Here is a 143,741-nt window from a genome sequence, read left to right as displayed (position 1 = left end):
AGTGATCTAAATGGCTTAACAGAAACGGATGCCTTGAGTTCCTCTTCAAAACTGTAGCAAGCAGCAGATTTTCATTATTGATTTAATTTATCCAACACGTATGACTGAGAGTCTGAACTAATGAGGATGTTTCTCATGGTTAAAAACATTTGACAAAATATGTCCCCTTCAAAGACGTATAAATTGATTGTATTTTCCCTAATACAGGGTTTGTCTTTTGTGTTTTACAAACATTGTATGTCGGTGTAATCCCTCATTCGTCCAGGCGTGTTCCATAGTAGAAAAAGCTTCAGTTGTAGTCATCTGGACTCAGTTAGAAAAAATAGACGTTTCGACTCTCATCCAAGAGTCATTGTCAATTGTATCATAAAAAGAACATTCTTGAGGATGACTGAGGGATTAATTGTACTTTTGCTCTAATCTGTACAGTACAAGTTTAGCTCTAATAGAGAAACCAGGTGTGCTCTATGATGACTTGTGAACAGCCAGTAAAAGCAGATAACATCCAGATTTGCATGGTTTAGATTTGACTAGAATGTGTCCTCACTCATCTGTCACAGTTTTACAAACATAACCAACTGTCCATAACAGCTGCATAGACGCATTATATCAATCATTACCTCATGGCTGTACGCACCGTCATGGTTTATAGAACAACAAACTACATGCCCTCAGTAGAGGAGTTGAGGATTACCACCTTGGAATTACACACACACACAATCCAATCAGAGTTAGTGTTGCTTGTCACACAGATCGACCAGATCCTGTTTGTGTAATGCACAAGAAAGCAACAAGATTAGCGGTGGGGTTAGGCGAGGCAGGGGAGAGGCTGCAGCAGCTTCATCAGCAGATCAAGTGATTTTGTGATGAATGCCGACGTTGTCACGCTCTGTTTTGTCTTATCTCTTAGTCCAATGTTGTTTTGAGTTCAAATCTGTTCTAAGACCCTGTTTAGTTTTTGCCTAGACTATTTTGCTCTGTATTAGTAAAAGATCTTGTAGCTGTTTTGGTTTAATCTAGAGTAGATCGTACATGTCCCATTGCCGGCCTAGGTCCTGTGGGGACAAATGGAAAGGCTTGCACTCTCTGATTGCTGTGCTGCTATTTGAGACGCACACAAGCATATGCCCACACATTATGTCACACATAAATATATAATGCTTTGATGGCTCCTGGAGGTAATGGCTGTTATTTCTTCCAGTGCTTCTCAGTGCTCTCAAACTTTATTCCAGGGAGCGTGTGCAAGTACAAACAGTTGAGGTTAGGGCCAAATTGCACACAGCCCCACAGTCTGTCATGTTAATGAAATGGTTCAGGGTTAATAGAAGAGACCAAAGACCAACATTGTAATCAGCCCATGCAGAGCGCTGTAATTATGCACACGGAACATGGTTATGGTTAAAAGCCAGACAAGCCTGCTTTCTTTATTTCACATTTGCTCTTGTTCTTTTTGTGTTTACAATACGCTGACTAGCATTTACAGACGTAGTATCTGTGATAACATGACCTTGCCAGAACCAACTACTATGCTTTTATCCTCATAGAGCAAACTATGTAAGAAACTACATCCTCACAATTATATTATTGTCCATGATTTGACTTTGAATCATTGAGACTTGCATTAAAAATTCACTATATGTTTTCTGGTGGACGGTCCGTCACTGGTTGTTTTATAAAAAGGCTCTATTACACTGTCTGAAATGTTCCACAGTGCGATATATACACTTGAATTGTTCAATTATTAAATAACACCCGTTATTGAATAATTTTAGTGCCAAGAAATAACTTAGTTGGGTGGAGTTTGCTGAGTTTTATGCCAGAGAACAACATCTCAGAGAATAGAATGCTTCAAACTCTTTACTCAAAAACATTATTATTCCTGGCTTAGTTTTATTTTGGCAGTTTCTACTATTACTTCAAATAATGGATTTTTAAAAAAGTGTGTTATAATATTGTTTTTTTTGCATCACAATGTTGTTCTACCTTTTAACCAACTGCCAGCAATGTTCTTTCTCCCTCACAATGTTGGTGTTTATGAGGTAGGAAGGTATACAGAACAGGCCAAGTATTATCTAACAGCTAACGTTTTTTTTTTTTATTTCCTGCCTTAAACCTCCGGCAAATTATTGATTTCTTGGAGGATGGCTTGTATAAGTAAAAGCACAGTGATAACCCAGTGCTGAGTTAAATGTCAGGGTTCACTTTTGTCACTTGCTTGAAGGCAATTGAGGAGCTAAAAGTAGCTACCGAGCATGTGCGATTCACCTCCGCAGAGTACATATAAACACTTATGGACGGACCACTTATGACATTTCACAATGCTACGCTTATGGAAGTGGTGGAGCGATATCGCCTCTACGTTGGCAGCTCGAAATATATTGGAATCCGCCATTGCTACGTTGAATGTCGTATGGGTTAGATACGGACAACGCTGTCAAGTGCTTATTAGTCTACCTTAGCTTTGGTGTTGTGGGACCAGACAAACCCAGGGGCATCTTCGGTTGTAGTCGGAGAAAGACTGGTAGAAAACCTATTTCTGAAGTGGATTTGTGCCCTTGTAATCCTGATTAATTTTGACCCGTTGTGCTCATTTTAAACAGAGCATTACAGTAAGCGTGAACACAGTGAGCTCCGGGGCGAAACCGGGAGCTTAGCGGCTTTGTGAGGCTTAGCTGCAGATGGCATTTTAAGCCGGACTTAATAAATTGTTTCCATTAAACTTACCGGCCCACACATACTGGATTAGACCGGTGGAACAAAGGAAGGAGAGACGTGAAAAACACACAATCACAGAGACAATGTGCCAATGCAGCTCTCTGACGCTCGGCTAATGTCTGTTCAAGGCTTGTGGAAGTGTGAAAGGTAGAAAACGGCTGGTGTTCAGCCATTGGACTCGAATGCAAAAAAATCAGCCTGGCTCAGTGATTATCGTGGATGCACCGACGTATTTGCTTAATTAACACGAGGTAAACAAACACAAACGGAGGCATAAACCATTTGGCTCGGCTGTGGATTTAGCGCTTATCCTCCAAATGTTTATATATAAACACAACATTAGCAATGTTCAAGCTTAAGGATTTAGGATCTTCCCATGGCCACAATGAAGCCTTTTATTTAGCTCACATCTCTCTTTGGCAATGGGAAATCAATTCTTTATAGTCGGACCCGCCTCGCTTTGCGTATTATCATTCTTTCCTCTTCCATATACTGTACTCGGCCCTATAGTCGTCTCATGCTTATTCCCCAAGCTCTTATTAAGTGCTACCCAGGTCTCTGTGTCCAATAGCTAATAGCTTTGCAAGCCTGTTCCCTCAATAGATGCTGAGTGGTCTTTGTTGTCGTTTGCACATCGATAAAATGGCTAAAGTATCCAAGTTTGATATGCCATAGTAGAGACGGCAGTTATACATGAGTTTGTTTACTGTCAGAGTAGTTTGTCTCATTCATGAAAGTTCGGTTGCATTACAATATCAAGTGAATTATTGATCAAATTATGCAGTTGTTGCTACACACAAACCGTTGTTTCTCGGGATTTCTTGTACCTAATGCATTTTATTGATATGTTTGATAAGAAAAATATGCTGTTTCGCTTATATAATATTGTTTTTTAAGTAATTTGATGTTACTCGAGTAATAAAATTCTGTAGTAAGTTACTGCTGCATCATTTTGGCGTTCTTGTCCCTCACGTGGAAGGAGGTGCACGGCACACTGAGAAATCACACAGTGTACCTTCCCCGCTGGTTTTGACTGCCTGGGAAAGTGGGAAAGAGTGAGATCGGAGAGAGAGGCAAGGTCAGAAGTAGTGGGGAGATTGAGGGCGGCCCTGGAATATTCAAGTAGATGGGAGTGCATGTTTGTATTCGTCCCGCTGCTCTTCCTCTGGCCAGGTCAATGTACGTATCACTAACCTCAGCAGCAGCTATAGCCTCGCTGTTTGCAGCCTCTCACCTATTAAATAATGAATGGAGGTTGACCCGCTGGCCGGCTAATCAGCTTTTCACTGCTGTTGAATTGGGAAAGAGGCTGTTGAGGCAGGCGGAGAGAGAGAGAGAGAGAGCTCTGCGTGTGTGGCTAGCTCATGGCCTGCTCGATGACTGGACGGCTGCAGGGATTGGGAAAAATAAAACAGCGCTGGGTCTGCTAAGGCTTCAGATTAGCAAAGCGCTGGAATTGAAAGCTGCCATCACTGCTGTGGAATTCCAGCCTGGACTAGCTCACCTTCAGTACTTAACGTGATTTATTTGGCATAGGCCTAAGAGCTTGCTCCAAATGCTTTCTTTATCCGAAAGGCCAACATTCAGACATTGACAGAGCACTTAAAGCTCTTAGGTTTGGGGTGTTTTGTGTCTGGCGATGGGATTTGACAGTTGTGTATGGGTAAATTTAAACATGGCTCTTGTCAGGAATCAAAAATGTGACCAACCTCATTTGTACATCTACTACCTTTTTAAGTTAAGCTTTTGTGGACTATACTCCTTTGTCCTGGCAGATCTGTGCATTTGTGCGTTTGCCTTCTAGTGAGAGGGTCTTGGAGTTGATTCTCTTGCCTGTTCTTTCTCTGTCTTGTTTTCCTCCAGGCTCCATTAACAACCCGGTAAAGGCGACAATAGTTGAGTTTAGTTTATAATTAAAATCCTCATTAGCTGAGCTTAACGGTCAGCTAATCTTTCTGGAGTCATTTAATTAAAATAAACAATCATAGTTTTGGCCGGGGTGCGACTTATATTTATACTTATACTTATACTTATACTCCGGAGTGACTTATATGTGATATTATTTGTTATTTTCACACTCGCAACTGCATTTCATACTCCAGTGCAACTTATATATGTTTTTTTTCTTCTCTATTGTGCATTTTTTGGCTGGTGCGACTTATACTCCGGTGCGACTTATAGTTCGGAAAATACGGTAATAGAAAAGGACAGATATAAAACATTTCAATCAATATTTACAACATATATGAAATACAAGATGCCAGTATTCAATTTTATGGTATTTTTTGCACACATACATTTCATTTATAGATAAATTATCCCTAAAATGTCTTCAATTTCATATAAAAACAAGTGTCTTTTGTGCCGTTTTTATCAGCGCTGACAGGAACACATTCCACTCTTTCATAGCCGTGTAAATAAAAACGCATTCGAGATGTTTGCGTTAGCGCTGAGAAATAAAATGCGCTCTTCAGAGGCACGTCAATAATCAATTAAGTCTTGCTTGGCCCTAACTACACTAAACAAATAAAATGCTAAAGGAGTTCAAAAGTGTGGTTCCTTTTTAAATTCTGTTCCATTAAAAGGCACGGGGGCAGTGAATGCAGCGGCGGCTTGTTTTTAGAAAGATGCTGATATTAACGCTCCCTTTTATAGATAGTGCTAATGCTGTTTGTGCAGTCGTCCCCGTCATTGAGATGAAAATAAATTGAGGGAGCGCAGCGAAGATAAGACACATGTTTAATTATTAATTGAGCCATTACTGATCGAGATTGCCTTTTCTGATTTTAAAGCAGGAAAGCCGGCTTCAGGGGCAGAAAAAGCAATTACAGAATTCCCTGCCTGCACGAACGCTGCCCACACCATGAGCTGAGCGAAGGCAGACAAAACACTCGCGCACACACTTACTCCGCCACGCTTCATAAATTATTTTTAAAAATCTTCAATATTTATAGCCTTTTAAATTACAATTACGTCATCATGTAGTATTTATGCGGAGTCAAAGGGCCGGACCACACTACCCACAATTCCTCAGAGCCTGACACCCCGAAGAGCTGACGGTGGGGAATTGTCTGCGCCTGTGCAACAATTTAGAAAGTGAGCCCTTTACCGTAATGGTTCTCACCGCCACGGCTTGTTTGCAAAGACGGTCTTTATTCACGGTGCACAGGCAATTATCTGGCTTTTAAAGTCATCACTAATATGTCATGCCATCCTGCCACTCCTGCGTGCACTCAGGATCCCCTTTGGAGCACCCAGTCCGTCCATTAGAACTGTGTCTGCCGCGTGCTAAGAGCCTAGCCTAGCGTAGTGCATCAAATATTAATAATAAGCCTCTGTTTGGTGTAACGTAATGCCAGAAAGAGAAGTCAATCAGTTTATACATTAATTTGTTTGTGATTCTTTGCACGTGGTCGTGGTGGACACCTGTCAGTCAGCCCCGTCGCGTGCGTCATACGAAGTCACGCCAAAACGCTTGTCACATTGACGGCCGTGTGATTACGCCCCGTTGTGCCAAACCGTGTCCATCGACTGGCTATAGATCCAGCTCGGGCCGCGATAAGGGAGCAATTACGGAATCACTAGAGGCCACGGGGGAGTTTTACAGGGAAATGGACGAGTATTTTATCTGTTGGAAAGTGCAGCATCCCGGCGTGTCTCAGGGTTGTGTCATCTCTCAGCCCGGTGTCTCGTAACCATTTACAGCTGGGGAATAGATTGTACAGATTCTGCCCAAAGACATCAACTTCGCACAACACAGATAATTTGTCCCCCAAGTGCTGCCACTTTATTTCAGGTAATACGGTAAAATGGCCCCAAGCTCTGGCCTTTTTCAAACACCTTCTTTTCCCTCTACCGCAGCTCAGTCAAGTACAGTTTTAGCAGCAGGTTTCACATTAGCAATAACCCAGGCGAGGTTTTTGAATTTGAGCAGACGTTTCAGTGGAAAGACGTTTGACATTATAATATTACATCTAGTATGTAATATTATTTTTGCCAAAGCGGCACATCAGTCAGTGCTTAGTTGTTCATTAATCCTTCATCATGGTACTAATGTTGTCACAAATCTAATATTTCAAATCTCGATACTAAGGTTTGATATTTCATACCATACTGATACAAAAAGAAAATGTTTTTAAACCATATAATATGTTTTCCACACACAATAATATGTAGTTGTTCCTTGATTATTGCCACGTTGTCTCATATTACTTCTGATGTATGTTTTGTTGTTTTATATAGTTTGAATTGACACTTATTCTGATGAGTATATAGTAGGGCTGGGCGATATATATGAATATTTAAGATATATTTTAATGTTTACAAGGTTTGAGAAGAATTTTATTTTGAATGAAAAGAACTACCTACCTGGTTGAAAGAGCAAGATATTCAATTAGCTCTGTTTACAGTTTATTTAATGCAAATCTTACACGACACACCAAAAGATATGATTTGTGATCCAAATCGTCCAGCCCTTGTGTGTATCAAATGATGTCTGTAGATCCATTTTTTTAAAACCCAAATAGGTACTCCCGCCCATAATCCAATGTCTTTTACATAGTAATAATGGGAGAATAAAAAATAATCTTGTACTTAATTGTATTTAGCTCAGGGTGTTTCCTAAAACCCTCCTAAGAGTTTAATTTTGTTTATTTTTTATTTTATTTTCTACAAGCGATATCAAACATTTCGAAAGGATATAACTCCAGGGAGCAAATCTCATGCCATCTTCTTCGGTCTAATCTTAATCCTCCTCCAGCGCACAGCATTGCAAGGAGGCATTTTCTTTGTTTACTTGGAAGAATACATGACCGGCGTCTTATCACTGCTGTCAGGCCTGAAATGCAAAGCGTGTCGCCTGTGATCACTCGCAGGTTTTCTTGTTTTTTAATCCTTTATTCCCACATCTAGCCTGTCTGCCAGCTAGAGTGGCTTCTTTCCCCCCTCCCCATGCTTGTTTGAAGATCCCGCTTCCCCACTACGTGCATTTTAAACTGATCCGCGTGGAGCCCGACGTTGTTTGCAGATGAAGCCGTTGAACGCTCATTGACAAAGCCAGATGGTGAGCGATTGTGGCCAAACACGACGCGCTTTTGGATAATGTAAAATCGCTGGCAGGAAGACCGTCGTCAGCCGAGATGGATATTACGAACATGCTTGTAATGGATTGAACATTTTGGGAAGCGGTTCACACGGGTTTATAAAGATGGGGGGGGAGCTTTGCCAAGAACGCAGCGGATGTAAAACGCCTTGGATTCCGCAACGGACAAGGACATCGGCACATTAGAACAAGGAGTGTGCCAAAGAGGATTGTGGGTAGAAATGAGGTGAACCGCGAAGAGAAATCTCAAATCATACCGAATTTAAAGTATTGCCAGATGGGTGGTCCAACTCGGCTGATTATTCAGCGTTACAAGCTCATACTTTTTTAGTTGCAGCATATTCATATCCATGTTTCTGTCAGGGCCTTGTCATAACCGCTCTCTCTCTCTAGGCAATGGCGCAGGCTTGGACTAGTATAGTGTTTCTGACAGAGAGCAGTGTCTGAAAAGTCGTGTGGTTGCGTACAACACTATTAGCCGAGCCATTACGGAGCTTAGCACATGGCGGAAGCGTGGTAACCTGATCCGCTCTGCTGAGAAAGGGCAAGTGTTCGGGCCGTGGTGCCATTAATCGTCCACTGTTTGTGAACAAGCAACCGGTAATTCGCTCGGACACATAGCCGTGCATTCTGCCTGTTTTTCGAGGGAGGGGTGTTGAAAGACGAACATGAACAGTGCGGTCTGATCCAATATTCAAGCGGTCATCTGTTTGGCTGTTTTTGGCTGAACTCCCCGCGCTGGGCTCTGGTGGTGGTGGTGGTGGTGGGGCCCCCGATGGCCACTGGCTGACTGTAATAACTCATTCAGCAGAGGATGGACCCAGGCCCCTCTCCCTGGCTGCTGGGAGAGGGCTGGGACTGCACTGCTATTTGCTTTGGGAGGCTCCAATGCCACAGGACCCACACTGGAAGTCCCATTCATAGATACAGGCGCTGTGTGTTAACTGTGTACCATATGTCCTTACTAGTAAGTTCAAAATGCGCTCTACTTGTTGGGAAATATGCTATTGAGTTACCGTATTTTCCGGACTATAAGTCTTTTTTTTTATAAGACTTTTTTCATAGTTTTGGCCGGGGTGCGACTTATACTTATATTTATACTAATACTCCGGAGCGACTAAATTGAGTGATATTATTTGTTATTTTCACACTTGAAACCGCATTTCATACTCCAGTGCGACTTATATATGTTTTTTCTTCTCTATTATGCATTTTTTTGGCTGGTGCAACTTATAGTCTGGAAAATATGGTATATATGTATATATTAATTGTAAGTAGGGGTGTGTAATACTAATCCTAATCCTGATAACGATATTCAGAAAATATTCTGTCAATCCAACCTTAAGGGGTTTTAACTATCAGACAAATGTAAAATGTCTGTAAAATGAATCAATCTCAAAAGTGCAGAGATATTACCTCGTAATCTTTTTTATTTTTGCATTTTGCAGCATGATATGCTCAATATTACAATTTTGCATATGTTAAATACAATATTCACAATAATGCCCTTACATTAATCGATTTATGGCCCACCTCTAATTGGAAGCATAAAAATAAACTATAAACTACGCTCATTATATTCTATTAATCCAATATTATACGTCTCTCCAGAAATGGGAACGAAATTGCCCATGTGTGGACAATAAAGGAATATATCTTATAAATACAATGTTCTTCTTCTATTTTTTACTGCTTTGTTTACGAGCACGACTTCAATCACAAAACAATTCCAACGTTGCATCTGCCGTCTTAAAATACAGGGCTACAAAAATCCTCTTTTGTTTTGTGTTTCGATTCGGAACAGCTGCCTTTCTTTTATTTGGAAGAGATCAATATATTGCGATTGCCTGTGTGTAATAACGCTGGTATTGACTCGTCCGCTGCTGAGTGCTGGGCCCATACTGGAGAGGCTATGGTCCTTATCAGCAGAGGCACAGTGTATTAAACTATAGCGCTTGGCGTAGCACTCACCTAATCCAGGGAGCAGGTGCCGCAGGAGTCCAGGCGGAGTGGTCATGTTTTTCAGGCAGGACGAGCCATCTGGGGTCCCTGTACTTTATGGTGCTTAAGTGTGACACTCCCAACACTTACCTTTTAGCTGCACACAATAATCTCAGCACTGGCAGATCAGAAATTGGAGAGCGAGAGAGAGAAGGGGCTTTCAGAAGAATTTATAGGGTTTGATGCGGTGTGGCGAATTCATGGAGCAGTCGGACACACTTGCCGGCTTGATTTTGATTCCTCTAACTCTCTCAGTGTTGTTTTGTCATGTGCTGTCCAAAATATGTCGGGCAAAAAGAAAAGTGTTTTAGTATTTTGTTTTGTCGCGTCAGTCCAACAGTTTTCCGGAGCCTTGTGTTATTGTTGTGTTATTGTTTTTTCCTTGTGGAGTCTGTTTCATCTCACAAGAGATTTTGGCTCGTAGCATTTTTTGTTCCCCGTTCACCACAGACTGACAGAGCAACATACTCACATTCGCACATTTCCCCCAAACTGACGCGCCGCCTTCGCACTGCAAACAAATCAATTCTTCACTTGCTTTACTTGGAAAGCCAGCCATTGGGACATTGAGGTGCATACGTGTTGAAAACAAGGCAGGTGTCGTGAGGTGAGATTACTATATTATATGCTTATTAGTGTTGTCAAACTCAATTTCGATACTAATGAATGTACTTGATTCTGTATACTGCTTTTGAAATTACAAATTATAGCAAAATGATTGTACTTTCTTTATTAAACATTGTGGTCTTATTCTAGTTCTGATAAAGCTCAAGGTCCTTTTAAAATTGTACAGGAAAAGTCACATTTTGAGTATCGATTAGTATCTGATTTTTGATCATTTTGACAACCCTAATGCCTATTTTTATTGGCTTATCACAGCATGCTAAAAAAAACAATTGATAATAATAAGAGTGAGAGTAATGAGTTAATGAGAGTAAGAAAATATATTACAGGTCGATAAGAAAAGCATAAAAACACATTTGAATATTCATGTGTGTTTTGATATTTGTAGCTCCTCGTTATACAATGCGATTGTCTTCTTTGTGCCAGTCCCAAGCCAGTGTAAGTGATGGCTGCATTAGATGCATTAATGCATCTGAAACCTAATTTGCCAAATCAATATAATTCATTATTGAGTGATTTGCTGTTGCAACTCCCAGAAGGGAAAAGCTAGATGGAATAATAATGATTTGTCTGCATGTAGCTTATGGGAGCAGCTTGTGGTGAGACCTGTAGCAGGACTATAGGTCAAAATTGGGGTCTTGTCACCATTAGTTTACTCAACACTGCCCATACCTTATTAACTCAGCTCTCGACCTCTCCATTTCTCGACACATTCTCTAATCAAGAATGATAAATTGGGTGCGAGGAAGGACGCAGCGAGTGTTTGCAAACTGAATACAGCCTCTAGTGGTGACACTTTTCAGCAGCGATGAAGGGCATTAGCGGGCGGGACTGATTTTGACGAGGGCTTTTGTGTGTGTTTGTCTGGCTAAGCCCTGCATGAGAATTATTTCAAACATCTCCACCTTGTCTATCACCAGGCAGCCACAACATATTCCACTCTTTCAACAGCACAAAAAGCTCCAGGATTAGAGAGGAAAGTGATTGCTGTAAGAAAAAAAAACATGCTTGTATCTACTGGGACCTTGTTTGGCATGGGAGTATTTGTGGAGGGGGAAATGGCAGTCTGCTATTTGACAGATGCAGGGTCTGTGTGTAGGCCTAATTACACAGTATTTTCTGAGGAGTATTACAGTAGTAGAACACTCCTATAGAATGTGCATTGATTGCATCTGGGTTATACTGGACAGTGCATAACCCCCCAAAGGCCCTTTAGAAATCTAAAACCTAAATCCACACCAGAGTCCTATATTTAGGCAAATCTCCCACTGCTGCCAAGAAGGTTGTCTCCAGAAAGGCATCTGACGTAAAACATACAGTGCTCAAATGGTAGCACTGCAAGAAAATGTGCTCTGCCAAAAACAATGGCAAACTGGGCTATCGATTACATGCGTATTTTTGCCGTTTTGAATTGTTTGTGTCTTGTGATGAGTTTCTACGACACTTTGAAATGGCTGCAGCTGCACGTCAGAACCTGGATCAGTCTAGTGGAGAACAGAAGCCCAGGCCAGTAGCAACAGCCTGTTGTGAGTACGTAAACATGACAAGTAGAAACAACAGTGGCAGATGATTGATGGTGCATAATGTCTACCATAGAAACACCACCTGCATCAGTATTCTTGGTTGCAACAGCTTTGAATATAGTATTGTGAAAATGGCTGTTTCTATTTGCATGAAGCAGGTGAGTGGTCTTATCTAAACAGCAGATAGTAAAATAAATTCTGGCAGAGCAAACACAAGTCCCACACACTTAAGGTGGGGAATAATGTTTGTCCTTCCTCTTTTCACTAAACTGCAACAGCTGCTTTTGTCAAAACACTGGATGAGGTATGGAGGGCGATTGGAAGCTGTCAACATCCAATTGTTGCTTTGTTTTCAGAGTGAAGAGTTAAAATGGTGATGGAGGTGGAGGAAAGAAAAGACATGCAGGCTCTTTCAGCCCACTGTCATGCCACTTAGGATTTGTTGAAGGATTTTCACCCAGCCATTTCCCTTCCATGGAGAAGTAATCAGCACTGCACTGAAAGATAATATTATATCCACTTAGAGCATGCAGGCTTCATGCATGTTGGTACAAGATGCCAAGCAGCAGAGCAGGGCTTCTGTTTACATTGCTAAGAGCTCATTCCCTGCATTTCTGCATGGACTTGAAACCTTCGGCTAAATCTGTGTCTTTCAGTCTCTAACATCTCATTCTCTCTCAGTCTCGCTTGCTTTTCCGCCACTGTAGCCATTCTCTGTGGATTTTGAGCCAGCTGGTGGGCTAATAGAGGATGCTTTTCCTGTGGGGAGCCACAGTGATACTGTTCAGGCGTTAGTCGAGCTTAAGTAAAGCTGACACGCTGTTGAAGAACTGCAGCCCACACTGAGCTCTATAGCAGCATGTGGAGCAGCTTTGAAAAGGTCTTAAAGGTATAGCAAACACAGAGGCTGCCACTGTCCTCCCACCGCTGTGCTGTGATGTAAGAAGCGGGAGTTAAGTCCTTTATTAGAAGTGGCAGGCGTTGTCTCCAGTCACTACAATAATTGCAGCGCCACGCCACTGCAGTAATCAATTGAGACAGCTGCTACTGCGGCGTTCAAGTCCATCAGGCAGGCGTGCTATGCTAATTAATGAAATGATAAGGCAAGGGCTTGCCGCAGAGCACAAATAACTCTTCATGGCTCCCCTTCATTCTCAAACAGCTTTTCCGCCTATTGCTGCTCTGTCGGCCGTCTCACTCCAGCAGTCCGGGGGGTCAGGGGTCGGTCAGGGGTCAGCGGCAGTGAAAAGGGTCACATACCGGCGGAGCAGGGTGGGCCGTGTCTGAGGAGCCATTAGACCTCTCTGTTGAAAGTTCCAAGATGACCAGCTTTTGTTTCGGTGCTTCCAGTGGTGTTGACCTCGACGACTGGGCCGCCTCGTATAAAAGCTGCGAGTGATGGCTGTCGCAAAGCACAGGCCTTGGTCAGAGCTGTCACAGGGGGGGCTGGGTCTTGACATTGAGTCGACCGGACAGCGTTTCCATCAGAGCCATTGGAGGGTCAGTGCATTCTATAAAGGTTAATATGGAGACAAAACTGGTCAAACTGTTGTATTTATTTTTACTTTGCCACCATCGCCAACCCTCATTACATTCCTACATGTCCCCATATGTCCCAAAAGAGGTGAGTGGTGGTGCCATATGGTTGGACTGGTAATATGTGCATGGAGCCTGATTTATCTCCCGTTTCTGTTGCCAGCTTTCTAAAATGAACATTAGGTTCTCAATACCTTCCTGGGCTTCAACTCTAAATGTGTTACAGCATCAGAGCAATGCCCATTTAGTCGCCATCCCCTCCTTTTGTGCGAGACAGAGGGACGTAATTGAAACGTGCCAGCTGTCTCCACTCTGCGACTATCTTGGAAAGCTCTTGTCTCGTCCACTCTCCCATTAACATCTCAGAGTGATTTGCTAAAATGTTGCCTGTTTGGCTCCTGTCTCTTTACCAGCTTGGAGATGCTCAAGGCAGATTAAATAGTGTGTGGCAAACCAAGCGACTGCAAATTCCTCCCATCATTTTTATTATGAGCACAACACTGCTCGTCCCTTCTGTTGCACTCTTGTAGAATTATTTTGTTGAAATCACCCTGCCTGTTTTATGACTGAATACCTCACAGCAATGAAGTGCAGATTGGCAAACCTGCTGCTTCCGGCCTTCTGCCATGTATCTGCTGCAGCCATCTTCCACAGTCAGTCAGTCGTGAGCGCTGCCTTGGCTGCTCGTCTGGTGAGCTTTAAAACACAGATCATTGCAAACTGAGGGAAAACGCAAATCGTCGCTTAATCTCCTTTTATGAATTGACACTAGGGCTGCCACAATGAAACGACTGATCGTGACATTGACTATAAAACACAAGAGTATTGATTATGCTCTATTTAGACGCATTAAAGGAGCTTTACCTGTTTTTTTCTGTCTTTAAATGTTAAAAAGTCGTTACTTTTAAACTCTTTAAACTACCAGAGTCCACATGTATTGCTCACTTACCTAATGCTTTCCTATTATCCTAAATATTCACCACAATGAGTCTAAAAGTGCTTTTCTCAACTCTCTGTGGCCGGAGCGAGTTTTGCGGTATCTCTGATTAGCACAACTAAAATAATCATAAGTTCCAGCCCTAGTTTTGATTATAAGTCGTCAGTCTTAAATGTACCTTCACTACTATGTGAACCTAGTGTCTTGATGCTAATAGCTGTGCTCCGCTTGTCTTTAAAAACAGTCTCCCCAAGAACACATTTTGCCAGTTTCTAGCGCCCCCTTCGTTTAAATTCTTTCAAGTTTTCAAAAACACCTGACAAACTATCTCCATCCACCAACGTCTTTACGCACAGGCCCACTATATTTACATATCTGTCTCTTTGTCTCCCTTTTTTTTTTATCATTCCCTGTCCGTTTATACCATAGCAATTCTATGTCGGGAAGGTACCGCACTGTTTGCCTAGTAAATGAGCCTAAAGCTTCTCTCAGCCTTCAACCCCCTCTTTTGCATAGGCTCGTGTGTAATCTGAATAGACTATTTTGCATACAGCTTCGATTTTGCTGGCTGCTCTATACACTGGCGTTGATGTCAGGATTGGCCAGGTAATTTTATGTAACATGGTTATTTGCATCCGAGGCATTCGTTTACTGAGCGGTTTGCTCTGGAGCTGAAGGTTCTCTTGGGCCTCCGTCTTATTTGGATCAGGTTGTCGGGCCATTTACAGGTTGGCAGGTGTGTGTTTACACTAAAAAGGTTTCTTACAGTTGCTTCAAAGGGAAAATCGTACTGAAATGTTGGTGTTTCTACAGTGGGATGTGCATATTTAGTCATTGGAATTGTAGACTTTCAAGACATTGACAGACATTTTCAAAACCTTGCCATACCATGTTCTGTTCCACTTTATAATAACTAGACCTTAACTTTAATAAAGCATGACTTAAATTATAATCTACAAATAGTTTTTCAAGAATGATTCCGGCTTAGTAACTACTTAATTTAAGTGTAGGTTTTGTTAAACTAATCCTGAATCATTCTTAATAAACGATTAGTTCATTATGAATTAAGTCTTGATTCTTGCTTTTTTAAGGCTTTTACACGTATTTATAAAGTTATTATTAAAAGTTATTATAAAGTGTTCAAGTTAAAATGGGTTCATTGTATTTCAACACATTTAGCGTTGTACGGACTGCAATTTTATTTTGGTGTTGACTTCTAGGAGGTCTACATAGGGTCATAAGTGTAGTTCAGTGTGGCTTAGGGTTAGACATTGATTTTCCATGTTTGTTTACTATATTTGTGCAGCTTTCTGGATGGCAACTTACTTTTTTAAGATTAGAAGTTGTTAGATACACATCACTGCGTTTCAAATTGAATAACATTTTGCTGTAACATTTATGGATGTATTGTAAGTTGATCCTGGCCTGTCCCCGCGGCGGCACAAAGGCCACAATGAAGCGTATCGGCGCTGGCTCTCCAGATGTTGCACTGGGACAAACCGTGTCAGAAGTGAAGGATATCGGAGTATAGGGACAGCTGCGCAGCGACACCAAGCTCACCCCTTAATTCCCCTCTGGGCGCATCAGTCATCGCCTACAAATCCCCCCGGTCTGGTGTCCGTCTGCCTCCCTCGTGCCGCCTCCCTTGCCCCGTTCCCTCCCGCCGCATCACCACAAACTCTGGCACGTGTGTCGGGTGCACGGTTCAATTCCCCAGAGCGCCCCGGTGCATTGGGGCAACTATAAAAAGATCAATACTGGGCTGGGATGTCATCTGGTGGGCCGACTTGCAACACCTCCCCCGGGACTAGGCTCGTTCCCCTCGGTGCACTAACCCCGGCTAGCAGGAGGGGTACAGGGCTGCCCTCCAACCTGCCCAATTCACCCGCACCATCTGCTCAGGTCTGCGGTCTTCTGGACAGAGCCGTTTTGTTCAGACACTCGTGTAGCATTTGTTTCACATGGCTGCCTGTGGCTTGCTCGCTCGTCGACTATTTCTTCCTCCTTTTTGCTCCGTGTGATTGTAGGCAAAATGCGTTCCGTGTCCCGAGGAAAAAAACAAAACACAAGAGCAAAAACAATGCCAAATCTTGACAGTTTGTTGAATCGCTTGATACTCCGTCTGACAGTTGTGTGGTTGTGCGGTGAGGGGGTCGTGTTGTGTGGAAAAACAAAAGGATTTCGCTGTATATAGCCTGTAGGTGATGTGTCGGAGAGGCATTTCTGTCATGGTGCTATCACTGTGTTTTAGGTTTCAAGATGGCTGCAGCTGAATGCACAAATAGAATAGGGATAAGAATACAAATTGACCATTGTTACTACTTACTTATTATTTAAGTTGTCGATGGAGAGCTTGATTATACGTTGAAGATCGTTATGTAACAGGATGATGATTCTGTAATAGACTGCAATGCCCTTCATATGACCCTGTTTTACATCTAGTCAGAATAAGGATATTAGCTTTTCATGCTAGATACATTATGTCATTTGCATAGTAGACAGATTAGGTGCTCTTGTGTAGGGCAGAGCGATGTTGACAAAAATGATAAACTCGATATTTTTTTGAGGAGCCCAATAACGATAGTCAGATGATATGTCAGTCCAACAGAAATGTGTTAATTATCAGACAAATGTTAGTCAAATGATCACAAAAGTGCAGAATTATCACCTTAACCCCTGAGTTTAAAAAAAGAACATATATTTTGTAAGCAGTTCATTTTGTAGCATTTTTCACCATAAACAATATACCGGTACTCGATATTAAAATTCACATATCTTCAAAATAACCTTCACGATATTATCAGCAGTTTGATATATTGTCCACCTCTACGTTTACGTCGTATGATATAATGAATATATTCAAAGGCCAAATTCTTTTTACAAAAAACAATACATATTTATAACAAAGTACTTCAGTACGTTGTGCATTAAACTTTAGTTGCGACTAGACTATGCTACGTTTTTAGACAATAGACAGACATTTTCCACACTAAACAATAGTACTTTCTTTATGTTTCCATGTGATCTTTATAGTAGTTCTGACTTCAGTGTAGGATGGCATTGCATAAATGATTAGATATAAATATTATTTCAATATGTTCACTCAAATTCTGCGGCGCTCTATCAGCAGCACATATTCAGAACATATTACTAAATCGGATAACGGTGTTCTCTGTATTTGAATCCATTAAATCCGGTCAAAATGAAGACATTATCATTTTGTGCCTACGTTCCACCGTTGCCTTCTTGGTTTCCTGTGCTCTGTCTGAATGCGTGCGCGTGGCTCGGAGTGTCTAGGGCTCGCTTCTTCGTTTTTTAATGAGAGACTTTTTGGTTTGAGCTGAAACCTCCCTCCCTGCCTCCATTAGGGGCCATTAGAATCATCATTAAGATAAGCCAGGCCGCTCACTGTTGGCCCTGGCAGCGTCACTATTTGCAGATCCCCCCTCTCTATTTCCTTATAGTTTTCGTGAGGAGAGACTCAGTTTTTTCTCTCTCTCTCTCCATTGTGTCTGGAAAAACGAGTTGCCATGGTAACATCACCCACCGGCGACATTTCGACTGTGGATATTTGCTTCTTGCTCTGTGTTTGGGCTGTCTGCGATGCCTGTCCGTCTTCTGTGTCTATCCATCTATTGCCCTTAGTCCTTTCCCATTTTTTTTTCACTTGTGCTTTTGCCCGAAACAAGAGCCTGACAGTTTAATCCAATCCCCAGACCACTACGAATGTGCCGGTCTAGTATATACAGCGTGGACCCTGGAATTCATTTGAAAATCGTGACACCTTAGCCAGCCCGTTTCGCCCATAAAGAGCAAGAAGTAAGGGAGAGAGGGAGGGTTTCTGCAAATAAAAAATCTAAAGACTCTGCCTTAGCTTTTTATTGCACTATTTATGGGTGTTAGGATCCTTGAAAGATTATGCAGGCTGTTAATAGTGACTGGATATTCCATTAGTGGATCTCATGTCGACGTCTAGGAGGTTTGACAGCAGCCTCAGGCACTTGACGTTTTTGTGGTCTTTAAGAGTAGAGTTTTTTTTAATTGAGGTACAAGTAAGGGAGAACTTGTGATTGAAGTACTGCACAAGTCTTGGCTGTAGATTAGTGTTAGCCCGGAGAGATGCTTCATTTCCTTTTGGGGCTCTTTGTCAACCTCTTTTTAGTGCGAGTTAAATGCTGTGGGAAAAAAAGCCCACTGCATTTCGCATGGTCCCCTCCCAGTCTCTGACAACAATATCAGGCTTATAGCTGCACTTCACTCTGCTTTATGAGCGCGCAGACCATTGAGCACAATGTGTACGTTTGGTAAGGTGTCAAGTTATCCAAAAAAATATGGAATGGAAGTCTCACAGAAATTGTGTTGCAATAGCGCTTTCCACAGTTACTAAAAATACATCAGTCAAGTCACACCCCTCTTCTGAAAAACAAACATGGTTTTCATGTGCCAAGGATGTGTTATTTAACCGTCATAAAATCATTTTCAAATATGTTCTTGACACAGTGAGAAAGCCAAAGGTAAAGACTGAAAAAGCACAGCACTGACAGTGGGCGGATTTCCAACGTGTAGACAAGTGCTGCACCGGTGTCCTCCGTTTTGTCCTTCAATTTCTAATCATCCGTAACATTTTTGAGATTTATTTTTGAGATTTTCACAGATCAATTCTGGCTTTAAAATGGGTTCAAATTTAGAATATGTGCCTTTTAAACATTCACATGCCGGTGCAGGAACCAAATCTGTCCAAACAGACAAAGATGTCCGGGGTTCTGTGACTTGTGGACTGTGATTGGCTGAATGAAAGAAAAACTAGCAGAAATATGGGGAAATAAGTTTTAAACTTGTTGAAACGCCGGGTATCTTTGGCCACCTGGACACTCTAAAGTGCGCTATTACATTTGATTTTCTTCTGTGTAATTCCTCAAGGGGGCACTGGTGAGTCTATTCTAACATACTGGGCCTATCCCACTTAAGACTTGGTTGGCTGCTTGGCTGACAATGAGAATAGTTTGTTCATTAGACAAAAAGTTTTTACCAAGGATCAGCCACCATTTTTGCCTTTTACATTTTACCATTCAAAACTGCATTTTTCTATGCCCCATTTTGCTTTCATTTTGATTGTCGTTCATAGCTCACCAAATAGTTTTGCAACATCATTAAAATTCATCAGTCGTTTCTTTGTTCGAGAAAGGTGTCAAGATGGCGCGTTTTATGCAACTTCCATTTTCCCCGCTACAACAGCATATAATTACTGTCATTAAATAGCAACAGACTAAGTGTGAAGTCGTTCTGCGCAATAGTGATCATAAAAGCTTTTTTTCTTGCTGAAAGAGCTCCTGATGAATAGTAAAGACAAAGTAGCCCGAGTATAGCATTTTTGTATACTGTTTTTTTTTTTCCAAATCTCACAAAAGATCAGGGAAACGAGGCATAGAAAGGAGAGGGCACGATAAGGTGTCACGATGTACTTCACAGCACAATTGAAACATAATTATTTCATGCCAGATTGTGTGCTCAGCAAAGCCCCGAATAAGGCCCGACATTTAACTTTAATTAGCTGTGATTTATTCATACTGACTGGATCGCAGGAAGAAATTGGATCATCTGATTATAGTCAAGCGTGAAAATGACCTGATTAAACACTCAATGCGACCTATAGGGAGGAAACAAGCGCACACATGGGCAGGACTCTCCGGCTACGTCACTGACTAGGAACGAGGAAGCTGGAACTTTCCTCATTCATTATCTTTCTATTGTCCGTGGAAGGAGAGTAAATCATTTCATTAGACTTTACTGTGCAACTTATTGGTTTGTTCGAGGTTGACTATGGAATGTGCTTATGCTTGTGAGACACTTCAAATTTGTAAATGCATTGCTGTTCTTTCTGCTCCTTTTCATTCACATTCTTTTGTTCTTTAACTACGGGACATTGATGACGTCTTTTAGATGTTATGAATGAAATAAGTCAATTAAAAAGAAATTCAGGGACAAATGACAAATTTGCCATTAGATTTGCTCATCAGCGAGTAAACACTTAAGATGAATTGTACTAAACAGACTTTTGTTTTTAGCCACAATTGCAGGATATTGTGTATTGCACTGCTACATAAGAATGCATTAATTTGCTTTGTGAGAAGAGTTCATATGTGTGACAATAAACAAATTTACAACTGACACAATAACCTGAAAGGTGGATTATTTCAAGGAACAAAATTAAACGTACAATAATATTAAAAACATGAGCTGCAACAAATACATTGCAGAACACTGTACAACTAGTTTTATAATGACTCATAGAAGTTACTTGGCTCGAATCTTTAGTAGACAAAGACCAAAGAAAAAGTGCACGCCAGAAACATTGACCCCAAAAATAACAGTTCCATTAATAATTCTATTGAGCGACAACTCGATATAGTGATTAAATATTGTGACAAGCCTTATTTTCGGACATGAACTGTTTAACCATCGACTCTCTCTGCTTTGTTTCCCCAGGTGTGCCAACGAATGATAATTCCGAGTCCAAGAGTTGTACTTCAGCGAGAGTTTCCGGGCTCCACCGCGGTCAGGAGCACAACAGCAGCATTGAGGTGCCCTTCGCGCCTCCCGTGCCCAGCCCCACCCCGGCATCGGCCCCCACCGGCTCGCCCGCCCCGGCTGCAGCGGCGGCACCCCTCGGGCCGCCCAGGTCCCGACTGTCCTCACCCCCTCCACTCAGCACCGTCAAGAAGGAGCAGTCACAGCCCCCTCTGCCTCTGCTCCCTTCCACCCCTCCCCTGCTGAGGGCGCCACCTCACCTCCTGTCCCACCATCAAGCCCACCACCCACACGTGCACCAGGACCCTCGAGTTCTGCCACCGCCTCCGCACCACTCCCGCCCCATCATCAGCCACCACCACCACCCACTGTCGTACAGCAGCCTCCACGATTATAGGTAAGCATTACACTTAACTTCTGAATAGATTAGGGTGTTCAAAAGTATTGAAAATCAGATACTCATCTACATGAAAAGTAGTATTGAAACTAGATACTCATTTGAGAATGTATCAATACTGAGAAAACTCACATAAACAGGACAAAATGTGACATTTCCTGAACAGTTTAACAATGATCTAAAAGAAGAAACGTAAATAAAGTATGATTTATATTTTGTTTTATGTCAGTCTATTGTCTTAAAAAGAGCATTTTTTGTTATGATTGTGGGATTAAAATCAATAGTTAGTATCAAGCCAATTCTTTAGTATCGCGAATCGAGTTTGAGTATTGTGACAACACTAATATAGATATAGTATGAACTATGAACCAGGCAAAAATGTGAATATCTAGGAGTCAGAACACAATTCATGTAAACGTGTAATATCTTTATTAGTGTGTCAGGGTACTGACATTTCTATATTAAGGAATTGCCTCAATACTCAAGACCAATTTCGATGCAATTCAATTTTCAGAGCAAAATAATAGCACTTTTTTTTTACAATGTAGCTTACTAGTAATTGTTCAAGAAAGGTCACATTTCATCCTGTCTGTGATTTGTTTTAGTATCGATACTCGGTCAAATGAGTATCTAGTCTCAATACTTGCTTTATCAGTATCAGTTGGTGTCTGATTCTCTATACTTTTTACCACCTTGATCTAAATGTATAGTGCCTTTAAGAGGTGATCTGTTTCTTCTGAAAGTTTACGCTTTATTGAAATAGGTTAAATCCACCTGTCACTCACTTAATCATCAGTTGAGTGAGTAATCAGTTCTGTAATAAAATAAAATAACAGCAACATAAGTTATAAAAGGACTAAAAACAAGGATTAGAACAAACCAGTGTTGCAGGATGTTCCACCAGCAGCACTTTAACTGAGACAACATTAATGCTAAATTGAATTGAACTTTCTCTAAACTAATTACATCCTAGTCTTGGCAATGTGACACACATATTTATCTATGTATTGAAATGTGTCCTCATTAAAACTGTGTAATCTATATTAATACAGTAATGACTCTTCTTTCACTGGATGTTGATTTGAGCTGCACAAACATTCAATAAGCAGCTGTCAGATTTACTGTTTTTCATCTAGACTCGCTGGTACATATCACGCCAGCTCTGCTCATTTCACCTCATATTGTGCCCTGTAAGGTTTATTGGAAAATCTTTCTTACGCTGTCAAAGTAAATTGTTGGCCTCAGTGCACCAAGTGAACATGCAGCAAAGTCATAAAGATGTCTGTGGAGTATATGAAGCGGATAGGACATTTTTACAATTTACTATAAATGTAAAAAAATCTTTTAATGTTCTTTGGCTCTAAATAATATCTTCTGTTCTCTCTCCTCTCATCAGTCACAGCAGCAGTCCTGTGGGTCTACCTAAACACCACCTCCCCCCCTCGCCCCATCACCACCTGAGCGGGCTCCCCTCCTCAGTGCCCTCTCTGCCTCTGTCCATAGCAAACCTCTCTACCTCGCACTATTCCTCCTTACGGAGCCCCGTCCATCGCCATCCGGCCATGTTTGCAAGCCCAGCAGCACTGCCACCCCCACCGACCTTACCAACCAACAGTTTAGTAGTGCCCGGGCACCCCGCTGGCACGCCTTACCCAGGTAACACCAACTCCTTAGGTTTCATTCAAAAATACATTGTTTTTCTGTAGGTCTATTATGACATAGAAAGTTATAATTTAATCTTAAATTCAACCTTGGATTACATTTCATTAGTTGAATAGTAAATATAGTATAGATTGTTTTCAATAAATGTGTTATATGATGCTGAACATAAATCAGGTAAGTGCATTTCCATTAGTTCTCTTATCTTGCTTTTCTATTGTATATATTGTATATGTCCTCCACACATGATCCATTTGGGACGTAAACATAATCAATATTTACTACACATATTTAGGACAGGGACCACAGCCTCACTCTAGTCCTGTCGCTGCATGCTGATGTCTAGTGGGTCTTTTTATGACATGAACACTGCATGTTATTGTCACAAGCTGATATCATAGTAGGAGGACGATTGGACAGTCATCACAACTGGAGACATCTTCAGCAGCACTTCAGTGATGTGGCCTCTACTTCCAGAATGATTTGTATCCAGTCATTTGACTTCCAAAAACATAGTCTTCTAAATGCTGCTACAAAGCGAATACTGTCTCCAGCACTGATGGGCGTCCCCGTCTAAGAGGGTGTGTGTGTGTTTTCTGCTGGGATGACTCTTGGTTCTCTCTTGTCTTTAGATACCAGCCTGTTGATATCATTCAACCAACCAATCATGTATTGCCAGCCTCATTCGGGGATTCTGATTGGCACATTGTCACAGGCAACTCTCTTACCTCCACCAATGAGTCCCCACGTAGAAAACCCTCACAGCATGAGCTGGAGAAACAGAGATTGCCAGGTGACTATTTTCTCTTTCTACTTCTTGTGAACTGACTGGGCGCCGTCCCTTTTTTCTTGTTCCCCCTCCGTCCCTTCCCCCCTTTTTTGGTTTCCTCGCTCTCCTTTCTTACAGAGCATGACCTCCTGAGGCAGGAGCTGAACAACCGCTTCCTGGTTCAGAGTTCGGAGCGAGGCCGGGGGCCTGTGTCGCTCCTGAGGGCAGAGTTTCACCAACATCAGCACATGCACCAGCACCAACACACCCACCAGCACACCTTCACGCCCTTCCCCAGTCTGCCCCCGGCCACCGCACCCCCCATGGTGCGTACCCAGGCCAGAAATGTGAGGATAAGTAACAGTTCACATCCCAGTTTTCTCTTGAACCAGTCCCACCTTTCTTTTATCCACCAGTTCAGTCCCTAATTGTAGCAACCCCCTCTTCAAAATAATAATAATAATCAATCAATTGACTTTGATTTGTTGTGCCAGTGCCACTGTCCTCGCTTTGAAGCTGGAACATTCTGAAACAAAGCAAAAGTACAATACAGCGGAGGCCACTACTTTGGAAAAAAAAACACTCACTTCTTTCATGCAATAATTGTGATACTTCTAACAAAAACATAAGTATGCATCACTGACACAGAGGCCAACATCTGACTCATTCCCCCCAAATAAGAGAGCATTTCCTAATCTAATTTAAAGTTTTCATTTAGCCTTTAACTTCAGCTTCAGATCAAAATAAAGGCTGGCCTCCAGGCAGCACTTTTAAATTGGACACATATGCACATGTTTATAATAGCTTTAAATGTTCAGCTTGTTTCCAGACAGGAACAAAGGGACTCAGATTTGAGTTTGTGTTTTCAAATGAGTCCAACTCTTCCTGTGAGTCACATTGGTTCATTGTGGATAGAGACGCGGATGACATCACGGCTAAACTGTTGTGATCATTTGTCTAATTGCTTCCGTGCTTTGACGGGGGCTGTAGGTCAGACTTTTAGATTAGGGGAAAGTTATAACTATTCATCAGTTCAAACGCCCGGTGATCGCTGACAGTGGATTCAGACGGGGCCCTCATTTGTAGCTTTTGGCATCAGTCTAATAGATCTAATCCATCTTGTGATGACCTGTGATTAAGGGCCCTCTTCATGATTATTCTCTTCCTGTACAGTGTGAATCAAAGTCAAAGTATGTTCACTGTTCAGCCAGGTCCAACACACGCGCAGCTCTCTGCCTCACTGTTCCTCACATGTGAGAGATTACATACCATACACAGCCCTCTTTGAAGATGAAAGGAGCTATTTCCCTCATCTCACTAATGCAGTATTTACGTTGTATGTAGCCTTCTCACACTGGGATTTGCTGCTAATGTCTTCTGCCATGTTTTTAATCGAAACTGTATTGTGGTTGTTGTTTTTGCTGTTAACTTGTGCCTTTTCCCTTTTGTGAAAAAAAAAAACTGTCTTTCTTCTGTGTTATTTGCTTGGAAAGGCTTGGAATTATAATGTTGTGGTTGTTTTTACTGTTTATCATAAAAGGAAAACCAAGTACAGCCCTGTTATGAGTGTATTTATCACTATCTCTACGGTGTTTTCCCTTCTGCCTGCTCTGTAAACGCACCATGTCATTTAAACTATGTAACAGCCCTTGGCTAATGGCTGTAATTAATGAAATTATGAAGCCTCTATTTGTTTATTGTTCAATGCCCTCAAGCAGCTGGCTTGCCAAATGGCAACACTGAGCAACTCTCTTCATCCGCCCCCTCGCCCCAGCTTTGTCGTCGGACAGGGAATAGTCTTAATTGTTATAAGATGAAATATTAAGCTTTAATTAGTCAAAGCTGTTTACTATAAAACTCTGACAGGCGTTATAAATTACATGTGCCGGCTTTATTCCTTACTTTTTACAAGGCTATAAAGCGGCCAGAATCCCTCTCCGAGTGTCAAACATTAAACAGGCCGTGCCTTCAGATATTCAGAGGAGCCGTTTAATGAGTTCGGAAGCAGGCTCGACGGGGTCCTCTCAATTGGCCGTCTGTCTTTGATTTGGGCCTATTATCGCCCACAAACAGGGCCGCCAACGCCATCGTGGCCACTGCTGCCATTTTGAGAGCACATGTGAAAGGCTGTGCTTTACCCGAGGGCTCCTGACCCACAGCCTGTATCGCAGCCAACCCTCAGCTCGCCCCCTCCACCGCCCATGTGGCGACACCACACAGAAAAACACTGATTCATACCCGCTCATTTCCCTGTTTTATGTAAACCCAAAATGTACGAGCCTGCCAAGAGCGCTTTGTGAAAACACTCGCAAAAAGTACCTGCAAATGGGTTGTGTATTTGCAGAAAAGGAATAACTTACTGTCACTTGTAATTAGCCTGTTTTTAAAATAGAGAGGCGGCACTGGCTTTTGAACAGAACTCTCTATTCATCCATCTTCAGGTCAACATACGCAGTTCTCTCCTCTGTCTCCGCTCCTTCTCAGCTTTCCCACTCAATTCCCATGTGCACCGGACAAACTCAAAAGCACTTTTTCATGGATCATAAGTTAAATTATATGGCAAATAACAATTTCATAATTTGTCTGGCCGGCACAAGCTTTGAATCACAAATGTTTCCTGGCGTGATTTCATCGTTCCCGACTTGCTTTAGTTTTATACAAAGTTGTCCTGAATTAGTTGCTAACCATCGCTTGATCCAGTTTCATTCATTAGACTCACACAAGGGGCTCTATATAATCTTTCCATGAATTTGAGCACAAGGAATTGGTCTGTTAAGCGTGAAAAGCTGAAACCCAAAACAAGCAATGCGTCTCCTCGGCCTCTCCATCTCATCCATAACATTTGGTCTTGTTATTGCAGTCCAAAGCAATTAGACTCAGATTTCGGCACATTTTCCAGTGAATAGACACAACTGCTCTGATTTAAAGGGATTGATTTTGAAACTGCTTCCACACCCAATCTCAGTATGCTCAATTGCAAAGTCATGGAGGTTGTCTTCATGTGGGCAGCTCGCTCAAGTGCCCGTATTGTTAGTGATTTTGAAGTCTATCAGAGCGTGCAGTGGAAATAAACCCATGACCGGTGCAAGCCAGCTGCTTCACTCCGGGGCTCGGCGCTCTTCGTGAATTTGAGCTCATGTACATCATGTGTCCCGTTGAATCTGAAAATAGTGTATTTGTGGGGGGAACATTTTTGGAGTTTTTTGTTCATTTGTCTCCTCTTATCTCTTTCAGTTCGACAAGTACACTCCCAAGCTGGACAATCCCTTCATCAGACATTCAAATGTAAGTTTCTCTTGCTTTGTTTATTCCATATGTCAAATTAAATATGTGTATTTGGATGTTGCCTGGAAACATTGCTGTGGTGTCTGTACCTGCATTTGTTTGATTGATGTCTCCCTGGGTGTTTCTCTCCTCAGTTCTTCCCCTCCTACCCCCCCACTATGCCAGGCATGCCCCCGCTGCTCCCGCACTCAGGACCCTTCAGCTCGCTGCAGGGAGCCTTCCAGCCCAAGGTCAGCCCAGCAGCCTTCACCTCTGCGCAGCCTCAACATGTAGCCGCATGACACTGTCTCACAGATGCTTGTTAAACAAATGCAAATCTTTGAACAATTGTGTGTCTAAACAAAGACATCTGGAGCCAATGTTGAAAAATTGCCCTGATGTATGCATTTCATCGGTTTACTCATCCACTGTATGAGATAAATGGCAGCAATAAGGGCTAATCTGCATGTAAGTTGTCAAATCAGATGATTAATACGCCATATGGTCGGAGCTGCAGGCGTCTGTATTCAAGCTAGTTATCCATAAACACTGTGGCACAGGGTTTGAGAAAGGAGCATGTGCTTCGCTGGTGGTGCACTGGGTAAGGCGTTGCACATGTGTGGTTGTTACTTTGTCTCTTTCCTCCCTCTCCCCTCTCCCCATTTCACGCTGCAACCGTCCTGTCAAGTTCAAGCCAGAAAAAAATTAAATTAAACAAAAGATAGAAGCATACCGCGTTTGTTGTGGAATATAATTAATATATAATGTAACTTCTAATGGAGCCACCTGCTTGTCTCTGTAGATGTTATTGCTTTACCTGGAATATAGGACAAATTTCCTTAGGGGGGCAATAAAGGCTAATCTAACCTTATTAGCAGGACTTTGTGCTCATCAATAATGTGCATTAAAACTATAATACACTTTATTTAATTTTCTTAAGAGTATACAGATAATGGACAGACACAGAGCAAACCTGCATAGATTTGATCCAGTGAAATGAGTAGTTCGGAAGGTGCAAGTCCTGTCTGGCAGGAGCCCAGGGGCTGTGACCCGGTGTAAGCCACCAATCAAAGCTGCCCTAAATCCCCTGGCCTTTCTCCCGCCGGGGTTAGTCATGGTGCGGCCCTTTTTTGTTGTTTAAGGTACCTCCAGATGGCGGAAAGAAAACATGGATATATTTAAAGCTCCTGTTAAGTATTCAGGGAGAGGGCAGGGCGTGGGACGTGCCTGTTTGTTTGTGGTACTGCTGACCTGTGTTGGCCCTGTAGCACAATCTTCCTCCTCTTGATGCAGGGCAGATTATTGCGGCTGATCCAGGCACTTGTGCTCCAAAGACTTAAAGAGGAGATCAGAGAGATCACAGATGTGCCAGTGTGCTAAAGCCGAGCGCTACCAACATCGTTGTATTTTCATCTCCTGACGTCAGCGATACGAAAGGATTTATTGAACGATAGTGCTTAGCAAGGGTATAAGGTTACTGGGATGGGGTTTCAGATTTACACATTCAAAGAAAAAACTACTCTGAGTGTTTCTGTACAGTTAGATTTCATATAAATCTTCTTTTTGCAGGCATCTAACTCCATTGACGTAGGCAACCGTCCAGGAGCAGTACCTCACACATTACTACAGAAAGACCCAAGGGTAAGACGGGGGCCAGTCACACAGCGCTGTATTTGATGGTTGATTGAGTCAACCATCTCTGTAACACAAAGCCTTGTAGCCTAAAGAATTTAAGCTAATAGGTAAAACTATAGCTATTAATAAGTTGTGTCTGCATCTTGTACTGAAGAGGAATTGAACAAATGTAACTCAAAATACTTTTGACCAGTTTCAAACATTTCACACCAAGTACCAGCTAAGAAAAGATTTGTCACCATCGGATCTAAACTGGGTCTAAACAGAATTACAGGCCTATATTAGAGCAACATTGCAAGTTCTAAATAAGAACTAAGTTAATTCTAGATGAAGCGAACACTAACTGAAGAGCATGAGTACCGCTACAAGGATCTCCTGTTCCACCAGCGATATACAAAACACAGTGGTATACAGATTCTTCAGACTGTAGGCAATATATAGTTTTGTTTGTTGGGTCAGGAAAAAATACACCACAAATAGTTTTGCTAGATTCTTTTGCGATAACAACTGTTTATGTGTTCACAGATAACAGATCCGTTCAGGACATCAGTGCGGGTAAGTCACCTGATGATCTCTCACATCTTTCCACATATTTCATTACCTGGTAATAAAATATCAAAAGATCAGTACAAAAAAGGTCAAAAAATTTCTCAGAAAGTCAGGTTTACATCTATTTTTATTCATCTTATTGCCCACTTTGAAAAACCATTCCTATTTTTAGTCCTGCCAAGCAATTTAAATGCCATCATTTAACCCGTATTTTTAAAAGCAGCTGACCTCAGTCTCTTGCTAATTTTTTTGTAGAAACCTGGCAAGTGGTGTGCAGTGCATGTCCAGATCGCATGGCAGATCTATCACCACCAACAGAAAATGAAGGTGAGTGAAATGGTTGAGGGAAAAAATATTTATGTTATTGTTAGACTAAAATAGAATATAACAAAATGTAAGCTTTGACATAAGATGTGAATTGAGGGTACAATTAGAAGCCAACAAAATAATTTTTCGTTTATTTATTTATTTTCTTTAAATCGTGCTTAACTTCCTAGACTATGACTAAAAGCATGCATGTGTAACATTCATTATAAAAAAGTCAAGATGAGAACGTATGTCTTGTCCTAAAAAGCAGCAAATGCTGTCAAGTCCTTATTGGACCATGAACCCTTGTTACAGAGGATTAGTTTTCCCTAATCAGCTTACTCATAGTTGTTATTAAACACTGGCAAGAATTGGAGACATAGGGCTTTTGTTTATGTATCTGTCTTCCTCTGATCTCTCACCCAGTGAAGCCCAGCATAAATCCCTCTCACTCTATTGTCGGAAATGTTTGTTGCTGTTGCCTGCCAACCTAACATCCCGCCGTGCCCTTCTCTGCCTCTTCTCTGCAGCAAATGCAGCTGGACCCTCACAAACTCGACATGAACGGGAAGCTGGACTTGTTCAGTCGACCACCAGCCCCTGGAGTTTTCCCGGGGTTTCCCTACCCTCATGATCTTGCACGGCCGATGTTCTCCTCCACTGGTCAGTCAAATAAAATACAGCACATTATTTCTACCCCTCATACTACAGCCTGAAAGCCTGGCAAAGCAATTTTGTCTTTATGCAAATGAATATTTAAAACTGCCACTCCTGTAATGAAATGCTGTATCTTTTTTCTCTCCTCTCATGTAACGTTCTCTTAATTATAGTGCTTTTGTAGCAAATGTTTTGCCAGTAAAGGGTGTCAGATCTGTGTATGAATATGGATGACTAGCGTTTAGGTAATTGACTGATTTGCCCTGCGTTGGAGGGCAACAGAGAGGCGAACAGCCTTTGACTAGTAATTATGCAGTGGTGTGTCAGAGACACTCCTATAATTGCTTCATTCATTAACAATTCATAGAATATTGCCTATGCTTTTCTGCTCTGGTGGGAAGGACCGGCACTTTTAGGAAGTGACCTCAATATGACGCTTTCATTTTGTAGATGTAGACTAAGTTGAGTTTTCACAGTTTTAAAATATGTTATACAATATTATAATATTCATTCATATTTTTTTATAATAATACATAATTAAAATTAATAATAGACATTTTTCTTGCTTTTAGGACCAGGTCATCCAGCTGCACAGCCCTATGGCCACGCACCCCATCCCAGTGGCTTCCTGCCTCCTAGCCATTTGGCAGGTAAGTGTAAGTAACTCCACTTTCACTACTATTTTATACAGCTATTTCCATCTCTTTTTATCTTTCTCCCTCTCACCCTCTCCCTCCTACCTCACAACCCCTTTTTAAACAAAACGGCTCAATTTGGAGTCTAGTTATTTCTGACCGTGACCTCAAGTTCATTTCAGGTTTAATAGATGCCTCTTCAGGCCTTCTGTTCAGTCCAAGTTCACTTTTTTGGAGCGACAGACTTCTTATAAGAGTACAGTCTGACACACACAGTCCATTGATAATGGACAATATTTGTCTATATGTCCGATTTAAAAGTGGGGGTAATAACATGAAGCCAATGATACATACGTGAATCATTGTTATTTTTTGATTTTATTGAATTAAGAGGTTTTGAAGCCTTGATCATTTCTAACACTCAAATGCCCAAACATTTTCCTGTCCAAAGTACTTCTTAGAATATCACATGGTGTCTGCCTCAGATCAGGTTTCACTTTCAGCCTTGTTAAATTGACTAATCAGCACGCCTCGCAAATTTTCTGCAATAATGTCACGTCACTAACCTGACAAAACGAGCAGAAAAGTACAAGTTGTCATCCCTGTTGTTAAACCAGCCATATTCCCATAATGTTAAATCAAGCTGCACAGTGTCCCAGGCAGGGTTCACAGACTCAACTCCCGCTAGTGGCAGTAAATCCTGAAACCTCGAGGCCTGGCTACGGCGGGATTACCAGGCTGAGCGTTAGGGCAGCAGTGGAGGAAAGCCACACACAGCTCGCTTGTAAGAGAAAAGCCGAGTGGAACGGGCTGGGACTTGGTGAGCACCAGGAGCCGGCCCCCCGCTTTTGCTAATCCCTGTTTGGCATTTTGCAGATCCTTTCAGTCGCTCCAGTTCCTTTGGCGGCCTCGGCAACCTTTCAAGCAGTGCCTTCGGAGGATTAGGCAACCCCTCGCTTGGTAAGCGCTGGCCCCCTCTCATCCTTCGATCCAGCCCTTGTGGCCAGTAACAAAACAGAGTGGGACAGAGACAGACCACAGGGACAGGCAGGAGAGTTGAAAAAAATAAAATCAAGACACTTAACTGCAGTTTTTCTGTCAAAGCTGTCATAGCTGAGGGAGGCCCAACAAGTAAACCACACCACAGTAAACCTCCTGCCTCTACTCCATCTCCCAGCCATGTCCCCAGCAGCCTGGCTTTAATCTGGCACTGCTACTGCCAACACGCACTCCCGGGTCCACCATTTGGTGGCAATTCATCTATTAATTACTTGACAAGCCCCTTCTGCAGCACCATGGAGGGCTTTCCCCTTCCCCCCTGCATCCTTCCTCCCTACCTTCCACTCTTTTTCTCTTCACCCCTATTCTTGTGTGCCAATTCAGTCAGTCTGTTGTGAGAATGAAAAGTGATTGGAATAGACATGCCGTGGAATTTTAAGGTCCCTCTTGGCTTTTCACAGCCCCACTCCAGAGGGCAAGAGAGTCTCCCCCTGTTCATCCGGTGTATAAAAAAGGGACGGAACAGCTCCCAAGTCTAAAAGCAAATGAGTAGGGTTTTTTTTCCAGTCGGTGGGGGAGCCATTAACCTCTTACTCTTTCAAACAGCTTCAGTGAGAAATCCTCCACAGACAAAGACTAAAGCAGCTTTTGTTGTTGAATCTTTCGGATCTTATATGTCTTCAAGAGGGTTTTGTGCCCAATTAACTTACAGTGGCTCCCACGCCTGTCCCTTACCTCTCCAGGGTCCAACAGTGTTTTTGGCAGTAAAGAGGGGCCCATGGGTCTGTCCCCATTCGGCAGCCCTCACCATGACACCTGGAACAGACTCCGACGCACACCGCCATCCTTCCCCACACCGCCACAGTGGCCCAAATCTGCAGAGGTCGAGAGGAGCAGCTCAGCCAACAGCCACGAGCGAGAACGGGAGAGAGAGCGGGAACGGGAGCGAGAGAAACGAGACTCTTCCATCGGGAAAGATGAGAAGGACAAAGACAGGTGAGTCTTAATGCAGATGGATGGTTCCCTTAAATAGTGCACTGGTTGTATTTGTAATATAAGTTATATTTTGATAACTGAGAAAAGTAAGATTACATTTTACTATCTCCAGCTGGAAAAAATAATCAAGGGCACAGTAAAAATGATAAGAGCCATGCATACATTCATTAATTTATGATTGCTACACGGCATAAAGGAAAAGCTTTGCACGTATTTGCATGTTCATGGCGAGTATTGCACAGAAATGGCTATTATCTGGAATTGTAATATCTTTAAATTTTACGGAAAATTTGTATACTTCCTATAGCTACTAGAAAAAACTGTTGATTTGTTTATTGTAGGGATTCCGTGGATCGGAACCGTCACTCAAGCCGCTCCTCTCCTGCCTCTGGACCGGTCAGCTACCAGATCAGCAATCTGATTCGCTCCAACAGCCAGAACTCCACTGACTCAGGACGACACCACAGTGGCAGTGTGGACCGCATCAGAGATGGAGACAAGGATCATCTGGAGCGCCACAGAGAGGTCAACATGCCAGATGTGAAGGTGAAGGAGAGCCGCTCGCCGAGTAAAGAAGTCCTGGAGAAGAGGTCCTCAGAAGACTGCATCAAACCTGTTCAGCGCTCCCCATCTCCTTACTCCAAAGCAGTGATCAATGAGCAAAGCCTGAAAATGACAGGACCTCCGCCCACTCTGAAGGACGACAGGAAGGAGCCTGCAGAGCTGCTTCATAAGGTGAAAAATGACATGAAGATAAAAGAGGAGAGAAAGGAGGAGCAGGAGGTCATGGTGGTGAGCTCTGAACCCGCCTCACAGACACTGTCTCAAACTCTCTCTTCTGCTGTGTCCCAGCCCGGAAACCCTCATCACCATCACCCACCTCTCTCCCAGCAGCACCCACTGCCATCACCGCGGGGCAGTGACCTCCATGCACCTGGACTTCATGGTGTTCCTATGGGTCACTCACTGCCCCTCTCTATGAGCGCTGTACCTCAGATGGGCAGTCTGAATGTCTTGGACAGGGCTCGTATGGCCCCCTTCATGGGGGTGAGCCCTCTGGCAGGAAGAGAGCGCCTGCCCCATCCATCCTTCCCCTGGGACCCTCTGAGAGAGGCTTATCGCAGCCTGGACCTGCAGCGCCGCATGGACTTCCAGCTCCGGGCTGAGGGACACCGCTTTCCCAGTGTGTACGAACAGGAGCGGGCATACCGCGAGCGAGAGGCCCATGACTACTCCCACCACGAGCATCTGCTGGAGGTACGACGGGAGCATGAGCGCCTGAGACAACATGCTGAGGAGCGAGAACGCCTCCACCTGAGGGAGGAGCTGGATAGGGCCCGTTTGCATCAGCTGCACCAGTCCCCCATGGAGGGACACCTGGCCCACATGCCCCCCTTTATGCCTCCTCTGGGGGGCATGCCTTACCCCAGACTCAGCCCTTCCACTGGACACAATGGGCCACTGAACAGGACACCCCCAACTGCTGCGCTCAGTGCGCCCCCACCCCTGGTGCCAGCTGCTAATGCTCGACCGGCATCACCCAGAAGGACTACCCCCCTCACCACCCAAGACCCCAGGGACTACTCCCCATCTCGCAACCCCAAAGAAGTAGAAGCCCGGTAGCTTCTGTCTTACTGTAGGACTTTGACCCCAGTCTCAAAAAGTGCACTGCTCCTCACCTGAGAAGAGCATAGGTCCCTAAGGGAAAGGGTATGATTGTACAAAGGAAATGTGCAACAGGCTGCACATGCCATGACCTTATTTTGAGCGGACTTAAGGGTGAATCATGTCGGTGAAGAACACACAAGTGTATGACTATAGCCGACTTAAATAATTGATAATTATTAATATATTAATCCTGGACCTTTTTCTGCATTGTGCAAGAAGAGGGGTCTCAATTCAGTTTGTACATTTCTTATCCTTGCTACATGTATAGATATCATTTCTATGAATTTGATGTATTTTGTGCATTCGTTACATCTTTTACAATATATTTATCTCAGTTGATTGTGAGACATATCCATTATGACCCACACTAAAGACTGGATTTCAGTTTGACCCTAATTTAACCTCATGGTACCAGGATATCCTCAATGACAATGTACATTGTTACATTACCAACCTGTTTTGTTCATTCGTTTGCCTTTGAGATATGCAGATAAATATATTATGAGGTCTTTGTTCAGTCTCTGTAAAGAAAACTGATGTAAATATCTTGTTGATATTTCTTTGCTGCAAAATGACCATGTAAATGATAGGCTTTTTAACCATTTCTAGAAAAAACAAAATGAAGTGAAACTTGGGGAAACTCATCACTTTGAAACTAAGGCTAAGTTTTTGCCTGATGAATGGGTTGAACTGAGGGTGTTGTAAGAGGGCCAAGAAGGATCAACTGCAATCTATGCAAAGGAGCACACAGCACCCTAAAGGAAACTCGGACTGGAAGGAGGGGATTCTCACAAAGTTTAGGGAAACCTGGATTAACAAGTGTTTGTATTGTCCAATGAAATGGAAATCTTAAAAGACTTCCATGTCACAAACTGGACCAGCCCTGGACAGATGCGAGAGACACTTTTTAGGGGCAACAAAGGACTTTTTCTGTCAACCGTGTGGTGTTGTGCAGTTGTTTTTCTTAGACTCTTGTATACAAAACAAGTAGAGTTTTAGGCGTGCAAAAATAAACATTCATGGTTTAAAATGTACGGAATAAAGTTTGGACCTAATGTCATGTAATTTTCTACTTGTCTTTTTTAATTTGACTGCAGCGATGAGTGTGTTTGTAAGACTGATCCACTGAGCTGAATAGTGATAGTTGTGCCGATAGTGCTGTGCTCAGCTTCCAACATTTAGAGCATTTGCTCACCTTGAATAAACCGTTTAATTTGAAATCATAAAGGCAACTGACTTCGCTTGGAGAGTAGCCTAAGCATCAGATCATTTTGCCATAATCTGTCATACATGGGCTGCAGAGCTCTTCAGAGAGAATCAATGAGATTGGACCAAGGCAATACAGGGAGGGACTAATAGAACATTGATTTTGTATGAAAGCAGGTTTTGAGTGTTTGTGTTGCAGGTAACCGGTATTGACTGGCAGCCCAGCGGCATATTGACCTGCGGTCTGGACTCATTAAGAGGAGCAATGCCTGGGAGGCAGGCTATCGGATAGACGAGAAGAGGCCCACCCCTCTCTCCTCACACCACTCATCTCTGTTCTAATGAGGCCGGAAGGCGCTCAGGAGTGGGCTGCATCGAGAGCCCTGGGGCGCACCGTCCCACTATCGACAGGACCTGAGCTGAGCTGTGCCTGTCCACAGACAGCTAATTCATCCTGATAATGCCCTGACTACTCATCTCTCTGCTGTGCGCTGCGAGACCCACCAATCCAATCACATGATATCAGGCCAAAGTGACAGCGTGGATCAAACTGTGGCCAGGTCATTAGGGGATGTTACTGAAAATCAATAACGCTCCCGTGTCGAACACACTTAAGCTGTTTTTTCCACAGGAGCCTGAAAAGACTGGCAGAATAGAGCTGGTGTATTGGGAAGACTTAAATCACTATCACTTTTGATTTAGGTTCCAAGTAATTGAGACATCTTCCTCAAATGGCTTGCATCGTCCTGTGGTCAGTGCCACTTTAATGCTGTGTGCTTTTAGTCCAAATCATCTAGTCAACAACAGGTACTTAACCCATGTACTTGTTACTGCATAGTGATTTTTCTTGCGGTATTATTTACCAAGGAAGCGTTTGTGGGTGAAAGACATACACCTTACCTTCTCCGCCTCAATCTCTGTGGCCTGTGCTCTATCCATTTTACGGCTGAGTGTGAACGGCCCTCCGGAGATGAAAAGCTCCATCAATTTCACTCATCGTCTGGCAAGGTCAATTTATTTCAGCACACAGTCCATCATCAGATGGGAATCAATTGACACATTGCCTAGCATATCCAACCCAAGGTGGGTTATTACAGCCGCTGCAATTGTCAGCTCTTTCCCACAGCCATTCTTCACTTGTCTTGGTGGTTTTATTCCTTTCTTATTTTTAACCAGGATTGTGCAAGCTTTTCTATATCTATACATGTTTGTCATTTTAACATTTATTTTGACAGGGCTTTACAAAGGAGTGCCTCACTAGTCAAATGACTGTAATCCTAGATTGTATGTTTACACACATTTCTCTGCTCTGTATTGGGATATGGTGTTATCTGAGGTAAGATATTGTTTTATTGTTCCAATAATCCCCTTCATTTATCTGTGTGAAACCTCAGCACTGAGCATTTGGGATTTAGAATTTTCATGGTTTCAAATACATCCAAAAACACTTGGCACCACACTCACCTCAGATTCAACAAACAGTGGAGCCGGCCTGAGGGCTTTCATGGAGCTCAATGGCAGCCCATAACACTGTGCCAAGCTAATAAGATCGGCACCAAATGAACGATGCCGTCCAAGCTCCCTTTCTCTCAGCCCTCCCCTCCGATAAAACATGTATGAAAGAGATTTGGAGCTGCTGCTATGTAGTCGCTCCATAGACTTTCCCCTGTGAGTGCTAATGCATTAGTTCCCATTCGAAGGCCGTTCTGAAATGGAGATCGGTAATGAGACGAGAGGCCCCTGCCATGATCACATTTGGATAGCCCGGGCCTCTGCTGGGTCTGCTGATTTAGGAGTTCAAGCTCATCTCCCTGCAGGGGTGATGAGAACCATAGGAAACCACTAAACTCTTATCTGAACTGCGAGCTGAGCAAGGGCATTGAGTCAAGGGCTTTGGCTGTTAGATGCATGTTGCAGTGCTCTGTGGCCTCCATGTTGTTTTTGATCTCCTAAAAAGGCTAGCAACATCTTTTTTTAGCCCTCAGTGTGGCTGGAGTGGCAGTTGAAACAAACCAGGCCAGTTGCGGTTAAGGAGCTGACTTGGAAACGAGCACATGGTGTGAATTCCAAACGCTGGTGACAAAGTGCTGTCTAATGTCTTTGCACCTCTGGACCTATGACAAATATTCAGGCTGTCTCACACTAGTACTGCAAGAACTGGACTATCATATCATTACAAGACACTGCACAACAGGGTAGAAGTGCTATAGTAACATAACACGGATTTACTTTTAGAGACAATGGTCAAAGAGTATTTCCTATCTTTACAAATGTTTTTCTCAATCTTTATTTGGAGAAAATTAATACAGATTTTGACATCTCTGGTGCGCCTCAATTTTTTTTTCAGAAAATACATGAGTGTAAATATATAAAAATTCCACTAATACAACTAATTTTGCTTTAGGATTACAACTTTGACTTGAACAAACCTGATTCTGAAATACACCTTTTTGTGACGACATTTTGGCAACTTTTGGGGATGGAAGAGACTCAGAGATGACAGACGAGGAGGAGCAGAATAAATACAAAGTTGGTGCAGAACAGTTTTCCACTTTGATTCAATTTGAAGGTTTTTTCCAGCTCCCACTCTGACCATATTATGTACACAAACCATACAAAATGAATAACATTTATGCAGCTGGGTGCATCTGGCAGTCAAAGCCCTTTCATTCAAGGGCCCACAGGATGGCGCTGAGCCCTGTCTTTCCATCACACACATCACAATTTGAAAATCATTGTGAAAAAGGAGCTTCCTGAAAAGTGTTATTAAAATGAACAGTACACAAGAGGACGGTAGATATCTGCATTCATGTTCAAATAAAAATATATTTGTTAATAAAGAGCATTAATTAGAACTAATCTAGACCTAACACCAATAATAAAACAACACATAAAGTATAAAGTTACCATAATAAACGAGGACTAAACCACAACATACAGAGCATCCATTTCAGGCAAGGCCCATAGCAAAATAAAGTTTAATTCTGTGAACTGGACTAACATTTATTTGAGTGAACGCTAGAGTTATTTTCAGAGCTAGCGCTAAAGAGAAGTGGGCTATTTAATCCTTACAGACCTGCATCAAAACTGAAAAAGCTTCTTTGATGAAAAATGTTCACACACAAAATGTGTCCATTTGACGGAATGAAACCTTTTTTTGTTAATGCCCTACTGTGGAACACTCCGGGCAAAGCAATAACATCTCTATGGAAAAAGAATAAATAAAGTACCTAAGTTACATTTTTAGGTACAGTATCTGCATTATATATATGTTGAGTTCAAGTCGAGAGAAAATACATTGATTTGAATTGCTATCTATTTCCGATCAGCACAAGTCTTTGTCAACATCACCACGTTTCACACTTATTTCACTTTAGTTTAATTTTTATGTGATACTTATAAGTATTTTTTTTAATCTTGCGGCAGATGACGGACTGCCCTTCAGAAAATACAGGCCTGGGGCACCTTGAAACAAATCACCAGATGATTCCTCAGAATACCGCCGCAGCACGGTGTGAGAAGAACCACAGCAATAGTTTTAAAGAGCAAATGATGTCCGTCTACAGCATGTCCAATTTGGCACAGCCCAGCCCATGATTAGCCACAGAGCCGTTAATCAAAAGCGCCTCAGTATTTGATGAGCTGCTGAGAGCCAGTGCCAGCTGGTGACAACATGGCCAGTGTCCACGGGCCAAGAGTGAAGTTTATTTGAATATGGATCTAGCCGTGACCGTATTTCTCCAGAGCACAGTTAACACAGCGTTCCCTGGCTCATCGCTGGGATCGCCTCCCAGCCGCTGGCACAGAACTGGAAGAGGGCGGAAGTTTTCCAAGCCACAGAATGGGAATTACAGCCGAGTCCGTCCCCTCTGGTGGTGTGGGCATATTCAAAGGCGTTTATTCAGTTTGACGCTGACACGCAGCACCTAGCACTCTTGGCATCAGCATGTGAGGATTTCCTTTCCAACATAAAAATCCTTAAATTGTCAGAGGTTGTTTTTTTACGGCTTGGAATGAATTAATTTGAGAAGTGTCTACGTGTCCGTTTGATAGTTCTTAACACTCACTGCTAGTCGTGTGTGTGTTGGAAGACTTGGATAAAACTTCACAAATGATAATTGAGTTGAATGATTATCGGTTCATGCGTCACATACCGATAATAGAATTAAATCGTGGCTAATCAGAGACATAATATATGGGAGGCGATGATTGTTTACCCTTTGTACTTTGTTAAAATAGTTCACAGATGACTGAAAAGGTTTTTGCAGTTATCTGGGCTTTTGAACAGCTTTCCCATGACTTTTCACAGACTTTAACCGGCAAAGACGTTCATCAATGTAAGCACTAAAAGCTCAAAATCCCCTCAAAACTTAAATAACTTAAGTCATTTATACCCTAATCTAGAACGTTTCTAAAAATGTTATAGTTTTTATTCTTGTGCTCACTCAGGTCTCAAAGCCAGCTCCAGGCCAAAGCCTAGGGGGCCTTACCTTGGTCTGATCTGGTCGTGGTGAGGCATCAGAGGCATGTGTCCTGTGTTTGGTTAGCATGTGGCTAAGTTACATGGCTACCAAGGTTACATTAGTGTAGTATTTGCTGCCTTGAACTTGTGTATTTATAATAATGCCATAATGCACCATGATTATTTTAGAATGTAAATAATAAGAGGATGGATCTGTATTGCATTTGAATCAACTTAACTTTAAAACTGACTAAACATAGAGACACTTTTTCTACACACAAACACACACACACACACACACACAAAGTTGAAATTAAATAATAAGTCCTCTTCTCCTTGGTTTATTTGTGTGACTGTGGCGCTGCTGCTCGTTCCCTCTGAAGCCTGTTCCAGAAGCAGTACTTTTCAGCTGAAGCAGGGCACTTGCCTTGGACTGGCAGGAACAGAGTCTGGAGGAACTGGCTTCGAAGGCAAAGCAAAAGACAAGACTCAAAAGCCTGGGGGACCACTGCCAGGTCTTCTCTGTGGTTGGCTCCAAACTTTGAAACACTCTTCCGTTGATGCTTTTAAGTCTTGTTAAAAATGCACTTTTAATCACTGACATTCAACCTGGCATAAGAATTGTGTGGTCTTTTATAGGTTTTATTTTATGGTTTTATATTGATTTTTTTTATTTTGTTATTTATTTTTTGGATAATTTTTATTGTTGCATATTTTTTTTATATCCCAAGCAATTCATGTAGTTTATGTGATTTGATTGTTGATATTGTGTTTACTCCGTGCAGCACATTGGAGACCCTGTGTTGGCAAAAAATGTGTTATACAAATAAAGTTGGATTGGATTTACAAGCCACACCGCTGCCAGAGGATCTCTTCATTCATCAGCCCATTATGTTTGACCTGACCGCTGAATGCCAATCATTGACAAGCATTTTATGCATAATTCGATACAACAAAACCCAAATTTGTGCTTTACAGACACACAGCTGACAGTCAAATTCAGGACTGTTCTGATATTTGAGCAGTTTAGGCAGATTTTCTTTGGAGTTTACACATGTTTACTGTAGGACTAGAACCAAGATGGCTTCGGGTGATGAATTAGAATAATGTTAATCTAAAACAACGGTCACTTCAGCCTGGACGTGGTTTAGTGATGTTTATGGTGATTTATTTTGATGATATGTCAAACTGGTTAAGGTTAGGGTCAGTACAGGGCTATGGTAATGGTTTGAGGGAAGTTGTGGTTAAGATTAGGGTTAGGAAATGGTTTAGGTTAGTTGACGTGTTGAACCGTCTGATTTTGCACTTTTTAACATGTAAACAAAGAACATGCGTGAGCGGTGTGTGTGTGTCTGCGCTGTGTAGACTTTATGATGTTTGTGGTGCATTGAGTAGCCACGGGACACAGTCGAACTCTCCGTTTAATCTTGTTAACGTAAAAACAGCAAGATCAACAGAGACAATAGAGTTAGCACCCATCGCAAATGTTCACATCAAATACAATACATTGGAGCAACACCAGAGCTCAATATGAACTTAAATATAGCTATAATATTATAACAGTGACAAATAAAGACAAAAAAACAACAAAAAGACACTTAAAACAAAGGATTACAAAAGATGACTGACCTCTTCCCAACACAGGATTTGCAAAAGGGAAGAGGAAGTTACGACCCTTGAATTTATACAAGACGGACACACGAAGAAGAACTTAAAATACAGAAAAGGTGACTCTGGAGGACCAAGCAGCACAGTACTCAAACACCACGTATGCTCAACACAGTAATATACATAAGAACAATTTTGTGTGATCATGAAACAGTAATATATGAACACATGACACAGAGAGGGAATATGCAATTTACACAAAAACATCCAAATTGTTCTGTGCGTTTCATCATTAGTCCAAAGTCTTTTCAATTTCTCCATTTTGACAATTGAGTTCAAATGTAATGTTTTTCCATTTTGGATAATTCACGTATTTCACACAAAACAACCAGCAGCAAAGAGAGTTGGTACCATAAATATTCCCTAATACAAAAACAAGAAAGAGAAATAAAACCTTTTCTCTATCAAAAATGATCTGGTCAAATGTTCAGATAATCTACTTTTATGCTTTTATTAATTTGACCTGAAGTCTTAAGTCTAATTAGACCAGTCTAATTTGAGTCTAATGTTGTACCCCAGCTCATAATAATAAATGCTGGGTCTTTTGAAGAGTCCTTGTTAAAATGAAAGCTGGACAAATCAATGGATGAGAATCGATTTTTGAGGCCAACATTTAAGAGAGTGTTGATAGAAATACATGTTACAGCTTATAGACCAGCTCTAATCGGATTTATAGGAGTCAAAGATAATTTATTGGTTCAAAAATTCTACGAACACGTATAATAAAAACGATGAAAGATATGAGGTTGACCAGTGCGCCATGTTAAATCATTCATAGATTCCCAATGTTGCTGTCAATATATTGATTTCAGTGGGGCAGGTTACAAAATGTGTGGTAAATAAAACCTCTTAATAGTCATGAAAAAACGATTTAAAAAGCCTTAACCTTTATTAACTTATTCTCTATTTGTATGTTTCACTGTTTAGTTTAAAACAATTTGAGTTAATATATCAAGATACAGTTTTTCTTAATAACTTAGAATTAGTTCCAGGGTAATTTTTTGCGTATTAATATTCCAGTCTTTCACAGCTTTCTTCTTTGGAAATGTGTTTGGCAGCTAACATGCGCTGAAAGGCCCTTATCTCCTGTCTGAGCGGAAGTTCCATATGGCAAGATAAGAAACTCTATCTTATCGCAGCATGTACGTTAAGGTTAGGCTTAAGGGCCCTGTCCTCCCACTTACGACTGAGGATAGTTATAGTCAGCGCTGGAGGTCCGGCAGCTCACTCAAAATGCTCCTCGTGTCCCCGCGACAAAGGATTCATGTGCTCTTATTACCACACAGGATACAAAAGAACACTCCAACACTTTACATTACATACACGAACATGAAAAGACCTCTTTTACCTGCCAGGACAAGCAGCACGGGCTCCATCAGTCAAGATGCCACTGGAAGTGTAGCCTATTGTTGATGGCTGTAAAAATAGAGTAGATAATTTGTTTGCCAAACTTCAGTTTTGATCAAAAACACTCATTTTGAGAAAAAAACATGATTTTGATATTTTAACAGTCATATGAAAAAGACAAATCACAGAGGTGTAAATTATCACACGAAATGCCACATGTTTAACAAAATATGAACGTAGGTTGAATTTGTTTTGACCTTTTATTTATTGGACATGTCAAAGATTAAAAATAACAATGATTTATTTTTTTGCAGAAACAGTTTTCTCCCACTGACTTCAATTATAACAACATTTTTGATCGCTCTGCAAAGACACTATATAATTATGATTTCCCAGTCATTTCTAGTTTCCTCTTTTCAGAAATTAAATGTGTGATTTTTATAGTTCAAACTGAGATTATTCTATTTACCATTTAAACAGGCCTCTGGAGGGCTGTTTTTTGGTGTGTATTTTTTATTAGCGAGGGTCCTGGGAGCATATACTCACCTGGGGCGGGGTGGGGTGACACAGGGAGATGTTGATGTTTCTGTGTGTACAATTCTCTTTTATCACCATATTGGGTGTATGATGGCGGTGTGTCCTTATTTGCACAAAGCTGAGTAATTAGAGTATTGTATATATGTATATAATTCGAACACCCCTCCATTACACACCGTTACATGCACATACACAGACATCCACACACACTTGTATCCCAAGATGTCTGAATTTAACTAATTTAGCTTTAACTTTTTGTACACTCTTTGTACAAAATATGGCGTGCAAAGGGTTGGGTAAGATTAGAGCTGCACAACATTTACTGGGCTATAACATGGCAATTTAGATCAATGAATATTATATATAACTTAATGCATTTCTAATTAAACTTATACATTTATATACTCTTTTTTGGGAGGAGTGATGCACAGAAAGCAAATTATAAGCTTTACTTTGGAATGTTAACATCAGAAATGGCAGGTGAGCATTTAAAACAAGGTCGATCCCATCCAAACTTTGAGTATTTTCTCAGCAGAAATAAGGTGTGTGTTTAGTTGGACTGACAATGGTCCCTCTGCAACACAACAACGCGAGAGAGCAGGCAGGGCTCCAGTGACTTGAGCCATCTGTGCTATCTCACACAACCCTTGGCTACACAGTGGCTCTCTCAGACATTGATTTGAGTGTTGAAGGCCAGATATTTAACACATCAGAACAACAAGTACTGTTATCAGGCCGCCTCTTCTCGTGCCTGGTCTCTGAAGAATGTCTCTTATCTCCCCCTTTGCTCTGAATGTCCAGTGTCCGTTTGCAAACTCCCCCTGCAACACACCCTTTGTGTGCTTTGGGTTTTTAATGGATCATCTGTTTTTTAACGGGTTGGTAAAATCATTTCTACAGGAGGATTTTATGTAAATGACCAGACTTGTTAAACTTGTGTCGGTCTGTATCGTCTCAGAATCATAAAAGGTTCATTTCCATTGTCAATTAACATAATTCACAAACATAGGAGCTTGTCTTGGTGATTCGGTGCAACATAAAACAATGAACATGATAAAACAACCTGTATAAGTCAAAAAGAGAAACAATTAAAATCTGCTATAGGATAAAACATTTAAAAAAAAAAGAATAAAAAAAGGCTTACTATGTACACAAATGTACAGTTGAATTTACATATGTAGTTCAGAAAGTGAAGAAGTGCAGTGAGTGATTAGATCTGCAGTATTGGTTGAAGACCCCCTACAATGACCCCAACACAATTAACATGATTTAATAAATGCCGAATGTCTTTGTTTTACAACTTGAAAATTGTAGCAATTTTACTTAAAATTCCAAAATGCTATTACTATACTTCAACGTAAAGTGCTGATTAACTTTCTTGATGGCACTCTAGTGGTAAAGGTTCATCAGTTTAAATATCTTGATCTTGTTCTAGATTCCCGACTCAATTTGAAGGCGCACAAAGAAAAGGAAATTTCACTGTACTCATGTAGTAATGTTTTACCTTGAAAATTAGGAAAATAATATCTACACAGTTACTTCTACCAATACTTGATGTATCAGAACTCCACAGCAACTAATCTTCAACCCTTAGATGTTAGATTATGCCTGCAGGTTTGTATTAAGATGTCCTTATAGAATGCACTGATGTGAACACTTTCTCTCACAACCAGAAGACGTTTCCACTTCACTTGAAACAGTTCTTAATTTCATTTAGATCTACATAATCTACGTAACACGTCATGTTCCAGCAATAAAAACCAAATCAGCCACAGAGCTTTTAAATGTAATGCCCCTGATGATTGGAACAACTTGCTCCATTAAGTCCGATCAATTACATCTCACTCTATTCAAGGCATCCATTCTTAAACAACTACAAACAGCCTGCTCCTGTCCTTGAAAACATGTCCCTTTTATTATGTACTCATTGAGTGTACATGACATTTAAGTTTGAGGATACTAAACATTGAGAGCCATGTGATAGTTTGAATGTCACATTTTTGTTATTTTGCGTCTTTTGTTATTTGAACTTTATTGTGTTGCAAATGAACTGGTACATCTCAAGGGGCCATCCTTCTAAATAACTAAATAATGTCATTTAAAAAAGATGACAACGCATTTATTTAGAGTCTGTCAGTTGATTAGAGTAACGTAAGCCAGTCTTTACCCCTCGCATACAACCAAAACGTTCACCAACCACTTTAGGCCATCACAAACACGTTCTGCTCCGAGCACCTGTTACCTGGATGTTACCCCTTTACCTGTTACCTGGATGTTACCCCTTTACCTGTTACATGGATGTTACCCCTTTACCTGTTACATGGATGTTACCCCTTTACCTGTTACCTGGATGTTACCCCTTTACCTGTTACATGGATGTTACCCCTTTAACCTGTTACATGGATGTTACCCCTTTACCTGTTACATGGATGTTACCCCTTTACCTGTTACATGGATGTTACCCCTTTACCTGTTACATGGATGTTACCCCTTTACCAGTTACATGGATGTTACCCCTTTACCAGTTACATGGATGTTACCCCTTTACCTGTAACATGGATGTTACCTCTTTACCTGTTACCTGGATGTTACCCCTTTACCTGTTACCTGAATGTTACCCCTTTAACCTGTTACCTGGATGTTACCCCTTTACCTGTTACATGGATGTTACCCCTTTACCTGTTACATGGATGTTACCCCTTTACCAGTTACATGGATGTTACCCCTTTACCAGTTACATGGATGTTACCCCTTTACCTGTAACATGGATGTTACCTCTTTACCTGTTACCTGGATGTTACCCCTTTACCTGTTACCTGAATGTTACCCCTTTAACCTGTTACCTGGATGTTACCCCTTTACCTGTTACATGGATGGTACCCCTTTAACCTGTTACCTGGATGTTACCCCTTTACCTGTTACATGGATGTTACCCCTTTACCTGTAACATGGATGTTACCTCTTTACCTGTTACCTGGATGTTACCCCTTTACCTGTTACCTGAATGTTACCCCTTTAACCTGTTACCTGGATGTTACCCCTTTACCTGTTACATGGATGGTACCCCTTTAACCTGTTACCTGGATGTTACCCCTTTACCTGTTACCTGGATGTTACCCCTTTACCTGTTACATGGATGTTACCCCTTTACCAGTTACCTGGATGTTACCCCTTTACCTGTTACCTGGATGTTACCCCTTTACCTGTTACATGGATGTTACCCCTTTACCAGTTACATGGATGTTACCCCTTTACCTGTTACCTGGATGTTACCCCTTTACCAGTTACATGGATGTTACCCCTTTACCAGTTACATGGATGTTACCCCTTTACCTGTTACATGGATGTTACCCCTTTACCTGTAACATGGATGTTACCCCTTTACCAGTTACATGGATGTTACCCCTTTACCTGTTACATGGATGTTACCCCTTTACCAGTTACATGGATGTTACCCCTTTACCTGTTACATGGATGTTACCCCTTTACCAGTTACATGGATGTTACCCCTTTACCTGTTACATGGATGTTACCCCTTTACCTGTTACATGGATGTTACCCCTTTACCTGTAACATGGATGTTACCCCTTTACCAGTTACATGGATGTTACCCCTTTACCTGTTACATGGATGTTACCCCTTTACCAGTTACATGGATGTTACCCCTTTACCTGTTACATGGATGTTACCCCTTTACCTGTTACATGGATGTTACCCCTTTACCTGTTACATGGATGTTACCCCTTTACCTGTAACATGGATGTTACCCCTTTACCTGTTACATGGATGTTACCCCTTTACCTGTTACATGGATGTTACCCCTTTACCTGTTACATGGATGTTACCCCTTTACCTGTTACATGGATGTTACCCCTTTACCTGTTACATGGATGTTACCCCTTTACCTGTTACATGGATGTTACCCCTTTACCAGTTACATGGATGTTACCCCTTTACCTGTTACATGGATGTTACCCCTTTACCTGTTACATGGATGTTACCCCTTTACCTGTTACATGGATGTTACCCCTTTACCAGTTACATGGATGTTACCCCTTTACCTGTAACATGGATGTTACCCCTTTACCTGTTACATGGATGTTACCCCTTTACCTGTTACATGGATGTTACCCCTTTACCTGTAACATGGATGTTACCCCTTTACCTGTTACATGGATGTTACCCCTTTACCTGTTACATGGATGTTACCCCTTTACCAGTTACATGGATGTTACCCCTTTACCTGTTACATGGATGTTACCCCTTTACCTGTTACATGGATGTTACCCCTTTACCTGTTACATGGATGTTACCCCTTTACCTGTTACATGGATGTTACCCCTTTACCTGTTACATGGATGTTACCCCTTTACCTGTAACATGGCTGAAAGCCGTGCCTGTCAGTCGTTCTAATGTTATACCTGCTTTTCTGTCTCTTTCTGTTGACTGAGGCAAACATAAAGCACTGTTATGCACATATAATTGAATCTCTCTCACCTGATGCTAATTCTATTAGTCATCTATTCTTCTCCATAAATGTTACTGCAGCCGCTCGTTGCACAACCTGCTTATTCCAATCTACAACTCTTTGTTGTCACAAAATGGGTTTCAAATCAAAAGTGCCAGCATGGCGTAATTATAATTCTGGTGGCATTATGAAATCAAATATTACAATGAATGCAATTTTATTTGCTTGTAATCTCTCTCACCCAGGCTAATAGGCGTTTTTCAAAGAGGGTGTTCACACAGCCAAGCATTTCTGAACGCCATGGATGCCCTCCTCTGCTCCGGCTTTGTTCTTTTGTCTTTGATACGCAGGCAAAGAGCTTGACAGTCTGGGAGACGTGGGAGATTTGTCGGCCTGTGATCTCCGTACCTCTCTGACAAATGAGTGCCTTTGGCGAGGTTTCTACTGCTGGAGGTGCTGCTGCCTTTAGTGCTGAATCCTGATGAGAGATTATAATGAAGTCAGGCTACTGCCAGATCAGTGTATCACACGGGCTTTAATAAGCACAACATAAAGGTTATTTGGGAAAAGACACAAACTAGTTGGGCCCCGAATAATCTCTGTGGCTTTGCTTGTATTTTATCATTTATCAAGTTATAATTATATTCTAAAGGCATTGTCGGGGTGACCACTTGCACATCTATTAATGGACATAATAAATATAAAAGGGACAAAGAAATGCAATAACATAAATTATATCTTACTTAAAATCTCTAGAAATACATGACAATGTCATTTTGAGTTCACTTCACACCGAGGCACATTTATAGCTCTTTATTAAACTATATTGGGTCGTACCAAGCTATTGTTGTTGATACTACACCTTACTATTTTTACTTATGTTTTTACAATCAATATGGAGGAATAATGTAAAAACAGACTTACAAGTTTGCCAGTCTGTTTCTAGGGTTTGTCACAAGGGGTTGTTGTGTTTTCATGATTCTGGCTGCAGAACTGAGCATATGTAAGCTTGGGGCCAGATCCAATAATGATACTGCTCATATTTGACACATAAGAGGTAGTGTTTTGTATGTACACACATTTCAGCTGTGAGTACTTTGCAACCACGATCCAGTCAATCTTCATTACACCATGAACAATCAGCCGCTTCCTTAAGCACACAATTGTTTAGCATTGATTTCACAGATTCGGTCCATGCAGTTCCCAATGAGAAGATGCCCTTTAGTTCTGTGCACGCATTGAGTAAGATGCTACTGTATTATGTCTGCGAGTGTGTTATTGTCCTGAAGACAAATGCACTGAGTTGTAATGCACGACATGCAGGAAATAGGTTCATATTGGATTCGGACATAGTCAATCTGCACAGCCTAATGCACACAAAGCAAATCCAACATGGTCGCCTTTTCATTGTGGCTCTTGCATCTTTGGGGGGAGCTCTGCAGTGAGTGTTTGACAGGAAGAACAAGCACGACCCCCTGTGGCCTCTTTGGTGGAGTGCAGCGCTGGTAAGTGGCACCTTCAGCTGCTTCTGGGCCCCTCCTGATAAGTTAACCTTGTGATAACATGCTAATGCCTGATTAATGTTGCAGTAATTAGACACAGCTTTTCACACTCAGTTAAGAGGACATCCTCCAGCAATTAGCCCGAGCCGGAGAGAGATAATTTCACAGAGCGCAGCGGAATCACGTTCCTCCGCTTGCCTCCATTCCCACTTGGCAACATTAAGGTTTATTTTCTCATTATTTCATTTAATTACTCGTTTGATGTTTTATACAGCTGCCACAAGTAATCTTTGATCCAATTAGGAAATTCTGATTGACAGAGCCGGTGTGGGATTCAATAAGCCACATTCAATTTGCCGTCGTGACCTTATCAAAGCATCTGCAAAGGATTGTGCACTCACCACTGAATGCCAACTAAAAATATAATAATTTCCCTTAAGATTAGACTCTGCATGGATGGCACATCTCTGTGTGTAGCTGTGCGCCTGTGCACTTGAATGTGTGTGTACCTTTTTTCTGTGCAGACATCCAAGAATGAAGAATGGACACATTAGTGAGGAGAGGCCCCTGAACTCAGCAGCCCGCGCACTGTCCATTAATAATGCACTGCTGGGGAATAGACGGGGCAACGCTCACATTAGTCCTACGATAAGGACTCGTTTGCTATTTCTATTAGAGAAACACATTGTCCTCCTTTAAACACAAAACCAGCTATAACTGTCCTCAGAGCTCATGGAACTGGAGAAGCATTCATTTCATTTTATTCCCTTACAGGAGACATACTATGCTAAATCTGCTTTAATGAGCTTAATCTGTTTCAATGGTGTTTCCTCGTCATTTTGTCATTTTGATCCTATGTTGTCCTGTTTTTACCTATCCCCTATCTCCGCCCACATCTCTGCACTTAGTTGCCATTAATAGCTAAATTGAGATTTCAAATGATGAATATCAGGTTTTAAAATGTCACATATCGACTTTTGAAAAAGAAAATATCGAAGTGAAAATCCACTGTGCGTGTCACTATGAGGTTTATCAGTTCTGCTCCTTTGAACGAGTTCAAAGGACCTGTTTCTTTTACTAAGCAGTTATTGTAGTTGTTGTTATCATTATATATTCAGGTTAATAATGAGCAAAATAAAAAAAAATATGATCTACGTATGTTAAAGTTTAATGCATGAAATGAAATGCATAATATGTCTCTTTTAAGGTGTTGACTGATTGATATTAAACATGTATCAGGCCAATAGAGTAACGGAATATACGGAAGGTTTTGTACTAGTTTATTTAAAAACTACTGTATTTATTGTATTTTAATTACTTTATAAGTCTATAAGAATATATAATTATAAGATTATTCATTACAAAAATGTGAATATTCAGTACAAATGAACATGAAGTTGAAGCCGTCAGGTTAAAGAGTAATTCTGAAAGTTGTGCCAGTGGAGTTAAAGATTGGGTGATGAAATAATGTTAATGAAAGGGGAATGGAGAAATGTGTCCTGTTCGTGGCTGAGCTCTGCTGCTGTTACTTATGGTCTGTCAGCCAACCCCCTCCTCCTCTCACTGCCACAGCAGGAGCGTCTGGGGCCAAGCTTACTGAAAATGATTTCCGTTACAATCACAGCCGCGTGACTGTGCATGGGGCTCAGCAGAAGACTCTCCAACTCTTGCATAATCCAGATTAAATCAAATCTCTATAACTTCACTCACCTCAGTGTAGTTCTGTGCTTCGGCTGTTGATCTGTTGAGTCTGTGCTGTTCGGTCCTGATGCTGTTCTAATAATGCAGTTCATTCTCTTTCACATTCGAGGGATACATTACTTTTAGGGGCAAATTTGTGTAGTCTGGCCTTCTCAAAGTCTCTCATTTTAAAGAGGAATTTTCCAATAGGTTTGTAAATCTGTGTAGCCCCTTTTCCCGTCCCCTGGAGTTTTACTCATCTCCTGATTAGGGTGGATACTGGATAGACGGGGGGCCAGAGGCTGCTGTGATTGAAAGCGGCCCCTTGTGTGTCTGCGATCGACAGCAGCTGGTTGGGTTTCGTCTTCAGATGAGTTGGTTCTGGGTGAGATGTTGAGTGGCTTTCTAATCCAGAGTAACACACACAGACCAAAATCTGTTTTATGGTTTATACTGAGACTATAGGGGAACAAGCGATGCATATGAAACTTTATTTAGTACAATTTATAGACAGTTTATGTCACTTGGCGCATTTGTTTTGAGTTATAAGTGAACAGACGTAATATGAGTATGTTTTAAAATAGGGTTTAGCCTGTGTGAAGGAGGACAGGCTTGTACTTTTGTGGCCACAGTGGGCTGTGACTGGATGTGGATTTTTACCAAGCACAACATGGAGATGAAAGAAGTGTTTCTGGGTAGATGGGTGGATATAATTCACAATTCTGGACCCACTATTTCTGGTCAGATGATACACTTCTGCGCCTTGTTTGGGCATTGGATGTTGTCAATCGACGTGCCCAGGTTTACTTTGGACTATCGATTTAAACAGGACTAGGCAACTTAAACGCAGTGATTGTCTCTGTACTGAACACACTGATTACAGATCCAACTGCATGACAATACTACAAGAAAGTATCGTTTGTATCACCTTTTTTTTTTACTATGTGAGTCTATGTGTGGCAGTATGGCCTGCGGGCAGACCATGCCACTTCCTATTGGCTAATCATTAGGGCCGTTGGCCAATAAAATGTTGTTCCGTTTTGTCATTCATCCTCTGACCTACGCACTTCCTGGGTCTGGGTGTTGCTCCACGTACCTCCGCTCTCCAGGTAGTAGTTGTCCCTTATGCTAATGCAATTCGATCGTGTAGTTTTACTCATAAAATGGTTTCTGTGGTTTAGTGCCGTGGCCTGTCACCTGGCGCCGCTTTGTTAACGCTCCGATGTGATCTCTGCTGACTCGGGATTGTTGTGGTCTCGCTGTCATAGCCCCACAACGCGTGGTCCCGGGCAGCTAACGTGGTACGTCCTGAGCGTGATATGCCGGTAGCCTAGTGTTCAGGTTAGCGTTAACCAGGTCTCTTTTCAGATGTAACCTAAACTCTCTGGAGCGGCGGTGTGCGCTGGAGCCGTTGCCTAGCCCTGCCCTCTGTTGATATGGATGTCTGTGCCCTGTGTTGTCCAGATCCACTGGACTCTTAAAAGACTATACATCCACGCATAAAGAACTGATACGAACTGTGTTGTTACCTAAGCCTGTGTTAAAGTATTTATTAAATTAATAGCCTGTTAAATAAATTACATGTGAAACTGGAATCTGCCTCTGTATAATCAAGAACGAATCTGTGTGTCCTTTTAGTTAGTTTTCCGGGTGTAAGCCCGGTGGCGTTGTTGGTTTTATTTTCTTTATTTTTATTTAATTTAAATTAGTTTAAAACATTTATAGTACCACCAGAATGCCACATATGGGAGGCCACCATTGTCTCCTCTAGGAAACATCGATTCTAACTTAAATAAAGACAATGATCAAGCCCTGTATCTATAATTGAACTCCAATGTCTGTCACTAACCTCTTGTGGAAAGGAAAAGCATCTTCTTCTAAACTTATAGGTTAGATTTTCATGGCATACCAACTCCAGATAGTTTGAAGCCGTTCAATAAGAGGGTTGAATTGCTTGGCTAATGTTTTTGTCAAAAGGACAGAACCATATGTAAGTTGTACCATATGTAGTAGAATCATAGGAACCAATATGGGCCTATAGCAAACCCATGGACCTGCCCCTTCGTCTGCCCTGGAGGTTTCACTGGGAATATATTTGTAGGAGATCCCTGAGTTTTCCCCGAAACGGCATTTCCACCGTGTTCAAAGGAAATAGGAGAGCATTGGGTCTCCAGACAAAGCAGGTTTCTGCTCGGAGCAGGTCCTTGTCTACAAAAAAGAAACGTGTATTTTATTAATTTTTTTCCCCCAGGAATTTATATTATCTATAATATAAAATGTTTTTTTTTTATATATTAATTTTTATGCTGATACAAATGTAATATGACAAACAAACAAAATCATGACTGAGAAGAAAGTTCTCCACCTAAATTTCAAAATAATACACCATTCATAATATTTGGTCCTTGAAAAGATATCTAAGCCAATTTACATTTAGAGTGCCATTCAGGCTGTTAAATGTGATTAATCGCCACCTCATATTCATTTAATTATTAAATTACTGTGTCTTATATAGTGTGCATGAAATGAAAATGTATTTGTTTGATATGATGGTTTAGCGACTCATATAGAATAGGCAGGAAAATAAATACACAAGAATTTGGCCAAAGATGGACAAATATCCAATTACTCAATTATGTTCATGCATTTCCACCGTTTGTCCTTAACTTCAAGTTGTTGTTGTTGTTGTTGTTTTAAACATATTTGGTTATTTGCATGTCTAGTTATTTAATAACTCTAAGCATCTTTTTAATGTTTTGTTTGATTCATAATCTGTACATGGTCCCTGTGAAATAAATTAAAAACTAAACTAATGGTAGATTTAACATGAATATATTTCTGCACTGGATAGAATACAGTTGAAATCTAACTAAATTGAATTCAGTTTGAATTAAATTTCAGGCTTGAGGTTAGGTCAGCCATCTGACTGATAGAACTGTCGTTATCTTCAAATATGAGGTTTCCTAAATCAGCATTTTTCAATAGTAACCTTCGAGATAACATTTCTGCTGCAGCAATGAACCGAAGGAGTGAAATTGTGCAGAGGATGAATGTGGGACAGGAAGTCACTCAAGTAATAATAATTTCTTCTCCTTTTTTAACAACTTGGTTAAATATAGTTTGAAAAGACATATTCAATCCAAAGCAGTGAGCAAAGTGTAGGGTGACCCATGATTATGAAACTGCCCCAATTTGATTTAAAAAGCATTACATATTGGATTGGATGTTGCATTTATTCACTCTTCCACCACCAATCACTTTATTACTGAGATGGGGCCTATTCATGGGTTTTCGCCATTAAGAGACCTTCCAGATTTGAAAGATTTGATGGAGGGTTCTTGTCATGGTAATAGCTTATTTCAAATAAAGATATTATATATTATATTTTAAAGATTTTCTGCATTTTTTTCACAGTTTTTCATGAAATGAACAAAACTTGACAAACAAAATGTGTGTATGACATTTCATATTTATTTACATAGACTAACCAACACCACACACATGTTTTAGAAGAGTCAGTGTTTTTAGACGCTTTATAGTTTTAGGTAGGCTGGATATTCAAACAGTAGGTCTACTCCAGGTAGACGTTTACAAAAATATTCATTACATATGATTTTCTGAATCAAATCTGTCATGGAACTTGTTGAAATGTACATACAACTTTGGCCTGAAGATCAGGCTAGTGCTTTCATTCACTCCAAACCTGGCTCAGCTTACAACACATGTAATATCTAACTCAAGTCTAAGTTGCAATTTCATTTGGACTGAATCAGTGAAGCTCTGAGCAGCTCAAACCATGAAGGAATGCAATAATATTCCTCTCCTCCATATGCATCAGGACAGGACAGTCTCAGGATGTCTCAAACACTTTGGGACTGAACAGAAGAAACGGCGCTGTGACGTCACGTGGACAGGCCCCTCCTCCATCAGCTGATGACGGTAAATAATGTCAAAGCCGCGCTGAGCAGGAAGTGCGGCTGAAGCGATCTGAAACATGAGGAACACAAGTCCTCACACTCTCTGTTATTGGAGCAAAAACGGCAGAGTTTGACGGCAAGGCAAGTGCTTTTGATGTTATGAGTTTATATGTGTGAGCAGTAAAAAACACACGTTATTTTAACGGGTTTCCGGAGGCAGCAGCGTTTAGCAGCGGCTAACTGACTGTTAGCATTCCTCCCGTGTCTGCGGGACTTTGTGTTGAACAAAGTTGGGCTCGAGCACCAATGTCGACATACAGTTATTTAATCTAAGTACTTATTATTGTTGATGTCTGTCACATATCTTGTTTTTGATTGTATTGTTTCAGACCTAAATGTTAAAGAGACGCTAAGTGGTCACGTGTCTATAATAAGTTTCTAAGTTTCACTTTTGTGTGTCCTCAGAAAAGCCACTGTCTTGGAGACAATCGGAGATGGACGGAAGTGGAGAAATATTTGATGCTAAAAAAGGAGTGCGACTCTGTCGAGCTGAAGTGGAAACGGGTCGACCCTGGGGGAAGCTGATTAAAGTGGACACCAATGATGAAGTGCTGCTGTTGAACAGGGAGAACACAGTTGGCCGTAAAAGAGGTAACTTAGACCATTTAAACACGAGTCCTTTAGATATGTATCTACGTGTTCTCTTCTGATTTGGCAAAAAGTGTGTGCGGTGCAGACATGACAGTGTCTGAACCATCCTCCCCCCTTTAAACACAAAGCTTTCTTTAGTGCACCAATCTTAGACAGCCCCTTGTGACCATAACAAAAGACGCCCATTGAGAACATGTGTGCAGAATATTAAGCAGTTTTTTGTGTGGCCATGTCTAAGAAAAGTCTAGGCATATATTTCCCCACCAGTCTGCTTTGTTCAGTGCCTTGCAGTCTATCTTATATGCAAAGTGACAAGACTTAGATGGTGAGGTAGACAAACATTTACCCCTGTGTATCTCAGCAGAAAAGTGTATGAATATAAACATGTATACATATACACACACCTTTTTATACTGATAACTGCTCCAGTTATTTTGGGCAAAAATAAAATTAATTGAAAATTTTATGAATAAAGAAAGTAGTAATTTGTAGAAATAAAACGTAAATAAGTAAATAATAAGAATAATTCATTTAAAACAAACATTGAACCCTAAAGACGAATGGATCAACCTTTTACTTGCATACAAAACACATGGGGCAGGCCCATAACATAATTGAAACACGGGTTGTTCATGAGCTAGTCACATACACATAGCTTACTTAAATAATATAGATTATGAAGTGAAGTGTGAAGTCCACAAAGGTTTGCCAACAATAAAGGCTATTTCTGATGTGGTAGACAATTCCTTCATCCATTGTTCTGTCTGAGGTCTTTCTTTCGGTTTCCATTTCATGGCATTTTGCTTGAATAATTCTGATTAATAAGTGGGCCATTCTTGAATTTTAAAGAAAGACTTGTGTAGTCAAGTAAACACAGTAATATTGAGATGTCCTAGTACTTCCTGCCAGAAGAGTTTAAGCTCAGGGTATTCCCATAAACAATGAATTAAGCTTTCAATTTCAATATTCAATTAAAAAAAAAAATCAAACACTTTACTGGAGTGATTTAAGTCCTGAATAACCATTTATATTTAATTAATCTGCATTTAGTATGAATTGTTTGAGTTCGTGCCTGAAGGCACATTTTCTCCCATTCCTCCAGTGAAATGTCTGAAATGCAGAGGAGTTCTTGTTGGAGAATGCTCTGTGTAATAATCAGATTCTCCAAGATAAAAATAACTCCATATATTTCACAGGGTGTGATCTGTCATTTCCATTAAACAAGCTGGTGTCGGGCGAGCACTGCAAGATCGCTCTTGACGAAAGCTCGGGTTTAGTCTGGCTAGAAGACACAAGGTACAGTTTGTTAAAATGTCTTCTACTTCTGAGTCTTAATTATCTTTACTTGAGTTAAAATTAAAATGGATGTGTGATATTATTTCTTGCAGCACTAATGGCACTGTGATCAACATGTCCAAACTGGTTAGAAAACAGTCCCATGTTCTGCAACATGGAGATATCATTCACTTTGTGTACAGAAAAAGTGAGCCTCAAGAAAGTGAGTCATTAAGTACATATTACATACAGTACATTTGATCAGACATTTTTACATGAAACTTCTCAAAACCCAACTGTTTTACTTTACATTTACCTCTTTTAGATGTTGCCTATGTTTTTCACTTAATTAACTCGGAACAAGACGCTTCCCACAATGCATCTGGTAAGGCAATAACTATCAAACATCAGCCTTTTATGTTTTATAAAGCACAAACAACTGTAACGATTTCTTTATTGTTTACAGACCTGTCGGCTCCTGTCCCATCCTGCGACATGACCCTGTCTGTGTCGCCTGTGTTACTGACAAAACCACCACAAGGTTTGGCCCAGGAAGAACCACTGCCTTCTACCTCCACTTCTCACTTCTGCGTCACGAGCCCTGCCACATGTGTGCAGGATTCAGTGTTTCAGACTGGCTCTGGTAAGAGCATGGAGCCCACACTGATTTTTTTAGTTTATAAAATGGTACTAGGCATAAGCCATGACTTGGAATAGTTTAGATTTTCAGGAAGAGCTGTTACTGTATGAATTCTGCCAGTTTGTTTGTTGCAGCTTTGGGCAAGACTGTTTCATATTCCATATTATTGGGTTGATTATGTGTTGTTTACTGGTATGAGGAACAGGTATCTGCAACTTTACTATGTAATATTGTATGAAATGTCCTAATTATGGTATTTTTCAATTCCATTCACAAGGTCAACAAAAGGACCCCGACTCAACACGAGATGATGACAATGATCACTTGGAGCCTGAAAGAAAAAAGAGGAAAACTGATGATGGTAAGTTATTTGTGTTGAAGTATGATTATTAACATATTAACATTTCAACTTTATACAGGCTCAGTGGACACAGCCAGCAATAAAGTATCAGGACCAAGTATTGGAAGCCATGTTGTGTCTAAACCACAAGCGGAAGCAAAGAAGACGGACAAAATGGAGGAATCGCTGACTTGTATTATTTGCCAAGACCTTTTGTTCGACTGTGTTAGGTGAGTTCTTCTCAAAGAGTGTACACGGCAAGAAAAACCTCATATCTACATGAGTTCAACTACTTTTAATATGGGGGTTATTAATCTTGTTTTGAGCAGGTTTAGGTAAAAATGAGCTTGGATTTTCTAAATGATTACATTACACTTCTCATTGACTTCAATCATTTAGTTCAGGATAAGAAGCAGTGCAATTAAATAGTCCCAAATGAGTGAAAAGCAAATTGACAAATGTATTAAATTTACTCAAGGCAAGACACTGCAGGTGAATAGGAAAAACTCATACATTTAAAGATATACATTTGAATATTCTTCTGAAGTTTACTCGCATAAATGTAAGAAAAATATGGGTATTTCTACTAGACTGATCTAGGTCTGACTGGCCTAAAAAATCCTAATTTTACATCCTTTTTTTAGACTTGATTAATCAGGCTTGGAATGAAATATCAACCAATCTTTTTGTAGTTATGTCAGAATCTTTTTAAGTACAACATTGTAAAGTTTGATGTAGGTGCTTCTTTGTAGGTCTTTATGTCCCTACAGGAGGAAAATGTGGAATGAAATTCAATGAAATAATTGAAAATCTTTAGGTGCAGATTGGATAATGTTGAGAGAGAAAACTGACCAAAAATGACTAAATAGTTTTGCAGGCAGTGTCTCTCACCTTAAACATTACAAGCACAAGTAATATACACTCTTGAAGGTATACAGTACACTTTTGCTGTGAAGACTGTTGATAATTGTATATACAGTTGTATATTTGTCAAGCATACATCTCCTTTGCCAGCTTGCAGCCTTGCATGCACACATTTTGCGCTGCCTGCTACTCTGGTTGGATGGAGCGTTCTTCCCTCTGCCCGACCTGTCGCTGTCCCGTGGAAAGGATCCGCAAAAACCACATCCTCAACAACCTGGTGGAAGCCTACCTCACTCAGCACCCAGGTTTGTTCACATTCCCTACATTTATTCGAATCTCAAAGCCCAGTCCGATAAAGACTGGTATTAATAAATATTCGATGTGTGTTTTGGACTCACTTTAGCTCAGTGGAGATGACAAACTGTTAAATGAAAGTAAAAATGACTTGAGCTTCAACGTGTAAATAACGTAGTTCCAGCGCGTCTGAAAAACAAATGCTGGACATAAATGAGATGCCGCTTATCTGTGTTTGACCTGCATGTAGACTTCTGTAGAGTTATCTGTGCATCTAAATGTATTGAATCAAGAGTTTCCTAATAAGTTGATTGTTGAATAACCGCAGAGAAGTGTCGCAGCCAAGAGGACATGAAGAGCATGGACAGTCGTAATAAGATCACTCAAGACATGCTGCAACCCAAAGTGGAGCGCTTCTTTTCTGATGAGGAGGCCAGCTCGGATTATCTTTATGACTTTTCCGACAATGACAGCGATTCCTCAGATAACAGGTAAGGCCTTAGTTTCTAATTTATTCATCAATGAGTTACGTGAATGACTAGAGATTCATGTTAGAATAGAAAAGAAATATGTTATCTCCCGTTTCAATCACAGAAAATTGTCTTTGGTTTGCTCATACAACGTTCAACGGCGTGGTACACAGCTTTTAATAAATTAAATATGCCATAAATTAAAGGGTTCATTTCATTGCTGGACACATAGCAGTTAGCAATCAACAGAACAGGATGCCAGAAGTCACTGATTAGAGTTTGAATTATGCACAACAAATACAGCTCTAGCCATTGCATTTTACATAATGTTAATACGACATGCCTGTCACGCTCTTGCCTTGTAAAATAGTGCTCCAAAGTAATGTTCCCAGATCCATGCTGATATATTTGTATGTGTGTGCTCTGTGTCCACAGCCAGCCCATAGTAATGTGCAGACAGTGTTCTGGATACAGGAGTGAGGTCAGTCAGGTGCTGCTGACTTCAGGTTCCAGCTTCTGGCTCCGAGGTTTGTCTGTTCCACTCACTCCACTGGCCCTACCCACTGTCCACAAGCCCCCCGCCCCTAAGCCCCCCGCTGAGGAGGGGCCCACGAGGAGTGGCAGTGAGCAGCCTTCAACATCTGCTGATGCATCATCAGGTCAACTTGACAAACTACCCAATATTTTGGTATTTTTAATTAACTTTTAACTAACATGTACTCTGCTTTGTCTACAGATCCTGTGGCCTCTCCGCAGTATTGCTGCCCCCCTTATGCCTCACACCTGATCTGTACCTGCTGCCTCCAGCCCATGCCAGACAGACTTTCTGAGATAAATACACAAAACGGACAGAAGATGTTTGCTCAGCAATGTGAGTTACTTAGATTTGTCCAAACTTTCAGGCCGGGATCTCCAAAATCACCATGTAGCCGACCCTCACTGCAAAATGTATTAATACCAGTATTAACTAGTTGTGTATATAATATTGTTAATTACATAATTGGCTAGTTTATTGAGTCATTGGACCTGGTTTTCCTAAAATATACTTTTTTATATTCTGTCAATTTAAACTAATGGATTACAAATCATCAGTGACCCCCAGCTCATGCCTCACAACCCCTCAAGGGGGCCCCAACCCCCACTTTGGGAACCACTGTTGTAACGGACATTTATTACAATTTTCACAAACAAAATATCTCGTTTGGCTTGTGCTGTTACCATATGTTTTACTCTGTAGGTTCCATATGTCTGCGCTACTTCTGTCACATGTACTGGGGGTGTCAGAGGGTGGGCTGTCAGGGCTGCCTGGCCCGCTTCTGTGGTACGTACCTGCCAAGATAAATGCTTTGGACACAATCTCACGTTAGATTTGTTTTTAATAATTGTAATTTTTGCAGAGCTGAATCTGACTGATAAATCTTTAGATGGTGTGCTCAACAACAATAATTATGAATCAGATGTACTTCAGGTATTTAATGAACTTTTAATTATCATTTATGTAGTCAAGTAATTTCTGTTCGGTGCTATTGTATAATTGTAAACTTGTTCACCAGAATTACCTGTCTGTCAGAGGAAAGACATGGAGAGATGTGCTGCTGGAGTCTCTCCAGGGTCTGCAGCAGGGCAGCTACGCTCTGTCAGGTGACGCCTTCTTCAGTGAACAGCCAATGAGGGCAGAACTTACAACCTGTTTGTCATCATGTTTTCAGATCGGCGTATTTCGGCAAACACTGTAATATGCAACTGTTGTGGCCTGCGGAACTTCAAGGAACTGGCCTACAAGTACAGACAAAACATCCCTCAGTCTGATCTGCCAGGTTAGAATTGTTTGTGCATCAACACTGAGTATAATATGTGTTTTTTTTTTTATATGGGTCAATAATGCTGTAGCTGTTCTTTCTTCAGCCCCTGTTACATCGCGCCCTGATTGTTACTGGGGTCGTAACTGTCGTACCCAGGTGAAGGCTCATCATGCCTTGTAAGTACTTTAGATTCCTTAATGCTTATTTTCTTCTCAAAAATAAAAGCTCTGTAATTGCTTTTACCATATATTGCTGTTAATTTCCATGGCCACTAGAAGGCGCCAATGTATAAACGTATACATTATCTGGGTCTCATTATTTTCTTTTTTTTCTTTTTAGGAAATTTAATCACATTTGTGAGCAGACAAGATTTAAAAGTTGAATGGGGAGTTCAACAGTCTTCCATCATTACTTTAACCACTGCTGATGAGTACATCGGTGCAATGCTTTTGTTTTGTTCTTACTTTAGAGTTGCCAGTATTTTGTTATACAAAACCTCATGCAACTACAATCAATCTCATTTGTAACTCGCTTGTAATGTCATTTAGGGTTGTAAAGAATATTTCTATGCACAGACATGTCAACTTTATTTGTTAAATATCTATACATCAGCCTTTTTCAGGTAACATCAGTTGTGACTGAAACTACCTCTTTTGCAAGCTAAAAAACACTGACTCTTAGTGAAATTCAAAACCTGCTGTAGTATTTACTTCAGCCTTAAAGTTTGACAACAGAATATTTCCGCATGGCCATCTGCAGGCTGTGGGCAGGTTCATTCATCAGATTTTATTAGCAAGTTGTAGGTATAGATTTTTCTTGCTTGGCTGTAAAATTTGGTATTATACTCTAAATTATTAAATGGTTAATTAATAGTTGAACAAGGCTTCCACAACAACACACAGTGCTTTTAGTTAGGTTTAAACGTAACATATATTCAGTTTATGATAATACTGCAGCAAAATCTAGTTAGTTTTTTGCGGCATTACTTTTGTTCATGTCAAAGGCCATTCTAAATCATAATCCCATGTTGGGTTTGTAAAGGATTTCATGTCTGTGGGAAGGGGATCGATGTGTTGTAATGCTGAAGAGGGAACGGGGCCTCAGTCACTAATGCCAGTTATGACGCAGATCAGTCGACCGTATTGACTTGTTTGAATAATGCTGCAATGGATCACACTTTAGAGGCTTCACAGGAACTACTCGGCATTATAGTCATTGGGTCCTCGTGTAGATGAATGTGTGTTTTGAAAAGGTAAACATCAAAGAGCATGTAAACTTCAATATTGATCAAAAACTGCTTGATAATAGAAACGGGACATTGACTTCCTGTTCAAACCTGCAGAATTGATTGGCCCTGCCTCTTCAGAGACATTTAACGTAGCAAGCTGCAGATTCTAACATTGTATTTGTCAAAAATGGCCATGTAGCATTTTTGAACCCTAGCCTGATTTAAAAACAAAAACTAAGTATAGGGAAGTGGGCTGAGCTGGGGTGTTGGTGTAAACACAAAAGTCCATGAATCAATCAAAATACAATTTGGAGTAAACTAAGGATGAGGGGGAAATTATTATAACTTGGTTAAAGGCACTGTACCTGATTTATATTTTTTACATGTAAACATGAAAAACTGAACTGGTTGTTTTGCACCTGTCTACATGTATCTTCGGCAATATTGCTGTCGCACTAACTTACAAAAAACAAACATTAGCATGCTAACAGTGCACTTCCTGCTTTGCAGAAATTAAAACACTATAATTAGATGTAGAGAAACCACTGTGGTTTATTTTTACCTGAATATATGAGTTTACAATATCTTTACTGGGGCAAAACAGATTTTTATCAAAAATATTTGGTACAGGCCCTTTAAATGCTTGCAACATATAATATGTCCCCTTTTTAATTCAGACTATCATCACTATCAGAAGGAAAACATGCACAATCAAACCTGAGCTTCGAAGCACTGGCCTTATACATTCTTCTTGTTCATTTAGTATTGCATTTTTATTTGATTAGATGTAGGTTTAATGTTAGGGTTTGAGTTATGGGAATAAATGGCACATAATCTGCAAACTGGCAGGTAAGACCACTACTATCTTATTATTCTGCTTAGGAAATCAAATCTTTATAGAAAATTACTCAAGTGTGTACAGTATTTTAATATTAAACATTATTTAGAGAGCTAATTTTAAGATGTCTTTTCCAGATGACCCTTCGCTGCCCTCTGTCTCAAGTCATAGTCCATTTGCAGCTCAATTTAGGTTTTTCCCCATTTTCTGTGGTTCACAGTGGCATTCCTTAGCAGCTCAGGTCCAGAGAGCACAAGCCCGAGCCGATCCTCTCAATGTAGTGGCTCAGTTTTAATTATTCCCTACAGGAGGTCTGGGCACCCTAAGCCAACAACAGTCCCACGCCGCTCCAATCAGGCAGCGGGTCTAAAGAGGCTTTGGACGAGCGCTTTATGCATTCTCCCCGAAGTGAGGGAATAGGGCTCATTGTATATGAAGGCAAACATGTACTCCTAACCTATGAAAATATGGTTTACCCATTAGAGACCATCAGAGAACACAGTCTAAAACCGCTTAAGTTTACCGTGAGAATGCTCTATTCAGATATTTAGGTTATTTTTATGTTGTAGTTTAGGCACATGCCAACTAATTTACTTCACTAAAATGTATTGACCCAGTTGAATTAATGTTTTCAAGAAAATAAAAGTTCATACTGTCAACACACTTGTGAATGGTTGGATATTCTACACTACGTAAAGTACAACAGACTAGCAAACCTCAATGAATATGGCAAAAGCAACTCACTGAGCCTCTGCCAAGCCATTTTTCTTACTCAGTGTTTCTCTTTGTATCTTTATTCAAAATTTACAATAATTCAGTACATTTAAATACTATAATGCTGCATCTATAATCTATAGGTTTAACAGTGTATATTAGTAAATACTCTTTAAAATTCCCTTTACAATCCAGTCTGTATGTGTACGTACATAAAAATATATACGGTATATAAATACACATACATATACATAGTTATGACATTTATTTAATCTATTCTGTAACAGTGTTCAACAATGTAAAGTAGAAACCTACAGAAGGGTCCACAATAGGTCTAATTCCAGCACAGAACTGTGTGCTTCAAAGTGCAATACAAACCCTACATTGAAATGTGCTGCAATCTATTGCATGATCTGTACAAAGGCAGTCAACGCCTTGACATATTCTTTTCATCATTCAGATACATCTCATAAAAATCCTAAACAATGAATATTGTGCTGTGCAAGTTTCAGCTACAAGAGCAAAATTATCTAGGGATTTTTTTTTTAATAGAAAAGGGTTGGTAAGACCTACTTCATTCAATAAAGGACCCAGATTTGTTTCTTTATAATTAGATCTTGTGGCTCAATGGAAATGGCATTTATCCCTGTACTACAACATATTACATTTTTGTCAACTAATGTGAGTTTTGCGTCTCTTATTTTCTCTATTTTTACGTTGATACACCTTTTATTATTCAAAGACAACACTTGCACAGGACAGTATTTTCAGCTACAATCTACAAAGTCAGGTGAAAATATACTGGACGAATTACACCTTTCATGAAGTGGAATTAACAAAGTCCAAAGTTCGATACATCGGAGTCTCAGTTCTCTATAAAATCCTTCACTTTGTCACATTTGGTTGACCACACTGCACAACACTGTTGCCGGGCTGATGGGCCCCTGGGGGTCACAGACTGTATGGGACGTCTTGGAGGTTGCTATGACCCCTCCCGATGCTTGGCTGCCCCACGGCCTCCACTCTCCTCTGGCCCTTAGGCTCTTGGGACTATCTCCAGCTGACCTTTTCCCCTCATAGACACCTCTCACAAGTCCATTAAGTGTTTGGGGGGCAGCCGGGGGGTCCAGGTGCTCTGTGGGGACCAACGGCTGCCGGTCTTCCTCTTCAGAAATGGCAAAAACCTGTACACTGACATGGTCCCCGTCTGCCTGGACCTCCCCTCGCCTCTTCCCAGGCTGGCTGCTCTCTATGGTGGATGAAACGGAACCAGGAGCAGGCTCAGCGGTAGAACCCTGAACAGTAGGAGCCTTCATCGGGTCAGCTGTCCCAGTCGTCCCGGAGAGCAAGCCAAAACAGGGGCCGGTGAATCGGGAGCGCCGCAGGTTGCTGGTTGAGTTGAGCCGACGCTGTCTTTGGGCCGCCTGTGTCAGAGGGTACGAGGCATTGCTGATCGCGGAGTCGGAGATGACGCTGGTGTCAGTCTTCGCCAGGTTAACTTCAGAAAATGCCTCTCGGCCATTGTTCCCTTCGTCATCTGCAACCAGCCTGGAAGTAGCCTAGGTTCAGAGAGACAAGACATGCTCTTATAAAGCAAATCATCGCTCAAAACATATCTGTAGAAGACATTTTTGTGTGCCATAAAAACATACTTGAACTTTTGTAAAAACCACGTCCCTGGTCTGAATTATGACATTAGGAGTGTCATGAATTACAAATTTCACAGTAAATTGTGACCATAGATGCTCATTTTGAAGCTTTTTTAAAGAAAGTTCAATCATTGACATTAATTTTATCTACAAAATCTTCCAAAAAATATAAACATATCCAGTATGAAAATCATTGAATTAATCTTCAAAACCAAAAAGATGTAAAATTGTAAAGTCTGGTTGCATGAAATTGTTCTGATGAGATTTTTTGGTAATCTATTACTGCCAATGTTAAACAAATCATCAAATCTGTTTTTAATACAGACTTGATTAAGGATTCACTCATGTAAATCATTATATTAAAGTATATATTTTTCATTATCATCTTTTTTCCTTAAATGTTTAATTTAAATGTGTCTTTCTCCTAACAATAGTGACAAACATTCAATAACAGTTCTAGTGGATATGATATTAATAGTTGAAATTGTTTGCATAGTTTGGCCCCATTTCTTTGTAGTTTTTCCTTCAGATGCTCTTCCTGATGCAGCAACAACAACAACAACAACAACAACAACCATTTATCCAAGTTCAGTACTAGCACATAGAATAGTATTGACTAATGACTCAACTAAAAATATTGTATAGCCCAAGAAAACATGAAAAGTTATAATGATTATGATAATACTGACTGTGTCCACCAGCTTTGTGAAGGGGCTGTTTGAGTTCCAGCTGCACCACCTCTTGTGCAGTTGTGGCAGAGGAGGCAGGAAGTCCTGGAAGGTGCGCACACTCCAAGCTCTGGGTCTGGAGCCGCTCCCAGACTTAGACCTGGTCCCAGACGAGTCCGGAGAGGGCCAGTCCCCGGAAGGGCCCGGGCCAGTGTCACTGTGATGTAAAAACCGCTCACGCTGCTGAAGTCATGATAAAAGATGAAATATAGTGAGGCGTGCCAATTCTAAATAAAGACAAGGACCTATGGTGAGTCCGACTGCAGTGACAAGATTGTTTTACGGTACTACAAAATGCCAAAAAAGACAAAGTAAGCTTTTAGCAAATGACAAAAATGTATATCTCCATCTTGATTTTTCTAAATATTACTGCAGTTTATCAGGAATATATTTTTATTTATCCGTTTGAAAATGTATATGCTAGTTTCTTTTAAAATACTCAGGCACTCAACTGGAGCTCCAATGGTTACTGACCTGCATGGACTAATAGGCTTGGTATAAAATAAAATATAGGTAAAGTATATAGAGCGTAGTTCTCTTGGCCACTTAGATGTTGACTTTTTTTGAGATTACATTAAAAGTCAATGTAATAAAAAGCATGGCATCTTTACATTTTATATATTGCAGAGCTCAAGTGAATGTATATTCATATAAGTAGTAATATTCATATTCCAAACAAATACCAGAGAGACAATTTTCTCTAAAATTGCATCGGGTTTTTGCAAAAGGTGCAAATTTTCTCCAAGTAAGGAAATGTTTAACAGGCATCTGGCTTTAATGGTAAATGCAGGTGGGAAGTGCAAACACCGGGTCAGCAGCCGTTGATAAAGAGAGGGCAAAGGTTTTAGGGCTTGCATCCAGAGAGAGTAAGAACGAGATAATCCTCCTCGCAGAGTCATTAGCAGCTAACTTTGTCTAGACAAGAATTAAAAAGGGGTTTACATAAAAGTGTTACTTTCATTACTTAAGCTCACAAGCACAATGGCAACTTTGAGAGCGGACACACGCGGTTTGATATGAGCCACCCAACACGGCTCTTAAGAACAGTGGTCCTGTTGTATCACAAAGAATAGTCACTTTTCGCTTTTGTTCACAATTTTCTAATCTTAACCTCCAACTCAGAAATCTCACTGGTGTAGATTAAACCTCTTAAACTGTTCTTTTGCTTTGTCTCATCGTTTATTAAGAGACGATAAGCTAAAATGCCTGATTTCGTTGATTGACACTGCCCACCACCATTGGGCCATTTGTCAATAATTATGTACATGAAAGTCTGTATGGAGGACACACACAGGCAGACCACACAGCGAGTGCCAAAGTGTGCACAACACACACACACAAACAGACACACAATTGGAGCTGGGAATCTGGCGCTGTAGATAATTCTCCATTAGCCCAGGCAGCACAAATGCTTGCCAGTCCTTCAAAAAGCTGCCAGAGCGGTTTGATGCCAACTATCCAAGGGAATACAAACGAGAGCAGAGAAAGTACTTAGTCGAGACGCTTCTTCCCCAACTTTTCTCCCATCTTTTAATTATCGGCGTTTCCAAGTTATGTCCCCATACTTTTTATAGCTCTGCTGTGCACCACCTGTGCGCTGGCATAATGGTGTCAGGCCTATTAGCAACACTGGGTCAATTCAAGCCATTCAATGTGCTGTCATCTCAGATATTCAGGAGGGATCATCTCTCTGGGTGGTAACATCACCCAATTGTTTCACTGGGTATTGTCTGTAACATCAAAACCTTTAGATGGAGATGTAAAATAATGGGCAAAAGTATAATAATGCAATACCCCACACAGAGATTGAGACCTTTTACAATGCCCATGTCTCATCCATGTTTATAGTGTTGTTTTGGTGCAGTTCCCCGTAAAGATGGGCAATATCAACATTTTTATAATATTGTGAATGTTTTTGAAAATTAGAAAATTAAGTGTATGGTTTGGGGTCAAAAATGCTAGAAAAATAGCTTTTTTATTGTTGTAAACTTGAACTGAAATGGTGTGGACGGTGATATTTGTGCACTTTTGTGACATTTCACATTTATCTGATAATTGAACCGCACCCATTACGTTTAAAGACATGTTTAACACGATTATATAACACAATAATGTCAATAATGTCATGACAATATAACAGAAAATGATTGCACTAAAGGCTTGTTTGAAGTAACATTCTTAAAAACTCTCCACACAATATGGCAGTACATACCTTGATAACATTTCATTACACCCCTTCATTTCACATGGGTTGGCTATATTAAAAAGCCATGTGTGCATTCCCACAGATGTTTTTATGTGTATGACAAAAGCAGATATCTCACCGTATGTGGGTAGAGCGGGAGGCGGCCGCTGGTGGCGCTGGGAGCTGGAGACGCGATGAACACTTCGTCTGGGCCAAGGTCGAGCGTCGTCAGACCACCGGAAAGATCCACCTCTGCACTTTGGGATAGTTCTCCGCCGACGCTGACTGCACAAAGACCGCATGCATCAGAGAAAACCGACTATACCGGATGTCGAATAGGAAGGTGAGCCTCATTTCTACCTGAGAAGACCCTGCATAGCTCAAGAACTGGACTGTGGTCACCGACTGTTCCTTGACCAAATGCACAGTACATCATATCATGTATTTGCTTTAAAGAATAGTTTATTTATACAATTGTAGGTGTGCATTTGTCACATTCACATGGCTAGAAAAAACCCCCGACAAGAATAATCAGATTAACCAATAATTAGATCAGATTTTTGTTCTGGGACATCTGATTACAGTTAATTAGTGGATTGGTGGAGTTGTATTTCGTAGGAGTACAATTAACTTTCAATCTTTTAGCATTTTCTCTTTCAGCTTTGTCTTTTTTTCTGGCAAATTCTTCCTTGTCAACACTCGTACAGGTGTGAACAATCGGAAAGAACTCGGGCATAACCGTTTACATGTCATTTCAACAATCCGAGAACTCCAGAAATCAGATAACGATTAGATTTTTGTGTGCATGTCAACGCAGCCACTGTCGCCTCGAGGTGTTTCGGTATTTCCTTTCACATCATGACTTCACATTCTTCAAACCCCAGCTCATTGCTTTACTACGTCAGGTATTGGTATAGTCAGTAACTAATTTTACTGGTCTGAATATGTTGCTCAGGAATATACAAATATGACGGAGAACAACTGCTGCTGCTGCAATGTACTTACTAATGCGTGTTAATATACTCGGGTTCTAGAAAGCGATCTGCTGAAAATCAATAGAATGTTGCGTGTTGGAGAAGATAGATCCTCAGGTACGAATCAGTAATTGCTGATTTTATTTTGAATAATTTGTACGTGGCATGCCGGGTTAAGCACCTGTGCGTCGCGTCGTCTTATCCATGTTTTCTTGTGCTCCGGTGGTCTCAGGATCGGTTTGATTCTCTGCCATCAGCTGCAGCTCGCTCACCTCAGACACGACGTTAGGGACCGACTCTGGTACCTACAGCATAAAGCACGATAAAGATATTCACGGACACTTTTGACTTCTAAGAGGGGTTTAATTACCCAATACAGTTTCAATTGTACATTAAAACTAGTGTCAATTAAGTGTACTTACTTTTCACATTTAAGGCATTGTCTTTTTTGTCTAGTTCTTTAATATTATTTTAAATCAAAACAGCTACTAGGTAATTATGTAGTATATTTATTCAATTCATATTAATATTTACTTGAGAAATTACCTAAATTTTTTAGGTATTATCGGTATATAAAAAGAACACACAATGCAAAACATGACAGACAGAGAGCGAGAGAGCAGAGGAAATAAAGGAATCCCACACCCCTCTGGTCACAAATAACATAATGTCTGACCAATGATATCAAATTCCCCGTCTCTAGTGCTCAGTGGTTGTGTGGGGATATGTGAGTCATAGTTTTTGTATTATAATACAAGGTACATGTAAAAAAAACAACAGCATTTGCATAGAAATACATTACAAATCTCAAGTACAAAGTGTGTCATGAGCTTTCACCCAGTTAACCTCACGACTTGATCAACCTGTTCTACATCTGCGTGGCCTTAAATGTAGAAGGCTCGTGAATTGATGAGGAAGGCGGCACAACAGTAGCACGAACAAAGAGTGGCAAAGTACTGTATATTGAAGGAACTGTTCACTGATCCACACGTAAAACTGGGGAATGTTTGACAACCAAAGAAGAGGAGGATATGTGCGTTTACCTCGGGGCTGCTGGACACGCTGGAATTTGCTCTTTTTGGACATAGTTTGGGTCTGCAAAACAACAACATACAGTTAGAGAGTGATTAAAAGACCGCAATGGACAGGCCACCACGTCTTTATCCATATGGTGCGTCATCCTATTTTTATTCATTTAGTAAATTAATTAATTTCCCACTTTATCATACAAGTGTACTGTAAAAGATGGGCCGTCAACCCCATTTTGAAATATTCTCTTTCCCTATTTTCTGTCTCATCATCGTCAATTCTCCCCGCAAAGAATCTGTGGGCCTAAGTGAATGACTACATTTAAATTTGATTCACTGAAGAAACCGCAAGCCATTAAGAAGAGCAGAGTAGTCCAAAATACCAGGGGTCCTTTTCCTTTTAAACTCCCACTGGATTATTTGGCGACAATCTCACATTCACACAAATGCCACAACTACATGGGCTAACACTGTGGTTTTCTTTACAGCCCCTGTTTATTTCCCTGTAATTGGACCCTGTAAATCTAATTCTGTTAAATGCGTGTCCAGTGTCGAGGTTATTAGGCTTCAAATGGACAGTAGCACAGAAACCTCTTTCTCACGTTTCACCAAAAGGCAGATTCAGTGTTACTAAATCCTTTAATTTTACATCCTACAATATCTGCTCATCCATGCATTTTCATCCTGTCAGATTAGGTTATATGACTAAATGAAGCATGTTAAAATACTTGAAATACTCACCTATTAAAAAAATAATCTTACATGACTGAGTTCATAACAAGCCATCGGTCAAATGAGGGCATCCCCCGCTGCTACTCTTTGACAGTTCTTTGGATCGCACTGGATGTGGAGGTCAATTTCTCTGTTGGGTCTTACTGAAAAACGTTTGCTCGAGTTCACCCTATCAGTTGTTTCGAAATGTTTTCAGTGAACAAAATGAATATGTAAAGCGAAAGGTACAAGTACAAAGACTTGTTCCAGGGCCTGACGTTTCGTGGTAATGCTTTTCGTTGTTGTTCTTGCCAATTGCACTTTCGTTTTATTGAACACATGCTTCCAATTTCCCCGTCATTAAGAGAGAGAACCCGTGGCGTTATTGTGCCTGTCGGATTGGCTGGAGACACTGAGCTGCTCTGGAAATTAACACAAATCATAATAAACTGTGGTGGTTCCCACAGCATGAGCAACACATTGTCACAAACTCAAAGCGCTTTTTAATGATTCGTCTATTTGGACAGATTACTTTTCTAGTTCAGAAGGAAGGTGTATTAAACTTGTAACATGATGATAAAATGAATTTACAGTATATTGGATGTATAAATTCCTACTATGGGAGGATAGACAATAATCTTGCTAATTGTGACTGTCACTATGATACAACCAGATGGTGCAGAACAAAAACATATTCATAATAGTCTCTTCCAGATCAAAACTCACTTACATGTATGTTTAGTTTTAACAAATCACACATATAGTGTTCATATTTCCATATCAATTTTAAATGGTCAACAATTATCATATTATTATTGTTAATTGCATTTTTGGCGTGACACATCATTTCAGTATCATCCCAGGTCTAATTGTTGCCATTATGATTTTACCTGCATTCGTAGGATTTAGGACTATAGTATTAGTAGTAATATATTTGTTCATCTTTTGCTTTTGCAACATTTGGGTGAGAAATGTGACTTTTCATCAAATAGTTCAGTAGTTGCCCTAGTCCAAGTCCTAGTCTCCAAATCCACACAGAGAGGCAAGAACTCCACTCATTTACCTGAATATTAAGAGTGTAAGGTCTTAAGTTTATACACATGTTCCCCTGGTACACACTGAAATCAACTGGTACCAGCAGATGCACAAAACCCATCTATTTTGAGACAGAAAACACTGACTTGTTACATCCAGAGCCAAAATGATAAAACATGTATTATGCTGCATGCTTGTGGTTTACATTGCTTCTATGTCAATCATGTTACGATTATAGCGAGATATGATCGTGTTTGCCGTAAACTAGAACCAGCTCCTTCAGCCCGAGAGGAACCAATATTTAAAGATCCCGTGTTGCCAACTCTGATCTCTGCTCTGTCCAAGTTTGTGTTCTGTGTCAAATCACTGCCAGCTGCTGCACCTGGAACGCCCTGCCGTCTTTGGTGAGAGCAGGCCACATGAAGGAAGCCTGGTGGCCACAGCTAAACCCAACTCATCACGGAGCGCGCCCACTTCAAGCGCACCGGCCTCCAGCTGTGTCAACATCACAGAGGGTCGACTGTGTACGCGCATGTGGACACTAATGTTGGCATTTAGTGTCATCCATGGGTCCAATCAAAGACCCGTCAATATTTACTCAAGTCTGAACTGATATTACTGCATACAACTACCATTTCTAGAGAAGGTATGTGTAGGTGATGTGTATTATAAAAATCCTGTTACTATTGGTGAAACATCTGTCAGGCTTGTTAGGTGCCAACTGTGGCTAAACTATGAGCCTTAGATGCTATACAGCCTTGTGGTCCATTATTTGGTTTCAAGCTACATGACAAAAACCCCCAACAAAAAACAGTTTAATCACTTTAATGTAATTGTTTAACCCACAAGCTTTTTTGGGTGAAGTACAGCTCAAACAACTTAGTGGGTAATGTAGCGGAAATGAGATTAACTAAATTATCTAGTGACTGTTGTTGTAAATTAGCGTTGACACGAAACTGATATTTCCAAACTTGATTTCGATAAGGAATAAGCTGTAAACCAATTTTGATACCACAATGTTAAAAAAAAATTAAAAATTGGCAATTCTCAGGAATTAATAGTACTTTCTTATATACTACTCCTCTTAAATACTTTCTCTCATACTAGTTCTGATAAAGCTCAAGAATATTCTCAAACTGTTAAGGAAAGCTCACATTCTATAGCATTTTTGAGATTATTTTTTGAGTATCTAATTTCGATACTAGTTGTGGTATCAATTAGAATCAGATTTTCCATCTTTTTCATGCAATGCGAGCCCAGCGTGAGACCAAAGTCCGCTTTTGTGTCATTGATGTACTGGAAACTGATCTTTTCTGTTACACTTCTCACGAGAAAGCCACTGTGCACAACTTTGGAAACTCACCGGAATATGACGCAGAGGGCGCTGGTCAGGATCATGGCCAGGAACGCCGCTCCGCTCACGGCCGCCAGCAGTGAGTCCACCTTCCTGGATGCGAACGCCACATTCCTCCTCGCGCCGCCCGCTTCCGTCAGGTTGTGATAATGAAAGAGAAGAGCAAACCCGCGACCCCAGTGTGTCGTTGTGATCAGCTCCATAATAACTTCGACCATTTCCTGGTTTGAGCCGAACACTAACTGGCTACTCGGAGGCCTGTTCGAGCCACAGAATCGAGAGGAGAAAGTGATCAGGTCTGAAATGTACAACACGTCGTGAGGGCAAGCATCTAGGACTGACTGCTGCGTTTGTGGCGTGACAGACGAGGTTTCGGTAAAAAGAGTTGACAGAAATGTTGTAGTTTCTGTTGTTGCACTTGGAAGGTTTAAGGGTTGGTCGTCAGGTGGAAGACGGTCAGGTAGCACAACAAGAGATGGTGGGGGTGCAGAGTTTGAACTTTTATCTGCAGATCTTTTGGCAGAATTTGACACTTTTGCAAGCCCCATTTTGGTAGATTGCTCTTGGACAACTACCTGCTTGACTTGTCCATCTCGGAAGGATTGCTCATTCTTCGCACCGTCGACATCGCCCACGCTTTGTTGCATTGGCTCTTTTGACGTTTCAGACGCCACCGATTTCCCTTGGCTGAACGCCACTTCCTCGCCTGCGTCTTCGTCATCAAAATTACCCATATTCGTGTACTGACTGGCGGCGTTGTGACTTTCAAACACATCGAAATCAAATATCTCCAGAATAAGCTGGTTGTCAATGGGCACAAAGAACTGCCAAACACAGTGCGTCCCAGAGGAGTAGTTGTATGGGAATCCCGGTGAAAGAATAAGGCCTTGGACATCAACCACATCCACCTTGGCACCGCAATCAAAATACACCTGCAACAACAATGCATCAAGTTAGACATGTCATAACTTTGAAATCCGAGCTTCCCATGTCACCAATGAGCCTTATGTTAGCGAGCAAACACCCACTCGTGCTGAGACTTACAATGGGACAGGCAGGGCATCGCATAAGCGGTCACATCCTGGGCATTGTTCATGGTATTAAGTTATCTGGTTATGTATCACATGACTTCAGAGTGTGTATTGCTGTATTGTGCAATGTTGCCCAGGTGTTTTAAGGATATTGTTTTTAAGGAGGCTGCACTCGAATTATATAATTGCAAGAACATTTTTGAAAATTTACATCTGAAATGCAGATTTGCATAATGTGTATGCAATAAAAATCATTTTATAATAACTCTCTAAATGTTTGGCATTTTGTTGTGTGGGGCTGGACTAGCGTCCCAAAGCCCTAAATTTAACTAAATTAACAGTTCCTGTACCTAATCCTAAACTTGCCCTGACTTTGAAAAAAATGCCAAAAAATAACACTTACTGAACCCCTGGAACAAAATTCTAACATTTTAGGGAGCAAAGTGAAGATTAATTCCCCGAAATCCCCATAGCAATAGTTCTTATTGAAAAGTCATAATGTGTTGTCAGTTTATCCACAACCACCCAATTCTAAGTTAGTGATTATAATTGAAAGGGAGTTATGATAGTTATTCTAAAAATATTCACAGCAGTTTAAAAGATGTGTGTGCTAATACAATTCACCTTGTAGCATTGTGCTCAATAAGTCATACAAAATAATAATTCAATTAGACAAAGCCACGAGAAGCACTAACCAAGAAACAAAAGAAGGACGAGACATCAGAGTGCGGGACATCTCAGTGTGGTCTTTTAAAGCCTCTGGGTCTTCAGATTGATACTCTTACATTTTTCTAAACCATTTCCAGCTATGGACATATACAAAGCTTCTAGATACAGGGCATTGCCATTAGTATTAAGAAATAGGATCGCTCTCAAAATGTCTATAACATCCTCTCTTTATCATGGGAAGCGATCTCTTGTTCAGTGCCATATTGTGTTACTGCCTTTTTGGATAACCTTTGGTGAGGGCATTTCTTCAAACATGCTGCGTATAATGCGTCCCAGGTGCGTGGAGAGGCAGGCAGACCTGGGGCATAAGTAGAGGCAGATGTGTTGCTGGCCGGGCGGCTCAGACCAGACCATTGTAGGGGGGCTGCGTGTTTATGAGCTTTCCTGTTGGCTGCAGCACTTGGACTGAACTCAATATTCCCGTGAAGGACAGGTAACAAGGTAACACTCCAGGGCACTGACTGGACCCTCACCCTGCCTCAAATCATAACAAAATGCAATATTGTTGGAGAGACACAAAGCCATGAGGAACAACTGGGCCTTTAAACCCAGACGTGTCCTTTGACAGATCCATGACTCATAAAGTTACAAAATGCATCAGTTTAAAAAATCTCTTGAATGTATGTATAGTAATTTCCACATATTCATTCATGAGTTGAGAAAAGTAGCATTGACTTAAGCCCAGAGGTATGAGCTTCCCTCCGGTGTTGATAAAGCTGAGAAGATCACAGCCAGGTCCACTGCTTATTACACACGAGGGCCCAGACAAGACAGGGCATTAAGACCAGGGAATCATGGACAAGCTCCTTGTGTCCTGCTGGGTGGTATGGGGCTGGTAAATAAGTAGTCCTAAGAAAAATATTATGACTGCAGAAATAAAGTAGTAAAGCCAAACCCAAAAGAAAAGCAACAACTAATAGGTCTATCTGATTCACCTTTAATTCATATATCAAGTTTGAAGCAAGTTGTGATTTTGGGCAACAAAACAAGGACATCAAAACTATTGAAATGGGACTTCAATATTGGCTCCATCCGATCATGTCCACTCTAACACACTTTACATTCATGCTCACCAGTAAAAAAGGGTTCAAAAGGTTGTCAATGTTTTGACAAGTTATTTTCAATCTGAAGGTACTAATCTGAGGAGCTAGAATGTACACTGCCCTTAGAGGAGGGGGCAATAGATTAGTCCCTAAGGGAGGAGTCATACACTGAAACGTCCTGATCTTGTTTACTTGCTAAAAAGTCTTATCCACAGTGGGATTTGAACCAGGTCCTCAATACGTCAGTGTACCACCTTCACCTCTACACAAGATAATTAAAGTCCATCTGAACCTTTTCTCTTTTTCTTTTATAATGGGGTGAAGGGTCAAGATGACAATCTTTGAATTAATAAATTGTGATTTTTTTTTTTTCACCCCGGGAAAGCCGACAGTTCTTTGGATGACGAGGATACATTTCATCATGTTTTCTGTGGGATTTAACACCGGAAAAACTTTTGTTTTTGTTTTAGCAGATAGTGATGATTTAATTTAAAAATAATACATTACTATCACATTCACTTGAAATGTACTGTTGTAAATAAAAGAGCAAATCATATAGAAATTAGACCTTAGAGATCTTCACATTTTTAAACAGGCCAGATGTCACTGCTGCAAAGGATGTGGAGAGTGGCCGTTTTGGGGTTCATAGTGTTTACGACAAATGTTGCGCAATGAAGGAACCCCCTTCACAATGTGGGCCATGACAGGGGCTCGAAAAGGACATTGTGTCCCAACTCAAGGATTGAGAGTGCACGTGAACATAGAAGAACAGATTCTACACTTTTTCTCTATTAATTTACATTTTATCATGAAGATATATTGTGTAAATATACAAAAATGTAATTCGGAGACTACTAGACTTACTATATCCTGTAGATACAGGACACGTAAGACAATGACCTCATGAGCAAATGGAAATCTCAATACTAATGCTAATAATGATAATAATAATAATAATAAGAAGAAGAAACACCAGCTCTCTGGATGTGCATGCTACACTACACATGAAAAGGCTCCACTGTGACACAGTGTCCAATAGAAATGGGACATTCTTATAATGCCAAACCTCTCCATTCAGTTACATCAGAGTCCGCTCACTGGCCGCACACTAATTATTCAAGGATGCCTTTTCTCATGACAAAACATTACAATGGGCTAGAGTGTGCTTTTGGTTGGCCTCTTTCCTCAGCACAAGTGCAGAAGATATTTGTAATTACGTGTTGTATTAGGAAAGGCTGAAGCAAGGTGGGTAATATATTGAAATGTATACAATACTGTGAATGTTGTTTTTGAAGATATGCAAAATTGTAATGTTTAGTATATTGTTGATACTAGAACATTCTACATAAAGAGCTGATCAAATTAAAATAATAATAATGTGTATTAATGAGTGTATGGTGATATTTCTGAACTTTGGTGATTCATTTTACAAACTGTTCACATTTGTCTGATAATTAAACCTCAACTAAAACATTTTAAAAGACCCATTTTAACAGATTTCTGTTGGATGGACATATCTTATGAATATTGTTATTGGAACACTGATACTGATATTGATACCTCTCCTGGAGCCCCTGTTGTGCTATTGACAGAAGTCCTTCTGAACAGAAGTAAATAAACAAAGAGTGTTTCATAGTCTAAAAATTACTTTCTGATCCAAACAGTGAACCAGCTGCAGTCTTTGAGAGGCTCATATTCGTTTTCACATTTATATTTTGCATCAGACAATAACAATATGTTGTATAACTGAGAACAATAAATTATCAATAAATTATCAACTATAAATCTATGAAAACCACAAATTGACAATGAAACCAATGCAGGTTCATGAGTTTGGGATTCTTCATTTATCGACTGAATAATTATTTTCTTGGTGAATTAGGTTCAGTTGGTCAGTATGTCAAAACCTAGTAAATAAATTTAGCTGACAATACGATCGTAAAAAGCCCAGAAACACGAGCTGCCTCTTACTGAATTACAGTTAACACACAAACAGCATAGTGCTCTCATGCACAAACAGTCCGGAAAGGCTCATAAAGAGGCAGACGGGCCCCTCAGAAAGGGGCAGGAATCCTCCCAGCCCTGTTTACTGAGGAGAAAAGTGACACTACTTCACAGGCTCACACCAGCCCAGTCCAACCGCACACAGTCCATACGTCTGGGAGCCTCAAGTTTACACAAGCTTCTTCCAAATGAAAAACAACTGCAATAATCGGCCACAGTTGCGTAATGAGTGCATTTATGACAATGATTATTTTAATTTGACAATCGCCAATTTGCTATTGGCACATTCACACCCATAAGAATAATGAAGTTGTGTGCAGTACAGGCGCTTGAATGAAATCTCCAATCAGAGTGTGAAAACAGGCTTCCTGAGGTCAGGCTCACAGCTGTGAACAGCGCTGATATCTGAGCCACAGATTTATCACATATCTCCTATGTGATGTCAGCCTCTCTTACTGGCTCATGTTGGACACTGCACATTCAGGAGAATTACAAACAACGGGTGCACGACTTGATAAAACACAAGAACATCCATGGCTCACTCATTGGTTACACTGGCTATGCACATTCTTTGTAGTTTATGAAAGCTGGCTTTGAACTCGTGTTTAATGTGCACTTGGCCTGTCACGATAGCAAACAATAATATTTAATAAACTACCTTTAGCCACTCTTCTAGAGCAAGATCATTTCCAAACGTACAATATTCTTAAAAAACATGAGCTGTAAAAAAGTTTGTATCTCTAATGAGTCATAGAAGTTACTTATCTGATCTTCTGCAGCTCAAATTGTTTTTTACTACAAATATGTAATATATGTATATACAGTATATGTAGGCCACATTACACTCTTCCGCTGAGCTCGCTGTTGCAGAGAGCTAGTGGGTCTCTGCGGGAAATCCTGACCTTATCGTCCCAGTGGTTGAAACTTGTTAGGAGAAATTATTCCCAGATTTTGGAATGTATTGCTGTGAATTTATCTCAGATAATTAGTTTCTCTGCAGCACGTCAGTGAAAAGCCAGTTCTGTAAATGCTGTACAGTAACGACAAGAAACTGCAGTTCATCAAAGTGACAGTGGACACAACTATTATCTCCACATACAAACATATCAATTTATATGATTTATGACTTTGATCCAGCACATTCTGAGACAGACTACTGCTGCTTTTACTGTAACTTAATGTACATTTTTATAGAATTATTATTATCATTCTAAAATTAAAGTAAGTACATTAATCAGATGAATCAGATAGACCTCAGTTCGTCTTTTTGCCCATAATAAATACAGAGAGGGCATCTACATACAAAAATGACTGCAGAAACACAATAAAAGCCAAAAGAAGACACTTTAGACATTGTCATTCCTCCCATCTCTACCATGTGTTTATTGTTGATCTGTGTGTCACTGTAGGTTTTAAAATAAGGCACACGAGTTCAATCATCACAAGAGTTCCCCGCGATTCTAAAGCAAGAATCATATCATCCAAAATACAAACCAGAACAACAAAGCAAAGATCAAAATGGCTGTTTGTTAATTGTGGACTGACAAATTTGGATGGCTCGGAAAGGAGGGAATGAATTCCAAACTTGTTTACGCAGTTCCAAAAATCAACTTAATACAAAAGCGGAGAGAAGGACAAAGCCATCATTTACCGTGCCCCCTCAGGCAGATAATTGCACTGATAGTGAGCTCCCTATGCACACAGGAACTAAGGCTGGAGACACTGACAATTCAATGTAGTAGATCTTTTGTTGCCTGTTTCTAAGAACTGTTCCGCTAAGGCATCATTCTCCATCGGCGGAAGAGGACCATTTGTGACAGATGAAAGCCACAGAGCTTCTACAAGCTGGAAATGTGCTCTTGACCATGTGGTTTGATGTCATAGGGAGACTTTAATGCTACAACACCAGCCTCTATGACAATGTTTAAAGATGTATTCACCAATCAGGATACTGTATAATTTCATGGTTTAATTTAAAGCTCTGTGTTTATCTATAGTCTCCCTATGACATCAAACCACATGTTTAGTCAATAGTCAGTAAATAATAAGAAACTTTCATGGATCCTGGTCAGAATGGTTTTAGGTCGTTAATTATAATACTTTAATAATTTAAAAGGTCATTTAAATACTTAGCCATATTGTCAAGTTCTATAAATAATATATATAAAGGTTTTTGCAACAGTTACAAGTCTCTCACAAACTTGACAGCAACTTCCGCCTTTCAACCCAAGAAATTAAAACACAAATGTACAGACAGGAATGACAGGCCAAGTCAATGGAAACCATGTCCCATGGATCAACTCTGTGTCCGTTTAAATCAGGGACCTCTGGGTTGTCAGGAGCAAGAGCTTGGGGATAGTACTCTGAGTATAAAAGCACAACATAAGGTTAACATGCCCCCAATGTGGTTCTCATTTCACTAGTTTGGACTCTGCATGCCATTCCCCAACTCTGTGAAGTGCAGTAACATCAAAACACCCGTGCCATCAAAACATCCCTTTGAACGAATATTGCGTCAGACTGAAAGACATGTGCAAAACGCGCACACAATGTTACAAAAATACATTTTGACTTCTGTATTTGAAACACAACATTTTATGTTTTAAGATGGGGAAATGTTACAACTGAGAAATTATTATAATTGCGTTAAATGTACGCAAAGATCAATTAACAATATCTACACTTAATTTAGTTTCCACTATGGGCAGAGTGGGCTACCTGTCTCAAGTGGGAATTATTTTGAAAAGAACACGTTTACTTGGAATTCGGCAAGGATCTCCATGATTAGTCATGGAGTCCCAGAACAATGCGTAACGCATTATTATGCAAGAAAAACAACAAAAAACATAAATAAAGTGGAATGACATTTTAGACTATAGGCCACGTATTCATGACATTTAACGCATAAAAGGTCTGACACGAGTTGTCAACAACTTTAGTTAAGTTTAAATGCCTACAATATTGCGTAAATGCGCAACAAAATAACTCTTGAAAGTTTAGATTTGTGGGCGCATTCCGCGTCTGTTTAGAAGCAAACGTGTTTTAGAGCGGTGTCCTCGAAACTCCACAAGTCTGGAAGCGTGAATAAGTTATTTGCAGCCAATAAAACTAAATCAACTTACTTTCTGTGCGACGCATCCCACCACGAAGAGTAAGTATGTTGTGATAAAAGCAGGCGTCCCGAGCGACGCAACACTACTCATTTTCCACTAATTGTTCCGTGTTGGTGCTCCGCACAGTGAACCGTGTCCGCTCCTCTTCTTCCCTCATTCACCTGAAGTGTCGGGAGCGCGCTTCCATCGTCCATGCGTGAACTCGCAAACAGCCCCAGTGAACCCTCCTATAGTTTATTCAGCCTCCAGCTTCAACACATGCCAACGACAAGGAAAACACACACATTTCAATTGCAGTGACATTTTAAACAAAATTAAATTAAAAATCCAACAGGAGGATGAATTCCGACTAATTTGCCGAGGTCTGATGTTGTCATGCAGTGTTATGCCTAGTCCTCAGTTCTACTTTGTGCATTAAGTGGCATAGGCTTCCATAGGCCAGCCTAATACACAGAGATTAGCCTACATGTTGATTTATAGTTTCATTATTATGCAGGTTTTGGCAGATTTTTGGAAAAATATGTAATTTTAGGTCTGGATTTGGATTGTATTTAGAAACCTTTTATTGCTATGATGAATTGGCAAATGCATTGATAGATACACATAAACTATACAGAGAAAAGTGTGCATGCAATGCGATCAAGATTTATATGAGCTAACAGATGTATGTAAAATATAGACTGTCCCAAAACTACACAGTGCAGAATCAAAGTAGGCCTAGAGCCTTAAATTAATGAGTGTAAAATATTCTATTTTATCTATATGCTTCACGTCAAATCAGATTACTGTGGGGGATTACAATGTAATTCTTGACAGTTCCAGTAGATGACACAAAACGGTCAATTTAACACAAACCAAATTAGAGAATCTGTGGAGTGTTGCATACATGGATGTATTATATTATCGGTTGCATAGCTGATGTTATTTCTAGCAATCTAATGTGGCAATTAAAACACAGGGCACGTTTTAATATGCTCAAAAGGCAAACCTATTTAAATACAAATCTAAATTATTTGAAAGGTCTTTTCTAATATTTTCTGCATCCATCCCGATAATGTAATAGAGCCACGATCTATCCTTATCTTAACTGTGCTTTTATTTTAACGATAAATGAAAGTCAGTGTAATCCCAATTTGGATGACTTCAACGGAATCTTTTTCTACAATAGAAAATAAAAGCACAGCAAAACAAACGTTATTTTAACTTTTATCTAGTTGTGTTTTTATTGCAAATACACAATACAAATACTTAACGAAATATAAAAAAATATCAATCACATTCACTTAACTGGACAAAATGATGTGGAAATCTGCGAGACATTTGTTTCCCACCGGACAGTAAAAAGGACCGGAACCCAAACAGCCACGTAGTAAAAGGCGAAGCTCGAGAAAGGTTGGTTAGATTGTATTTTAAAATGCCTAACGCGTCTGTCATGTCCTACATTGCACATAATAATTGAAATACGTTTCAGAAGAGGAGGATTGTGTCTCTTATTTATTGGTAGAATGGAGATTTGCAGGGATTTCTGTGATTACAACTGGTAACCTAGCGCGCTAAGCTAACATGGATCGTCGTAAACATACGCAGCTAGCTGTCAAGCTAACACTACAGGATACTAAAGTGCAGAAAAAAATCAATAGAAATGTTCACTCTAAATACGGGTTTCTTAATTATTCTGCTTTCTACATGTTCATGCGTATGTTGCTGGTGCATAGAGAGTTCCATGTCAAATTATCATTTCAATCCTAGAATAATTCTGTATAGTCACACTTATTGCTACGTTATATACTAACTTACTATACGGTAAAATAATGGTTAGCTGTCTCTTCTGGCTGTTACTGTAAACCCAAAGATTTATGTTTGTTTGGCTGGACACTGCAAACCAAATTGACCGATCAGCAGTTTTGGGGGATCGCTAATGCGGCACTAATCTTTCATCTAACAATGTTAAAACAAGTTACAATGCTTTAATAAACCTAAGGTTAATTGCAACGTTACGTTACGGTAATTTCATATACGTGCCTTTGCTCTTCAAATAAATGAGCGCGCCTATATTTGTCTTTCGAGACGATCACTTCCTTTAAGATTATTAGCGTTTGACATTTGGTTACTCGTCTTAATTAAACCTAAGCGGGCTTTACGTAAGAGGTCACAATGAGGGAGCATGTAAGTTAACAGCACTGAATAGGTTCGGTTTAGAAATGACAGGAGTGGAATTATTGAAAAGTGAAGATGCATGTTTTTTTTTCTTTGACAGACGTCCTGCCCACAGCTGACCCGCCCACTGAGATGCTTCTGTGAGAGTTTCATTCCAAAGAGTCATTGGCAGGATTTTATCCATGGAAACCATGGAAACAGTGAAAACAGACAAAAATGAAGAACTGCAACTGAAGAACAATGTAATTTCTGAACCGCACGCTATGGATCAGACAGAAGCTGAAACAACCTTGCAATTTATTCAACCAGAACAAGGAAAAAAAAACATAGAGAATCTGCCTAACGGTAAGCACTGGATATGACTCTTTTTGTAAACCCTTTTTATTATCTACTGCGTGGTGATTGCATTCTTTGTAGCGTGATACATTTAACCCATAAGTGGAATGGAAGCTGTTTTATACTTCTATCTAATTATTCCAAAATTATTATTGTTACTGTGTAACATTTAGAATTTTACCACACTTTGTCTACATAATCCTATGAACTCATTGTCTGATGCCTCCATATCTTCTTAATAAACCTAACTCAAATCCTAACCATAACTTATAAGTCTGTTATAAGTCTTTTAAGACTCCTAATGTAACCGTTTGCCTAAACCTAAACCTAACCCTTTCCTACCCTTAACCCTGTTCTAAAACCTAACTTGAATCTGAACCAGTTTGACAAATAAACTATTGTCAAAAAAGTGCATTTCACCAGTACCAAAAAACACACTAAACGGTGTCAACCAATTAACATTATTAAACTGAATATAATTAAACTAATCATTTATTATCATTTGTCATTTTCCCATGTAGCAGTAAGAGTTGTGAACCATCGGACGGCAGCATTGACATTTTGTTCTATACATATGCTGCCTGAAAATCATAAGAGGTCTAACTTACAGCACATATTCCACGCTCTATAAAAACAAAGAGGATAAAAAATATATAAAAGCTATAAGCTATAATGTACTGTTACGGATGAAGTGCTGGTGGTGTAAAGCTAAAACTACAAAGTAATGTGTTATTGGGCTATTTTACAAATTGTAACATGCTGTTTTTGATTTAGCATGTCATGTAGATTTTCTGGATATGCATTTCCTCTCTTTCAAAATGTATTCTACAAAATTACATGAAAAAAAAATGCTCTCACTATAGTTGTTCAGCCTGTTTGCTCAGTTGATTTGCATTTTCACTTTGACGTTTAGCTCGTTTAGCTCTTTCAGCTCTTTCCTTAATGCTCTCTATTCCCTTTTTACTTTCAGGTCTTGTCAGTTCAAATGTGATGCCAAATGGAGACAGACTTGCTGAGGACTTTGGTGCCACAGGGGAAGTCAATGTGAATGGCCCTGTGCCTCCAACTGCTTCTCCTCAGAGTACCAGTTCTCCGGTCAACTCCAGTCAAGAGCTCTCTCCAGGTGTGGCCGCTTTCCCACCCTTGTCGCTAGAGATGTCTGAGGGTGCTAGTACTGAGTTCACGGGTCACTCTGGTGATGCACTGCAGTCACTCAGACTCAGTATGCCCATGCAGGAGACTGAATTGTGTAAGCATAAACATGTGTGAAGTAAATGTCCCTCCCTGCCCGTAATTATGCTTTTCCTTTTATCTTTCAAATTTTACTATTTAATCATTCTTTGGATTGTTGATACTTTGGTGTGCTTTTCTTTGCGCCAGTATAGACCAATTAAGACATTTTTGCAACTAACCCCACAATGCATCTATGGTTTGGTAGAATATATGTGTGGTCTTTGCATTTATTGATGCATGGATAAATCATGACCTTTGAGTGTGGATTGAGCATGATATTTACACGCATGTGTTATGTATTGTGATCATTTGTGCAAATTGTGCAACCTGTACATCATTCTCCACAGTAAAATCCAAAGGTGTGGCAACTCCGGTTATCTTTCTAAAGACTGCCTGCCTTTGAGATTTGAATGTTTTGTCTCGGATTACTGCTGGAGAAATGTTCTTGCCCTGTGCAAACTGCACAAAAAACAGTATAAGCATAACCATAATGTTTGTATGAGATTTATGAATGATCTTTGCGTAATCCTAACACATGCAGTGGTTCTGTCTCAAAGTTGCTTGCTTGTTGATTTCTACTATAAAGAATATCTATTTCATATCAGCAAATAAGAAGCCATCACTGGAGATGGAAAATGAAGAAAAGATTCGCTATGAGGCTCGCAGACGTCTAGAAGAGCAGCTTAAACAGTATAGAGTGCAGAGACATAAGGAGAGAGTAAGTAGTAAATCAAGTTTATTAATCAAATCCACTTAGCTGACTAAAGACTAAACAATTCACACAGAGATAATGAATCTTTCTTTTCTCCCTTTTAGTCTCACCGCACCAATCCCAAGAACAGACCCTTCAGTACTTTGGATCCAGAGCTCATGCTGCACCCTGAAGCCCTGCCTCGGGCCAGCAATGTTTCCATGACCACGGAGTATTCTTTCCTAAGAACCAGCGTCCCTCGTGGCCCTAAACTGGGTAGCTTGGGTATCCCACCTGCCAAAGAGAAGAAGTCAAGGTCTCTGCGTCAGAATAAAATCCATTCTTTGGCTGACTATAAAACTACAGAGAATGATGGCGGCGGAGGAACAGGCGGTGGTTTCAGGCCGACAGATGGCACTGTGGGGTCACATCAATCCAGTATTAGTTCAGTGTCAACCGTGTCGGAGTTGAGCATCAATGAAGTTGATCGACAACTTGGTGCCTCTCCTCTGCCGGCCGATAATGCCTCGGAGATTGATGGAAGTGAGTCTGGGATAAGGCCCGGGAATGATGGCAATGATAGCGACAGTTCATCCTATAGCAGCGTGTCGACTAGAGGCGCCTATGGCATGCTTGCGGCTGCAGTTGACCGACAACAAGGGCCCTATACAGTGGAAGGAAGGCAGATAGCTGCAGATGCCATGGGTCAGTTCCCCTCACTGAAAGAGGTATTACAGGCTGCAAGCGAAGAGCAACATCTGCTGGAGCTGGAGCATGATCGAGAAAGTACAGCTGAGCCACGGAGCCGCAGGGACAGCTTTTCAAGCAGGTATTTAATGTATATAATTATATTGACAGTTTAAAAAAAATCATATTGACAGTTTATAATCACATGCATACATATTCAATTCACTTAGAGTGCACTCACACTAGCCTAGTTGAACAAACCCAACCACTGAGCCCCTAAAGTGCGGTACAGATCGGACTTGGTTGGAGGAGGTGGGCCAAAGCACGGCACAGTTGCTCCTGTAGCAGATACGTGACATGTCATGTGCACTGTTGTTTTTCATAAAAGTAAAACGGCGAATGAACTCTGCTCCAAACAATACGGTGGATATGGTGTTTACCTTGAATAAGAACTGTGAACAGCGACCGGAGTTTTGTAGTCTCTCATATCCAAAACCTGGTGGAGGAGCGCAGGCAGGAGCTTATGTTCTCCGGTACAGCGATGGTACTTCAGCATGACATAAAACAAACAATGCGAGACATCAATAAACATACAAATGCAACAACTCGCTGCCATTCATTCACTAGGGCAATTAATTGCTGCCAAAGCACATTACACAACAATTTCTATGGACAATCTATAGTGCTATAGTTTTGTTTTACTCTTTTCAGTATTTCTATGGAGAGCTCTGTAATGGGCCATGATGAAATGCTACAAGTTCTAAAAGAGAAAATGAGGCTTGAGGGTCAACTGGAGTCCTTGTCGTCTGAGGCCAATCAGGTTATTATTATTTACAATTACAATTCAGGCAACATAAAGCAACACAATGTAAACCAGTTGCTAATGTGAAGTGTTCTCTTATTTAGGCTCTCAAAGAAAAGACAGAACTCCAGGCTCAGCTCGCTACGGTGAACGCACAATTACAAGCCAAAAGTGAAGAGGCTCAGGTCGGCCAGCAGAAGCAGGGCACCCTGACTAAAGAGGTGAGCACCCTGAAGCAGAACTGCAGCCAGCTCGAAAAGGCCATGGTGGAGCTACAGGGGCATTTAGAGGGCAAGAATGCCAGTCTGGCTTCTTTAAGCAATGACCTGCAAGTGGCTGAAGACCAATACAACAGACTGATGGGAAAAGTGGAGGAGATGCAACAAACTGTAACATCAAGGGATAACGCTGGTAGGAGTTTAAAAACATGATTTGTACACAATGTTTTTTGACTCTAATTCTTCTTTATGCTGTTGAATTTTGCAGTTCAAGAGTTGCGTCAACAGATGGGTGGTCTGCATGGTCAGCTTCAGCAAGTGCAGCTGGAGCGCAGCACGTTACAGAGCCGACTCAAAACTTCTCAAGCGGAAATAGACTCACTGCAGCAAGTCAGGCAGTGGTACCAGCAGCAGCTCGCCATAGCTCAGGAGGCGAGAGTACGGCTGCAAAGTGAGATGGCAAACATGCAGGTAAAGTTGATGCGTTATTTATTTTCATGAAACATTACATTTATTTTTATATAACAAGAACAAGTTATGTTCTGTTATGTTTTAAAGGCAGGGCAGTTGACTCAGTCAGGGGTGCTTGAACATCTGAAGCTGGAGAATGTGACACTGTCCCACCAACTAAGTGAGACTCAACATCGATCCATTAAAGAAAAGGAGCGTATTGCTGTTCAGCTGCAGAGCATTGAGGTATGTTGTTTTGATAATTATGAGTACATTTAAAGTGCATGTACAGGCCCTAATATTGTTTTTAAATGTTGTTTATTGTTTTTTAATTTCTTGTAAAGGTTGATATGCTGACACAAGAAGCTGCATACAAGCAGATCCAAGATGCAAAGTCGATGGTGGAGGACGACCTGCAGCACAAACTGGGAGAGTTTGAAGCGGAGCGGGAGGAATTACTGAAACTGGCCAACACAGCCACCACTTTGGAAAGAGAGCTAGAACAGGTATACACTTTTAAATGACATAATACCAGATAAACATTTATTCACAGTAGAATTTTATTTTTTTAGGTGAAGCTAACTCTCTCCCAGAAGGATGTGCAGCTGCACTCGCTCCAAAAGGAACACCTAGAGCTGATGCGGCAGCTCACCAACACTCAGGAGAACCTACAAACCAAAGAGCTGTCTATTAACCAGCTGGAGGCCCGCTACCTGGAGCTGGAGGCACAGCTGGCGGAGCTGCAGACAGAGAGCAATGCTAAGGACGATAATATTCAGTTCCTTCAAAATGAGAAGATAGTTCTGGAGGTGGCGCTGCAGGCGGCGCGGGCCGAGAAGAGTCAGCTCGATGAAGGGGCAGAAAAACTGGGAGAAGAGGTTCTCGTGGCCTCAGACATCTTAGATCAGCTCAGACAAGAAGTCCAAGTCAAAACCAACCAGGTATAAAAAGAAGCCTAGATTAAAATAATCATCCATATTTGCCTCCCTCAACAAATGATCCGGAATAATTTTGTTATAAATTAAATAAAAACTGTTACTTTTTAGATTGAAACTCTACAACAGGAAAATAACTCTTTGAAGAAACAAGCTCAGAAATTAAAGGAGCAGTTTATGCAGCAAAAGGTAACAATATTCAAGTTATTACAATATGAAATCGACTGCAATACAGCAATGACGTGGCGCTATTGTGGGAGTTCTATTGTGAACCCTTCAGGCTGTCATCTCCAAAAGAGATGTTTTGAAAAGAGGCTTTTTGCACCAAAATGCTGTCAGAAAGTGGGTGGATTCTAATGACAAGATGACAAAATGTGCACTTTATGTAAAATGTTTTAGTTTTGTATTTTTATGTTTAGTTTGTATGCAGGATTTTGGTGGCAGGATATTGCACTGTTTTTGCTGAACATTTTAAAACATAAAAATGTAATAGGTTGGTTTATTTGTTTGTTTCTGTGTAAAAACAAATCTCAAACAAAACAGTACAAAGCCATAACCAATTCCATGTTGAAATCTGTAGGTAATGGTTGAAGCCTACCGTCGAGACGCTAGCTCCAAGGACCAGCTCATCAATGAGCTCAAGTCGACCAAGAAGCGTCTGATGTCTGAGGTGAAGGATCTGAAACAGGAGCTGCTGGGAGTACAGGAGGAGAAGCAGAGGGCAGAGATGGAGCAGAGCCGGCTGCAGAAGGAGGTGGTCCGAGTCCAGGAGCAAATGACCAACATGGAAGCCCATCTGGTGGCCATTCAGAAAGAACGAGATGAGCTAGAAACTCAAGTACAGGTAGAGTTCAAATACTTTATAAGTCAACTTGTGCGAAGACGACAAGTTTTAAAAGTGTTCTTGCTTGATTCAATCTAGTCCCTTCAGTTTGATCAAAGTCAGCTTGCGTCAGTGACGGAGGAAAACGAGGGCCTGAGGAAACAGGTGGAGCAGATGGAAGCTGAAGCCAAAAAGTGAGTCTTGTTTTCAAAAGAAATGTGTGAAAATAGACACATGCCCAGAGGGATGACGTGGACTGTGATGAATAAGCCTGTTTAGAAATGTGTTAGAAATGATTGCTGTTGGCTGTGGCTCCAAATGGAAACTTGAATTAAAAAAACAAAACTATTTATATCTATGCTTGGTGCAATCTTCCTACTTTTACTCACAATTATTACTTTGTTATATTGGCTAACAACATGTTTAAAATAGGGCCATTTCAGAACAGAAAGTGCGCATGAAGCGGATGGGCACAGACCTGACCAGTGCACAGAAGGAGATGAAAGTCAAACACAAGGCCTATGAAAATGCTGTGGGCATCCTGAGCAGAAGACTTCAAGAAGCTCTCGCAGAAAAGGAGACTGCTGAGGCAGAGCTAGTCAAACTTAAAGCACAAGTTACAGATGGAGGAAACAGTCAGGCCTTACAGGTAATTTACAAATAATCATATTGTTTTGGCCAAAAAAAACCCGGATCAATCAATGTTTTGCCGTCCAGGAAAAGATTAAAGCTCTCCAGGTTGAGCTAAAGACTGTGAGCAATAGCAAGTCTATGTTGGAGAAAGAGCTGCAAGAAGTGATCAGCCTCACCTCCACAGAGCTGGAGGAATACCAGGAGAAAGTACTCGAGTTAGAGGATGAGGTGAGCCTTCTGACTATACTATACAAAACATATTATTATCATATTGTATTTGACTATTTTACAGTTTTGAAAGATGAAATGTTTATTTTCACTTGGGATTACATGTGTGCTTGCTTTCCACAGCTTCAAGAGGCAAGATGCTTCAAGAAAAGGATCCGGAAATTAGAGGATGCCAACAAGAAACTAGCTTTAGAGTTGGAGCATGAAAAAGGGAAATTGGCTGGATTGGCACAATCCCATAATGCCTTGCGAGAACATTCTAACATTTTAGAAACGGCACTAGCAAAGAGAGAAGCAGATCTGGTACAACTAAACTTACAGGTATGACGTTTTTGTTGGGTCTTTTACCTCTTTGGTCGTATGTGATAATGTTGCCTTTTACACCTACATTATCTTAATTAATAACTGTTGAGCATGACATTAATTATAGATTAATTGTGTCCTTCGATTGAAGGTTCAAGCCGTTTTAAAACGTAAAGAGGAGGAGGATCAGCAGATGAGGCAGGTGGTTCAAACACTACAGCTTGCATTGGAAAAAGAACAATCTAAAGTGGATAATCTAAAAGAACAGGTCGGTATTTCCCACATTGGAATGAGTTGAACTATAAATCTGATTTGAAGTATATCATGTATACACATGTTTTCAAATAGAAAGGCCTTCGGTATCAATTTTTACTTAATAATTGCTATATAATTGATCTCCAGGTGGCAGCAGCAAAAGCTGAAGCAGCTCATAACAGAAGGCACTACAGGGCGGCCATGTTGGAGCTGTCAGAGATCAAGAAGGAACTGCAGGCTAAAGAAAATGTGGTCAAAGTCTTGCAAAATGAAGCTCAAAAATTACAGTAAGTACCCATTTATTTTCTAACAATGTACTCTCATTCAAACAAAATGTCTTCACTTACTTTCTCTCTTTTGCAGGGCTCAGGATGAACAACATGCTCAGGAGGTTTCAAAGTTTCAGGAAGACCTGTCTGAAGCTCAATCACAGATTCAGATTCTCCAGAAACGTCTAGATGAAGAACTAGCAAAACAACCCCTCACGAACCAAGAAGTAAGTAACGTTGTACCTGGCTTTTTTAACAATAAACAATGTGTTTTAATTTCATTTTTATTTGTGGTATCAATCTTTCTCTTCAAGGTTGAAGACTTGAAGTGGGAGGTGGAGCAAAAACAGAGGGATATTGAGGCCCAGAAGCAGCAGGTGGAAATGATGGAGCAGTGCCATCACAGGGAGCTGGAAAATCTGCAGACGGCTCTGCATGTATGTACTGCATGACCATGTTAATAATGCAGTGAATGTCTACATATTAGTCTTATAAAGTATACAAAAAAATAGTAAGGATATAATAAAATAATTATTAATATCTAATTGCACAAAAAGTCATCTGAACCAGTTAGTCTAGTACAAGTTAAGTTCCTCAATTTCATTACTGTAAGTTTTGGAACAAGTCTTTGATTAACTGGATCACAACTGATTATTGCAATAAGGGACCATTGTACCCCTAGATCTACATTATCAGTAGTGTCTATAGTGTTGCTGATACTTGTACTATGTGGCACGTCTAACCCTAATGGCTTTCTTTGTGACAGAGCATAAAAGTGGAGCTTGAGACTGTTCAGGAGGATCTGAGCAGCGCCAGAAAAGACAAGTTTATGCTTCAAGCCAAAGTCGGAGAGCTGAGGAACAGCATGAAAACTTTGCTCCTGCAAAACCAGCAGCTCAAACAGAACCGTATGAGAAAGGCAAGGAACTTTTCATTAAGTTTTTGAACCCACAGACTGTACACGTATGTAACTAATATTAAGAAGTAATTACTATTTTGAGCATAAATTCTTTTGATTTGTTAAGAATTTAAGAAAAATAATTTTGAACAGTAATTAATAATAGCATTTGTTGTACTAGCGCATTGAGCTGAAGAGTGAAGGAAACCCTTCCAACCCAGTGACTCCAGTCAAAATCCCAGACTGCCCTGTACCTGCATCTCTCCTGGATGAACTACTGAAACCCTCCACTTCTGTTAACAAGGAGCCGCTCAACAACCTGCACAACTGTCTGCGGCAACTTAAGTAAGATCCTGTTCAAATTGCTGTTATTTTAGGCTTAATGTAATTGGCATTTTAATTGTTATCATACATTGTGTTGTTTTCAGAGAGGAGATGGATAGTCTTCAAAGACAGATGGAGGAGCACACAGTAACTGTTCATGAGTCGATAAACTCATGGCCAAACACTGAGGATGGACAAGCTCAGGTAGAGCTTCAGAAAAATGGCTCCATATCTTCTTTACCACTCAACAATATGCTGGTCGATAATAATAATGATGCAGAAATACAACAATCCTAATAAAGATGTTTATCTCGGGCTGAAATGGGGAGAGTGGAGTTTTATCCACGAGACACTTTGAGCTCAGTGTTCTCTTTTAATTGCTGCCAACATTTGGCAATTTCCCATCAGCACAGGGGTGCTTGCTCAAATTCATACTTTCTATACCATAGCTTTATGCTTTGTTTGCTGGTTGTTTATATTTTTGTTAAATATTTTTGATTTATTTATTTGAAGTTTGAAATATATTTTAAGAAGACCCTTTATTGCAGTTTCCTTATAACATGCTAAATGTTTTGATCTTTCTGACTAACAAAAACTGGGTCATTAAAATGCATTTACTGACCGACATTGCAAAAGTCAGAGTTTACATCTGAAAATGGTTCTTCCAGTTTGCCCGTGCCTGTACATCCCCCATTTATCTCTAAACTGACATGATATAAATGAAATACTTTTAGACTTAATAATCTCAGTTATGTATTACGATTGCTCGAGCATAAAGTGCAGTAATCGGTACCTTTTTTTTTAATAGCCTTAAAAGCGATGTTTTAAAAGGACTACGGTGGTGTCTAGAGACTGTCTGCACACTTGTTTCTGCAGAGGTTTATGTATGGTTCAGAATTGCAATGACCTATAATAATATTGCACTTTTGGTCAATTTAAGGACTAGTACACTGTACAATGAAGATATGTTACTACTACTAATGTGCAATCAGACTTGTTGTTTTCTGGTCAGGCCCAAGTCTAGAACAAACTGAGTGTGCAACAGAGCTTCAAAGGGGTGCAAAGATGAGGCTCTCCCATTAAGTGTCATTATTTAATGCACCTGAAATGAAGGTGCAAACACTTTTAAATGAGGTTGCAATGCACCATTTTGCACCCCTGTAGACCCGGGCCTGCAATGAGGTATACTGTATTTACCACTCAAACACAGAGTTTGATGTGTGGCTGACTTAAGGATTAAGTTAATTGTTTCCAGAAGTTAATTTATAAATATGTTTCCTTTTGTATTATTGTGTATTCATACAAAACTGTTAACTGATAGTGTATAAAGTATCAAAATAAGAAACTAAATCAAATGGGGCTAGTACAGTAGTTGCTCTACAACTTATGCAGCCATACCCTTGTTGTTTGCCTGCTGAAGAAATCACAACTTGTATGTATTTTAAAAGGGACATTTTGAATTGAACGGGCTATTAGTTACTCCATACTATGTGAAAAAAATATTTGGGCTCTATCATCCAAAGTCAATGTATTTTTGGTAATATGTAATTACACTTGGGACATTTTTACTCTGTTGTATCTGCAATTCCTCTCATTTTGGATTCAGTCATTCCATTGTTTAACATTTGTGTTTGGACATGTGACTGTATATATCATAAAGTTGCACTATTCATCTGAAATGAGTGTTTATTATAACAGTGAGTATGTTAATAATGGTACAATTCATTTTAAAGGACAAAAAACAAAATTGTTTATAAATCTCATTACCAAATTATCATTATTTGTAGAATATTTGACTGTGAACAATGTATAATAGAATAATTGATGCATTGGCCCCAAAACATTTATGTACAAAGAAAGTTTCTTTGAATTTATTATTTTTGCTAAGGCATTTACTCGGAACAATACCGGGTCCTTGTTCACTGCATTTTGAAACCGTCGCGGTGTGACACCTAGCACAGCAGCAGCCGGGAGAGGAGGAGGAGGTAAGTTTATGTTTTTAATGGAGCTCTTCGACTTATCGAAAGGACAGGGCATTGTTAAAGCAACCAGCAATTAATCCGGTTACTAATTGTGTGTATTTGAGCGCTTGGATCAACCGGAGACTTTGGGTAAATGAGCATTGCTTTGCTGTGTGGCTGGCTAGTGTTAACGTTAGCATTGTAGGAGGCTAATTGTAAATAAAAATACATTTCTAAAATGTCACTAGATGTATAATTATTTTAAATTTGTTTTTGTTTTCCGCAATCCGATGTTAAATATTTACGCGAATAATAGATTTGTGGAGCTTTGGGCTTGCCCCGGTGCATACTGTCACGTAATGTGCATGGTGGCCTACAGCTTCATAAAGTGATCGGTGTAAAACACAACCTGTGATTGAAAACAAAATACTCGAACAACTTAGTTACTTAAGCGCGTGTGTGCGCTGGTCTGGGGCGAAGTGTGGCTCTGCTTCGTTTGGGGTTTGTTTCCATGAAATTAGTCGCGTTTGCTGGAAGAGCTCAGGACGCGGCTTTGATGCTTCAATGAAAGTGGGCACATTTAGACAAATGATTATTATTCAATCTAATCTTTAAAGACACGCCAAACAACGTAACAAAAGAGTATACAATGTTTGCATAATAATGGCGGCCCTCAGGTTTGACATTGCACGTACAGCATGATAAATATACTTGACCCAACGATGTAATATTCCTACAGTACTTAAAAGCAGCATGTGCCCTCCCTAGAAAGTGCGCATGCGCGCAATATGTTGTAAACAATGGGGCTTTTCCAGACCGAGCCTATCTTTTTCTCTTCCCTACAGTTAATCTGCAATAAACTAGCGTCAGGGTTCAATTGATCTGCTCATTATGAATATAACATGTTACACGGTGAGTACAGGGAGGCACCTTACCAGATGTCATCACGTAAACTACGATTTTTGTCCGTAGATGTATCAATTTGTTACGTTGCAGCTCGAAAACCAACCTCGATTGACATATTTAGGCGTGACGTTATAAAGCTGTTATTAAACCATTTTATAGCACAACGTGGTTTAATTGCAGAGCCCACACTGATTCAATTATGTTTACTTAACGTTTACTACACTTTATCAGTCTGCTCAAATTAAATGCCTTTTTAGCTAGCAAGCGGACAACTAATTATTGGCTGTATTTCCATTGTCAAGGTAATTTTAATGCAATTCACTTTTCATGATATAAAATAATAATAATTTTAAACAAACTTAAATATCATGTGGGGTACATTTATCTATATTCTGCTTCATCTATTTAAATGTATTGCTCATGTTTACCCAGAGTCCTACTTTGTGCTGTAGGGCTAAAGCATGGAGGCTGTTCTGAGCAGGCTGAAGGGGCTGAGTGCTGACGAACTGCGAGAAGAGTTTGCACGAGCAAACCTGAAGTGTGGCCCCATCACTGCTACAACCCGAGCCATATTTGAGAGGAAGCTTGCTCGAGCCCTTGCAGGTACGGAGACCAGTGATTCAGGCACCGCATCCGCGGAGATCTCCAGCAATGCCACTACACAGGCCACACCTGTGCCAAGTGCCTCTACAGCAGCTCCACCTACAATAAGCAGCAGGAGTACACGTGAAGCAGCTCGAGAGGAGCTGGACTTTGGCTATGGGGTGGGTCTGAACCCACCAGAAGAAGAGGAGATCTCAAACCGCTCAGATGTGTCTCAGTCTAAGTCTCTGTTTGAAACTCCATCCCGGCCTGCACAAACATCCCCAACATGCTATTATGGAGTCTGCCCACCGTGGGAGGATGTTTTAGCCAGAAATGGTAAGGGGCATGTTTTAATCTTGAAATGCATGGCATAGAGTATGAGGGTTTTGATGGTCTCACAACATTGTTTTTCTTTATTTAATGTACAATTGGGGTGTCTTACTAAACAAAGTATTATCTTACCATATTCTCAGCTATTTCAGCAATTATGTTACAATATGTGAATGTTTGATATCAAAGGCTGTCTCTATTGAAACCTGGAACAGAAAGGGGAAATGTAACACTGTTAGAAGTTTAATTTAGTAAAAATCAAATTCAAAATCCTTACATGGTTTGCTTTTGGATCCATAGAAAGAGCACATGTGTACATAGACAAGAAAGAAGCACTTCAGGCTGTTAAGTTGATGAAGGGTGCCCGCTTCAAGGCCTTTCCTAATCGTGAAGATGCTGAAAAGTTTGCAAAGGGCATTTGTGACTACTACCCTTCTCCAAGCAAATCTACACAATGTGTCTCACCTGTAAAACCAGGAGTGACTGTTAGTAAAGGTTGGTACAATTTAGTAGTTATGATATCAGTGAAAAATAGCCTTTTGCTAATGTTTATGTGTTCACTGCAGACAGCATGGAGGTTGATACCATCAATCGGGAGAAGGCCAATAGCTATAAAAGTCCACGCATACAAGACCTGACCGCCAAATTAAGGAAGGCTGTGGAGAAGGGTGACGAAGTTGCATTTGGTGAGCTGGTCTGGAGCAACCCCCGCTATCTGATTGGTTCAGGGGATAATCCAACCATTGTGCAGGTATCAAATGTATTTTTAGAAAAAAAAAAAAATGTTGGATATTTTTGATGGATTATATCTGATTGAAGATGTGTTATAATTTTATGTATAACTTTTATCATTTTGATTGTGTAGGAGGGTTGTCGGTACAATGTGATGCATGTAGCAGCAAAGGAAAACCAGGCAGGGATCAGCCAGCTTCTCTTGGACATTTTGGAGAACCCAGAGTTCATGCGCCTTATGTACCCAGATGACCAGGAAGCAATGCTACAGAAACGTATCCGCTACATTGTAGATCTATACCTGAATACTCCAGATAAAGCTGTGAGTTTTATGACAATGCTTTAAAAATATATATTTTTATACAAGGGCTGAATTAAAAGTGATCTTTTTTTTAGGGCTTTGAAACTCCCCTTCACTTTGCCTGCAAATTTGGGTGTCCAGAGGCTGTCAATGTTCTGTGTTCGCACCCTGACATAGATAAAAACTGCAAAAACAAGGACGGCGAGAGACCGTCTGATGTGAGTATGGGACGTGTGACATGTGGCACATACTTGTTTGTACTTGTCCTCCTTGTAGCCTTGACCTTTTCATTTGCTATTCAAATCTCTGGCCACTGCTCAACATTGAAAGTTAAATTAGATTTACCAGTGTGGATCCTCAGTAATGCTCTGTGCACCAACAGTTGTGTTGTAATATGTCTATTAACAATAATGGTTCTTTTTCCTTTTCTGTAGGTTATTTGTAGTCGAAAAAATAAAACGCAGGAGGTTAAAAAGAAGATTATTAATTACTTGGAAGGTAATTTATCTTTATACATATGATCAAATCCCGGTGTTTCTTTTCTTGAACATATTCAGTAGACTTTTATTGACACTGACCATTGTTTTTTTGTTTTTTGTTTTTTTCAGATCGCTGCTATATTCCTTTGCTGAGAGCAGCAGATAACACATCTCAGCCTATTATTGGTACTCCCTGGTCACCTGAGTCGTCCGAAAGTCTTTCTTTGATCCAACGTCACATGAGAAGCCCAAGGGATCCAATGATGACTGTAACAGCATTTGCTGGACCGTTAAGCCCTTCTAAGGCAAGTTTTTTAACGGTTAAATGTGAGGCAAAAATCCAAAACATGTAATTGACAGACAACATTGCATCTGACAGGCAGATGACTTCAGACGGTCTTGGAAAACACCGCCTCGAGAACGTGTTGACATCCTCAAGTCTGACCCAGAACGTGGAGCAGAGAAAGTGGGCAGGTACATCCCAACGAGCCTACTGCAATTTTTACCACTGTGTTTAACAAAAATCAGTTACTTAAAGTTTTTCTTTTCAGAGACCTGGCTCATGAAATGGGCCATCCCTGGGCTGAATACTGGGACTTTCTGGATAGTTTTGTAGATTTGTCATCAGCAGAGGGTTTATGTAAACTTGAAGAATACTTGGGCAAAAGGGACTTTAGCTCTCGGCTTTATGAGGAGACCGGGGAAAATGAGACAAGTAATAGATTTCGGACCCCTTCTCCAGGTATAATACATGCACATGTTTTGCCAAATCTGAGTCAGAAGTCTGTAATATCGATTTTGACTGTAGATATTTTGTGGTTGCAGGTAAACTCAAGAAATTTTGCAACTCTATCTCTGTGGGTGCTTTTCTTGATGAAGGCGAGGACATCAGCCTTGAAGAGATAAAGAACAGACAGAATGCAGCACTTACCAGCATCACCTCATCTGCTGCAGCCAAGGACGGGCTCAAGGGCGCAGTGGGAGGCCTAGACTTTCACATCCTGCCCAGACCTGATCTGATCGAGACAGCAGCTGAGCAGGATATGCTGTGCCGCTGTGATGACGACCTCCTGTCGCCCAACTCTCTCTGCAAAAATGGGGTGTGCTCCTCCTCCAGAGATAGGACTCATAATGGAGACAAAGTGTCCCAGCGCACCTCCCCATCTTCTTGTGTCTGGTCTCCCATCTCAAACCTGATGATGGAGTTTGAGCGCATGTCGCTCCAGGAGCCTGTAGACACCTCCACGAGCTGCAGGGAGCGGAGGAGCAGTGGAGGCAGGAGCAGAGATCCACACAGTTTGTCCTCAGTTGCAGACCTGAGCTCTGGGCTGCACCGCATCAATCTCAGTCCCAAACAGGACAGTGAGGCTTCAGAGGGGCCCAGCTGGGCCACTGAGGCAGGTTCTGAGGAGCGACGCAGCAGTGGCAGCTCTGAGGAATACTTTGAGGCAGAGGAGAGTCTGGATTTGCTGGGCAGGACTAGGGGGTCATTTTCAGGGGCACGTAATTTCTGTGCAAGGTCGAAATCATGGGACCATGGAGGCAGAGACCTGAGCAGCTCAGGCTCCTCCAGCTCCTCGTACAAGTCCTTTGACAACTCCCACGAATTCTTACCACGAACGCCACCTCTCATAAGAAAAGGGCTTTTTATTGAAGGGTAAGATGCACTTTGCTTGTATTCATAAATAATTACACAAATTAATTGTATTAAATCGCTGTTTGTTTCCTACAAAATATACTGAATATATCTTTAAATTTCGTTTAGATATTCACCTACAAAGTTGGATGGTCAAGTTTTGTCAGCCATTGAAGGCTTGGATATTGATCCTCAGAAGTACCCCAGCATTCATAAATGGAAGAGCACAATGACGTTATTTTCTACATCAGACATGCAGAGGTAAGCAGTCGCTAAAAAGCGTATATATTTAATTTGAACAAATAATTATGTTATACATGGGCTGTTCAACAATCAATGTTTTCCTTGACTCTCGTGTCTCTTGCAGTTGGCCTAGTCCCGCTGTGGTTAAACCACGACTCAGGATGCCCCAAACTCCCGGCTCTCCAGTGAGCAGCCTGATGTCTCCAGCTCGGCGCGCTGCCTCACCAGACTTCAGTCCCAGCCGTTACAGCCCTGCCAATGCTAGCTACATTCAGAGAATCCGCCTCAAGCACTTAAATGACCCATCGGTATAACTCCTGCCAACCAGTGTGGTCATGCTCTGCTTTTCCTCGTTACAAATTCAGCTACACCGGTGGCTCTGACAGCTAAGAGCTCACAAATCCAACAAAATATGCACAATTGTCTTGAAGTTTTGTACTAAGTGAAATGGGAATTGTCATTACGTCGGGTTGTGATGTACTCAATATAAAAGGAACAAAGATGTGTATGTCCGGTATGGGTGTGGATGTGTTTAAGTTGACGGTAATCTTGTTGTGGCAAGTGAGAAGCACCTGTTTCAAAGCCCGAGTCAACTCTACGAAGATTGTGGCAAAAAGGATCACTCCCAAAGTCTGTCACTAAAAAGTTAGTGTGAGATCCTCAAGGGGTCCGACACTGATGCATCTTTTAAAAAAAATCAAATGTTAATATTTGAAAATATTTTTTGTATGTTGGTCAGTAGCACAAAATGTTTTATATAAAAGGTGTAAAACCGACTGCCATTTTTTAGTTCTCTTAAGTTCAGAAATTGCCTTAATTGAGATGGGTCACGACACAAACACTTAAAGTGACAGTCAGTGATTGGATCTGTGATAGATTATGGCAAACCTCAAAGACACTGAGCTCTTCCATATCTTTATTTCGTTATTCAATAAATGCAAACATTCACATATTTTCTGAGTGATTCCTGGACATGTTGACTTTGGTTTTCTGCCACTTGTGAGGGCCTTAGACGGGCTATTCCTTTTTAATTATATTTGTTGGTCAAGAGCTAAAAGCATTAAACTCAACAATTGATTAGTTTCTTAGAATCCTAAATGTTAAACTTTTAAAATCTTACAGCTGATCTCATTGAAGTTATTGCTGAAATTGCCTTAAATACATCTAAAGTGGTTACAGGTTAATAGTACTAATTGTACAAAACTAATGCTAGTCATTTTGTTTCTAGTCCTAAAAATAAAATTGACTATTTTTAGATTTTTTTTTAGCTTAATATATTTTGAAATTCTATGAATGGGGTTAGTCATGACAAAAATTCAGTTTTCCACTCTTGTCAGGTCATAAAACAGCTGTTCTGAATGTAAATGAGTTCAAATTAAACGTTTTTTTATGAGTGTACCAACCTTCCTCAAATGATTGTAACATCGACCTTGTGCTCCCAGTCACCCTTATTCTGGTCTATGAATGTTCATGAATGTGGGAAAAATGCACCTAAAACGTCAAACATGCTTGTGCTTTTATCATTTTGTGCTTTATTAAAGGGTAACTCATGGTGTATTCTTTCTGTATGTCTGGACTTCATTTGCGTCCAACTGATTAATAAAACATCACCCCTACTTTATTCTGATGCATGGGAATACGTTTAATACAAAATGTCAACGTTTATTTAATTTCACACCACAATATTATGTAGGCAATTTGATCACACTTTCATTAACCAAAGTTTGTTTTTGCAATACTGCGTCAAGTTTTGGTTCTGTTGAAAAAACTGTAAAAACTCTACATTCAAGAGGACTTGCAAAGCAGCTTTTCTTTTGTTGTCTTTTAACTTTGCTGGCGTCATATGGCACACGGCAACCACCACACCACACCACAAGAGTTTAAGATGGTCGTTTTAAATTACAAAATAATTAAATGTCAAGACACTTAAGGAGACAACCGTTGTTACGACAGAAACGTCAACATCAGGTCCGAGTGAGTTTGTCCGGGGGCATAAACCCTGAGTCCCCGAGAGTCCGCAGGGCCACTCTTCCACTGGGACGAATAGTCAGCCACGTTATGCTGCCATTGTTCAGGCCCATCCGCAGCCAGCCCTCAGGAGGAAACTGGAGCGCTCTAGGATGACAGAAGGAGGCAGCGTTTGAGTCGACTTTCTGCAAGTTACATCTTCATTACAGTTATAAAAATAGATAAACGCTTCATTCTCTACAGCCAATAAAACACACATCAGGACACATTCTGGAGAAAAAAGCAACTACGAGGCTGTCAGGTAGACACAACACAAACAATAAGTATTTTATTTGTGTTAGAATTCATTTTAAAACAACTTCAGTAGAGTTTTTAGACTTTTAACCGTAGTTTAGAATTTGTGGTACTGTACAGAAAGTGAAAAATCCCCCCATGTTACAACCACTGAATCTTCACTGGATCTCCTCTGGTCAATTGCTGGTCTACTTTTTATAGATATAGACTACTAAATGATTTTATCTGATGGCGGTCGGCGACACAAACCTGCACACAAAGTAGCGGATGACGTTGGCGTGACACACAATGATCTCGTAGCTGTCCTCCTTCTGCCTGTGGTCCGCGCGGTGGATGTAGCGGCGGAAGGCGGCCTCAATGCGAACGCCGTCTTCGTGGTACTGCTGGAGGACGACACAGAAGATGAGAACCAGATAAAGGGGTTTCTCTTTGTACCTCAGACCAGACAGAGTAAAAAAACATGAAACTCAGATGGGGGCTTGATTGCGTCCACAAATTTGTCATGCAGCAATCCTCTTGTGTCATCAATTCCTTTAAAACGGACAACAATCGCACCTTTTCGGTTTAATAATGGCACCAGTTTGGAAGGCTGTTGTGAAAAAAATTTCATTTTGTTTATTTATCCTGACAGAGAAGACGTTGAGCATTATGCCAAGTTTTTGTGTCATGTGAATAGGCCCAGTAAGTACAAAGATGTGAACCATAAACCAGGTAAACAAATCTGTAATCTGACAGCCAAACAGTAAATTCTACTAGAATTCTGAACTGAACCGTCTCCAGCTTTAAAATATAGACATTGTAAGTAAACGTGAACGCAGTCTATTCTCAAAGATTGTAATGGCACTTGTTGATTGTAAACGCGAAATGTAGAGGCCCCACCTGCTCGTTTCCATGGAGAACACTCAACAAAAGGCATTAAACGTATCCATCTCCATGCAAACAAACAAGTGACACCACAAGGTCAAGTTACAGGTCTGATCTGTCACGAGGCAAGCCCACTGAGAGAGAATGCATGTTTCAAATAAAAATCCCAGTAATTGAATAAATGCAATCTAGATATTCAATTACTGGGATTTTTATTTGAAACATTTAATGCCATACTGTGGAACATCCCATCACCTTTGAGGCTGATCAATTACGAACAGAGAGACAGGCGGAGCACGTGACAATGACTTTGTGATCGTTTCAACTACACAAATTGACTTAGAAATGTCACTGAGCTAGTCTCTCTCTTCTTCAGGAATGGTAAAAGTAGAAAACCCTGGGATCGATTCCCGGGTAGCGCAGGGCCTTTCTGTGTGGAGTTTGCATGTTCTCCCTGTGTCTCCCATATTATGCGCTGTCCCCGTCTCAAATAAATAAACTAGTACTTTGAAGTAGTAATTTGTGTTGAATCAGAATGTGAGCTGTTATTGTCTATTTTATGTCATTTCATGCTACAAACTAAAAAGGCATTTAATTTATGTAAAAGAAAACAAAACAAAAACAATTATTTAAACAAGTTATAGCCATATAGTGTTTTTGGTTTTTTGCTTAAACATGTAAACAAGAACATTTTGACCATATCATAGAGAGTAATGTCCTCACCACAGCATCAGGTTTCCAGTGTGTGACGGGGGGAACTGGCTCAATAGGAGCTCCTTCTCTTAATAAATCACAGCTCGCCAAGTCCACTCCTATGAACATAACACAAAGGAACGGAATATTCACACAACTCTGAAAATGTGAACACCACTTCATAACGAGATTGTTCAGCGTGTCCAGACCTGGCAGATGTTTGCTAATGATGTTAGCTGTCTCAGTTGCCCTCGTCATACTCGAGTGAATCAGAAGATCATACTTCAGTCCCAGTGCTGCCAGTCGCTCCCCTGTGAACTCTGCCTGTTCACGACCTTAGAAACAATAAAGTCACATTATCAATCTGTCAATAAGCAATAGGCCCAGTAGAAGTAATTAAGTGGTGTGAACCATTGACAAAACAAAAATAATATTGTCTGAGCCATATCACAATTATTATAGAGCAGTCAATCAATAATAATGACAGTATAACTTGCTTGTTGGTTTATCTTTCCTAAACTAGTGGCAGGGAAGGGCAAAAACAAGTCTCAATAAACTCCTGAAACCGATGCTTTGGCTTTAACAAGTAAAAATGAGTACGAGTTACTGGTGTTATTGGTACATCTCTACACATTCAAAACAGAAAAGGGTTTGCAGGTGTTATAACTGTTTGCATTTGAACAGCTTTACCTAAAGGAGTGAGAAACCGCTCCTTGTCGGCAGAACCGCTCAGGTTGTACTGGGAGTGTCTAATGAGGAGGATGTTGCGGGTAGCTTTGGGTTTGCCGTTCTCCTGCTCAGAGCTGGGGTCTTCTGTCACACTCTCTTTCTTTTTCCCATTGACCAGTGCAGACGGGTCTCTCCTGCACACAGTTAAAGAAGACAGGAGATTAAACATGGCTTTGTCTCACATGTTTATGGTGAGGAGAGGAAAACTAGGTCAAAGGTTGGTTTTAAAGAGGAAGTAAGCTGAAGAAGAAATTACTCATGGTACTTACACAGATAAGTCCAAATTATAAGATAAGATATTCCTTTATTGTCCCACATGGGGAAATTTCATTGGTGCAACGCAGGTAGATACCGAGGTAGATACAGAAGAACAGATCACTTATAGGAAGTCTGAAAAACACTTTCAGTAGAAGATCTCCTATAAATAAATAAAAACTCCCATTGACAAATAAATAAATAAATACATAAATACCATTGCATGTGATCACGACAGTAATTGCACATGAATGTGTCACGACAGCACATAGATTGCACATGAATTTCACAGTAATTGCACATGAATTGCACATGAATTCCAACAGCAATTGCACATATGACAGAATTGCACATCAGTATTAGGTTAGGTCAGTATTGCGAGTGTTCAGTACTAACAGTTTTTGTTATAAAGTCTGACAGCAGCAGGAAGGAAAGACCTACGGAACCTTTCCTTCACACAGCGAGGGTGGATCAGTCTCTCACTGAAGCTGCTCTCCAGAGCGGAGAGAGTGTCCTGCAGGGGGTGACACTCATGGTCCAGCATAGATGTGAATCTAGCCAGGACCCTCCTGTCCCCCACCTCCTGCACCGAGTCCAGAGCACAGCCCAGGACGGAGCTGGACTTCTTGATGACTTTGTCCAGCCTCTTCCTCTCCCTCTCTGTGATGCTGCTGCTCCAGCAGGCCACACCGTACAGGAGGGCTGATGCCACCACAGAGTCGTAGAAGGTCTTCAGGAGTGGCCCTGTCACTCCAAAAGACCTGAGTCTCCTCAGGAGGTAGAGCCGACTCTGGCTCTTCCTGCACAGTGCGTCTGTGTTATGAGTCCAGTCCAGTTTGTGGTTCAGATGAACACCCAGGTACTTGTATGAGTCCACTCTCTCAATGTCCCGTCCCTGGATGTTCACTGGTGAGGGGGCAGTGGGGTGGCGTCTGCGGAAATCCACCACCATCTCCTTGGTCTTCCCCGCGTTGATGAGGAGGTGGTTCCGCTGACACCAGTCCACAAAGTCCTGCGCCAGTCCTCTGTACTCCGCGTCATCGTCGTCCGTGATGAGTCCGATGATGGCAGAGTCGTCAGAGAACTTCTGCAGGACACAGCTGTCCGTGTCATGTCTGAAGTCTGCAGTGTAAAGGGTGAAGAGAAAGGGCGCGAGGACAGTGCCCTGGGGCGCCCCCACACTGCCGGTCCGAGTGTCAGACACACAGTTCCGGGCTCTCACAAACTGGGGTCGGTCTGTGAGGTAGTCCAGGAACCACTCTGCCAGGTCATACTCCACACCAGCCGTCTCCAGCTTGTCCCTCAGGAGCAGCGGCTGGATGGTGTTGAAGGCGCTGGAAAGATCGAAGAACAGAATCCTCACAGAGCTGCCAGGCTTTTCCAGGTGAGAGAGAGAGCGGTGCAGCAGGGAGATGACGGCGTCCTCCACTCCGATGCCAGACCGATATGCAAACTGCAGCGGGTCCATGGCTGAGCTCACGGTGGAGCGGAGGTGGTCCAGGACTAGCCGCTCCAGTGTCTTCATCAGGTGGGACGTGAGAGCCACTGGCCTGAAGCTGTTGAGGTCTTTGGGGCGCGGTGTCTTAGGCACAGGTACCAGACAGGAGGTCTTCCAGACCTGTGGTACCACCCTCAGCTTCAGGCTCATGTTGAAGACATGCTCCATAACTCCACACAGTTCATCTGCGCAGGACTTAAGGAGCCTGGGGCTGATGCCATCAGGTCCTGCTGCCTTCCTCACTTTAATCCTCTTCAGCTCACTCCTCACCTGTGCTGCTGTGACAGTCAGTGGTTGGCAGGGGGACCGTGTGCTGGGGGGATGGGTGAGTCCAGGCGAAGTGGGGAGCTGATGGTCCGGGGCAGATAAGCGAAGAGGGACAGATGCAGGGTATTGTCCAGCTGTGGAAGAGGGAGCATGCAGCTGTGCAGGGGGAGGGGCGGGTGACTGATCAAACCTCAAGAAGTGAGCATTTAAATCATTCACCCACTGTAGATCCCCCTCTATTTACACTCAATAATGGCACACGAAATGTTGGCGCTGCACATTGAGCCTACTTTTTATGTTTTCAAATTTTTAGCTTTATCAGAACAATAGTAAGACCACATCATAACATAAAGAAAGTACTATTGTAAAAAAATATATATATATGTATGTTCTTCTTATTGTTATTTTGGTATTGAAATAGTCAGAATTGAGTATCCACTATAATACTTTTGTAGCCTCGCACAAGTTTATGCATTTTTGTATCTTAACTATATTCAAGGTATTCCTAATATATCATAGTTAGATTTGATAGATTGAAGTATGTTTTGATATAATTATCCATGTCTATTTCTTTGATGTTCCTGCTGTTCTTGACCTTTGCGTTGCCACACACTGGACTTCCTCCACGTCAGACAAATAACAGCGTCTCATTGCGTTGTAAATAATACAGTAGTAGTAATAGTACATAGTAAAATAGCCGCGTGCGGAGACGCAACATACTTGTCCCAGTTGAAGTCCCAGGCGTGTCCGGTGGGAGCGGGCGTGTGGCTGGAGGGTGTCCACGCCGGCTGCGCAGCTTGAATCGCGGTCAACCTCGACCAGCCACTCGTGCCGTCTCCCGGTTGCCCTCCTCCGAAACACCCGCGTGACTCCGCAGCGGCCGCAGCGACGACGAGCACGGCGGATCCACCGGCCAGGCCACACAGAAGTTTGACAGTCCGTCTGTAAGCCATGGCGCTAGCGAGAGCGGCTACGGCTACGGCTAATTAACAAAAAGCAAATGTTATACACAAAACAGCCCGAAAATATCTGATGTTCTTGTCCCTACTGTCGGTCGATGCTATTTCAGAGGGAAGGTCACAAAGTCAGTCCACGATAACCGTAAAAAACACGTGCTGAAGGGGCTTTGATTGTTGGAAACTATAAATAAATCCCCTCTGCGCGTTAGCATTAGCGGCTAATCTGAACGTGGTTTCCGGCAAACATTACGGTGGCCCATATGAGACAAACTTGTGCAACTGTTCAGACTTTGAACACTTGGGGACGCTCCAGGTTCACTCCACGTTTCAAAATCAATTGACAAAACTATGAATGTTCACAGGTTTATTAAATAAAAGAAATAACGAATAACAGAGACATTTAATGCATTCAAATACAGCATTTCGCATTCGTGTGGGACCTGATTAAACTTGGCGCCTTTTTATATCTCGACCAAAATAAATTCGAATAGTCTCGTTAAATGATTGATTAATTAATACATTAGGAACCAACTTGAAACATGAAGACCGAATGCATATAGTTAGAACATATACTGAATTTGATTACATTTTTGATTCGATTACATTACAATGATCAAAACACACACGATTATTCTTGTGTTCCCCCCGACTAGTCACGATTAATAGCTGCAGCCCTATTATTCATCTTAATTATTGACTGCATAGTTATTGCACTCTTATCTCTTATTTTGTATCCAACTATCAGCTTGTTAATTGGGGCATAATAGTAGGCTAATGTAAATTCTTATCGCTTCAATATTTGATGCAGTTTTCAGCCTGGGGACACAACGAGACACCCGCAACCATCCTTCAAGAACCCGTAGTGGCTTTAAGGGGGTTTCTTCTTCCGCGCACCGGGCACCGCGGGGGTCTGGAGGACACTCGCGGCTGCAGCGGCGGCGAGGCTCCACCTTTCCTCGCGGTTCAGTGACCTCACTAGTGGGCTGCTGCTGCTGCTGCTCTGGAAGGGTGGGATTTCCAGGCTTTCACAGAGCTCAATGTATTCCTGCAGCAGCGTCTCTCCACGGATCTATGCGGCTTCACCGATAGAGGCGAGCGAGAAACCCGGGGCTGGTTGTACCTCCTGCAGGTCGTGCCTCCTCCACCCAAAGGACCGCTCTCTTTCCCACACACGCGACTCGCTCCCGGGATAACTAAGTGAGGAATGTGGAAATTACAGAATGCCCGACAGCACTGGAAAGAGATTTAAACCCACGAAATACATCCCAGTCTCCACCGCTGCCACGCTCCTTGTGGGGTCGACCACTTTATTCTTCGTCTTCACGTAAGTTTTTGTTGTTGTTTTCTACTCCTTCTTCTTGTCCTTTCGTTGCGCGCTTGGTTCGAATTGCGTGTTTTTTGCTTTTATTCATTATTATGCGTCTTTTTGCGCGGCGCAGGTTTGCCACGAAAAGGGATCTGGACGCGAAGTTTTGCACGGCTTTACGTTCAGTCACTTTGGTAGATAAAGTGCGTGATTTTTTGCGTTAGGATTATTGTGCGCGCGGTTATTGTGCCGCGGTGGTCGGTCACATAGCGGTACCGGGACCCGCGGAGCCATTTGTTGCCTTCACGCGGACAAACCAACCGCTGAGCCGGCGGGGCAAACTTGCAACATGTGAGGCTTAAACTCCTGCAGCAGATTCCACGTCAAGTTAAGGCCACGAATGGAAAAAAATCTGCAGAGGAGTTGGTCACGTTGTTGATATAATTAAGTCATTTCCCCCTTGCAAGTGTAGGCCTGCTATATCCTATCACCTACAAGATTGTCTCTTAGTGCACACAACACATCAGCCCCCTGTAAATGAAATAAATCAATAAGACAATCAAACCTATCGTTCTTTGACAAATGGAAAAGTTAGTGCCTTCATTGCTGATGCTGCCCATAAATTAGTTTCAGTCAATAGACAAGCAGGAGGGGGAGGTATTTGGAGTGACTCATTATATTGCACACACACAGGTTCTGGTCATTTTAAAGGTAACTGGAATGTCATTGAAATCAGCTGCACTGGTGAGGACACTAAGAGGATTAGGAGGCATCAGTTTTATGTTGACCTTTGACCCAGAGGGGAAGACAGTCCTGGCCAGAAGGATTTATGATTGCACAAAGATGAAATGCACACACTACTGCACAGTCTGCCCTATCCTCTCGCAATAGTGATGATAGTTTGATGAAGGGCGGCAATTAACAATTATTTTGGTGATCGGTTAGTTGATCAGAATGCGAAATACCAGTGAATATGAGATTTTCACTCAATTTGACTAAGATAGAGCTGAACTGAGGGCATCCTGGTGGAGAGAACGCAACATTTACACATTTCTCGTGTCATTTTTACATGATTCTTGCTCTGTCTGAGTAATAAAAGCTCTTCCCTCAGATCGTGGCATGTTTTTTGGAGTCAGTGTAGTGACAAGTTAGCGATTATTCCATTACTCAATTAGTTGACAGCTGTTTCTATAATAGATTAGTTGCGATTAATCAATGAAGCTATCGCAGCCCTAGTTTGGAGGTAAGCACTTGTAGCTCTTTGCATTGTGCCACAAAACGTTGTCAATCACGAAAACTTTGCCACTTGTACTTCGAAAATCAATGGAAAGTCACAAATGTAAAACAGCTCAATACTAATTACTGATTTTGACAATATTGATAAAAGAAGCCTTAGATATTGCAATGTTATTTTCAACACACACTGATATCGCTGCTATTCAGAAAAAGCCAAATGTCCTATTTATGTGATCTTTTTTCACTATCAATACTTCAAATTAGTATCTAGTTTTGATAGATCCGGATGTTGATACTTTTGACAACCCAGAGTACCATACAAATGATCAAAAATAATTAAAGTATTACATAAATGACTAAATTGGCTCTGTTCTTGGACACTTTTGAATACCTGCCCAAAGCTGTGTGTGCTCTTTAGACGGTTCACACTCATTCAAAGCTGACATGACACTGCATCTCTGACAAACGTAACTCTGTCCACTCTAAAACAGCCAAATCACAACAAATGGCTTGCACAGAGAGGACGTGCACGGTCAGGTGATGCGAACTGAAGCAAACATATGGCTGTTGGTTGCTTTAGAAATCACAGTGCTCCCTTGAGTTCGTTGTTCAGCTTTGCATAACCAAATGCCCCTGATTTACAGCATCCACAAAGATGGTGTACCAATTTATTGTAAGATTTGTGGTTCAAGCTTATAGTAGGTCTTTCGTTCTGCCTGCAGCACGCTTCAAATCCCATTTACTATTGTTAGTCCTTTATTTGCCGGGCTTTGTATAGTCTAATCTGTGTTTTAAGGTTCATCCCCAGCAGATGGTTCAAGGTTGGGGATTAGGACTCTGTTTCTACATCGTTTCGGTAAAAAAAACGCCCAAAGGATTGAGTCATGTACAATGGAGCCCCCCAGGGAGGAGTTCACATCCAAACTAGGCCATCTCTCTCACAAACCCTGTCCACTATGATTTCATACTGGCTTTGACCGATATAGCTCAAAAATTGGAAGTGCTTTGACGTTTTTGAATTAAACTGTTAAGGGATTTTTTGCATTTGTTGATTCAAAGTATTATTTCAGTATAATATTTGAGATGCAGTGGGTCCATATTGATACGTATAAGAACATCCCAACTTGTCAATGTCATATTAGAGACCACTTCATATTAGATGTGGGCGCGGCTAGTTTTTGCCCCGTTACAATTAGGGATGGTATATCGGTTATTGGTGATATTGGAGGTGTCGCTCTGAAAAAGTGAAAAATAAATTTGTGAACTTAACCATCTTATTATTGGTAAATAAAATTTAAATAAAATTGATAAAAATCTGCAAATACTGGTTATCGACCACACGTGTGTGTGTGTGTGTGTGTGTGTGCGTGCGTGCGTGTATATCTATATATCAGCCATCAATATTGGACCATCCCTAGTGCCAATACACATTATTATATCAAAAGTAATGCCAAAGTCTCAAAATTGAAAATGTCTGTGTCATGGACTTTAGAGCCGGGCAGCCCACGTTGGCAAAAGTACAGTGTCCATGGTGTGGAGGGCCGACAGTTTGTGTTTCCCACAGAGATAGAATTAGACCACATTAGAAGAGAATTATTTATATCTCCTCTGCATGACTGCAACTACTCGCAACAGGGATGAATTAAGCCTTTATGCTTGCTCTATGCTTCTGAAATTGTAATATTAGTCTCGAGTTATAATAATTTTATTGCATTCAACATGGACCGATCCCAAACCAGCGTCACAGCTTCAAAACATCTCTTGTAAATCAGGTCAAAGTGAACCTAATCGAGAGCTTAATAAGAAATTAAACCAGGTCTAGCCATGAAGACTGAGCCCGACCAAGCGTCACCAGGAGAAAATGAATCATGATTATTCAATATGATGCGATCGTAAGAACTAAAACGTATAATAATCGTGATGAAGCAGCAAAAAAAAACACACACACTTTTTATGTGGCTGTTTACACCACAACAACTTTACTTTTGCATTCAGAAAGTTTTCACAAAGCTGGCCAGACTATTGGAATGTGTGTAAGAATGAAAGAAAAACGTGACACCCAAACCAACCAAGACTAAAACGTTAATGTTATAAACCAGTCCACACCAGAGCATTAGAGCAGGTAATTTCTCTTCTGATTTATCTGTTTACAACTAGATCCTATTTCATTTCACCCTTAGATTTGCCCTGCTGCCGTCAAACATCTCTTTAGTAATACCTCAACTGGATAACCTTTACATTGGGAGCTAAATGGGCCTGGTGGTTTCACATCACTCATACCGAGCCTATTAGACACGCTCTGGAGCATGCCTTGTGGACAGATGTGAGAAAACTATCAATCGAGGACGCGGATAAGCCCCCGGTTCAGCAGTTTATACCACTAGGCCCTAAATGATATGTTGGTGTATAGTGGCTGTTACTGAATGTGATCGTATTCCCAGACCTCCGCAGTGCAGCGCAAGCGAATCAGCGCTGTCACAATCTCTGGCTTTCCACATCTGTTTCCTCCTTTTCGCTGTACATTCATTCAATCAAACTTCATTCACAGGCCCGTTCGCCGCGTTGTGTTGCAATCGCTGCGCATAGCGAGGATCTGAAAAGAGACTAAAAAGCATTTCCATCATTTAGTCAAAAGTGTGTGGCGAAAGCTGTCAACACTTTTTAGTATCGCCATGTATCGGATCCAAATGGCACTCGACAGATGACTATTATGCACAAAAAAATATGCAAATATGACTGTTTATACAGAAAAGGACCTGTGTATTTTTTATTTTAAGTTGGATTAAACTCATGATTTACTCAAATATTCTGCTAGTTGATTTCATATATTTTCCTTTTTGCTGTTGTCCAATAGAAATTCTTTTAATCTAAATAAAATACTAGTCGACTAATGACTAATTTTGTAGACTATGGCGCCATCGACTGATTAATCGACTAAAAGGTTTGCAGCTCTACTTTCCTGAATAGTTCTCGATCGTTATCAGAATAGTTCATTACCACACAGAAATAACAAACAAGTACTGAAATTATTTTGTGTTTAAAAATACAAAACTGAATCATAAAAAAGGTCTTTTTCTGGACTGTTTTTAAAACCACAGTATTTTACTTTTTATCCACAAAATAAACTTAAATAAAATTATGTTTTTTTTCATGGTGGTTTTATTGCACTAAAATGCATGAAAAAACTGTGTCTTTACAGTGTGAGTGGGCTTGCATCTCCACAACATTGTCTTGTATTTGGCCTTGGTCATCTCCTGCTTGTTTCCATGGAAATGTGGTTTCTTTTGCTATAGTATTCCACAGTATGGCATATGCATGGATAATGAAGTGTGCTATTAAATCTCTATTTCCTGGGAATAATGCAGAATTATACACATTGTGCCATGTAGTCCGTCAAATGTCTGTCTTTCCACTCGCCTTCTAAACGTGACTATTATCTCACAGTGGCAAAGACTGTGATAAGGAATGAGTGAAGTATCTGTTCAGATCCTTCAAATCTCTGTTCTTGACATATTATTGCCAATGCCATCACTCATTTCCTCACACTTTTTATCTGCATCATTCATTGAACTTCCTCCACAGTAAAACATGTGCACCCTCATCGCCGCCACGATCCGGATCAGGCGCGTAATTCTTGTCGTCTTTGTTAGGTGGGATGACAAACACGCCGGCCTTCCTAATGCTGCTCTTCTGAGGGCCCATTAGCGGCCGTTTGTTGGTCTCTTGTGTGGCGTTAGCGGCTGTGAAGTGCCCTGCGTTGGGCTGGACTTTAATTAAATGTTGGTTTAACACGTCCTGCTATTTACATTTACAGAAAGGAGTCTCCGTCTTGGGTGCCTGCTTTTAATATTGCTCCTATGATTTGATTTTAGTTTGTTTATTTAAATGTTTGTGCCAGGTTCAAAATGCTGCGAGAAGTATTAAAGAATTCACTTACGGGTTGCCAAATGTTTATCAGTATTGGGCTGTAGCTTTGGGAGCGATAGAAAATCCAACCTAGAATAAATGGCTTTTTGACCAAGCTTAAACCAGAACTAAATCAAGACTAAACGGGAATAAAATAAGCTCTAAAACGAGCTAGATCCAGACACAATCAGACCTCATTTATGTAAAAACCAGGCTAAAAAGTCAAAAAGCCAGTCACTTTGTGTTTAACAATCTTGGCTACTACATGTCAACACTTCAAAGTACAATAAAAAAAATCACCAAGACGTCCCGCTGGTCTGCTTTCAGAATCCACTGCGAAAAAGACTGCTGTTTTTAAAAGATATGGAGAGCATAAAGTGATTTCTTACCTGGGATAATCGCAGCAGTCGGTCAGAGTGCCCGCTTGGCAGGATTAGAGAAAGCTATAATTTCAGCTTCAAGTGCACATAATCAATACTCTAAAGGGAAAGGGGTGGAGAAATGTAGAGCAGGACCTTTAGAGTCACCGTAGCTCGTTCATTTAACTCTTCAAACTGTTTGTACCAAAGCGATGGAACGGAAGAGCCTTTTTAATTAGGAGCGAACATGATCAGATCGCCAGACGTGTCCTATGAAAAGCAGCAAAGCTCAAACATCCTTAGTAAAGATTTTGTAATAAATGTATTATTTGAAATCTCTAATATTACCACAATTGAGTAGGCAAATATTGGGCCACAACAGTGAGACAAATATTGGATATCGGCTGAAAGAAACACTAAAATGGTCCTGGATCCAAACTCATGGACACCAGTGCTGAACCAGGACTTCATTAAACCAAGGATGGTGAGTGGGAGGGCACCAGGGCCACGGCTCCAGAGGACTGTGACGCACCACACGGACATTTGGACAAAATGTGCCGGGGACTAATAGTTGGAATAGTCTTCTTCTGACGATAGGAGGATTTGGTATTTGATAAAATGTTTGTCTTTGTCCACTTTTTATACGCACATTGAAAAGTGGGTGAAGGACAAGCAAGTCAGTGAGCGCTTTTAGCTCTTTATTTTATCGTTTTGTAATGTTTTGTAACCGTCTTTTGCGATACCTGCTGAGAGACGACGTGGAAATGAATATACAGTGTTTGCTATAATTTGCTATAAGTCATATTATGGCCTTTCGCTATTAGATATTTGAATTTTGATTTGTTTTTTGTTAATTTATTTAGACAAAATCTAGGACACCGGCAGGTATTAATGAGTGGTACTTTTGTTTATAGTTATATTGATGAAAATTAAAGGACTACCATGAGAATATGAACACCTGTAAAACGCCCGAAATGCCCGTGATATAAGTTTAATGCCATACTGTGCAACATTCCAAGCAAAGCAATGCAACGACTCTACAGTACATTACATCCCTCTGAAATGTGTAGCCGAGGAATACTTGACACTAATGGGATGTAACGCGGGTTTCGGGCAAATTAAAACTAAGTCTAATAAACTTGAATGTGAGTAAAAGGCACTCGAGGCACTTGTTATGGCTTGGAGCGAGTCACTAAGCTGAGGCTATTACTACATCAGAAATACACCCGCTGCGCTGCGGGAAAGGGAGGTGCTTTGTCAGGGTGAAGGTATGACCAGCTGCTGTGGCTCCTCACACCCAAAGCTCAGGAGAGGGATGCTTTGTGCAGGGGAGGTCTGAAATCTCACAAAGGACTTTGAGGGAGTCCCAAGGCGAATGGGTTGATCTAGTTTTCCAGGAAGCCGTTTACTTCAAGCCAGGGCGGTTGTAGAGATGGGTTAAGCAAATGAGTGCTACAGTATATTGCAACGTTCATGATCGCATGGCTTTAACCGTTTTCGTATGCAGAAGTGTCGAAAAATATGAATTGTGACCATTTTAGAATTCAATCTGTCGTCACAAAAGCATCTAGTACTTTTATAATCTGTGTTTGTGAAAGTTCTATTTCGTAAAGCTGGTCAAAGACTTGAGGAATAGCAACGTGTTAATCTACGGGAATGAAGGGAAATTAACAATATCACTGTTGTTTGGTCACGTTCTCAGTAATCGTGAACAATAGTTAAAGAGAGACGTTTTTTTCCTCACAATCGTCTAATTATAAAATTGCGCAGATGATTTGTGGAGGGTCCTGGAAGTGTTTTCTGCAGCGGAGAAATAAACCAATGCGGTTTCAGAATTAAGAATAAGATAAAGATACATAAAAATACACCCAACCGTTGCATAATTTGAATTTTGAACTGATCACAGACTTTTTTAATGCTCAATACTTTTTTATGACCTGCAGCATCTCGAAATGTTTGGACTTTACATTCGATTACACAGTGGTTTAGTTCATATATTGAGTTATTCATGCAGCATTGGAACACTAGCGATGCAATGATGATGACGTTTTATTAGAAGAACTTGATGTAACTTGAAGTACAGTACATGCCCATTCCAGTTTGTCTCGCTCTCTGTCGATGAAGCAGGGGAAAACAAGGCCAGACCGGGTAATCTCATTGCCTCCTAGCCTTCCTGTCACTGCTCCGCAACCAGGTTAAGATAATGCTGACAGATCCTCTTCCCTGGCACTCACCACATACTCCTGCTGCTGCCACGCCGCTTCAGGACTGTACACGGCCACTCCGGAGATGCCAGCTCTACGACAGCGCTGTTTTATCCAAGCTTAATTACATTCACAGGGATCAATATGCCTGGCCTTCTCGTAGCTCACATTTGAGATGATTTGTTTTATTTCTTTAAACAACTTCTGATTACGCAGGTTCTCATTAAGTTACCGTGGTTTGTCTTCGTCACAATGTACGTTTCATTTCTTTATTACTTAACGTGGATTATTATGTGTGCAGCTGATTTCAGTAACACCAGGTGACTAACACGGGATTGTTGCGTTTGTGATCTCAAACACGAGCGCGTCACACTGGTGGTACGCCGACACCCTCTTCAGGTCGAGTGTTCACTTCAATTAGACAACATTTTATTCACTCTCTTGCTCTTCCCTGAGTCATTGCTTGGTTAACACGGCTGTGGCGACGGTGTAATTGTTCTTAAGACCTGGTTTAGACGTCATTTAGACCTGATATAGTCCTGTTATAAACCTGGTGGTGCTCAGAAAGCAAAATGATTTCTTTGCATATTTTCTACAGCATATTGTAGCCAACTAAAGCCTTCACCTTTTGGCTTTTTTATGCCTGTGCTTATGCTTTCTGTGTATTTATTTCTATAGCAGGACCCGTAACTTGTGTTCATTATTCTGTACTACGGATAATGTTGTATCTTCTTCATCATTTGTACATAAAACAAATCTGACAGCCATCACAACTAGACCAGGCCTCGCAAGAAAAGGTGAAGAGAATGAGTCACGTACCCAAAGGGCGTTTTGTATTGAAGCACAGAGACTTGTGCGTGTGACTCGTGTCGTTTAGGACCTATATATTATAAATCACGGTTTTTGATCTCTTTATGTTGCTTTGTTGTTTGCCATGAGTAAATTGCGTCTTGTGACCTAAATAAATCCATGTGGAGGTTTTGCACAGCAGTGTGTGGGCGAAAAGTGCGGGAAAAGCAACAGCGAGGTGCAGTGTCTTTTTTTTTTTCTTTCTTTTTCTCTCTGAAACTTTTTTTATAGCTCCATCCCTCTCCTCCCACCAGTGGAATAAGCCTGGGCCGCCTGGAAACTCAACTCTTGGGGAACATGTGTGTTTAATTTAGACCTCCAGCTTGCCTCTCCCTTCATGGCGACTCCACCCAGTTTCCCTTTGTGCTCTTTTGCCAGAAGGAACCCATGACTGGTAATAAGTGGAAACAGCTCGATACCGCCGACACCGTCTAGGAGGGGCTTTCTTTCAGGCCAAATGGCTCAAAGTGGACCCTGGGCTGTGCACAGTGTGGCTGGTCCACCTCTAGGACACTGTGGTAATGGAAAAAGACCTGGAAATGCAACATGTCTGTCAGAAAATCTACATCCATCTACATCTAATGGCCCACTATAAGTTTTATTTTGCAGTTAGAGCCCGTCCTACTGCCCTTTCATCCCTTTTGTTTACATATTGACTGAGTATATTGACACCTAAATTGTCCAAGCAGCGTCTGCCCAAAGCCATTATTCTTTATTTTAACCGTGGCTGAAGCAGCTTGTAGGACTGAAGACCTTAAGTCGTTTAATGGTGTCTTGGTTGGCCAAAGTGGTCGTGTTATTCTTTTGGGGGGATTTTAAAGTATTTATATTTAAAACTGCAGAAAGGAGAAGGCATACGAGTTATCTTGCAATACAGGAGAAAATTGTGAGTTTAATCTGCCTTTTACAGCTTAACTCACTGCTTATAAGTGGTTTTCCGTATAGATATTTGTAACTACGCCTAAGGCCCAAAGTCACTGGGATAGGCTCCAGTCACCCGCGACCCCCTAACGGGAACAAGCGGTAGAAAATGAATGAATGAAAAAATGAATATTTGTAATTAACTCCTGTAGTCTTGCGGTCTTGTCAGTGCAGTCAAGGTCAGATCATACATATACTTAATAGGTTTGAGAACTTTTCCCAGTGCCACACTATATTTTTAGTCGACTCCTCTCCAGCCCTGGCTGATTGACTGCGGGTGCTCTAAATGTGAGGGACCCCGCAGCCTTTGAAGCCCCGATCCTCTGGGCTCCGGTCGGACACCAGTCGGACGCTCCCTGCTCCGTTACGCTTTGGTCCGATTGCTTTGTACTTCAGTGAGGACGCGACCTTATCCTCCACATCTGTCACACGCTATAATTTCCCACCTTTCCCACCTGCCTTTGAACACCATGGGGTTCACATTAACAATTACTCCAAGCGGCGTAAATTCGCATACCATATGTGCTTACAGATCAGTGAAGCTCGCCAGATGCCATCACAAGAGGGAAAGTGTGAAAGTATTTCATTAGTTTTTAGGTAGACATCGAATTTACCTCTTTAAGCTATGGTTTCTTTAATATTTTTGCTAGCTGTTAACCTAACTGTAAAATGGTCATGGAGTCACAATTCTGCAAAAATTAAGAAAAAATACATTTTTCAACAGTGAAAAAACATCACGATTTAACAATTATTAACGATTACAAAACAGTTTTTGAAGAAAGAAAGATCACACTTCCTTTTACATAATTTAAAGCAATTTAAATATAGTAATTTCACATGAACTGTGATCATTAAAATCACAAAAACATGACAGAAATCACAAAATGGTTTAAAACATAAAAGAGAAGAGTGCAACAAAATTCCTTTCAGTCGTATGCACAACTAAACAAAACGAGAATAGAAGCCTGTCTCACATCTTCAGGAAGACTGTTCCAGATTTTAGCTCCATAAAACTGAAATGCAGACTCCCCATGTTTAGTCCTGACTCTGGCACCAGCAGGAGGCCGGTCCATGTTTAGTCCTGACTCTGGCACCAGCAGGAGGCCGGTCCATGTTTAGTCCTGACTCTGGCACCAGCAGGAGGCCGGTCCATGTTTAGTCCTGACTGTGGCACCAGCAGGAGGCCGGTCCATGTTTAGTCCTGACTCTGGCACCAGCAGAAGGCCGGTCCATGTTTAGTCCTGACTCTGGCACCAGCAGGAGGCCGGTCCATGTTTAGTCCTGACTCTGGCACCAGTAGGAGGCCGGTCCATGTTTAGTCCTGACTCTGGGCACCAGCAGGAGGCCGGTCCATGTTTAGTCCTGACTCTGGCACCAGTAGGAGGCCGGTCCATGTTTAGTCCTGACTCTGGCACCAGCAGGAGGCCGGTCCATGTTTAGTCCTGACTCTGGCACCAGCAGGAGGCCGGTCCATGTTTAGTCCTGACTCTGGCACCAGCAGGAGGCCGGTCCATGTTTAGTCCTGACTGTGGCACCAGCAGGAGGCCGGTCCATGTTTAGTCCTGACTCTGGCACCAGCAGAAGGCCGGTCCATGTTTAGTCCTGACTCTGGCACCAGCAGGAGGCCGGTCCATGTTTAGTCCTGACTCTGGCACCAGTAGGAGGCCGGTCCATGTTTAGTCCTGACTCTGGGCACCAGCAGGAGGCCGGTCCATGTTTAGTCCTGACTCTGGCACCAGTAGGAGGCCGGTCCATGTTTAGTCCTGACTCTGGCACCAGCAGGAGGCCGGTCCATGTTTAGTCCTGACTCTGGCACCAGCAGGAGGCCAGTCCATGTTTAGTCCTGACTCTGGCACCAGCAGAAGGCCGGTCCATGTTTAGTTCTGACTCTGGCACCAGCAGGAGGCCGGTCCATGTTTAGTCCTGACTCTGGCACCAGTAGGAGGCCGGTCCATGTTTAGTCCTGACTCTGGCACCAGTAGGAGGCCGGTCCATGTTTAGTCCTGACTCTGGCACCAGTAGGAGGCCGGTCCATGTTTAGTCCTGACTCTGGCACCAGCAGGAGGCCGGTCCTCGAGTCCGAGATGGTTCATATGGCACTAACATGTCGGGGAGACTTGTGTACTCAGCCCTGTCTGTCACATGTTAAGTTTTCTTCGCATTAAGACAAGAATGATTTTTTATATATAGTTTATAGTTTTCCTAATCGATTGTAAATTCCAGTTTGGTGGCTGTACTTGAGTTGTTCTATTAAAACACACATTGAGAGACATTAATGGCGTATGTGGTGAGTGGATGCTTCTTTATGGCAGGGAAGGAAGTTGTTGACCGCAGCCCTGACAGACCCTGCTCCTGTCTGTGTCTGCTGGTCTGTTCCTGTCTGTGGGTTTCCTCTTCCACACTGGTTTGTTTGTCCTGACAGATGTCAACAGAAAAACACACAATCTGTGAATGTTATCTGGCTCGGCTATCGTCATATGTTATGTTATGTTAACCTTGTTTTGGGTGAAAAACATGATAAAACTGTGACTTCTAGGAAAACATATCAAATATTTTGAGCATCTGATGCATTGTTTTTGTTTCCCCGGGCAAGTCACGTCACCCCTTGTGATATGACTCTGTTGGTGTGTTTAACGCTTGGAATGTCAGAGGGGGTCGTAGGCACAGCGTGGCAGCCATGTTCATGCCAGTCTGCCCCAGGGCGGTGTAGGTACAACTTGTGCTCGGCCTGCAATATCTACTTGGGTGCGCAAAACATCACATTTTGATGACGTAGACAAAAATATACCAGTTTTAATGTTAAAATGAGGTGTACAGTATATTCTTTATTATTAATCTCTAGTGCTTTTGTAATGATTGATCAGTATTTTACACAGTTTAACACAAATGATATGAGGCAAAGCTGAAAATGGCTGATAAATAAACTTTTACTGAATATACTGTCCAAGTTGAGAAGATGTGTTTATTACAAAAAGTTAATGGTAATGTATAAATGCTTTTTGTCTCAATATGAATATTTTAATATCAATATATAGTTCTTATTTTGTATTCTACACATATATATTGATAATGGCCAAATTAGAAACAACCACCATCAGCTAAAACCTTACCTGACTGAACTCAATTAAAGTATGTTTTAAATAATTGGCAACAGGATTTCATTGTGGTGGAAAGTGACAAAGTAAAAAAGTAAGTACTGTACATAAATAAAATTGTGCTAGTAATTTTTAGTCACTATTTTTTTTACTTATACTTAACTATATTTGAAAGCGGGTATCTGTACCTTTCCATTTTGGAACTGAAAATAAATTTAGAAAGTACTTTTCATGGTTTGAGAGGTTATTTTTCATGGTGACATTTTGCATAAAGATTTGAGTTCAAGAATATACATACAGTTCACTAGAAAATCCTTGAATGTAATTGCTACTGTTGTGAAAAATCTGCTCAGTTCTTTATCAAAATCACTACATGTAACGCTTCAGCAGTTCTCAAAGTGTATGTTTAAACACGACGTACAAGATTCTTTTATGTACAACTTTTACTTGAGTATTCTTTATTTGTTCTGCACTTTTTAAGTAATACAATGAGTCCACCACTGATTGCTGTGCACTTTCTCCTGTATTTGAATTAGGTTCCATCCTGTACATCCGAGCTGTTTTGTGACTGTATTGGACGATAATGAGGCGGATTCGGTTGTTTGCTTTAGCAGCATGTGTCGTTCCTCTCTAAATGCTCTCTGATAAAGGATCTGGTCTTATCTTCTCCACTATGGAGGATATTTCCCGTTGGTTTTGCCTCGCTCCTCGTGGGAATTGTCCACAGTGATCCTTCTTAAGCCCGAGCTCTGCAGCAGAAGACTTAAATTACAAGCCGGGCCTGAACGAGAAGACTCCTGAAGAAATGTTCTGGTGTAGAGTTAATCTGGCCGGGCCCACAGCTGCTATCGCATCCATTGACCCGGTTGCACTCGGTAGATGCGATCAGCACTGACACGAACTGCAGACTTTGTTGAACTAACCCTGGCCTCTCTCCGCTGCTATCATGTGCTTTTTATCAGTAAATACTTCCCTGATGTCCTCATTAAACTGGAAAGAAACCATTACAGCTCTCTGGATGCCAGCCAGACTATTCGCAATTCGCAGTCTGTGGTACGATCTATTTTAGCCTTGATCCAGACCTGAGGAGACCCTATGTGTATTGCGCATGTAGTCCAGGTTTAGACTCGGCTTCTTGTCCTTTCTTAGTCCTGCATAAACTACCGTATTTTCCAGACTATAAATCGCACTGGAGTATAAGTCGCACCAGCCATAAAATGCATAATAGAGAAGAAAAAAACATGTATAAGTTGCACTGGAGAATGAAATGCGGTTGCAAGTGTGAAAATAACAAATAATATCACATAAAAGTCGCTCCAGAGTATAAGTATATAAGTATAAGTCGCACCCCGGCCAAAACTATTTTAAAAAAGTGTGACTTATAGTCAGGGCCGGCCCAGCCTATAAGCGAACTAAGCAGCCGCGTAGGGCCCCGAGGCGTTAATAGGGCCCCCAATCTGGCAACCCGTCTTATGCGAAGTGCAAGCGCAGCGTGCGCCACTAGTGTAGTAGCGCTACTGATGCGGCAGCGCACACAGCGGTAACATATAACGTACAAACCGCATTTATTTGTAATGACAATCTGGCAACCAAGACACCAAACCTGCGCTGATTGGTCAACTTCATTGTGCGCGAGGAGAACGAGAGCAAAACATAAACACAACAGAACGTGGTCCCTGCGTGGTCCTCATGTCCAGAGGAATATATCCCCCCGATGCCGAAAAACGAAAGAAGAAACTTCTTGACGATGTAAAGAAACTGCAAACTCAACAACACTCTCAGGTATTGAACTTCTCTTACAAAGAGACGGTTAATGCTGCTGTTTGAAAGAACACGAGTCTGTCACGTTAGTTCGCTCAGGCTGGAGGCGACGAGAGCTCTGCCCCGCGCACAATAATATGTGTCTGAATGAAAGAAAATAAGCTTAACATTTACACCAGCCCGGGAGTGTCAGCTGCAGGTGAGGCCGGTGAGGGGCGTCTATGCCCCGGTCACGAAGAGGCGGAGATCCGGTCCGGACGAGCGCCGTCTCGTCCAGAACCTCTGACGTGAGACTTTGGAGTGAACAGTGTGCGGCCCCTGTGTCCCGGGCCCCCTGTCCTGGGCCCCTGTCCCGGGCCCCCTGTCCCGGGCCCCTGTCCTGGGCCCCTGTCCCGGGCCCCTGTGCAGCCTCAGTTAGAGATGAGCGGGTTTGAGTTTGCGTCCCTCTCTCACATCACCATGTGTGAGATCAATCGTGACTCGTGATGTCTGTTTGACTTCTTAAAGTGGAATGAGAGGAATGTAAAGGTTTATGCATGTAAGGTCCATCAGCCAATCACATCGCAGCATTGTTTCATGCAGGAGTCCAGTGTGTGATGTTCTGATCAGAACAAACATTTATATTGTAATTCACTTGTGATAGAGCAATAAAACATTTCAATTTATTTAAAAAGCATCATTAGACTATTTGTTATAAATTATAATAAATTGATAGTGAAAAATAACCAGACATATTATAATTACGTCTGTTATAGAATAATACTATATATTTTTATACAAAAGTGGCAAAGCTGCAGAAACGCAGTCTCTTCACTATAGCCAGGTTTGGACCTTTTTATCAGTGTTAATTGTTAATCAAGCAATGCTTATGCCATTTGTTTAATTTAATATAACTTGTTTTGTCACTTTGGCAAGAAGGAACAGTTGGGAGCAGTAAAAGATAAATTAGTAAGGATAACTATTACTTTTACATTTTCAGTTAAAATGAATCAATTTGACCATAATTATTTTTCATAGCCAATATTGTATTGAGTAATTAAGTACCATAATGTATTAATAACTGGCTTTAGTCATTTTCTCCTGGCACAGTTTCATCACATCTTCATTTTATAGCATTACAACCTCAACATTTTACTCTTACTTTAGCCGGCTGGACCACATTAAAATGCACCAGAATACACGAAAAAGGTCTGAAAATCTCTGGGGGAGGGCCCCCAGACCCCCCTGTTCATTAATTTAAACTAATGTGCTAATGTGGCTGTAAACCCTTAACGCCCACAAATACGCCCAAAAACATATCTGGGACGTGTGTTATTTGTACAGGGAGTAGAGGTGATGTCAGCAGAATACCAAGTTGCATTGTGGGATTTAAGTTATCAATATTTGACCTTGTGAGGTGTTGAGAATAAACTAACTGGCAAACGGATGCCCTGGAGTTTTGGTGCTCTTTGTTTGCGTTGAAGAAAGTTCCCATATGTGAATTGTTTACTGACAATGGCAATAAAACTGATTCTGATGACGTGGTGAGGGGCCCCAAAAAATGTTTTCGCTTAGGGCCCCCTGAAGGCTTGGGCCGGCCCTGCTTATAGTCCAGAAAATAGGGTATTTATAAATCTGTTACAAACCTGGTGTTTTTTTGTGTATGTTTCTGGATTTCTTGATTTCTGATCTGGTGCAATAGAATATTAATAGTCTATTTGTCGACTACTAAAATAATCGTTAATGTTTGTATCTGTGCAGCAAAACATCTGAGGTTGTGGGTGTAAAAGCTTTGCCTATCAGTGTTTTATGATTACTTGTTACTGCCAAGAGTTACGTGTCCACTCCTCTTCCTTGACACGGTTTTCTACTAAAAATCTGAAGAATGTGCGAGCGCGTACCGGTGATAACGTCCAGTTCACAGAGGCCCTTTCACACTGAGGTGAAGGATAACGAACTGAAGACTTTTTCTGTTATAATTATAAAATGCTAAGAGCCATCGGGACACTGTTTCAGAAATCAAGACGTGGCATGACTTTCAGATGGAAGTGGACGTTTCTTGATTTCTAAAAGCTTTGAAACTTTCTCTACCTCAGTTCACATTAATAATTCATTGGAAACCTGAATTTGTAGCTTTTATACGGATTCGATTTGCCATAAAAAAAAATCACAATTCAGCTGAACGTGTACATCCAGGAGCGTGTGTTAATTACTTTTTCTTCTGCCAGTCGAAAAGTCCGTCCCATGGCAGCTTAAAATGTATTGTATTGAGCTTTTGTTCACTTTAGATGGTAGTTATCATCTTTTACTGTTACCGTGGCAACTAGTGGTCTTACAGGAAGTCATTGTTGTCTGAGGGCTGTTTGGGACACAATTTAGTGTGTTCAAACTTTAAACCGGAAGAATGATTGGTTTGTTAAATAGTGGGAATGCTAAAAAATAACGTTCATTGGTTTAACTTTTTGTTGAATAAATTGATCTGTGTATTTTGTTTGTTGTTGTTGTGCTACATTCATTTCAAAGCAGTGTTTAGCAGCTCAAAGCCACAGCGTGTCATTTATTCATACATAACGTGTGATTTCTGACTCCTCCCCCAAAGCCTTTCATCCTTAACCACATTAATAGTGCTGCGTTATAGTATTAATGGCAAAAGAAACAACCTAAAAATATATTTCAGCGTAACATCCCACCATTTTATGACAAATAAATGTATATAATTCATAACTGTCTGTGATTCTTGACTCGAGGCTGTCTTGCGTCTAACTCCACTTGACAGAAGTTGAATAATTCATGCGATGTAATGTAGCTCTCTGCATTCGGCCCCTCGCGACTTTGCATGGCAGAGTAAGAGGCCGTGTAACCCGTGAATATCAATAAGTTTATATTATCGATCCCCTCACAAGGCCGTCCCCGGCGTTAGTGCTCGGCGCGCTCCTCGATCGCTTTTACATGCTGCATTATCCTACTCTGCATGTGGAGAACGCGTCGGCAATTGTCACTTTGATGTTTCTTCCTGTCGACTGCATGCGCCAGTCTTGTACCTTTTCCCCTCCAGTGCTCGTGCAAGTGATGTCACAAAATGTTTAGCTTTTCAACTGAACGTATCGAGACAAATGGAAGCAAAATGATGACTCAACCCAGTACAACCATCACATATACATAAATTAAACATATATACCGTAGCCTAGATCACATTTTTATCACAATTCGTGTAGATGTTGACGAAAATGATGATCTCCTATCTTTTTGGAATATCCTGATAATAATAGTCAGTTGGTATTACATAAATCCAATAGAAATCTTCTTTGAATAGTCTTACTGTATTCATTTTTAGGTTTAATAAGATAAGATATTCCTTTATTGTCCCACATGGGGAAATTTCATTGGTGCAACGCAGGTAGCTACAGAGGTAGATACAGAAGAACAGATCACTTATAATCATCAGACAAATGTAAAATGTCTGAAAAAGAATCACCAAAGCGCAGAAATGTCACCTTATTAACTTGTTGGATCATTATTCACTATAAAAGATGTACTCGATATTAAAAATGTCCATGTCTTCAAAACAACATTCTCGATATTCTCAACATTTTGGATATATTGCCCACCTCTTGTAGTCGTAGTACCTTTTTACATGACCTTTAAGAGTAAAGCCATTGCTCTGCTTCTTCTGAGAGTTCGTACTTGTCTGTGATTGGTTAAATCCACCTGTCAGTCTTCTAGCATGACTGAAGCCAATCAAAAGGAGGAGTGGCTGAGGAAAATTGTCTGTGTTTGATCATAGAGCTGCAGAAAACAGAAAAGCAGTGCGTCACAATACCACCAGTGTTAATTAGGACTAGAGCCGCACAATATCAATATTATTGCAATATTCGATTATACTTTTTGACACATTTCACTTAATCCTACATTAAACAAATATGTACATTGCCTTAATGTATTAGTCAAACTCGTCAAAATTTAACAGGGACAAAACCAAGACTAAATAAAGCTTCATTTTGACTGAATTGGGAAAATCAATCAATCAAAAATTTTCATTTGATTTCTTATTTTCTTATTTTGTGTATTTGTAAAGGACCAACACATATCATTGAACGTTATGCATGTAAATATGTTTAAGATAATAGCCTAAAATATATTTCTGTCGTATTGAAGAACTTCGTATATTTATATTTAGCTGTCGTCAGCCAATATTGTGACATCGATACTTTTGCAATCCCGCTCAATACTATAAATCCATGACTTGACTAAACCAGATCTAAACCTGGACAAATCTCACACTGTTCTATGTCTAAAGGTTTAATCAGCACAGATGCAACTAAACCACGGCATAAACTCAATAAAAACCTACTCCACCACCACCGGGACCTCGACCTCGATTGGAAAACCTCTGATGTACGACTCGTTTGCATCTCACGATATGCTCGATGCTCCTGCTGAGACTTTGCGTTCGGGTTTGGGAGTTGTTAACCCCCTCAGCGTGCGTTCCTGTGGGCTCGTGTCTGCCTCGCATAATCCATCTTGCCCTGCGTTAATGAAATCATACACGGAGCCGTGCTTATCAACAGCAGCATATTTCTGCTAATACGGCACTGTGCAAATTGAGAAGTTCCTCTTGAGAATGTGTGCAAGAGGTTGATACATTTATTCTCCCCGATTTCTGTTTTAAAGATTTTCTATTTTAGATTTTTCAGTCAATTCCGTTAAGCCGCAAGTTCATATATTGTGCCAGAGGAAAGATGTTCTTTTTTCGGTGCTACAATTATTGGCTGAAAAAGTTCACAAATGTATACTTTACTATGGGGGTGGGCAATATTGACACGCATTTATACATCTATATTTTTAGGATCCTGAACAACAGAAATGTGTTTTAAATGTATTGTTTCAGGTTCAGTATCAGGGAAATGTGAAATGTTTGTAAAATGAATCACAAAAGTGCAGAAATATCAACGTTTACTCATTTGAATGTCTTCAAAGTAATTTTTTGTTGCTTTTTTTCCACTAAAAACGATATCCTCAAAGTAAAAATGTTTGCATCGCTTCAAAACAAGTACACAATATTATCTACTTATATATTCTACTCTATTCTACTCTACTTGAGACTGCATTAAAATGTAGCCTGAAATCTGGATTTTCCCTGGGACTAGCCGTCTGTTAGTTAACCAACGTTCATGTATTATCAGTTATTTGAACCCCAGCAAGACTCTTGTATTACATCATGTAAAGGGTAAAATGTAAAGGGTAAAATGCTCCATAAGTTTGACAGTTCGAACAAGCTGTTTCTCAAGAGTAAGGGCCAAAAATAAAACCGCTGAATGTTTAAAAGTACACCTGTTTTAGGAAGCTACAACCACACTAACAATAGTTCTGCAAAAGCAACAGAAGTGTATCTACCCTTTTCTTTAAAATAACATGAACTGAATAGTCTTCTTTCATCAATCATTAAAAACAGAAACTGCAATAAATAAATGGCATAATGAAACAATTTTGTAGTTCTTTGGTGTCGATAGTGGGTCATAAATGTTGGTAATTTAATTCTATACAGCTCAAATCAAAAGAAAACATCCACTATAAATAATAAGCCTCGCATATATGTTTTATTCTGTCATATACTGAACGAGAAGTTGGTGTAGTGTCGTGACAGGCCCAGTCGTGTCTGGTGTCTGTAAAAATGTCCCTCTCGCTGCAGGATAGTGGCAGCAGTGTGACAGCCCTGCCTGTTTGTCGTGGTGGCCGTAGGAGGAAGCAAATCTGTGCCAAATATGATGACTCCACAATGCAATTTTGTAGTGCCGCAGATTGTAATGTCTTGTAGTTATGTTAAGGTTAATCGGTTAATCGGTAATCGTGATTATTCGGGTCACTGTATAACCGTGAAAATAACAATCGTGACAATTTTAGAAGCAAAATAAAGGTCTTTTTATATCAATCTATTGACCAAATCACTCTGGCTGTTTTTGTCATATTAACTTTATTTTGTTATTCCGAACAGTAACGTTTTAGATAATGGATATTAAAGAAAAGAAATTAATGAAAAAGAAGGAAGTAAAAACAATTCTTGCTGTTCATGGTCTCTGTAATTGTGAGTAATCGTTAAATTGTTTTTTTCTCACAATAATTGTAAAAATGTGATATTGTGACACCCTCGCTGTCACCCGGTTTGCCATTATTTTCCTAATGTCTAAAACAGCTGCTGACGAGCCCCAATGACGCACGTCTCCTAATGCAAATAACTGCAGCAAGCAATTGACAAAGCTTGTTAATTTGTGTTTGTATATAATTTATCTTAATTAATTCAACAGAGGCATTTGAATAAAGCCAGTCGTTCATTTGTAAGTGTAATGTGCCTCCTTTTGCAAAGAGTCGGTTGATGTATTTAGGTTAAAGTACCTGATTTTCAAATCGCATAAGGTGGAAGTAGGTATTTAAATCTATAGTTCTTTGTATTTACATATATAAAAATTCAAGCGTGTTTAGAACAGCTTCGTCAGACAGCCAAGCGCAGCCAATCAGAGCGCAGCTTACGACTTTTATTTCCTGGTTGTAAATAAAAATAAATTGGGACTCTCTAAGAGTTCAGCATTTTGTCCGGTGCAGGATTTGGCCTTCTGTATTTTTTCACAATCTTTATAGGCAAAACTTATAAGTAATATATTTTATCATATTCAGGAAAAGATTTAGGATTAGGTTTATATTTAGGAATAGTTTATTTGGTTAAAATTAGGATTAAGATTAGGCTTTGGGACATTGAATGCTAGAATATTTTTTTTCGTAGATGTTTAATTTAGATAAAAAATGCAGAACTTTTAGAGTCCCATATTCTATTATTAGCTGCAGTCATCGCAAGGTGGTCTCATTTTGACACAAAGTTCTGCTTTTTCAATATAGTCTTTGGGGAAAAACACAAAATTCTCTAATTTTCAAAAGAAAGTCATGTACCCTAGCTTTAATGGTGCTATTACAACTGTCATAAACAATAACACATTTTCAAGCAATATATTAGTGAAAAATCACTATAAATTATATTATAGAAACCACTTTATGAAACAATAAAGCAAGAAAACTCCCAGGAAACCCTAGTCCAAAGTAACCACATCATTCAAATAAAGAACACATTTTACATATTTTTTGAATATTATAATTATTCAACCTTCTACACCTGAAATGTTATGTATTTGTACGTCTAGTTGCATTTAAGGTCGAATATCCCTTTTCTTCAGTACGTCTGCCTCAGGATTCACAATTTTGCAAACTCAGTTTGACCTTGACAAATCTGTCTGTCACCACTTTCAGCACGCCACAAAATCATATAAATTTAATTGGTTCTAGTTCTGTGAAAAGCACAAAGAGACGATGGAGTCAGAGTCACTGGAGGAAAGTTCATGCAGGTTCACTCACACAGAGAAGTATTTCAATATTTAAATACTGCACTTCTGACTTCTACTTTTAACTGAAGAAACACTACCCTTGATAAAAGTATAAATGTTTATGTTAAAGTAGTATTTTTGCCAAATACGTTTATACTTTTACTTGAGTAATACCTAACTAAACTATAATTTTCCTACTTGACTATGCAATATGTATATAATTTCCATAGCTGAATTAACCATAATCATACTTAAATGTGGGAAGTTCCCTCTTGTCCAAATATTTAACAGTTTTTACTGTAAAATTGCTCCAACTTATGTTTTAGTGACTATTTTCCACGCCAGAAAATTCAAGTCCTCACCTTTTTGTGCACATAATTGGGCTCTTTTCAAATTGGACAAGCTTCTGAAATGTCATTTCCATGGCCTGGTAAATGAAGGAGTAATAATAATAACATTTTGTAATTGTATTAGCACATGTCGTACTGCGCCAAGCAAAATCTGTGAAAGAACAGACTGAACTGTAGTGAATGTGTTGTATAATGTTGGTCGTTGAAGGCTTAATGGTTTAACCCATTACCTACATGTTACTGTAGGTAATGGGTCAAAAGGTCATGCTCAGGGCCGTTTCTTCTGTCCCGTGTGGCTTTTATAGACAGTTGGCTGTAATGTTTACTGTGAAAGATTTACGAGATGCAACATAACCTTTACTGACTCACCATCTTTCATCCAGACCAGCATTTGTGTAACACGTATAGATAAGCCAAACACAACAATAATCAAATATCTAAGATAAGATAAGATAAGATAAGATAAGATAAGATATGGCTTTATTGTCCACACATGGGGAATTGTTGGTGTTACAACGCTTATCAAATATCTATAGTTTATATGCTGATGTCTCGATGTCTACTGTAGTACTTCAGACTACTGAAGTACTGTTTCTGTAAAATGCATTTGTATAATATATCATTTGTATATTTCTTCAAAAAGTAAATGTAACTGAGTACTACCCACCTTTTTCCTCTAACATAAATTATGCTTAGTTAACCGTATTACCAGAACCATAGAGCTGTGTACTTTTCTCTCCTGAATCCATCAATAACTGAGTATTCTGCTCACCGCTTGCGTCTTTCTTCGGGGGTAAAGCGCAGTGTGAGTCGTGCCGTCGTGATGTGAGAGCCGTTGGTCCCGTCTCTGCCCCGGAGGGTGGCATCCATCAGGGCACCGCCACGTTTGTCAAACCCCATGGATGTGACGCCTGCGGAGGGTTTAATGAAGCCTGAATCGGGCCGGGCGGAGTATCGATTGCTTCACGTGGGTTATGCAAAAGACGGGCGGTGATAATTGAGTGAAAGAGGGAGAGTGCAGACGGGACAAAGGGTCAGGGTGTTGAGGGGCTGCGTTCAGGAGGTGTCGGGAATGTCAATAAATCATATTCCTGAGTTTTATAAATGTATTTGAACCTGTGAACCATGTTATACTTTAAGAAAAACGATTCCTAGAACTTGACTTCTACTGCTTTTTGTGTCTCCTGAAGCGCTGCAATGATTACTCAACTAACCGTGACTAGTCGATTATAAAAAAAAATTATCAAAGCCATAGCTTATTGCAATCGTTATCTGGACTAGACGGACTCTAAGACACACAAAATGACCTTTAATAACAAAGACTGTAGCTTTATTAAATGAAAGTGTCAAAAAATGATAAACTATTATACACTTTATTAGTACATATTAGTATATATTGTCTGTCTTAAAGCCTTCAGTCACCATGTTTCAACCTTTTATTTGGTTAATTAGGTATTTAAAAAAGTCTCAATGTACACTAGAAATAATTCTCTTGCTATTTTAATGTGTTTTTATGTTTTCATTTATTTATTGTGATTTATACTGTATTGTGTTTTCTATTTGTTTTTATCATTGTAAAGCACTTTTAGCATTTTTGTACGAATTATGCTCTACAAATAACATACGATTGATTGATTGATTGATTGATTGCTTGATCGTCGACTAATGGAAAAATGAATCAACTGCTAAAATAATTGTTAATGACAGTCTCAGTTTTATATTTCCTTGGGCTATGGTTTATGTCCTGGCTGTTCAAAAAAGACAAATCTGATGCCCTGAGGACCATCTGAGAATGACACATGGGCACTCAACTGCTACTATTAAATACTACTAATCAGATATATCGCCCATCCCTGGTAAATTAAGTTTTAATTTTGTGTTTAATATGGATTTTAGGTGCCATTTTTCCATGTCGAGCACTTTTCACCTTTACAAAAAATAATTTCACTTCATCACTTTGACACTCCTGGATGTAAAGACTCATTTCCCACCGACTTTTGTTCAGAGTTTGTCCAGAAGTCCAAGCGAGTAATCTTAAAACGATATCGCACTCTCTCACTTGCCGCATCAGAGCCACTTGTCCTTATCTGGCCCGACACACCTCCTCCTCTCGATGCTCGACAAATGCGTTCGCTGTTCGTTTGTACCCGCTCTGTTTTACTGCATCAACATCCAGCGAGCGTCGGGGAGCCCACAGATCCACCGACAAGGGCCGCCATTCACTGCACACTCTGCGCCGCGCTCGTTTACAATCTGCTCTGCACATTGCCGGGCTAAGTGGTGACTGAGTGAGTCCTATTTATAACGCCGCACCCCTCCCCACCACGTCCACGGCTGCCACGTAACTGGAGCACTCTCATTCAAACGGGCAACGGGGCCGAAAGGAAGGCGGTTGTCACTCAGCTCTTCCTGCGTGTGTTCCTTGTGCGGCAGGGATGTCACGATACCACATTTTAGTGTTACGATTAGTGTGAGAAAAAGCAGGATTTAACGATTATTGAGACTGTGGCCAAATAACGGTGTAAGCTTTAGATTTCTTTCATTCCCGTGGTCTAACATGTAAGTTTGTGACCAGTTTTACAAAATTGAACTTTCTGAAAGGTAAAATAAAGTTAAATGTGACAAAAACAGCCAGATAAGAAATCTTTCTTTACATTTATCTGTATATTGAACAAAAAATGCTTAATTTTGCTTCTAAAATTGTCATTATTTTTGGGTCTTATGATTTTATTGTGACCTGAATAATCACGATTGACCTAATAGTATTGACATGCCTTCTTGTGTCTGAATCTCATAACCACAAATTTGATGGACAAATTTGCACAAAATGATTTACATATTGATTTGGCTTAGCTATTTGGCATCTAATTGACTACATATTACTGTTCTTTCTACATCATAGACCCTTTTAAAATGCTTTAAAACCCATTTTTATTGACTAACTGACATCAGATTTAAATGCAGAGTTGAAGTCATTTAAGGTTTCCTTTTCTGTTACAAACGATGGAAAACATACCATTCCCTCTCTTGCGGGGAAGTTTGAAATATATCTGTAGATTAAATTAAAAACTATGGTGGCCAGTAAAACCTGTAAAAATGTTAGGTGTCTATCATCATCTCTTATTCAATAAACTCATCCTCTAAACTACAATCGTAAATGTCTTTAAACCAGGCTCTGATTTCACTCGCATGTTTCTGAGTGGTTTTCATTTGCCAAAAAAACCCCCTTATTTTTCATATTTTCAGATATTCTAAGGTTAATCTCAGTTTTTCCATTGAAATTGATTATGTTCCTTTTCACCTTTGCCTCCATTTCTGCATTTAGAACGTATTTGTTTTTGTACAAACTTTAAAACTTTTAACGGGTCAGTAGGGTTGTGAAAAAATCAATACCAAGACTCAAAAGTAGATAGTTAAAGATAAAGTTGTATCTTCCCATCCTGTGGTCTTCATCTGTTGCAGAACTAGTATAAGACCACATGGTAACATTAGATAAACTTATTTTGTGTTGAAAATGTCATTCTATTAGGTATAATAAATATAATATGGTATAATTATTGTGGTATTGCTGTCAAATCAAACATTTTCCTTAGTTTTGAAATCGAGTTATATATTTTGGGTCTTCTACTTTTTTATATTTTTTGCTCATAGACTTGATTGGACAGGACAGTGTAGTGTGAAATGGGGGTTGAGAGAGGGAAGGACGTTCAAACCTTGCTGAATAGTGAAAAATGTTTTAAAAAAAAGGTCAAGACGAGTGCTACATGAGGCTGTTTGACTCTTAAAAATGTCACAGCAATCGATGTGACTTCTCTGCGCGCTCCTGTTCACATAATAAAACACGTTGGCGCCGCTCCAGCCCTTATCTCTTAACACTTTTATCGCTGCTCTGTGTGTAAAGTTAAGAGGCTGACACGGCCCAGAGAGTTTACTGAGCCGAAGCCTCAGATGAACCATTTATCACCACTCTTAAAGTCTCTTTGTCGACTGAAGTTACTATTATCTGTTGCTACTTGGGGTGTGCCGAAATATCAAAATATGGTTGTACAGTATTGATATTGTGGAATGCTGTATCGATATATCACCATGAGTCATTTTGGGTATAATTTCCCGAATGATTTTGTAACAGTGAATTATTTTGTGTTTAATTGCTTTAAACAAACCTTTTTTTTACTTGTTTAGTGAAAGGAACCTTGTTTACGCAAACTATTTGAAATTTCGACTGTTTTGATGATTAAAATACGTGTATTTCATTTTGAGTTTGTTCAGGTCATGGTTTAACAAAGAAAAATGTTTTAGGTTCTTTAAAAAATAGTGACATATCGTAGAATATCATGAGCAACATATTGATTATTGCATGTATCGCAAAATCGTGATCGTATCATGAGCCGTGTCTCGTGTATCGCATGGAATCGTGAGGGACCCTGTGATTCTCAGCCCTTGTTACGACTTGTAGTTTCTATATACTTTGGTTCTCTTGTTACTCGTATACAAGTGTTGGAACGGCAGAACTACTACTACTACTACTACAACTACAATAACGCTATAACACAGTTTTAGTGCGATATGTCGATATGGATGGTAATATTTAAACTCTAAAGCAAAATCATCACTAAAAAAACTTTTCTAACTGTACAGTTTAGTTAAAAAAGCCTGAGCTGCTGCAATAAATGAATGGCAAAGACACTTAAGTGCTGAATTAGTGTCATTAATGAGACTTTGGAGTTACATAGTCAACACTCTGCAGCTCAAATCTTTTTTTCTGCCACAAAAATAACACAAACGTCCCCATTAGTGCAAAGAAAAGGTACTCACGATAAATATTGAGCCCTCAAAAGTACTGTTACATAAATAAGTCAACGCATCTATGGTTTCCTTTTGTTTTTTTATTTTGATTTTTATAACCCACAGAAAGATTTGAGTTCTATCAGATAAACTACCGGTAATCCTTTTAAAATGAAATGCCTAATCACAGAAATCTTACAGCCTTGACTTAAAACTGGAATGACTGTTGTTTTGCTTATCTAGTTTTGTTTAACAGATGCAAGTGGTTTACTTTATTCATCTTTCCGGTGCCCGACACACTTCCAATGTTAATGCAGTACGTTTCCACAATCACTTTGCACTGGGCTTGTTTTTGTCAGCTGGAAAAAACAGTGGCAGCTGGGAAAACGGGACTGCTCGGGGTTGAACTGTAAAATGCAGCAGGTTGCCCCATTTCCACACCACATGAATAAGACAATGATGTGGCTCGCCGTCCGGCATTTAATTCCAGTTCTCATGTTCACATTCAGGAAATTAACGGCGCTAATCGAGGGCATAAAAAGGATAAACAAACTGCATCGGCCGCAGGGACTAACGCAAGGTGCAATTACTGTTACATTGCCCACGGCGCACACTGGGACGTTAATTTCAGTCAATAATTGAGAATAGTTTCATTATGACACGCACAGCAAAAAAATAATGGGAACTAAATGTTTTGTCCAATTTTGTGATTTTGCCTTTGGAGAAGTATAATTGAGTTTTTCCAAGTAAATCAATATATGCCATCATTTTAATTTGAACAGCTTTCAGTTTAACTCGATAGCACAGCTTTTCTTGTTTTCTTTACTTTTTCTGGCCCGTAGGCTTCATTAGACAGGAAAGGACAGAGTGAAATGGGGGATGCGAGAGAAGGGAGGACATGCAGTAAATTGTCAGAGTCAGGATTCAAACACAGCGGCCGGCTGCACTTGGAGCCTGGCATATGTGGGCACTCTTGTTTTCTTTCATTACATTTAGTATAATCAAAATGTGTGTTATATTAATGTATATGTCCATGCAAAATCTATAAAGCAAACTACCCTTGGTTTGGCGAGATCTTTAATATCCGAGTAGGTTCTGGCATAATTTATTATTACAAGTTAACTGTGGGGTTATTTTAGTTTTACTTGTGTTGACTGTTTTTAGGCCTACTGTACATTTCGGGCTGTATAAAAGCCGCTCCAATGAAATGTATAAAGAAAACATTTGACATAATATACGGGCAGCACCTGTTAATAAGCTGCAGGTGCCCTGGTTGAATTGTATGCGCCGCAGGGTTCAAAGCGTGGGAAAAAGTGGCTTAATGTCTCCTTTACAGCTGAGGTACCTAATTTTCACACTGCAAACCAGTATTTAAATGTGTCTTAACTAGTTTCTATCTCTCACAAACCCTTTGGCACATTGTCAATATCCACACCCAATTATTTTCAGGCGCAGGCTCAGCTTTAGAACAACTTTGTGCCAACCACCCAAGGCACAGCCAATCAAAACAGCTTTCCGCTTTATTTCCGGGTTGATGAGACATGAAATATGTTATTATTAGATGCAGGCAGCCCGCAGCGGTCACAAAATGCTGCTTTTACAAAATATTCTATTTACCTCAGCAAAAACAGTATATAAAAGGGTCTCTAAAAAGTGTCTTAGTCATTAAAAAGCAGCCAGGCAACAATAAATCTGGCAAAGGCGTGTTGAAATGTTTTGTTTAGCGTTTATTAGATTGACCCCAAAAGTCAAAGGTGAAGTATGAGCGAAGCCGTAACCCTGAGTCAGCACTGAGAAGAACACTGCAACACACTGGCCTTTTTGTGGTCACCTCCGAATCCCGGCGTTGGGACACAAAGATGGCCTGACATTTCTCCCGCTGCGAGCCCTCACCTCTCCAGCGCAGAGAACAAATGATTTACAAAACAAGCTTTTCCCACACAAAGCCGGGCCACGAAGAGGGCAAGACAAGACTATAGAAATGTTCGCAGTGTTGGTGTGTCCGTGGGAGTCAAAAGCAGAAAAATTATACCTTCAGTGTTTTCAGGGCAGTTTTCGGATTTTCAATGTTTGCGTCAGTCCCTTGTGGCATTAAAGTAAACGTGGACTTTGTTTCATCTTACGTAGATTTATAATTGCTTCTGAAGGTGCCGTTTTCAATTGGAGAGTCTGCTGTACGTTCTTGTCTCCATGGAGATGTTATTGCTTTGCTTGAATTTATTTAAAGCAGGGGTGGGCAATTATTTTCCTCCGAGGGCCATATTCGAATCCAGGCAAGTAGCGGAGGCGCCGATGATTGGTGTGAAAAAAATTAAAATATCAATGTCAACAATCATGTCAAATATAGGCTATTTGAATCTTTTCTTTAATTCTTTTCACGTCATATTTATTAAGGATACAAGTGCAGACAGATACCTATGGGCAAAAAAGGAAAAAAGAAAGTTTTTAATTTTTAAAAAAAATATTACTTGGCATGTTTGGCGGGCCGGATTATAAAGACAAACGGGCCACATGTGGCCCGCGGGCCGCAGTTTGCCCACCCCTGATTTAAAGTGACGATTTGGACTACACATTTTACTTTATGTAGTGAACATAATATATTTAAGATTTTCTTCGCCCAGTTTGACCATTTTGGTGATGTTTATAATGTCCTGATTGGACCTGAGCAGCAAGTACAGTATTTTACATACTGAAATGTGAGATAAAAATGCTTCTGGTAAAGTTTAGCTTACATTTTGCTTCTCAGGTGTTGAACAGAGATGCATGGTGGTCAGCCTGGGTTTTGTGGGTCAATAAATGTCTTTTATGGCTGGTCCTTGTTTTGTTCTAGACTTGAACCTCGATCAGCCAAAGCACATTTTAGCACGTTCCTGACGCATTGCTGAAATAACGTCTGAATACTGAAGATACTTAAGTGGTTGTTTGTCGAGTGAGTAGAAAACCAGTGAACGAAATCACATAGAAAACCAGAAAACAAGTTGTAAAGTAACCACTCTCCAATGTTTTGTCAATATTACTCACTCGTAAGTCCAAGCAGTGATGAAATACTGTGTGTACTTTATAACATGTGCAGCATCAGTCCCCGGCTCATCCTCACTGCTTGCAAACAACTCGATATATTCCCCTTTTCCATCCAAAGTTTTATTGATCCTCAACTGTACAACGCCCTCTAAATTGGCTCTTAGTGAACTTTTAGTGTGATTTTTTTAACTTCTAACATAAACCACTGAGCTTGTTCTGTTGCTGCCGTTGGCCGTGTCGATCGGTCGTTCAAAACATTGCGGAACTGACCCGGGATTTCCTCCAGGAGCTACAGCAGCACGTAACGTAGGCAAAGTTGTGTACGTGTGCACTTTTAAAAGCATCAGTCTACACCAGAGACGTCAAAGCTGCTTCTGTGCATCTACACGTCACTTAACACCGATCGGTTTTATATTATATTAAAGGCACAATGGACGATTTTTCGGCGATTTGAGAACGCAGGTGGAAGTGCGCATGCGCACTCCCCCGTGTGGACTGATACAACACACACGTGCGTTTGTTTATTAGCGCGACGGAGCGCATCGCATCGCTCGTCTCCCGTAGATTTCTGTCCACTTCTGCGTCAGCTCGAACTGTCTTTCTCTGTCTTCATTTTGCCCCGTACACTGAGGGAACTATATTATGATAGATCGATGCGCTTAGGCACGCGGAAACGTGGGCATGAACCGCACGCAGCTGCAGGTGAGCGATAGGTGCGTTTTATGATTGATACGTGGCAGGACAAATGATTTATCCACGCCACGAGGAAATATGATAAAAAAAATTGCTGAAAAAAATCGTCCATTCCACCTTTTAAATGTTGGTTGAATGGAGGTTTCAAAACTTTACAGAAGTTGATCTGAAGGATTGTAAATACCTTCAAAGTTTTGCCTTGTGTCTTAAGTTGTCTGTGCAAAATTGATGTTTGATGTCGTAAAGCATTTAATTTCTTTCCAGTTTGATGATAAACTCATCCTAGTCCACATCCCGAGGTCCTGGACACGACCAGGATGTTGTTTACGTGACTCATGTTTTAGGCAACATATTTTGAAAGCGAATTTGCAGTTTATTTTGACACTGCGTCTCCTTCCTGTGTTTCTCCTGCTCCGTGGACACAGAAAAATTAGCACTCCAACCTAATTCGAGCAGCGCGTAGCGTGATTATGCCTGTTAAACGCGGCTATGCCATTGCTGATGCAGATTGTCCGATTGGTTATTGTTAAAAGTGATTCCTGCTGCGTTACTGCCTTGGTGTAAATTAGAAACTCTCTTTCCAAAGCGCTGGATGACACAAACCTCACCAACGATCAAGGACTGGGCTGACAGAGTGGCATCCGACAAATGGAAAAAATGACATTCAGACTTAATTTGGAAATGGACAAATTTGACTGACTTTGAACCAAACAGAACTATCATTTTGATTTAAATATGCTGTGATTTTGTCTACTTGTCATTTTTTATTTGTACTCGCGGGTTGTTTTGTGTTTTGTTTGTCTATTTCTTTTCTGTTTAGTTGTATGTAAAATTGAAAAAATAAAAATGGCATTATGTTGTTACTAAACACTCATGTATAGATACAGAAAAACATGAAACATTTTTGAAATTCAATCAAATATACTCCTTTTTAAGACACACTTTTAGAGCAAAAAACAAATGTATTTCAGATTTTGAGAACTGTTGAAGCATTAATATAGTCTGGATACAAATTTGCAGCAGATTTTTGTTCAACATAAACAACCAAAATCGATTTTCCGTATTTGTGTGATTTTCCTCACTCAAACAGTATAATTTCATTCTCAAACAAAGTAGAATATACAAATACCTGTTCTCAAATGTACTGAAGTAAAATTAAAAAGTATCCACTGTAAAAGTAAATAAAGTAGATAAATTATAGTACTTTTTACTTTTGTACTTTCCGCCACTTTATCTATCTGTCTGAAGTGATGAAAAATACTCCTTGAGGGGCACTTTTCTGGACCTTTTCTCACTTAAAGCGTGAATTAACAACATTTGCGCTTACGGTGAGAAAATCCAAGTGTAATATATCTGTGTGACATCTGTCAATTTGTATTTACAACACTCTTTCTTCCGAACGTCTTTTAGCAGTTCATGATTATTTACATTGATGCGTGACTATCAATGCCAAAAGGTCTGTCTGGGGGAAACATTCTGTTGCTATAGGAATGTGCAGTCACCCGCTGGCAATAGAGCCAGAGTGTGTGTAGGCAGGTGAAGAGCGAGACGGCCAAGAAACCGACCAAAATGAGCTGTGGAAAGGCTCTGACTCTGGGCTGTGGCTACTCCAATTGTTTTATAGTGATTCTGCAGTTTCATTTTTGTTTTTTCTTACACTAAATGCCAAACTAGCCACAGGGAATATAGCTGTGAATTTGCTATAATGAGAAAACAATTGAATATCTGTCACCCCTCAACACTGGTTAGGGATGTCATGATTATTAGGTTAATTGATAATCGTGATTATTCAGGTCACATTATAATTGTAAGAACCAAAAAATAATAATCGTGACAATTTTAGAAGGTAAATTAAGTCGTTTTAGTTCAATATATAGCCAAAAAAGTAGAGTTAAGTGTAAATTACGTTTTTATCTGGCTGTTATTGTACTTTATTTTGTCTTTCAGAAAGTTAAATTTGATGAAGCCGGTCACAAACTGGAGGAAACATAACCTGTTAGACCAGGGGAATGAAAGAGAATTAAAGATTTCACTGTTGTTTAGTTCTCTGTCTCAATAATAGGGAATAATCGTTAAATCGTGATGTTTTTTCTCACAATTATCATAACTCGAAAATGTTATATCGTGACAACCCTAGTATACAAAGTGATTCTCACAATACTGCAGTAGAAGACGTTTTCCTCTGAATGGCATTAAGAGTTTAAAGAACAGTTTATGTTCATGTATTAGATGTTTGGGAATGCAAGAACTATGCGTATGAGTATTTTGTGTCCCTGTGGCTCAAGATGTCTAATTAAAATGAGAAGGCAAGCATGGCATGTTATGGCCAATGAACATGTGTGGGATTAGGGCTGCACGATATTGGGAATTATTGCGATACTGCAATATTGGTGTTATTGCAGTAATTGAATATCCTTTTTTGAATAGGGCTAAAACTAACGAATAGGTCTATTGTACACTGAGACATTTTGAATACATTTTTAAACAAATAAAAGTTGAAATTTGGAGATTGACGGCTTCTAGAAAGAAAATATTTACAAATGAAATTGTTAGTTATTTTTGACATTTTGAATCATGCAATCATTTCATTTATATAAAAATAAAAAACTCAACACTGACAAAACCGAGACTAAATCGGGGCTAATTTAGACTGAATTAAAAAAATCTGAAAAAAAATCTCAAATCTGCCTTTTTCCATCTTTTTCATTTTAATAACCGTGCATTTCTATCTGATGGAGAACATTTGTGTTATTGCTATATATATCTAGTTTGTTGCAATACTGATTATTGCGTCAGTGTTGTACTATACACTCTTTTGTGTGATATGTTGTGCGGCCCTGTGGGTTATGTAACAGGGAACATACTGTAGCAGCAATGTGTGGAATAAACAGACACGTGTTGGATCAGAAAGGCTCAAAGTAACACCTGGTTACATCATTATCAGTTTTCCTGATGAGATATGTACTCAAACTGAGGCTGGGTATTCAAAACGGGCTTGCGCAAAGTCAAATCTAGTGGTCAAATATGTAGTTCTGTGTGTGCACAATAAGCTTGTCGTTAGAGAGCTAGCTGTCCTACAGTAAATATATAACATGCTACTATTTTTACTCCAAACTCTTTTTACGTCTGCAGTAAATCAAGTGCACAATAAGGGAGAATTTACTCGACTGTGGCTGACTTTGGGTCCTCATGAGAGACATTTACGCCTCTGCACTCGTCATGTCTGCTGTTATTTTGCGACGCTGAACTGCTCCGTCGTTTATCGTGACCATAAAACATCACCACTACTGCAACAGCCGACAAAGCGGAGCATAAGGCAGAAGACTGACTGACGGACACATAGAGGCGCAGGTCGGGCTATAGGTCGGGAAAAAGGGCAATAATTACTTCATTACTCGCCTCACGTAAAGTTAAACTGTACCGTTCTCATGCATTTCGCTGCAAATTCATGACACCTAGACCACAGAACATCGCAATGAATCCAGTTTGAAGCATCCCTTAAAAAATTGAAGTGAGAAAAGGCGAAAGTATGTTACACAAACGCTCTCTGTACGTTTGGGTTAGTACAGTAAACATTCTTCCTGTGTAGTCGAACTTTCTGTGCTTCTTTGATCCATATGCGTCTCACGTTTAAAAAATCACAGCTTTAATCCTGTGGTGTGCGCCGGGCTTTACACTGACGTATTATGTAGTTTAAACGGGACCTCTTGCCCTCCCCCACCTCTTCTCGCTCTCTCCGTCCTGGTGCTGCGGGGCTGTCAGACTTTCCACTTTGGTCAAAGGCAGTGGACCATCTCATGCCTTTTTATATATAGAGACCTCATTCATTCATCCACAGTGCCACGCAGAGGGAGTTACGGCTCTGCTCCGTTTGTGAATACCTGTGGACGTGTATAAGACTGAAACCGTCCCTTTATATTCATTGCTGCCTTAGAGATTTAGCACTCTGTGGAGGTTATGCAGAGTTAAAAGGGCTGTATT

The 143,741-nt window shown here is 40.6% G+C and overlaps 7 protein-coding genes and 1 long non-coding RNA gene across 23 annotated transcripts in view; 6 read left to right on the top strand and 2 right to left on the bottom strand.

Moving 5' to 3' along the window:
• Positions 1–35,559, top strand: part of fbrsl1 (fibrosin-like 1) — a 305,613-nt gene extending 270,054 nt beyond the window's left edge. For 6 of the 10 annotated variants that reach the window (XM_072433233.1, XM_072433231.1, XM_072433232.1 and 3 more), the window contains 13 exons: positions 20,924–21,362; positions 22,759–23,018; positions 23,929–24,137; positions 27,025–27,075; positions 27,210–27,305; positions 28,624–28,695; positions 29,215–29,244; positions 29,494–29,565; positions 30,075–30,207; positions 30,774–30,857; positions 31,713–31,796; positions 32,579–32,831; positions 33,173–35,559. In XM_072433233.1, the coding sequence (XP_072289334.1) occupies positions 20,924–21,362; positions 22,759–23,018; positions 23,929–24,137; positions 27,025–27,075; positions 27,210–27,305; positions 28,624–28,695; positions 29,215–29,244; positions 29,494–29,565; positions 30,075–30,207; positions 30,774–30,857; positions 31,713–31,796; positions 32,579–32,831; positions 33,173–34,454 (3,065 nt within the window). In that variant the 3' untranslated portion in view covers positions 34,455–35,559. Of the gene's footprint in view, positions 1–20,923; positions 21,363–22,758; positions 23,019–23,653; positions 23,815–23,928; positions 24,138–27,024; positions 27,076–27,209; positions 27,306–28,623; positions 28,696–29,214; positions 29,245–29,493; positions 29,566–30,074; positions 30,208–30,773; positions 30,858–31,712; positions 31,797–32,578; positions 32,832–33,172 lie in introns of all 10 variants that reach the window. The other 4 variants (XM_072433230.1, XM_072433234.1, XM_072433238.1 and 1 more) reach the window with 4 other exon arrangements.
• Positions 35,560–52,424: 16,865 nt separating this feature from the next.
• Positions 52,425–53,010, top strand: LOC140346396 (uncharacterized). Its single transcript, XR_011924317.1, has 3 exons — positions 52,425–52,478; positions 52,551–52,670; positions 52,738–53,010. It is a non-coding gene; the product is annotated as an uncharacterized lncRNA (long non-coding RNA).
• A 2,720-nt stretch (positions 53,011–55,730) lies between these two features.
• chfr (checkpoint with forkhead and ring finger domains, E3 ubiquitin protein ligase) lies at positions 55,731–62,557 on the top strand. Of its 2 annotated transcripts, none has more exons than XM_072433128.1 (17): positions 55,731–55,937; positions 57,134–57,233; positions 57,326–57,435; positions 57,538–57,597; positions 57,679–57,855; positions 58,130–58,213; positions 58,287–58,422; positions 59,207–59,361; positions 59,679–59,841; positions 60,256–60,479; positions 60,557–60,691; positions 61,058–61,141; positions 61,218–61,288; positions 61,374–61,461; positions 61,530–61,637; positions 61,726–61,798; positions 61,962–62,557. In XM_072433128.1, the coding sequence occupies exons 1-17, from the start codon at positions 55,781–55,783 to the stop codon at positions 62,002–62,004; spliced, it is 1,968 nt and encodes a 655-aa protein (XP_072289229.1). In that variant the 5' UTR covers positions 55,731–55,780; the 3' UTR covers positions 62,005–62,557. The 2 variants fall into 2 exon arrangements, with proteins under 2 accessions (XP_072289229.1, XP_072289228.1); XM_072433127.1 differs by having other exon boundaries at positions 58,272–58,422; positions 61,962–62,551.
• A 2,554-nt stretch (positions 62,558–65,111) lies between these two features.
• Positions 65,112–82,190, bottom strand: LOC140347040 (uncharacterized). Its single transcript, XM_072433356.1, has 7 exons — positions 81,996–82,190; positions 74,076–74,998; positions 70,982–71,033; positions 70,120–70,243; positions 69,104–69,249; positions 66,741–66,962; positions 65,112–65,961 (listed from the first exon to the last, which is right to left on the bottom strand). Exons 1-7 carry the CDS (start codon positions 82,074–82,076, stop codon positions 65,296–65,298), a joined length of 2,214 nt encoding a protein of 737 aa, XP_072289457.1. The 5' UTR covers positions 82,077–82,190; the 3' UTR covers positions 65,112–65,295.
• A 1,090-nt stretch (positions 82,191–83,280) lies between these two features.
• On the top strand, positions 83,281–94,907 carry golga3 (golgin A3). 3 transcript variants are annotated; one of them, XM_072433227.1, is made up of 24 exons: positions 83,281–83,378; positions 84,244–84,488; positions 85,450–85,602; positions 86,318–86,430; positions 86,529–87,232; positions 87,802–87,910; positions 87,997–88,303; positions 88,379–88,581; positions 88,669–88,806; positions 88,905–89,066; positions 89,133–89,501; positions 89,607–89,684; positions 90,076–90,339; positions 90,418–90,512; positions 90,751–90,967; positions 91,036–91,179; positions 91,303–91,500; positions 91,634–91,750; positions 91,885–92,024; positions 92,101–92,233; positions 92,321–92,443; positions 92,773–92,925; positions 93,086–93,249; positions 93,333–94,907. In XM_072433227.1, the coding sequence occupies exons 2-24, from the start codon at positions 84,326–84,328 to the stop codon at positions 93,523–93,525; spliced, it is 4,440 nt and encodes a 1,479-aa protein (XP_072289328.1). In that variant the 5' UTR covers positions 83,281–83,378; positions 84,244–84,325; the 3' UTR covers positions 93,526–94,907. The 3 variants fall into 3 exon arrangements, with proteins under 3 accessions (XP_072289328.1, XP_072289326.1, XP_072289327.1); XM_072433225.1 differs by having other exon boundaries at positions 85,450–85,728; XM_072433226.1 differs by having other exon boundaries at positions 85,450–85,728; positions 92,773–92,944; positions 93,108–93,249.
• A 231-nt stretch (positions 94,908–95,138) lies between these two features.
• On the top strand, positions 95,139–102,022 carry ankle2 (ankyrin repeat and LEM domain containing 2). 2 transcript variants are annotated; one of them, XM_072434145.1, is made up of 13 exons: positions 95,139–95,213; positions 96,548–97,016; positions 97,311–97,505; positions 97,577–97,761; positions 97,876–98,064; positions 98,139–98,261; positions 98,478–98,541; positions 98,652–98,831; positions 98,906–98,996; positions 99,074–99,264; positions 99,348–100,179; positions 100,288–100,419; positions 100,526–102,022. In XM_072434145.1, the coding sequence occupies exons 2-13, from the start codon at positions 96,557–96,559 to the stop codon at positions 100,713–100,715; spliced, it is 2,832 nt and encodes a 943-aa protein (XP_072290246.1). In that variant the 5' UTR covers positions 95,139–95,213; positions 96,548–96,556; the 3' UTR covers positions 100,716–102,022. The 2 variants fall into 2 exon arrangements, with proteins under 2 accessions (XP_072290246.1, XP_072290245.1); XM_072434144.1 differs by lacking the exon at positions 95,139–95,213 and adding an exon at positions 95,954–96,101.
• Positions 101,998–108,123, bottom strand: pgam5 (PGAM family member 5, serine/threonine protein phosphatase, mitochondrial). 2 transcript variants are annotated; one of them, XM_072434147.1, is made up of 6 exons: positions 107,690–108,123; positions 104,911–105,083; positions 104,430–104,555; positions 104,251–104,339; positions 102,913–103,043; positions 101,998–102,516 (listed from the first exon to the last, which is right to left on the bottom strand). In XM_072434147.1, the coding sequence occupies exons 1-6, from the start codon at positions 107,920–107,922 to the stop codon at positions 102,366–102,368; spliced, it is 903 nt and encodes a 300-aa protein (XP_072290248.1). In that variant the 5' UTR covers positions 107,923–108,123; the 3' UTR covers positions 101,998–102,365. The 2 variants fall into 2 exon arrangements, with proteins under 2 accessions (XP_072290248.1, XP_072290247.1); XM_072434146.1 differs by having other exon boundaries at positions 102,913–103,046; positions 107,690–108,120.
• Positions 108,124–109,089: 966 nt separating this feature from the next.
• zdhhc8b (zDHHC palmitoyltransferase 8b) overlaps positions 109,090–143,741 on the top strand; it is an 80,362-nt gene continuing 45,710 nt past the window's right edge. For both annotated transcript variants that reach the window (XM_072434097.1, XM_072434096.1), the window contains exon 1: positions 109,090–109,252. In XM_072434097.1, the coding sequence (XP_072290198.1) occupies positions 109,149–109,252 (104 nt within the window). In that variant the 5' untranslated portion in view covers positions 109,090–109,148. The remainder of the gene's footprint in view (positions 109,253–143,741) is intronic.

This window comes from Eucyclogobius newberryi, unplaced genomic scaffold (assembly GCF_026437365.1).
Source record: "Eucyclogobius newberryi isolate DKJ021-1_F unplaced genomic scaffold, fEucNew1.0.hap1 SCAF_6, whole genome shotgun sequence".
Taxonomy (NCBI): domain Eukaryota; kingdom Metazoa; phylum Chordata; class Actinopteri; order Gobiiformes; family Gobiidae; genus Eucyclogobius; species Eucyclogobius newberryi.
This window is presented reverse-complemented; position numbering and strand designations above follow the sequence as displayed.

Excerpts from the sequence above, each read along its gene's own strand:
- chfr (XM_072433127.1), top strand. The coding sequence starts at position 55,781 with ATGGACGGAAGTGGAGAAATATTTGATGCTAAAAAAGGAGTGCGACTC. Across the intron at positions 60,692-61,057 it reads GAAGATGTTTGCTCAGCAAT|GTTCCATATGTCTGCGCTAC; the intron begins GTGAGTTACTTA and ends TTTACTCTGTAG. Across the intron at positions 61,142-61,217 it reads CTGCCTGGCCCGCTTCTGTG|AGCTGAATCTGACTGATAAA; the intron begins GTACGTACCTGC and ends TAATTTTTGCAG.
- LOC140347040 (XM_072433356.1), bottom strand. The coding sequence starts at position 82,076 with ATGAGTAGTGTTGCGTCGCTCGGGACGCCTGCTTTTATCACAACATAC. Across the intron at positions 71,034-74,075 it reads GCCCTCTGCGTCATATTCCG|ACCCAAACTATGTCCAAAAA; the intron begins GTGAGTTTCCAA and ends GTTGTTTTGCAG. Across the intron at positions 70,244-70,981 it reads GCGTGTCCAGCAGCCCCGAG|GTACCAGAGTCGGTCCCTAA; the intron begins GTAAACGCACAT and ends TTTATGCTGTAG.
- golga3 (XM_072433225.1), top strand. The coding sequence starts at position 84,326 with ATGGAAACCATGGAAACAGTGAAAACAGACAAAAATGAAGAACTGCAA. Across the intron at positions 92,025-92,100 it reads AATGAAGCTCAAAAATTACA|GGCTCAGGATGAACAACATG; the intron begins GTAAGTACCCAT and ends TCTCTTTTGCAG. Across the intron at positions 92,926-93,085 it reads AACAGAACCGTATGAGAAAG|CGCATTGAGCTGAAGAGTGA; the intron begins GCAAGGAACTTT and ends TTGTTGTACTAG.
- ankle2 (XM_072434145.1), top strand. The coding sequence starts at position 96,557 with ATGGAGGCTGTTCTGAGCAGGCTGAAGGGGCTGAGTGCTGACGAACTG. Across the intron at positions 97,506-97,576 it reads AGGAGTGACTGTTAGTAAAG|ACAGCATGGAGGTTGATACC; the intron begins GTTGGTACAATT and ends TGTTCACTGCAG. Across the intron at positions 98,542-98,651 it reads GATTATTAATTACTTGGAAG|ATCGCTGCTATATTCCTTTG; the intron begins GTAATTTATCTT and ends TGTTTTTTTCAG.
- pgam5 (XM_072434146.1), bottom strand. The coding sequence starts at position 107,922 with ATGGCTTACAGACGGACTGTCAAACTTCTGTGTGGCCTGGCCGGTGGA. Across the intron at positions 104,556-104,910 it reads GCGGTTTCTCACTCCTTTAG|GTCGTGAACAGGCAGAGTTC; the intron begins GTAAAGCTGTTC and ends ATTGTTTCTAAG. Across the intron at positions 102,517-102,912 it reads ATCCGCTACTTTGTGTGCAG|AGCGCTCCAGTTTCCTCCTG; the intron begins GTTTGTGTCGCC and ends CTGTCATCCTAG.